Source organism: Lytechinus pictus, chromosome 19 (assembly GCF_037042905.1).
Source record: "Lytechinus pictus isolate F3 Inbred chromosome 19, Lp3.0, whole genome shotgun sequence".
In the NCBI taxonomy this organism is placed as follows: Eukaryota; Metazoa; Echinodermata; class Echinoidea; order Temnopleuroida; family Toxopneustidae; genus Lytechinus; species Lytechinus pictus.
In genome coordinates this window covers 11,336,572-11,442,264 of record NC_087263.1, presented here as the reverse complement: position 1 = coordinate 11,442,264, position 105,693 = coordinate 11,336,572, and the positions used below count along the sequence as shown (strand labels likewise).

Below are 105,693 nucleotides of genomic sequence, written 5' to 3'. Positions count from 1 at the left end.
AACTTGTCAGATCTGACAACTCGTCGGACAAAAACGTTGATGAAACGCTCGCCAGATATGAGTAGTTGAGGACTTGACATGGGAGTATTAAGGCTGTTTGTTCGTATGGCCTTTGGTAGAGAAACATATGGTTCATAGAAATTCTAATCATGAAAAACATACCAGATATGAAATCGGTACTGGGAAAAATGGAGAGAAACATCTCTTTTTCCCAGACAAACATTATTATTTTCACCGTGATAGTTTAATATTAAATTGAGTATTAATTAATTTTGGTTTCAAACTTATAACAGAAAACTTACATTACATGCATTCTAATTACATTATTAATTTTCATAAAGTATGTATGAATCTTGTTCTTTTGTTGAAAACGTGAAAAAAATAAAAAAGTGAAATGAAAACTGCAGGTCTACTGAACTGAAAAAAAATGTGTAACCTAGCATCCGTTGCTATGGTCCTCATTGGCTCTGCCAATGAAAATGTTGTTGACATGAGGAATCAATTGGCCAGAATTCGACTTCTTTGTGTATATTTGTGCATTTTTGTGCACTTTTTGTGTATATCGCACAATTCTTTGGGTGTATATTGCAGTTATCTGAACTATGAAAAGAAAAAAAAAATCGTTGCTATGGAAAATGTTGCTAAGCACATAGAGTCGTCGTTGACACGTCGCCTGGGTCACTTCCGGGGCATGCACATAGTGGTAGTCAAAATTTGAAGTTCCATGACATTTGCTCCGGCGGCAATTGCTCCGATGGAAAATCTGTACGTTAAGCAAAAGATACAGTGGTGCTCAAAGGAAGTGAACCTCGCCAGAAATTGAATATTATAGGTGTTCTAGTTTTGCAATGTTTTGGATACTAGTATTTAGATGTAATTTCAGGTGGTAAAATATTACATTCACTAAAGTTTGTTTCTCTGGGCTCGCTGAACATTGGAGTGTTGTTATGTACATTCCCCACTTAGCATGAAAGAGTGAATGGAGTGCATTTTGTAATTTTTGAGCACAACTGTAACATCTAATGTCTAAGCTAACACCCTAATCCTAATCTTAACATTTTTTCTGAACCAAAAACTATATTACAATCCTAATCCAATTCCTTCTCAGATATTAAGATCGGGGTAAATGTCGCAGGAGCAAATGTCGTGTCAACAAATAGGAAGAGGTGAAAACTCAGTGATTGCTTTTATTTGCGTTTCAGATGTTTAAGGGTCGTCAATTTTACATATTTATCATATTTTTTTCCCATGGTACTCAAGTTAAAAAACAAATAAGAACGAGCAGCTTGTCGGTATAACATCACTTCAATTCCTCAACCAAAATCTGACCAGGTTCCTAACCTAAAAATTCTGAGCAGTGGAGTCTTGCAATATAGACCCACTTGAATGGTAACACATCAATTCACTACTCAGTATGGCCTTATCATACGTTACCAAGGAGCAAAACAAATATCTTCCATCTTGAAACATAATACTTTCCGTCTAAAACATTTTTTTGTACACGTATAAAACTACAGACCAATTACCTCTGTAAATTATTGGAAATTATCAAAAGGTATATATTAAGAATACACTCTCAATGTTTATCATGGCGATAAAAATATGTTTGTATCTCCAAATGCCCTTAAAAAACTTTTGTTTACTGATGAATTTTCCTCCGTTTTGCACACAGTCGATGTTTTGAAGTCTTGGATTATGAAAATCTGAACGCAACGGAGCCGCCGCGGAACGAATCACTGGACCAAGCACCTAACAAGGAGAGTCACCTCCTAAACTCTATAAAGGGAGTCACTACGTATGTATGAAGGCGACCGCACACCTTACAATTGGTCAGCGACCCGATTTCAGAATAAAATGTAGTAGAATCTGATGCTAACACTGATAATATCTTTGATGCTAACACTTGGAATATCTTACTGTGTAATGTTCTAAATCATCGTACGAATACATATGTTCAAATATGTGACTATGCTATCATCCTTCTTAGAAAAAAAAAGCGAATTTAATATCTAGTCGTAACGAAGTCATAGCAGTCGTACGATTGGCTACGATTTTAAACTTATTTGGCCTTGACTCTGAAATAAAGGCTTGCAATCTTTCAAAACAGTTATATTAGTATACTTTCAATAAATTTAAACCTCAAATAAAATGATATGTTCCATTCACATTTTTAGAAAATGAGCAAATTGCGATTTGTTCCAAAATCAGATCGCGAACAGTCGTAAGGTATGCGGTGGCCTTTAGGGAACCTTTGCAACCACTACCCAGACGCTCTCTATAAGGCAGACATTTTTTGTCAAAAGCCCCTCAATGACAGAACAGCCTTTATTGAAGATTGGTGAATCAGAATAACAGTGTCATCCTGGCCCCCGTCTTGCAAAGAGTTGTGATCGATCTGATTGATCTTAACTATATTTAATTCCATCATTGTCACAATCTTTCATACATAATTTTTTACAATGTCGTTTTTAAACAAAAGGGAACACACCAAATTATCGAGACAACGATGAATGTATGACTATATATCACTTCTAAAAAACATTTTGAGTAAACGATATTCATTAAAGATGTAAGTGTTGCTGTCATTGATCGGATCAATAGCAACTCTTGTCCCTAATATGCTTTTCACACTGCACTTTTTTCCTTAACCCCGGGAAATTGGTGGGGCTAAGGGGGGGGGGGGGGGGTCTTCGCCCCACCAATTTCCCGGGGTAAAGCTTAGCCCACTTCGTTTTCACACTTCGTTTTAGCAAAGTGGGCTAGCACGGTAAATAGTACGGTACTATCTGGCCCTGCAAAAAAGCAGGGTTAGCCGGCTTATTGTGGTGCTAACACCACAATTGCGGTGCTAAGAGATGCAGTGTGAAAACGAAACAGGGCTAAGGAAAGTGGGGCTAAGCATTAGCCAATCACAGAAGTCGAATTGCACGTTTATCACGCTCTGTATGGTAAAATCATCATTATTCATGAGCTGAGGGATAGTCCGGGGTTAAGGCATTAACCCCGGCTGAGCAGATAGTATGGGGTTAAGAAAGACAGTGTGAATCGAAAAAAAAAGATAGTATGGGGTTAAGGATAGTCCGGGGTTAAGGATACAGTATGGGGTTAAGGAAATGCAGTGTGAAAAGCATATAGACTCAAGACAAACGACATATTTGCAGTTATTTTTCATCCGGTGCGAATCTTAGGACGATCTGCTATCCCGGTCCACCAACTTTTGAAAAAACACAAAAAAAAAACAGCCTCCCCAAAAAATAAACCCTGTCAATTGTCCATTGTGATTTGATTTGCATTTTCAAAAGACTTAGTGCGATGTAGAAAGTGTCTGCGATCTGATTGCAAAAATACGCTACTGAATAGAAGTTGGCGGCACTGGTGCACAATACTTTTGATTTACAATTAAAATTACGTTTAAGTTAACGATGATAAGGGAATAAGAATGATTGTAATGGCGATAAAGATGATAATGACAGGTCTTACACAAAACATTTATGATAACTATTAAGTATCAGTCGCAATTTGTTTTAATAACTCCATTTTCATTATCACCAAGATTATATTGTGTTAATTTTTTAGCGAAATATTTTAAGTGTATTGACGATAAAGAAAATAATATCAAATAGTAACGATTATAATTGAAATATTTCCTACTTATTATTAAGTACCAGTCGTAAAATTTATTATCACTATCAGTAATTTTCACTTCTATATGTTTACCTATTACTAAATATTATTATCATTAAATTTATTACTGATGCCATAAAGACAACAATAATTTCACTTTAGAATATAAAGCGCTTTGTATATCTTGTGAAAAAGCGCTATAGAAACATGAAATATAATTGAAACTTAGGATAATGCTATTTTGTTTATTATCATTAATACTAACTATTGTTAATATCATTATCATGCTTTTACCAAATATATCCACGTTTTCTTAAAATTTCTCTTCTTATCTGTATTATCTACGTATACTTCTCGTCGATTTTAGAGAAAGCAACAGTTCTTTGTTAAGGAAAATTTGGAACTTCAAAGATGTGGATGACCAACTTCTATATCTTTATGAACAATTATTGAAGAAAGATTGGAAAGCAAATAAAGTCAATGCAGATACGCTGAGGTAAGTTTTTAACCGATTTTTCGGAACCATCAAAGGTCAAGTCCACCCAGAAAAATGTTGATTTGAATCAATCATGTCAATAGAAAAAATCAAACAAGCATAATGCTGAAAATTTGTTATCAAACTCGTATGTAGAATAAACAAGTTATGGCATTTTAAAGTTTCGGTTATTTTTTCACAAAACATTTATATGCAGAACTCAGTGATAAGCAAATGGGAAAACGAAATAAGGTTCGTTGTTCCGAAGGTTCGTTAGTCCGAAAACGAAATAAGGTTCGTTAATCATTTCGTTTTCGGACTAACGAACCTTCGGAATTACGAACCTCATTTCGTTTTCGGATTAACGAACCTTCGGAATTACGAACCTCACTTCGTTTTCGGACTAACGAACCTTAGGAATTACGAACCTTGTTTCGTTTTCGGACTTACGAACCTTCGGAAATACGAACCTTCGGAATAACGATCCTTCGGAATGTCCGAACCTTCGGAATAACGAAGCTTCGGAATTAAGAATGTATGCGGGTAATTCCACATGTTCAGTGAAAAGAAATATCTGTTTCACAGGACAATGAGGAGAAAATAAGAATTTTATCTAATATAATAAAATACAAAAAATAGTGAGTGGTGACGTCATCAGACCCGTCATTTGGTTACCGACCGGGATGTGCATAAACCGTTTTGTAAAATTAAGCAAAACTTTAAAATGTCATAATCTTATTTTATGTCCGATTTTGATTGAATTTTCAGTGCTATGCTTGTTGGATTTTTCTCTTTTTCATTCAAAATTTTTTTTTCTTGTGGTGGACTTGTCCTTTAAAGAAAAGTACCGGTTTTGCTACTTGTTAACATGATCATCCCGACGTGGGTTGGAATATTTCAAGTGGATCTGGAAAAAAATGTGTAAATAAGTAAAATACGAAATTGCATTATGGGTAATTGCGTAGGGAAACGGAATTTGAATAATTTCGGAGGGACAGGAAGCGGAGTTTTCTATAATTAAAGGTCAAGTCCACACTAGAAAAACGTTGATTTGAATAGATAGACTAAACATTTCATCAAAATCGGATGTAAAATAAGAAAGTTATAAAAGTTATTTTAAAGTTTCGCTTATTTTTCACAAAACAGTGATATGCACAACTCGATGACATGCAAGTGAAACAGTCGATGATGCCCCTCACTCACTTTTTCTTTTATGAAAAATACGAGACATTTGGCTTCCTCCTGCTCGTACGCACGGGCGTCCGTCGATATAACACATGGTTTTTCTGTGGAAATATGCACCCTTTTTCTTAAAAGTTGAAGGAGAGGGGGAAAAATCAATCGTATCAAGTCGGGGCGTTCAGTAATGAGGACAAGAGAAACTATATTTCACTGATTTTCATGATTCATCCCATTTGATTAACTCATCTATTCGTGTTTTGGGACTTATCTTTCCCTTACGCATTGCTTTTTGGCAGAAGCTCTATGGAAAATGCACCTTTTTTCACACAAACTTTGAGACACTCTGTATTCATTTCTCCATTGCTCGAGAATGAATGGGCTTTTAACGACGGGGTGAAAGATTTATTGAAGAATGGAATGTATATTTTACGAAAATGAAAGCAATTTCCCCATTGGATATCTATCTCTGTCTCTATCGGTGACGTCACTCAGGATCGTCATGCCTAAACCATCAGGGGTCGCAATGGTAGTATGATTCACGCATAATGCACTGGATGTATATAATCTTGTCCTCTCGTTCAAATGAACGTGAAACTCAAATAATTTTCATCAGAGCATTCAACATGAGTACTGAAGTTAACATTTCTTTGTTATAAGTGAATTAAAGTCCCTCCAGTGAGTATGATCACCCCTATTATAAAAAAATGTATCACTCCCCAAGTTGTAACACAGTCAGCTGTTAGCACTCAGGGTCACTCCGTGACCTGTGCGTGCGTTCAAGAGTTGTACACGATTTTCTGTCCCATTTAGGCAAAAATCTTTCATAATGTGTTTGAATTATACAATGTTTCTTTTTTACAGAGATTTGACAATAAGAACCGACTTGATTAAACCATATAATATTAAACAATGCTAATTCCACATGTTCAGGGAGGAGTTAATCATTGTTTCAATTAACAATGAGGAGAAAATGAGAATATTTCATATAATAAAATACAAAAGAAAAAATGAGTGGATGATGTCATCAGTCTCCTCATTTGCATGCAGACCAGGAAGTGCAAATAACTGTTTTGTGAAATGAAGCAAAACTTTGAAATGTCATAACTTTCTTATTTTACATCCGATTTTCAGTGTTATGCTTGTTGGATTTTTCTCTTTTTATTCAAATAAACGAGAAATGGAGAAATTGTTTTTGAGAGGAAAATTACGCCTACCTGTTTTTTTTTGTTACTTGGTAACATGATCATTGCGAAGTGAATGAATAGAAAGATTTTGTATTTTTTTTTTCTTTCCAGTGGATCTTTATTTAGAAGATTAAATGGCTCACAATATTGCATTATGGGTAATGAACTTGACCTCATATGAATAGTTGAGGACTTGAGATGGGGCTATTAAAGTTTCTGGTTCGTATCAGCTTTGAGTTACAGCGTAGATAGGATGGGGGCAACAATGATTGTTGGGCTGGAGAAGAAAGTTTTTTTCTAACAGTGCAATACAATTTGGGCTGTCTTTGGAAATATCTCATTTCCCCTATACCATGCCTACGGCGGACCTACGGCGAATCCAAAACATACAGCCGTTTTAACATTTTTGTACCAACTTCTTATAGGTGGTTTGAATAAAAATGCATTAAACGGCTGTTTTAAATTGACTCACCGTACGGCCGCAGTAGGAGAAATGTTACTGCAGCATTAACCATGAAAAAAGGGTGGATAACCTGCCGCTAAAAAGGGGCACCCCGCTACATGTATATATATATATATATATATATATATATATATATATATATATATATATATATATATATGTATATATATATATATATATATACACACATATATGATGTTTATATGCACCTGCTATAAAGTCAACTTGTGATGCGCAACAAGAATATCGAATTTTTAAGGATTGCCTGCGTGTCTCCATCATAATTACATTAGTTTAAAGGTGTCATTTTCCTTCATTTTTTTAAAAATTCTGTCAAATAAAAACCTAAACCTAGGGCCTTCAGTTGATATGTTAACAGAGAAAACTGCAAAGTACATAGAAATGTACCCTTTTTCATTCTTCACTTCTTTTTACAGACAAGAGTTTGCGAGATTCCAATCGACTTTAAACGATAGTACAACGATTATTCTCCATCAAAGGAACACCAAAATAAATGAAAGTGTAAGATTAGTCGACAGTAAAAGCAGAGTAAGAATTACTCCTGAGCTGTTTGAATCATTTCCAAAGGTAAGAATACGTTTATCTACCACACACAGATGTTACCATATCCTGAGACATTTAACATGTTTAATGTTTGCTTTGGATGCAGGGTTAATACGAATGATGAAAATTCGCGATAATCATGTAATTTGTATAACTTTTCTACACTGAGCGCTAGAAGTCAACTTGAGCCGAGATGAAACTGGAGTAGTAATAATAGAAATGATAGAGTGCCGAAGTTCAAGGTCACACATTTTCAATGCTTGCATTTTTGATACCATATTTTAGAAGAGCATTACGTAAAACCCACACAACCAAATTTGGTGGGAATCGGTCCATGGGGGCCTTAGATATGACCTCATGAATACATAATTAGCCCTATTGAAGTCAATGTTACAGTTAGGAACCAGGCAAATAATACACTGACTGAAATGATGCTAATTATGTATTTATGAGGTCATATCTAAGGCCCCCATGGACCGATTCCCACCAAGTTTTGGTAGAGGGAGGTTTTCATCATGCTCTACCAAAATATGAAATAAAAACACTGACATACGAAAAAAAGATTTTTGTGACGTCATCACTCATGCGCCTGGGAATAAAGCATTTCAAGATCAGATGGCGCTATATATATATATATATATATATATATATATATTATCTTATCATTATGATGATGATGATGCACAGCATTTGTATAGCGCCATGTATCTGTCAAAGACATTTAAAGGCGCATTGGAGGAGCCAGCCAATCTGGGTCGCCAAGAAGGGCACGCACACAGAACTGTGACCCGCAGGTCTCTCCTCCCGATAACTGGTTGGCGAATGCAGGTGGACCACTACACCGGGGTTTCCCCCTACTCTTATTCGAATAGTGCAGTGGGTTCTTAACGTGCAAAGGTGGTGATTCTCCTCAACACGGGGCCTCCATTTAACGTCCTATCCGAGGGACGGAGTGTTTTCCACTGTTTATAACATAACCTGCATCTATGAAACAGGGGAGAGACGCTTACACACAACGCACTGGCTTCAGTCATCCGCCCGGGGTGGACTCGAACCCACGATCTTCGGTTCGACGGGCAGACGCTTTACCGACTGAGCCAATTATTAGCATTATTTCTTTTTATTATCATTATAACTATATGTATCACCATGTACCTAAAAATAGATTCTTTCAAAATGCTCAACACTTAGAACGGTTTAAAAGGAAAGGTAATGGCTTTTATCCACTATGGAGAGAAATTAATTGGATGATTAGTTTTTCATTTTCCCATCAAGATGAATTTAATGTAGCATATAATCAACTAAAAAATGACCCGTTCAAAATAAATGAGCTGTGTATCCATATTTCAACAAAAGCAGATAAGATATTTGTTTATGTCGACCTTTTGTCTGTATAGCCGAATCCATACACAAGAACTTTACGATGGCGACGATGTGTCGTCAACATCAAACCTCAAGCATTCACACCAACTGTAGAAGTTTTTTTTAAATACCATATCAGTTTGGGAAGTTTCAGGATCTATTTCATGAAAAATCGGAATAATAGTAACCAAGTCCCACTGATCAAATAGAACGCGGTTCAGGTCACATGATTAAGGTCAAAGGTCATTTGGAATCAGTGAACGTTGATCATGTTATGGTATCATCCACAAAAAGGTAACCAAGCTAGGGTTAAGATTTGATTTCGTTGATTTCTACTGTATATATATATTGAAGTTTTTATTAATAAAGTTTTGAAAGTATAGGTCAATATTCTCCCGAGGTCTAACATACGATTATCAAGTATCGCCAAAATGATGAAAGCAACTTAAGGTCAATATTAAAGTCAAAAGTCGTCTGGGGTCAATAAAGGTGTATAGAATCCAAGGTTACATGAACATAATATAATGTAAGGTCATCTGTTGAAGGCCAAAGATCATTTGATACCAGTTAACTTTAAATACATTTTTGTATATATGTACATTATTTTGAGAACATTAAACCAATATCACACTAATACTTGCGCGATATGATTATTGTATATCACAAATGATGCTCCATAGTCGAGGTAAATGGTCATTTGACGTCAATGAATTTTGGTTTCCCTTTTCTTTGAAGTAGGGCATCTATATAGTCGTACATGTACATAGAGTACTCATTTCGTGTTTACCATACAGACAAAATAAAAAAAAGCTCATACACAGACTCAATTAGCCGTATACAGGTTTTTGCACATGACAGTGTAATGTAACATTTTAAGCACTCCCTTCGCAGACGCTTTTTATAACTAAGAGACTCTATTAACAAAACCCTTTCATATAAACAGTCTTTGTCGAAAATCGGTGAATCAAAATAGCAGTGTTGTCCTGGACTCTGGACAAACGACATATTTGTTTTTGCATTTGTTTGTCCGGTCCCAATCTTACGATGTGCTATCCCGGTTGGTCACCAACTATCGACAATGACCTGTCTAATCTGTTCATTGTGATTTTGACGGGCATTTTCAATAGACTATGAACGTTGCAGAATGCGTCTGCAAAGTGGATGCTAAATACGCTATTGGTGAAAAACGCCACCATGTCCGTGAGGACTTTTCAGTAGGCTGGTGAATGGGTTATTATACAGATATCGACTGATGGGGTGTGTAATACAAACATTCTTTGGACCGCCAGATTTATATTTTCCCCGAGGCCGAGGGGTCATAGCTGGGGGAAAATATGATCGCGAGGGAAAATATAAATTCTTTCGGCGGTGCAAAGAATGTTTTTCACACACCCCATCAGTCAATATATGTTACTGTATATACATGCATTAGATAGCCTTGAATGATGAAATAGATCTAAAGTTAGGTCTACGATGCGTGCAGTAGCTCAGTTGTTTATGAATATGATATTCACAATGGCTAATGGAACTGGTATAAATAACGTTAGTCCAATGCAGTGAATGACCCTTATCCAATCAAAATCAAGTTTGTTTTGGCCTAGATCTAAGTTAGAGTCCGGTCCAGGACCCAAAGCAGACCGATAATGCATGTTGAGCCATGATCAGGTGCAGATTCTGATCCAATTGGCCAATTGGGGATGGGATAACATGACTAGATCTGTTAGATCTAGATTTAGCCAATTCAGACTTATTTACGGTTTTACTGTTGGTGATGGGCCTGATCTTTCGAATTAGGTCCCAGACCAAATCTAACTAATGTTTCGTTCAGCACTAACTTACGCTGTCGTTAACAAGATTTAACGTTAGATTTCTCTAACTTTTTTAAAGACTAAAGTTAGGTCTACATCTAACTTGTTAACACGTTAAAAAGTTAGACCTAACTTATAGGCCTAGATCTAGGTATAAAGTTAGGCCTAAATCTAAATCTACTTACCCAATTTTATCTTCCAAAAGCTGATCTTATTTTTACATTGCTCATCAGACATTACCACAAATCTTTGACGTTAACGTTAGACCAAATCAAAAACTCTTAAGCTAATAGCCTCAGTCTCTATCTGCTAAACTACGTTGGCTGCACTCAACGATACATATCCAGAAATTGCTAAATATATTCCCAGAATCTCCGAAATGACGTTTATTACTGTCTACGTTACATAAATCTAGGCTCCATTTTAGTAACTGAAGTGAAGAAGGGCTAACGTTAGATCTAACGTTAAACCTAAGTCGTATACTCACAGTTACCTCAGGCGATGGTTCGGTTAGGCTCCTCTACGCTTCACTGCCGCTCAGTGGCGTAACTAGGATTTTTCACAGGGGGGCAAAACCGTCCGCCAAAAAATTGACAAGCCCCCCCAAAAAGGTCTTCAATCACAAATAAAGGATTTCGTACCAGAAAAAAAATTGACAAGCCAAAAAAAAAAAAAAGTCTTCAAGCTCGTCAGGGGGGGGGGGGGGCAATAAAGGTCTTCAAGCTCGTCAGGGGGGGGGGGGCAAAAAAGGTCTTTCAAGCTCGTCAGGGGGGCAGGGATACGTCCTTTGCATAGGTTGTGGCTCGTCAGGGGGCGGGGGGCAGACTGCCCCCCTTGCCACCCCCGTAGGTACGCTAGTGCTGCCACTACTCTCCGCTCCACCTGTCCGAACCATCGGGGAACAAATATTATCTCTCAAAACGACCCGTGCGCAATTCGCGTTTTTCATTTTGGATTCGGCGGTGAATTGATACGTGTTGGGTACTGCGAACCGGCTTCAAATCACCGATTTTGAGACGTTTACATAAAAGGGCAAGGAGCGAGCATGTGCCCAATAGTAAGTTTAGTCACTGTAGAGTACGCTCGATGTTTTTTTTTGTCATGATACGTTGCCTTTTTTTACAATAAAGTGCCACAGTTTGTCATTGGTTTTTGAGAGATAATTTTTGTTTCCCGATGGTTCGGATAGGTGGATCGGAGGGTAGCGGTAGTGAAGTGTAGTGGAGCCTATACGAACAACCTGAGGTAAATCGTAGTATAGGCTCCTACGTTTACTACGGTGCGTCGTCGTTGGACTCACTTAAATTCCGCGGTCCGGTTCGTATTTTTTTGTGTTTTGTAATAATTTTTTATTAAATCATTCAGTTCAAAATCAATTGATGATTCCAATTGATATCGAGTGTGAACCGATTACAAGCGATCGCTACTTTAATCCCACATATGTCATTTCCGTGTAATTGGTAACATCTAATCCACAAGAGGGCACCATGTATGTACGTCTCAATATCAATTATCACAATTTTTTTTTTGTATTCATCGAAAACATATGCTTATAACTTCAGGAACATTCTGAATGGTTTAATTGAATTATCAAAGATAAAATATAAGAAAATAATAAAATAAAGGAGACAGTAAACTTTTGACCGGTAACTTTTGAAAATATGAAAATGTTCATTTATTTTAGCACGAGGGTATCTTAGTTTGCTTGAGAAGTGATGTTTATTGTTTACTGATCAAATAAATATTGAAAGATTCTTCACTAAAATCCAATCAAATATTATGAAACGCACAGTGTCAACCCTAAAATCACAAAATGACAAAAATCCTCATTTGACTTTAATTGACAGTTTGAGAGGGGTCTTGGACATGCCTTTGCGCTTTCTGAAACGATTTTTCATCTTCAAAATAAAGTCAGTTTGGAGCCTGAGAATAACCCTTTATTTTGATACTAAATTGTCACTGTGTTTGAAGAGCATAGGTGAATACATTGTATATGATTATAAAACAAAAATCAGTTCTGATTGCAGGTGTACCCAAACTTTTGACTGGTACTGTATACATACATGTACATACAGATATAAAATTGCCGTTAGAACCAAGGTGCCGTCGAACATTTTTTTCACAGTAATTGATCACAATGCTTTATCGTCTTTTATATCTAAATTTAGACTGATCCAATAAATCTACCGAATGGAAAGAGGTACCGCTCGTGTGCTGTTGTGGGAAATAGTGGTTCGTTGCGAAATAGTGGATGCGGAAAAAATATTGATAAGCATGATTACGTCATAAGGTAAATCAATTTATTATTTTGTCTCCGAAATCAGTATCCTCGATGAAATGAATGAAGCTTAAAGTATTAATGAAATATTTCTACAAGAGTATTTCCACTGAAAAGAAAGGGTCCATAAAGATAGGACAAGTAACGGCAAATCTGTTGGGAGTGTATAACATCAAGCATGATTTAGTTTCTTTGTTCACCTTGCTCTTTTTTCATCCCAAATGTTTTTTAAATCATTTTTTGACAAATATTATTTATCTTAATTGTTTCCAAGGTCAGCACTGCTGCTATATTTGATCGCGTAATGCACAGAGGCGTTCCACTTAAGGCCTGGTCTCACTGGCCGACGGATACAAAACGTATTCATAAAGGACACAGCGGACGAGCAAAGTTTAGCAGGTGGCTCCATCCGTTTTCATCCTCTCCAGCAATAGAAAAAGTTAGCGAAAACATAACGGAAAAGAACGGACGTGTGTAGTATGTAGCGCGGATGTTAAACGGTAACCGTTGTTCATCAGAAAACTTGCGGGTGAAAACGGATGGAAGTGGATGACAGCTCCGAATGGGTTACCGGGGGTTTTGAATACTGTATTTACGAGATGCATACGCTTACATACTTGCTACTAACGATGTACGTTCCATGTACCTTATCTTTCCTCCCTCTTTCAGTTGTTAAGCTTCAGTGGATATGAGTTGTGAGGATGCCTAGAGGATGCAGCGGAAGTTTAACGGATGATAACGGACATGGAACGTTAGCTGCTCGTATATGTTGCGGATTTAATTTGTACCGGTGAAAAATCCATCCGTTCTATAAGTTTTGTGCAGCTCAAAACCTTTTACGCGGATGAAATCATAGTGGACGGATGCCCGATGGATAGAGCGTATGTAACACGTATGCAATGAGTACACAACAGATACATAGCGCTTTCCAACGGATGACAGTTTTCCTTTTTACGTTTTACATCAATAAGTGCAGTGGGACTGGGCCTTAAGATAAATTCTTAATTCGAGACAAAAAAGATTATTAGAGTTATTCCAGAACAAACCTCCCAAACGGTACATTGAAGTGTGACTGGTCTGGGTGGGAAATTGAGCAAATCCCAAACCATGATTTTATTTTGCTTTGACCTCTCAAATTGTTTGTCTTATGAGTCTTGTTGGTTTTCAGACGTAAGTTTTAGTCGGGAATTGTCGCTCCTCAGCGCACGATTGATTCAAGAACAAAGAAAATGCATTGCCAAACGCCTTCCATGAAAAAGAACCGAGATTTTTTTCGTCGAATGTTGGTTAATCAAAACAGCAGTTTCGTCGTGACAAACTCTTGACAAACGACCCGACGTATTTGCATGTTTTTTTCGTCAGCTCCGAAGTTTTCAATGAAACTGCTGTTCCGGCTTATCAATTTGTGACAAAAACCCTTTACCTATTCGCTGTCATTCGACTGGCATTTTCGATACACTGTTCTTAAATCCGTCCTGCGTTCAAGAGCAAAAAGTCCCTAATGTCTAAGCCACTACTGGGTTCCGCAACACAAAGGTAAGCGATCGGTCGAACACTTGATTTTCACGATGGATTGTACAGATTAATCAGTGGAATAAATCGTAGATTTTTAATTATTTCGAATTTTTTTTTTTGTTACGGGCGCCAGGTCTTCACATAACTTTTCCTTTTAATCCTTTTGGTATACAGATGTAACATGGCTCCGCTCAAACCGTTCAAAGTAGATGCTGGGATGAAAAATAATTATGTTTCCATGAACCCCAGCATTTTACGTACAAGGTAAGACCCCCAAGTAATAAAGACCAAGGTGCTAATGTTTCTATCGTCATCATCATCAGTATCATCAGTATCATAATTATCATCGTCATCGTCATCATCATCAGTATCATAATTATCATCATCGTCATCATCATCATCATTATCGTCATCGTCTACTTCGCCATTATCACCATCACCACTATCATCGTCATAGTATGACCATCATCATCGTCCTATCATTATCATTGTTTTATCATCATCATCGTCGTCGTCATTAGTATTCATTTCTCTGTGTTGTGTAATCAATTATGCACCATTCTTTCCTCTGCTCGTATTTCACTTTGTCATTTCATTTTTGCACAGTCCTTTTCCGTTTTTTGTTGTAGCAACGCGCATTGGCGAAATGTCGACCCCCTCCCCCCCCCAAAAAAAAAAACACGTCCAAATTAGAACGTAGAAATTACTTTAAATCATTCGTTTAAAATGGTCATAATGTTAAGGATTCCAACCCATTTCCCTTTATTCTGCATTTACTTTCATGTTTGTAGATAAATATCTGATATAATTATTGATGACGCTTTCCTATTCATGTTCAATCTGTCAATTTCTTTTGTATCTGCAAACAGATTTCAAAATCTGCAATCAGCAAAGTCACACAAAGCTTTTAATGCCGACGTTTCAAAATACAGTGGGATCTTAAGCATACCCTGCTTCGGCACAGGCGGGAGCCTGGCTCGTTCGATGAAGGCAATGTCTGTGGTCAAATCGAAGCGACCTCAGATGACATGCATGAATCCAGCACACTTCATTTCCCTTTCCAAATTCTGGGGAGCCGCTGGTGCACTGCATTCAAGACATTCAACAGGTAATGCGCAGTTGCAGTTTCCTCCACATCGGCCGGCCGTACGGCGAGTCGAAAATAGCCGTTTCAATGGTGAAATCGCGATGTCTGTTTCAGGCTGTTGTCTAGAATTAGACAAAATCGGCTGTTTCGACTCGCCCTGCGGACGGCGTAAGGCAAATTAATAATCAATAAAACTTTGCATATATAACTTATGAAATGAGTATATGCATAAGAGAAGGAGTATAAACAATCGATTTTCCAAGTTTAGGGGAGCAGATTGATCTGATAAGGCCTTGAAATTATATTACTTATTAGCAAAAAATGTGGAGTTTGAAGACGGAAGAGAACGACGATCAACGACGACTACGAGGATGGCCGATTACGATGAAGAACAAGTATGACGATGATCGACGACGACTAAGATGAGGAACAAGTATGGGACGATGAAGACGTCATGAGTGCAAACACACGTGTCCTTGAAGAATGACGAATCAGAGTTCAGTTGAAGCTTTGGAGTTCTAGCATCAACTATAGGAATAATTACGGTCGAATCTGACGAACAGTAGCTCACTGACTTAAGTGCATGTCATTCCCCTTGAATGACATTGACATAGAGGGTAGGCCCTAGGCTGACATAGTTGACCCTAAGTTGACAGCCGTCTTACAGCAAAGGCCCTAACACTATTCTATTTACCAAAATATATCAGCTTATCTAAAATAAGCTTTCATATTCATTATACAAGTATATAAATAACAAGCTTCTTTTAGCATGAGTTTTTTGATAATCAAGAAAATACGTAACAGTTGAGATATCTGTTATAGTTATCTCTCTGACTCGATCGTAGATAAAATCTATATAGACGGGTCAATATACGACCAAAAATACCCCTACCCGGAACTAATTGCAACAAATGATTTTTCAACAGCTTTTTGTACTATTTGACCTCAGGAATAACATACTAAAAATCTACCAAAATCTGCATCCGGGAAAGTGGTTATTTTCAAGATGGCGTCCAAGATGCCATTCACTGAAAATTGATACAACTGACTCATTATCCACCATAGAATCCTATTTCGATTCATATTCCATGGTCTAGGGGGTAACAAATTGTTATACAAGTTAGGGTGAATTATAAGCCCTCCAGTGTACCTGGAAAATCCAAGATGTCGCACAAAATGGCTGCCGTAGGCTGAAAACCCGCAATTCATCTAAGTGGCTTTAGTTTGGTTTTTATTCAACGGTTTTAAGGGTGAAGTAGTACATTGGAACAAGTTACAAGGACAGCCAATGGTTTGGTGTGTCCGAAAAATCCAAGATAGTGTCCAAAAATCCAAAATGGCTTCCAAAAATTGAATTTAAAATAACTGTTGATAATTAAAATGGACATAGTTCATTTCATATCTACCTGGGACATAATGATTTTTGTGCCTCGACCATGTTTTCAATGGTCAAAAAAAGACATAGAGACAAGTGACAAGGACAGTTAGTGGTCCATTATGTTAAAAAATCCAAAATGGCTTCCAAAAATGGATTCTAAAACTGTTCTTGCTACTTAAAAAAACCGACATAGTTTGCTCAATATCCAGAAATATGATTTTGGTGTGTATACCATGGTTAAATGGGTCAAATAATACATTGGGGAAATCACAAGGAAAATCAGTGGTCTGGTTTTGGTGTCTAAATCACTGGTTTCAAGGGTCAACTAAAAATACATTAGGACAAGTTACAAGGAGAGTCAGTGGCCTGGTATTTCAAAAAAAATCTGTGTTTGCTTCCAAAAATTGATTCTAAATTGTCTGCTGTTACTTAAAGGTATTGTTTAACTTTGTGAGCAGCCGATTTAAAAAATTCTCAAACCAAGATGAAACATGTGTACAAGTACATGTATTAGAACTAATAAACCCTGGAAACAACCATTATTGAGAATGAAAAGCTAAAACTACAAGGCAAACCTCGATTTTGTAAATAGGCGTCTTATTGACGCCTAAATAGTACACATAAGTGTATGGGATGAAATTAAGATGGTGTTTTCGGTCACCTTATATTTCAATTTTTGAAGCACTAAATAATTATTTTCGAACGCAATTTTTTCTGGGCTTCATTTTTGTAACATATCACAGACACAGGTGACAAGTGCGACCTTCTAGCTCAGATTTTTTTAAAAGTCAAACCAATGTTAACCAATCACTTTAAAGCGGACATAGTTTATTTCATATCGGCGTGGGAGATGCGATTTTGGTGTCTAAACCACTGGTTTCAAGGGTCAAAATGATACATAAGGACAAGTTTTAAGGACCAAAAATCCAATATGGCTTCCGAAAATCGATTCTAAAATGGCTGCTGATACTTAAAAGTGGAATAGCTCATTTTATATCCGCCTGTTAGATATGATTTCGGTGTCTAAAATATGGTTTCAAGGGTCAAATTAAATATGAGGACAAGTTACAATGACAGTCAGTGGTCTAGTATGTCAGAAATAAATAAAAAATCTGGTGTTAATTGACAGTTGTTACTTAAAAGTATACATAGATTATTATAAATACACCTTGGAGGTATGCTTTTGGTGTATACACTAGAGTTTAAAGGGTCAAGTAATATATTGGGTTAAGTTGAAATGACAGTCAGGTGTCAGGTATGTCCAAAAATCGAAGATGGCTTTAAAATATGGGGTTTTAAATGACTGTTGTTACTTGGGGGTATTATTTTGGTGTCTACATTAGGGTTTCAAGGGTCAAAAATACTTTGGGACTGGATACCATGATATGCATTTATCCATTTTGCCTTAAAGTCCAAGTTGGCTTCCAAAATGGGTTCCAAAGTGAGTGCTGTTACTTAAAAGTGGACATAGTTCAAACAATATCCACCTGTGAGAAATAATCATGGTGCCTACATTTTCCACGTTTTCATATTGTTTCATGAGTCAGTAACAGCACCCGTTTTGATGAAATTTTAGAATCCACCATGGATTTTTTTGACAAAATGTAATACTAACCACCTTTGTTACTTGTCCGAATGTATTATATGACCCTTCATACCACAATTTAGACACCAACATTATTTCTTACAGATATATATTGTAGAACTGTGACCATTATTGAGTGATATGAGTCGTTTTAGATGCCTTTTTTGAAAACCCTCTTGGATTTTTAGGAAAACTGGACAACTGCATATCAATGTAACCGGTTAAAACGTATTATTTTAACCGTGAAACCATAGTGGTTGACACCGAAATCACATTTTTTGGTGGATTTTAAATGAACTATATCCATTTTTAAAGGAACAGCAGTCATTTTAGACTCCGTTACTTGGAAACCATCTAGGATTTTTGACAAACTGGACCACTGACTGTCCTTGTTACTAATTTTCTGAATTAAAAAACCATGGTATAGACATTAAAATCATATGCCCTTGACGGATATTACATGAACTATGTCCATTTGCAGATAAAAGGGGTCCTATTTTACATTTTTAAGCCACCGTGGACTTTGGGACTTGATCACCCATCGTCCTTGTCACTTATCCCAATGTATTATTTGACCCATTTAACCATGGTATAGGCACAACAATCATATTCCTGGATATTGAAAAAAACTATGTTTTTTTTTGGTTTTATGGTTTTTTAAGTAGCCACAACATTTTTTTACTCCATTTTGGGGAGCCATCTTGGATTTTTTAACATACTGGACCACTGACTGTCCTTGTAACTTGTCCCAATGTATTATTTGACCATTGAAACCATAGTATAGACACCAAAATCATATCTCCCAGGTGGATATGATATGAGCTTTGTCCATTTAAGTATTGACAGCCATTTTAAACTCAATTTTTGGAAGCCATCGTGGATTTTTTGACACACCCAACCACTGGCTGTCCTTGTAACCTGTCCCTATGTACTACTTCACCACTCAAACCATTGAATAGAAACCAAATTAAAGCCACCTAAGTAATAGATGAACTGTGGATTTTTTTGCCTACGGCAGCCATTTTGGGCGCCATCTTGGATTTTCCTGGTACCTCGGAGCGCTAATATACACTCTGACTTGTATCAATAAATTTGTTTACCCACTCGACCATGGAATATGAACTGAATTAGGATTTTCGGGTGGATAATGAATCAGTTATATCAATTTTCAGTGAATGGTGGCCATCTTGAAAATAACTACTTTCCCGTTTGCGAATTTTGATAGATTCTTAGTATGTTATTCCTGAGGTCAAATACTGCCAGAAACAGTTGAAAAATCATTTGTTGCAATTTGTTCCGGGTCAAACCATATATTGACCCGTCTAATACCATCAATATAACAGACCTTCAGAACAATTTTCTTTCACCCGTGGTATCGCATAAAAGTATTCATAATTTGTAAAACAAAGCTTTGTGTAAATGATACAGAAAGATTTTTTAACTTTCTTCTTGAACAGCAAAATTCAACTTGTATTGTTTAGGGTTAAATATGCGGGGATGATAAAACAAAATCAAAATGTTTTATAAAGGATGTCCTTTTTGCCCCAACACTATATGTGTTTAGAGTCCGATTTGCGCGAGGTGTGGAAGGTGGGGCCGTACTAAACCAAAATAATGGTGTCTAAAGGTAAAACCGACGACCGACGGACGCGTGACATAACAATAAAATATATCTGTACTTGTTTAGGGCTTCATTTCAGGGAATACTTGCTAAGAGTATCGTTTTGTTTCCAATAATTGTTAAGGGGTGCATTTTCAGAATATGGAAAATACATCGCTGTACTTGTTTAGGGGCTCAGTTCTGGGAATACTTGCCAATAGTATTTGTTTCCAATACTTGTTAAGGGTAGGGTTTCACACGCCAATACTTGTTAAGGGGTGCATTTTCAGAATATGGAAAATACGTGTTTAGGGTGCTTTTCAAGACCCCGTGGTCGCCCATGGTATCCACTCGTCAATGGAAGTGGCCCCCCCCCCCCGGGCTATATCATTTTGAGGAATGGAGATAAAATAGGAAATACATGTCATTTGGTGACAAAAGGAGCAGACTACAAGTACATCTTTCCTCTTGGAAACAGACCTGCTATAAAGCAAACGAATGGCACAAGCAAATTACAAAAATATAATATAAACATAACTTACAATTCGGCATTGATAAGAGAGGAACCTGCCTGCACTAGCTGGTGGAGCGGTATACACCCTTTTCCTTGGTTATGAAAACACACCCAATGAGAGAAGTTCTCCAAAATCAAAAGTCAGAGCAAGTAGTTTTAAGACATGGAGAACCATCCAACAATTTCCCTTTATAACCACTTTGATGCCGCAATGATAAGACATGTTACGCATGTGTTTCATTGCATATTTCTCGCGCGCATTACAAAAGGAAACATGCTTTTATAATGATAATTAGTTTACGCTGCTTCTGGTCGGATAATATGAACAGACACATTGCTCACTTTTACAGGGGACAGCAAAAATGAATGTTGCAATATTTCTTGTAATATGATTTGAAATTACTCGATTGGCCGCAGTTCTGACACATAGCATCACAAATTGATACATTCGAACAAACTAATCACAACGTTTTAAAGTATGGAAGTGTATAGGATTTTGTAAAATGTTGATTTAAAAAATGTCAAACTATCCAGTTTTATCACATTTTGAAACTGTTATCAGTCAATATTTCGCCCTATATAAGGACACAATACACCTTTGATATATATTTCGTCATGTGTTCAATATCTATGTTTGTGCTCAAATCTAAATGGAAATATCCCAGCTATATTTTTTCGCCACAAATCATTTTTCATTTTTTCCATGAAACTGGTGGCATCACAGGTCGCCACCAAAGGTTATATAGCACCTGTGTATTTCTTTTGTACTTCTTTAGAAATTGGAAGCTATCTGCATATCGTTGTCCCTCCATTCTTTTTACCTCCATTGTCAGAGTGAGCTGGCTAAGCTTTTCTTATATCTGCACAAAAAACAGAAATATGTAACATAAAGAGTCTGCAGTGCGACACTCCTGCTAACATATTGTCTACTTATTGTGACAATCCAGCCTGCTGAAATGCCAGGCAAACTATAATTCCTACAGTCAAGTTACTATGGTTATAACACATGCCTATTGCAATGCCAGGCAACCTACCATGACTACAGAATAATAAGGTATACAATGTACACCTGTACATGGACTTTAACCAAAAGAGTTATCCGGTTTTGAATAAGATCCTACACACGGACTCCTCTTGATTTTTTTAAATCCCTTTTGCATTTACAGGTTTCTACTTCGTTTCAATGGCTATACAAATCTGTGATGAGGTGGATCTTTATGGATTCTGGCCATTTTTTTCTCGATTCGGAAATCAAAAGACCGACATACGCTATCACTACTTTGACAAACTGAAGCATGCATCGAAGATCCATTCCATGAATGAGGAATTCGCCATTCTCGTTCAACTCCACAACTTGGGAATCGTCAATTTGAATATTGGTAGTTGTTAACGGGAATGTCCATCCCAACAACATAGGATTTAAATTCATTAAGAAAGATCAAACAAGCATAACGCGTAAACCGTCATCGAAATCGGATGTGGAATACGACAGACATTTTAAAATTTCGCTCATATTTCAAAACAGACTATTCACATCATACGAATTAGATATGCAGAAGAAAGGATCGATGAAGTCATTCCATTTCTCTTTTGTATTTTATTCTATGGATTATGAAGTATTTCAAATTTAGCAAATCTGACAAGAAGGGGACTCTTTATCAAACCACAATTGAGCAGCACATCCACAAAGCTGCATGTTGAGAGGGGGAAATTTTATTTCACTTTATAATGAGAAGATAGAAAATAGTTTATATTTCATATAATAGGTCATAACAAAAATAGTGAGTAAAGGGAAATTTTGAAATGTCAATCGTTTCAAATTTTACATGAGACTTAATGAAATTTCGGCGCTGAATTAATTCAAATTCTTTCTTTTTTTTATTCAAATACACGTTTTTTCGGGATGGACGTGCCCTTTAAAAACATTTAGTTATGTCCTACGTCTTAGGTCTCGTTCACATGTGGGTTCCTAATCTGAGTAAAATGTTATTATGCATGGATTAAACTTCCAAAGATCTTGTTAAGACCAAGACGTAGGCTGTTTTGGTCGGAGTAAAGTCAGAGGAAGGTCGCAGAATGCCCAGTTGTAGTAAGGTATGAGGAAAGGTCGAAGCAGTGTCCTTGTGGACAGAGTTACTTCGACCGTCCTCCGACCAAGATACCCATGGTTTTTTTCAGGAGTACCTGGCTGTCACAACTAGCCAGTCGGGGTAAGGTGCCCTTGCGGACAGCACTCGGAGTATCTACACACAATTCCAGTTAAATGTATGGGGTTTTTTTAATGAAAAGAAAAAGAAAATTAAAAAGAGCGATACAAAAAATATCCAGATTCTTGCCCCGGCACGAACAGCGAATCTCATGAATCTGCAGGAAAACGACTTATATATTTATGGTTCTTTCAGTACCACCTAGAAGATCTTTTGACTTTGTGAATAATATCATATCCACTTGGTATAGTATTAGTCCAGATCTCCGAAAGACCTCGATGCAAGGGCACAGTTTATATATATATATATACATGCATATAAAATAGATAAAACAGTTTGTCAACGTATGAAAATAAGTGTTTATTATTATAATGCTATTTGACCAAAACGTCAGCCAATATATTGTTTTGACCGCGCTTTCCTTAGACCACGACTTTTGAAACAAAACAACAAGACAAAAAACCCACAACACAAAACGGCCGGTTCTTTGTTGAGATGCTCTAACGGGCCACGTACAGTGACAGATCAGGGCCCCGTCTTACGAAGACATGTGATTGATCCAATCAACAACTATGGAAAGCCAGCAACGTCAATATCTATTATGCATGTTCGTACAAATTATTATTAAAAAAAAAATAAATTCATACATTAATTGTTTTCTTAAAAAATCAGTGTGTTTCGCTTTGTTTACAAAATACATTGCTCAAATTCCTTGTAGAAAATGTTATGACAATGATGGATTTCCATAGAATTGAGGTTGATTTGATCACTTGTAACTATTTGTAAGACGGGGCCCTCGGATTTTCCCATGAATTTACACATTCCCATATCTCATGTAAATGTATGGCCAATATGAATAAATGGAAATGATAATTGCAACTTAGAAACAGAATTGGACTTCAAACATTTACTTAGGTTATGCCTCTTAGACGTACGATCAAATCAACTGATCTGACGTTTCAGTAATTATCACGAAACTTCTTAGCAACGTAACAATAATGATAAAACTATGACATACATATATTTTGTTTTATAAATGAGAATTCTCTTTCAACATAAACGCCTTGGCTTCTGGTGAAGATTTTCTTGTTTGTTTTTCTGTTAAGGCGACCGCACACCTTACGATTGGTCTGCGACTCGATTTTGGAATAAAACGTAGTAGAATTTGATTCTAATATTGAGACTTGGAATATCTTAAGCCCCTTTCACAATTGACGTACGACCTGTTTACGACCACCTGCAACAGTTTTTTCTTGTTGTTGCACGATCGATCCTATGGTGTCTTGCGAGCACTCGCAGTCGTTGTAGACGATCGCACAAACTCGAGGTGGTCGGAGGTGATCGTGACTGGTCGCATCTGAACTTTGAACATGTTCAAAATCCAAACGCGATCAAATACGATTGATTCACTCGCAACAGGTCGTACCATCGGTCGGGCGATCATCGTGTGAGTGTTGTTCAACGTTGTACGACTTGGTGCGAGAGGTGGCACAACTAAGTATAGTCGCATTTAGTCGACTGGAGGTCGTACAACACTTGCACATGTGCTGGAGACCTACAGAGACCAGTCTTGCGACTGGGTGCGATAATATGAGACTGTTGCAAGACCGATCGAAATTACGGCTTACTACATTCCACTACCGTTGCATTCGCATGTATGCGACCGTTCAGCCCCTTTCACAATTGACGTCCGACCAGTTTACGACTGCCTGCAACAGTTTTTTCTTGTTGTTGCACGATCGATCTCTTGGTGTCTTGCGAGCACTCGCAGTCGTTGTAGACGGTCGCACGAACTCGAGGTGGTCGTGACTGGTCACATCTGAACTTTGAACATGTTCAAAATCCGAACGCGATCAAATACGATCGATTCACTCGCATCAGACCGTACCCGGGGTCGTACCATCGGTCGGGCGATCATCGTGCGAGTGTCTTTCAACGTTGTACGACTTGGTGCGAGAGGTGGCACAACTAAGTAGTCGCATTTACTTGACTGGAGGTCGTGCAACACTTGCACATGTGCAAGCGACCTACATGTACAGAGACCTGTCTTGCGACTGGTTGCGATAATAATATGGGCCATAAGACTGTTGCAAGACCGATCGCAACGGCTTACAACATTGCACTACCGTTTCATTCGCATGTATGCGACCGTTCCACTCGCAATCCCTCGTGCAACACTCGCATGTGATCGCACGAGCACAATAAGAGTATATGCGACTTACTCGTGCATCGGGGTTTACTGGTTGTTTTGTTGTACGACAGCTGTTGCAACTGTGAAAGCCTCTGTGCGATCTTATGAGATGACTAGCGATTGATGCCTGTTGCAGCCTGTCGCACGACCAAAAGGTCGCAAATGGTCGTACGTCAATTGTGAAAGGGGCTTTACTGTGTAATGTTCGAAATCATCGTACGAATACCTATGTTCAAATCTGTGACTATGCTATCATCCTTCTTAGAATAAAAGAACATTTAATATCTAGTCGTAATGACGTCATAGCAGTCGTACGATTGGCTACGATTTGAAACAAATTTGGCCTTTACTCCAAAATAAAGGCTTACAATCTTGCAAAATTGTTATATTAGTATTCTTTCAATTAATTTTAACCTCAAATAAAATTATATGTTCCATTCACATTTTCAGAAAATGAGCAAAATGCGATTTGCTCCAAAATCGGATCGCGAACAGTCGTAAGGTGTGCGGTGGCCTTTACACATACCATAGCCATTTTTTTGTATTCTCACATCCTCTATATTTTGTTTTATTTATGCTATGTAATGCTGGTGGAAAGCACATTTCCAAACAATGTATGAACTTATAAATTTGTGATGATAATGCTAATGATAATAATAATAATAATTGTAAAAATAATAACAATAATAGTAACAGTAGTAAAAAAGCGGTGATTAAGAAAAATATAAACTTTTGATCTCAACACAGAGAAAAAAAATATTCGGGTTTTTTGTGTTAAGATTAGGGGAAGTTAAGCTTTCTCTTATTTTCAACCAACACAGATGAACTTTCATGATCGAATAGCGATGATTATTGCTATTATTATCATTACAATATATTCTTACAACTCAAGCTGAACTTTTTTCAACTTAGACCCTTCCCTATCTGACATAATTGTATACCTAATTTAAAGAAAGGGAAATAAATGCAAGTTAGACGATCGCAAGTCAATTGTTCTTTACATTGACAAAGTCTCTTAATAAACACAAGACCCCCCAAACAAACAAAAAACCCGGACGAGACAGTTAATATGGAAAATAGTTTTCATCAACCCTAATATGAACAAACAAAAATGACATAAAATAAAGTAAAATAGAATAAAATAAAATGACGTAAAATAAAATAAAACATAAGGAAATTAAATAAAATAAAGTAAGAAAAGATAAAATAAAATAAATGAAATAAAATGAAATTAGAAAAGATAAAATAAAATAAATCATAATAATATAAGATGAAATAGAAATGATTTCAATTTCATCGCAGTGTGAAGCAGTTCATGCTTATACAACCAGGGATTCAATAGAGACCATAGCCCCGTCTTACAAAGAGTTACGATTGATCCGATCAACCTGAGCTGTATGGAAGTCCATCAATGTCATAATTTCTACTACAGGAAATTTGCACAATTTGTTAATAAAGGGAAGCACATTGAATTTTCAAGAAAACAAGGAATGTTTGAATATACATCACATCTGAATTTTTTTTTGAAGAAACATGCAGTTTAGATGTTGACGTTGCTGGCTTTCCATAGTTGTGGTTGATGGATCTATCGCAATTATTTTTTAAGACGGGGCCCCGTTCCCTCCGGATCCCGATGCCGCTGGAGAAAACCTCCCATTGTCTTTGTTCACGTGACGCGGGTAGAGGCCCAGCAAGGCCGGCAAAGTGCGGCCTCGAAGCCGGCCTCGCGTACATCCCTGCTTACAACTCAAACTGGACTTCGATACCAGTGTTGTCCATATTCTTGTGGTAAACATCGTCAAAATACTCATTTTCAGCTACCGTAAACTCATTCTTCCAATCGCCCACCTTGCCTGCATCGAAAAGGAGGATGAAAATGCAAATTCAGTCTGAACTTAGTTGAGTAAATGTCGATTAAAAAAATCGCTTGCAACTTTATTCTTTTAGAAATATTGATCCATACGAAATATTTGCCCCCCCCCTCAAATTGTTTGGTTCGTCACGCTATCGACATGAAATTTTTGAATTTTACAAAATTTTGGAAAATCTATTTTCAAGTGTGTTATTTTTTTCACAACGTATCGTTTAGACTTAGATAAAATTTCTTGCTTTCTAAAAAAAAAAGAAAAGCATCAAAATCATCTTCAAGTTTATGCAGTAATTGTCTATTGTATCCTAATAGTAGTAGTAATAATCATTGCTTTCATTATTTGGCATTTTAAATGTATGACAAATATTGTCAGAAAGCCTTGCCTTGAAAATGCCTTAAAATGTCAAGGCTCATAATCCGCAAGGCCAAGGCTGAAAGTCAAGGCACTACAACACTGCATTTGTTATTCACTTTGTGCACTGAACTATGAATTTTATTTCTCGTTCAGTGATGTGTGACCTTATAACTTCCGGTCTACTCGTACCGCCGTAGCTAGCGCCAGTCTAATCCGTAGTCGCGCACCCGTTTTCATACCGCTACTTGTTTTATCCCATCTACTGTAGATCATTCCTACCATAAAACTACCGGAAGTTACCGGGGGTCCGTTTCATAAAAGTTGTCAGCACTGACAGGTTGTCTTTCTCCGACAGTTACCATAGCAACAGTCAGAAGCCAGTGCTTCTTATCCAATCAAAACCAAGGATTTCACTGAAATAGTCAGCACTGACCATTTAGTCAGTGCTGACAACTTTGATGAACACCCCCCTGGTCACACAAGTGAACTGCTCGAGCTACATTCGTGAACCTTTGGTTATTTAGAACTGAATACAGCTTACCTTTTCGGAGGTAAGGCAGATGCCCAAAAAGTTGAGTAATCGCCTTGCCCGTGTCTCCCATTGTATCCTCGATATCTTGGTAAGTTTTCCGCATGCCTTTCATTTCAGTCAGCTCAACGAGCTTGTCCAACTTTTCATCCGAAAGAGGGCGCTCTAAGAATTCTGCCACCCTTTTGATATTGCCTCTCAGGTCCTAGGATATGATAGTACATGCGTTAAGTATTTCGATATTATATTTCTTCTCAATTGTTATCATCATTGTTATCAATATTATTATTCCCTGTTGGAAAGTGTGTTCACACTGTGTTCACATAGTGGACTGTGTGAAAATACTATTCACACTGTCAAAATGCTCAAATTCAACAGTGTGGAGATATTTTAAAACTTTGCACACCTCGACAGTGTGACTGTTTACAGCGTGTTCACATGGTCGACGATGGGAATATTTGATTCACACTGTTGAAATGCTCAAATTGAGCAGTGTGGAGGTGATTTCACATTTTTACTGTGGTCTTCCGGTAGAGTTATTATTATTACCATTATTATTAATGTCATTATTAATAATAATAAGATTATCATCATCTTTGCAATTATTTTTAAGCATTTTAGTTATATAATTATTGTTTGTATCACTATTATCATGCTTTTATTATGCTTTTATATATTATTAAATAGGTTGGGCGGTACAAAAATTACACTTTGGTTTCATTCGCGTTTATGTACATTTAAACCTGGAAGAGTGAGGTCCGAAACCTCCCACCCCCCTCCCAACTCTGGTTCCGCGACCCCTTGTATTATTATCACCGATAACCTTATTGTTATTTATTACCTATTATCACAGCCGTCATCGTTAAGATGACTGGGGACTTCTTTCACAAAGATTGAAGCATGTGTTAGAGTCGCACATAAATGCCGACGCGTACATGATATGCAAAGCGAAATCTTATTGATCAATGTGCGGTAGTGCGCGTCCTCGTGGCATAATCTAAGTGCGACTCTAGTGGGGTGTTGCAAGAAACTTGCGATCAATTACAAGTCTTTTTTGGTCCTAAATTAATCACATGTCTTGTAGTTAATCGAAAATTAGTAATTGATTGCTAATCTGATCCTTGAAACAAGAAGTTTAATCGGATTTGCTACAGCTAACGTTGATCTATCAGTTGTAAAATTGCAACAGAATATTTGCAATTGATCGCAAATATTTTTTTGCAACACCCCCTTGGACATACTTAAATCTTTGTGAAACACCCCCTGGACTTGAAAACAACAAACAGTACCAATAGCAGGAGCCTTGATAGAAGTGTTGCTACAGCTACTATTTTTACAACAAATCCTCAATTTCACCCTCAGCCTCTCCTCACCCGCAAGTATCAATTTAAAGGGCAAACGAAACCGCAGCCCTACCTCAAAACCTCAACTACGCATATCTGGTCGGATCCATTACCCAAATATAATGCAACATTCTGAACATTGGGCGTTGTGGCGTGCGCCTGTAATCCAAGCTGTGAGGAAGTTACAAATTGATGCAGAGGTTCGAGCCCTGGTCACGTCTTTCGGATGGTGACGTTAAAGGTCGGTCCCAGACGTAAATAATCATATCTGATTGATACACGTCTGACAAAACTCAAATACACACACACACACATTGTAGTCTGCTTGAATAGGCCCATGCACTTTTCCTTTTCCAGGGTAACATTGCTAATATATCGATATAGATTTTTTTAAATATAATATACTTATAAAATCAAAGTTATGAATTGTATGTGTACTTGTATATTGCATGCATTGTTTTACTTTAATTGTCAAATTTATTGATCTATGCACGACTTGTATTTCTGTTGGAAATGAGAACAAATAAAAACTTTAACTGAAAACCGAATGGTAATACATTTCACTGCTCAGTGCATCTATACATTAATAATGATGTTATCAAGAAACAAAACAGGTACCTTTCCTCTGAAAAAACATTTTAGTCTATCTATTAAAATAAAACTATAGGCTGATTTATCCAATATTTTTGATAGCTATCTAAATAGGTATATTAATTTTATAATGCTATCCATTTATAACACACAGTCAATGAGAGACATCACTCAGTTTCACTCCCCTCTAAGAATCGGAGGGGTATAACGTGATACAAATGTTAGTTACCTTATGGAAGTCTTCGTATTTACACCAAAGGATATTTGGCTGGTTACGGAGAGCCCACCAACCCTTAACATGGCGAAACCAGCCACCAGAAATCACTATAAAAAATAATAAAAATATATAAAACAGAAATAAAACAAAAAATATGCGAACAACCATCTCACTTTGATTTGGGCCTTTATTACTAACTACAAGTGATTAAACAGTTGAAAAAGTATTTCTGCCCTACCATAGAAAACGCATATACAATTTTAAACTCATGTTATGCTCATTGTGTTATATTTCATCATTGTTTCTTCAACATGTCATGGGAAACTATATTCTTTCCAGCACAAGACAAAAAGCACCACAATTTTTTTATTTCATGTGTTTTAAAAAAAATTTACTATTTTGACACATTCCAGGTCTATATGACACAGCTTCGCTGTTTCTGGAGTAAATTAATTCATTTAAACAAAAAGTGATTTACTAATAGACTTTTATATCTACCAGTCTAGCTTGTAAGGATCTCTGGATATTTTTTTCAATATGCAATGAATGTAATATTTCTATTTTTTTTTCTAATTAAAATGTTTGCTCGCTCAATTCGCTAGCTCAAAACTTTTATAATTTTGCCTGATACGCCATATCTGGCCCCCTCAATTTTGGGGCTCATCACGCTACTTCATATAATTATCACTATATATAAGATCTACATTCACTTTATACACACGCTATCCAAATGTCCCTTGTGCCGTCCAAGTATGGCCCTAGCATAGTTGCAATGCGGGTGGTTAATTTATTCTTTGATACATTTAAGATCTGTTTTAATTGGAAGATACATAATTTTCGATAATCATCATGCTCATACTTTTGTCAGAAAGAAAGTAAGGGAGATACCCCTTCCATCCGCCCATCTCAGCTGGTAATGTATCACCGATAAACTTGAAATAGGAGACCGCTACATCTTTAGGGTTCCTTGCGAAGTAGATGACCTATGTAGAAAAAGAGGGAGTAAGGTAAAGAGAAAGAGAGTGGTAGATAGATAGATACATGTAGATAAGAGATTAAGAGGAAAAGCTGAGCGAGATAGGGAAAGTGTGAGGGGAGAAATAAAAACAAAGAGAAATATAGACAGGGATAGAGAAAGAGAAGGCAAGGGGAATGGTAGGTAGAAAAATTAAGGTAGAGAGAGATAAAAAAACAATTAATACTTTTCAGGCCAGAATCACTGTTTTCATACGTAATTAGTCCAAGACACGGTTACGTCAATACGTAATAAAAAAAACATTGTGCTCATTCAAACTTTTTCAAATAAATACAAACGAACGCTTACACAATTATATAGCCCCTACACACACACACCCGCACTTATATATATATATATATATTATACATATATATATATATGCAATAAGACGATATTACGTTCCGCGTGTTAATGAGGCAAAGTGGTAGTGCATTGTACTTTGTTCCAACAGTTTATTTTGAATTCCAAATTTTCGACGTTAAACATATATATGCAATATATATATAGGCATGCAAAAAAAAGTGAAATCTAACATCGATAAAATTAGTGTAATTAATGTACATATGATAGGAGATAACTATTTGTTTTAAATGGATTTAAGTATTTATGTTATAAGATTATACGGCAAAATACTAGGATGATCCAAAGTATCATTAAATTCTGACACCATTTCATGTGCAGCAGGTTCAATCTGAGAATTACGCATTTGGAAATTCACATTTTACATGACGTCTATGTAAAAATTAGCTATTGATTAGCCACTTTGAGAAACAAAATATTTTTGGTGACTTAAACCTCTTTCATTATCTACAGAACTGTGATACCTATAACATATTATAAAAAACTGCCTTTTACCCTTTTTACTTTGTTCGCAAAATTGGACCACCTTATGCCAGCGACCACAGTCACCTTTACTTCATAATAATTGTCAAATTTGGTTTTTAAGTTATGTTAACAAAATGTGCATTTTGTCCAAAATGTGCATGTATATCACGAATTAACTGCACCATTTGGTTCCCAATTTCTTTTTATAAAAATGTGCAATTTACCAAAATATGCCGTAGCAGGGACAACTACCAAGGACTATTCCTACATGAACACATTTTCGTGGTCTTTAACATTTTCAAATTATGGTATATTTGAGAATGTAATTTTATAAAATATCGTACTTGCGAACTTGATTATAATAAGAGTATTATAAACTTAAATGACCTTTGTCTCTCATTAGTAAAATACTGTTCTTTCTCCATCTTTCCTCCACCTTTTCTTTCGTTTTCAGTTACTAAATCAGATCATATGTATTAATGCTGGTTAGGCTTGTAAAGCGCTACAAACATATTATTTCATAATTGGTTAACATGTCAGTACAGGCCCTGTACAATATGACAATGTTATACATGTATATAATTTTTACCAGCATACCTTTGACCCTTTCTTGATTTGTTCCGGGGCAAACTCTTCCAGGATGTGACTAACCATGATCCGAGGAGATTTCCACTGCGCCATGATTTCGTGGCCTGGCGTGACCTTGGTTGTGTTCTCGTTATTGTTAGCTATGGCGAAATCAAGGGCAAACAGATTTGCCTCCCGATTTATTTTATCGAGTTGAAGGTCGTTCATGATCAAGAAAGCTATCTCCATTATCCAGTGTGTACCTGTGTAGGATTCAAATATGCATATTCATTAATCCACTGGCGGCACAGGATTTTTAAGCATGGAGGGAGGGGGGGGGGGGGGTGGAGGACAAAGGTTCTAGCCCCAAAACCCCATGGCCTCCCCATTGGTGTCGCAAGTGGTGAATGATGAAAAAGAAAATAGTGCATCACAAGACGAACGGAGGGGGGGGGGGGGGGCTGGGGTTCTAGCTAGAAGGGGGTATAGCCCCATAGCTCCTCTCCACCATTTGAGGTCGCAAGTGGCATAATTAATGACATAATTCTACTGGGATGGGACTTCTAAAGCTTGCTTGCAATCATAAAATTGTACCTTGTTACATATGATGAAGTGAGAAATGTTGTTTAGGTTTTGAGGAGTTCAAATTGGATTCCCGAGCAAATTAGAGTACGCAGGCGTTTCATAAACTTGTCTGAAAATTACGCACGAACTTAATACCCACGACTGGAATATACTGATTAGTATTCGCCACGTCATGTAATAAACAAGTGGAATGCCTCTGGCGGTCTCACCTGCATCACGCGATTCAATATAGCAATATATCAACAGTGCTGACTTTGAAAACTACTATGAAATGATTATTCACAAAAAACACCATTCATATAATGATACAATACTACGTTCATTGATATTTGACCTTGATCATATGACCTAAAACTTGTCAGCGATACTTGATTACCCCTATATCCACATTTTATACACTACATCTATAGACTTTGAAAGTTATGACAGCAATCTAATAATTACCTCTAAAATGGCCAGAGTTCAATGACCTTAAATGACCTTTGACTTTCGTCATGTGACCTGAAACTCGCATGAGATGTTTAGTGATACTTGATGACTCTTATGTTCAAGTTTTATGAACTAGACCAAAATACTTACAGGGTTAATATGATGATAATTCAACAAATACCCCCAACATGGCCAAAGTCCATTGACCTTTGACCTTGGTTATGTGACCTGAAACTCGCACAAGATGTTCAGTGATACTTGGTTACTCTTATGTCTAAGTTTCATGGATCAGATCCATAAATTTTCGAAGTTATGACGGAAATTCAACAAATACCCCAAAGTTGGCCAAAGTTCATTGACCCTTAATGACCTTTAATCATGTGACCTGAAACTTGCACAGGATATTCAGTGATACTTAATTACTATTATGTCTAAGTTTCATGAATCAGATCCATAAACTTTCAAAGTTATGATGGTAATTCAACAGATACCCCCAATTTGGCCAAAGTTCATTGACCCTAAATGACCTTTGACCATGGTCATGTGACGTGAAACTCAAGCAGGATGTTAAGTAATACTTAATACTGTCCAAGTTTCATGAACTAGGTCCATATATTTTCTAAGTTATGATGACACTTCAAAAACTTAACCTTAGGTTAAGATTTTGATGAGTGATTCCCCCAACATGGTCTAAGTTAATTGACCCTAAATGACCTTTGACCTTGGTCATGTGACCTGAAACTAAGGAAGGATATTCATTAATACTTGATTATTATGGCCTTATGGCCAAGTTTCATGAACTAGGTCCATATACTTTCTAAGTTGTGCTGTCATTTCTCAAAAACTTAACCTTCGGTTAAGATTTGGTGTTGACGCCGCCGCCGTCGGAAAAGCGGTGCCTATAGTCTCACTCTGCTTCGCAGGTGAGACAAAAATGCATACAAAATCTATAATACATTTATCTTGACCCCCCTCCCAATAAAGATTATGGCTCATTGATAAAAACAAGGTTTCCTCTAATAGCCCCACTTTACATCGTCAAAAATTGTTTCCTCTGTTATTTCGGAAAATCATAATTACCTGATTTGGGGTATGTCACAATATAAACGTCATCAGGTCGCGCTATCCACGTCTGTAAAGCTTCGATAATCTCGGGCATTTGCATTTTAATCAAAGTGACACCTTTATATTCATAGGTATGGTTGAATATGTCGATTTCTGAAAAAAATCTTTGGGAAGCACCCCTACCAAGTAGGCAGTATCCATGTTTGTCTCACATACAACTGATATGTTACGCGCATGCTCTCTCTATGTATATGTATGATTTATGAAATGTTATGAAGAAACATTTTTCCTAAGCTGCCCTCTGTGTTTGGCAAGTACCAACGTCATTACGACAATTTGGTATTTGATATCTGATATTTGATTTTATTTTACATATTGCACCAACTTTATGAACATAATGCAACAAGAGTGTCGCTAAGGCGAGCACATAATACGCCCGTCTCTGACGCGGAAAATTGAGTTATTGGTTAAGCAAGAAAAGTGGAAGGTGACGACTTCACTTTTGACCTTCTGACCTCAAAATCAATAGAATTGCTAGGATCTATCCTAGTATCATACACACCAAATTATATGAGCATAGGTTACGTTAAACTAAAGTTTCGCGTTTACAAGGACTTCAGAAGGGTAATATGAAAACATGTTAGTGTGACCTTGACCTTTGACATTTTGACCCAAAATCAAAAGGCTTCTTGGGAAACATGCTAGTAACATACACACCAGATTACATGAGCCTAGTTAAGTAAAACTGAAGTTATTGCGTTTACAAGGACTGCAGAAGGGTAAGATGAAAACATGTTAGTGTGACCTTGACCTTTTAATTTATGACTTCAAAATCGATAGGCTTCCTGGGATTCATGCTAGTATCATACACACCAAATTATATGAGCCTAGGTTAAGTTAAACTGAAGTTATCGCGTTTACAAGGACTGCAGAAAGGTAAGATGAAAATATGTCACTGTGATCTTGACCTTTGACTTTTTGACCTCAAAATCAATAGGCTTCCTGGGATTTATGCTAATATCATACACACCAAATTATATGAGCCTAGGTTAGGTCAAACTAAAGTTATCGCGTTTACAAGGAAAAGTTAACAGACAGATGGACGGACGGACACCGAGCGTGATACCATAAAACGTCCCGTCTAGGACAGGCGTATAAAAACGATATAACATCAGAAGAATTAGCATGGCGTACAAATCAGACATGTCATCGTTCATCTAGATTAAATAATACAGCGATTTGAAATCAAAGATAAAGTATGGTGAAATATGAGGGAACCTTAAAAAAACGATTTTTCAGTCTGCAAGATTCCCCCAAAATATGAAGTCTTAGTATGTGTTCTAGAGGACAATAAATGAGTCGATTACATAACGCAACGCCAAAATGTTACAACTGTCGGTATTTAAAGAGTGTACATAAAGAAAATGTGTTTGCCACTATTACTCAGCAAGAGCATACTAGTTAATTGGACATAATATAGGGATGATTGAAAATATATACACAATCTCAATATGAAATCTCTATAATTATGCGAGTAAATTCAAATAATCCTAATAATCGAGAAATACCCTACTAAAAACGAAATATTATTTACAATGTACTTTCACTAAAGGGTATGATTCCATACAAAACACAAGAAAGTGACTGATGGGATAGTGAAATTTACTGAGATGGGGTTTAGGGACTTAACAATTCTAACGATTTCAAAGCTTGTGGGCTATTACCGAGAAAGATATGTCACCGCAGTTAGTTTTAGTTCGAGGTCCGAGCAGCAGTTGAAGATGGGCGGTGGTGTGGGAGCGGAGACGTCTGGATGCAGATTGGGATGATGATCGGAGGGAGACGAGGTTTGGTAGATACGAAAGGGGCTTGATTGTGGATATACTTGTAGATTAGAAGGAGAATTTTGAAGACAATACGTTCCTGTACCGGGAACCAGTGTAGAGATTTCAGGATTGGGGCGACGTGTTCAATTTTGGCTAACAAGTCTGGCTGCCGGCTGCCGGGTATTCTGGATGCGTTGGACGTGAGCAATGCTGGATAGAGGAGACTAGCTAGGAGGCATTTACAATAATCCAGATATGAAGAAACAAATTCAGTAGATGCAGTTTTGAGGTACTTTCGGATTCGGTCAAATCTAGCTGTAGCCTAAGAAGCCGTCCTGCTCTTGTGGATGTGTTGTTAGAGAGAGAGTTGGTTGTCAAAAGTCACCACCGAGATCACGGACACACTCCGATTTATGAACACAACCATATTCCAGAGTTCCAGACAGATCTCTAGGGGAGAAATACCATAACACAGCTGCCTGAATCGGGAAGATATATGTAGCAGTTTTATCTTCGCTTGGTTGAGCTTCAAGTTGTTAATTACGGACCAAGATATCACGTAAACAGTGTGTGAGTCTACTTATAGCGCCACTTCTCTCGTCGATATCTGCTTTCCAAACAAGATACAACTCTGTACCTAAATTGTGATGTATGCCACGATGGGACGCAATCACATTGCAAGAGGTCTAGCATAGAGGGTAAATAAATGTGGAGCGTTGTGGCCCAGTGGATAAGTCTTCTGACTTTGAAACAGAGGGTCGTGGGTTCGAATCCCAGCCATGGCGTAATTTCCTTCAGCAAGAAATTTATCCACATTGTGCCGCACTCGACCCAGGTGAGGTGAATGGGTACCCGGCAGGATTAATTCCTTGAATGCATGAGCGCTGAAAGGCAGCTCGAGCTAAAGCCGGGGTAATAATAATAATAACAACGCGCCTCGGAATAGAATATTTCTAGATAGATGGCGCTATATAAATGCCTATTATTATTATTATTATTAAATAGTATAAGGCCCACAACTGACCATTGTGGGACATCCCGTCGAAGAGTAAATGTCTGCGACAGAGATTCCCATATTTTTACTCTCTGGAGACGGTCACATAGACTATCCACTCAAGCGCAAATCCATTTATACCGTATGTGGTTTCGAGCCGCTCAGTGGCGTAACTACGGGGGGGGGGGGGGGGGGGCATGGGGGGCACGTGCCCCCCCCCCCCCAATCGGCTGGCAAAAACAAAAAAAAACGGGGAAAATGAGAAAAAGAGGGAGAAAGGGAAAGAAACGTAGTGCGAAAGAAGAAATTATTGTTCATTATGTTATATTATAATTATGTTATGATATATTACCTTGAAAAATCATTACTTTATGAAACATAATTTGTTTAGGGCCTATGTCTTCATTGTTCCTGGCGCAGAAATATATCCCGTTGTACTAAAACCTCCCATTTTCAAGTCAATATACACCAAATATATTTCCTCGCACTTCAGATTATTATTGTTTTATGTAGTGACATATGCTTCTTTCTCATGACTACTTAAAGTGGTTGCCCCATTTTAAGGTCTTAATATAAAACACTCAATATTTTTGTATTATTTTAAATATACAGATTTTGTACAGATTTGACAATAATGGCCAGCTTGACTGAACCATATAGTATCAAAATAGTGCTAATTCCACATGTTCATGGATGAATTAATCTTAGTTTCACTGCTTTGATAATGAAAAGAAAATTATACTATTTCATATAATAAAGTAAAAAGGAAATAGTGAGTGAATGATGTCATCAGTCTCATTTGCATTCCGACCAGGATGTGCATATAACTGCTCTGTGAAATTAGGAGTTTGAAATGTCATAACTTTCTTATTTTACATCCGATTTCGTGGAAATGTTCAGTGTTATGCTCGTTGGATTTTTCTCTTTTTATTCAAATCAACTTTTTGTTGTGAGTGACTTGCCCTTTAATAGCCTAAGTCAAGGTCAACCAGTAGGCTTTTATAATCATGTACCTAAGCCTACGACGACAATCAAAATGAGCTTTTAACTCATTTGAGGAAAAAAATCATCCATGAAATATTTTTCGTCATGCATTTTGTACATAGAAAACCCCACATAAATACCTGATTTGGGACATGTAACAATATAAACGTCATCAGGCCTCGTTATCCACGTCTGTAGAGCATCGAAGATCTCAGGCATTTGCATTTTAAACAAAGTGACACCTTTATATTCATAGGTGTGGCTAAATATATCGATTTCTGAAATATCTTTGGCGAGCATCTCTTTCAAGTTAGCAGTAGCCATGTTTGCCACGAACACAACTAAACCGTTATTGTACCACTATGCATATCATGGCATATAGTAATGAAATATTATCGACTGACAAAATTTATCTCAAATTGCTCGCTATTTTTGTAAGTCCTTTGAACTTTACTTTGATTAAGTGTTATACCTTGGACATTGGCCGTTGATACACGTTGTATCCCAACATTATATTGCTCATAATCATTCATCTATAGTAAAATTTGTATATCGCTGAAAATCCGCGGGGGGGGGGGGTGGATAGGCTTCAACCCTCCACCTTATTAAAAAAAAACATGCACAATAACGTAATATTAACATCTGCTCAACCTCATTAATATTCCACCTTGATGAAATGTTCAGCAATTCTTTTCGTAATGTTGAAGTTTACTCCATTTGGTAAGATATTTGACATGCCACCCTAAAACCAACAATAAGTCTAACAACGTGAACTTTGATATTTTTTATTGAGATTAAATAGCACATCCTAAACTTAAAAATAATATATAATTTAATTCACCTGCAATAACCCTCAAAGTTCTTGATTGATGTAGAAGAAATTCATTGAGATCTCCAAAGAAAGGAATAAAAAAGTTTTGCAGTTTGGGTTCATTCAAGCATAAGTTTTTGCTTACACTGCATTCTCAGTGAGACGAGACTTTCACTCTAAATTTCAAGGATTTAAAGGGATGGTGCGGGCTAAAAGTATTTATAGCTTAATAAATAGAGTATAATTCACTGAGCAAAATGTCGAAAATTCCATCAAAATCGGATAACAAATAACAAAGTTATTGAATTTTAAAGTTTAGCAATATTTTGTGAAAACAGTCGTCATGAATATTCATTAGGTGGGCTGATGATGTCACATCTCCACTTGTTCTTTTGTATTTTATTATATGAAATTAGGTTTATTCAATTTTTTCATCCAAGAACTAGAAAAATTTGATTGACAACTTATTTAGTGCATTATATATTTATTGCTGCAACTTATTTCATTATAAGGGAGACATATTATTCACACAAGTATGAAATAATGAAAAAATTACGATTTTATGTAATAACATAAGAAACCGGAAAGTGGAGATGTGACATCATCATCCCACCTAATGAATCTTCATGACGACTGTTTTCACAAAATATTGCTAAATTTTAAACTTCAATAACTTTATCATTTGTTATCCGATTTTTATGAAATTTTCGGCATTTTGATATTTTCAGTCCGGACCATCCCTTTAAAGCAAATCTAAATCGGCTATTAATAGTGACCACCCGAGTTTCTAATATATTTTAAATCTTAATGATTATCTGTTTAATTTCCAAAAGACTTAAATGAAAATCTTTCAGATTTATATTGAAGTCAACAGGGTTTAAATCTAAGTCTAATATTCGGCTGGTCACTATCATGACTATTCACAGCCGATCTGGCTTTATTTTCAATCCTTGGAATTTAGAGTGTTATAAAAGCAGCCTGAAAAAGAAAATGTCTAAGAAACTATTGTACCTCCTTTTCTGTAATCTCACCTTTACAATTTGAAATATTGACTGTATGAAGAAGAATTCATCTCTCAGATAAGCTTATATCAAAATTTTGACAATCAAATAGTTGTCTTACAGACAACCTTTTTAACGACTTATTGTTGGTTTTTGGGGTGATTGGTCACATATTATTTTCAGTCTGGAATACCTTTTAAGTTGAAGCGTTGTGCATTTGCTATTACAAAACCGCAGGGTCCACCTTTTAAAGACAAACCACGTTACGCAATGGCATGAACGGCCACCAGACAGAGAACAAACTTTGACCAATTCAGTCTCATTAAGAAACATATATTATCGAAGCTAAGCCAAAGTTCAGATAAAACGTGAATTCACTGGCATCATAAGTGTATCAACGTAGAAATGGGGGGGGGGGGGGGGTCGCTGTTAGCAAAACATAAAAAAAAATGATAATAAAGAGCGGCAAAGAACACTGTTAGAAAAAATTTTCCGTAAAATAAAAGAAGTTCCTACAGCAGAATTTCGAGAACACCTGTAATCTTACAGGAAATTGGTATTTGGCGTATATGGAACCTTACAAATTTCCTTTAATAAAACACCCTTTTCCCCTTTTTAAACATACCTGTTCTGTTAAATTGCAGAAAAATTCATGTTTACAAAATGATTCTGTTATTGCTTTCTGCAAAATCTTCTTTTCTGTAAAATCAGGGTTTTTTAAACAGTGAACGAATTTAGAGGAGAGGGAACAGTTTATCTAGAGAGTGAATGAAGGATGAATCGTTCGGAATTTCATGAATAAATAACTATAAATACATAAAGAAATAAATGAATAAATAAATAAATGAATGAAAAATGCGTGACCGTGATCGTTCAAAAATGAGTATAAATATAAGGTCTATAGGCGAACGTATTTGCCAAGACTTCGAACAAAGTTTTGTTTTTATGCGCATGTACTTGAAATCGAAATAAAAATGTTATAGAGCTTGCACTCGAAAACGAAAAATAAAATTGTGTCTATGTATGTGTGTGTGTGTGGGTGTGTGTGGGTGTGTGTAGGCGGGCGGATGGGGTGTGTTTATATGGGGTGTATGTGTGAGCTTTTTTGCCTTACATTTGTCCACTTGTATTGCTATATGAATGAACGACTATTTTACTCTTTAATCCTTATACTATTCTCCCAGCTAGGCGAGAGAAAATGACATTTTAGCAAAGACGTCGGCTTGGTAAAAACAAATATTTATTCATAAATCATTATAAACAAGAAGCTGTGGTAAAAAAACATAACAGTTGATACCTTCATATGATTTGCTTAACATAAAAAGTGATATAAAAAAATGCATCAAGGTACAATACGACCCAATGAGTGGAGTAAAATATATCTTCATAAATAGACGAATCGCTCTAATAAAACCCCCTTCAAAAGAGAAGAAAAAAAAGTCTGAGAAGGAATGTATTGATTATTTTCCTTATTATGTTTCAATTCGATCCCTTTATTAATCACAAACACATTATCCACAAAGGCCTGAACAATCGCTAGTTGAGTTGTTATGTGTTAATTATAAATCTTCAGGCGAATAGCTTTGTACAATATATACATATAAATCGGAGTGCAATCATGTTAGGTCCATGATGCATTAAATCAGTGCTCAATTGAATTTTTAACTACACATCGTTGCAATTGAAAACAGTTATCTATCCTTTTGCTAAATGATAATATTGCGTGAAACAGAAATGTAATATAGGTATAATATGAATAAAAAATTTTTTTGGCTAATTTAAGTCGCATTTTCTCAAAGTATCGTTTGTTTGGAAGGAGAAGATTTCCATCTATTTGAAAAATGTCATGTAACTCTATTAACAAATCATCATAAACATGGAGAAATTGAAACATGTATCATTGCAATAAAACATATGCTGTATTTCTAGAACGCTCTGCCCCCATGATCAATATCAAGTTCTATATACCTATACACAGCCAATCGAATTCAAGGAACGTTGTCAGATCTGAACAAAATTTTTGGAAGAAAAATGTTATATGAAACACGATATTTTCAATGAAATTTATTTCTTTATACAGAAAATAGGTTATTTTGAAATACATCATTTAACCTTGCCATTTAGTCCCTTTTCACTGGGATTTTGCTTTCGATGTATGATTTTTGTAAGAACAATCTGTTCAGTTGTAGAGTTTGTACACTTTACAGTTTTCAGTAATTCATGAGTTTTCGGTCCGCACCAAGCCTGCACTAAAATAGTCCGCACCACAAGCGTTCAGTAACTGTAGAAGACACGCGTTACTTTTTTTTACGCTATTACAGTCAGTCCGCAAGCCCCTGTGTTAATGAGCAAATGAGCAAGATTTATCCAAGTCCTCTCGTGGCTGAATTCATGTCCCTGCAAAATCTCGTGAATTGTGAGACTTTCTTTCTCAAAGAATTTAACCACTTTCTCCTTGAGTAATATTGATTATTTTTGTACCATGGGCAAGAGTAAATGTTACTCTTTTATATTGGTCATTTCTTTTGAATGAAATATTTTGATAAATAAGTGAATTTTTTACCTGAAAAGATGCATCAAACATAATTTTCTTCCTCTGTTTTCACTTGCAAATTGTGCAACATTTTGTGTTTTAGGCACCAACATTATTTATATCATCAGAAAGCTCAAACTCTATACTTTCTTACAATGTCACTCTTGATATGTGGCATCTTTTAGATGGGTCAGCAGCCAGCTTTATCCATCAAGATGCAAGACGAGATTTCTGAAATTTCTGAGTAACATAAAATCCAGAGTTCTGATTGGCTGAATACTGTTTTCAAAACAAACAGGCGCGGGTAATTTGAAGAGATTACCACATGGTGAGTGTGACCTTGCAGAGGCCTAGTCTAGTTCTAGACGATTTTAAACGAATCTATTTGCACCACGATATAATACGTTCTATTCCGTGCGTACGCCCAGCCGAGTGTGCGCGCAAAACCGAGAACCTGTACTCGGTTTTGCGCGCACACTCGGCTGGGCGTACGCACGGAATAGAACGTATTATATCGTGGTGCAAATAGATTCGTTTAAAATCGTCTAGAACTAGACTAGCAGAGGCCCAGTGTGGGGAACATTGGAATTTGCGTGGGTGTGTGGCTCTATGACCAATCAGAGCGCAGTATTCTTGTTTTTGAGCTGCAAAATGTACTTGGCCTATGAAAAGCTGGCTGCTGACCCATCTAAAATACATCTTCTTATTAAAATTATATCATATTAAAGCTTAGATCTTCAGCTTTATCATGATTTAAAAATCATTTGTGCCCAAACAGAAATTAAGTGTGAAAACAACAACTTTTGTTGCATGAAAAAAAATATTTTGTTTCATGTTTTAGATCAAAAGTTTTTCCTATATTACAACATTCTTTTAAAAATCCAAACACATGACCTGAAAGAATGATTCTTCTTCTTTACAAAGATACCAAAAACATGAAATTTGGTCAATATTTAGAGCAGCAATGGCCGAATAAAAAGAGGTGTTTTGGTTGGCACCAAGCTCATTAACTATGCAAAAACCCTCTAGTCATGAATATCACTTGGATAAAAGAAGCTACTTTTTCAGGGCTTGCGGACTGACTGATTATACTTTCAAGATAGCTGGTCTGATGCTGAAAGCAGCATCAAAAATATCCCAGGGTATGGAGCGAGCTATCCGCGCCATTCTTAAACTAAAATATTTACGACTAAGCCCCGGCCTGGTCTGGACCAGCGAAGTACTGGACTGCTGAAAGCGATGTATGAGAACAAGAATGACCGGCAACAGTGTACAGATCAAATAAAAGCGCGCCAAATAGCAAATGCATATTTATGCTTTTACAACTCGAATTCGAATTCAATATCTGTCCCGTCCATCGCTTGTTTGTAGACCTGATCAAAATATTCGTTTTGAGCCACGGTGAGATTCTCTTTCCAATTGCCCACTTTCCCTAGAAATTGGGGGAAAAAATGTAAACAAAAAGAGAAAAGAAGAACATTACATACGCTTAGATATCGGAGATTATGTTGATCATTAAGTGCAATAATTTTGATTTGGTTTTAACGACGTGATGCATAACGTTGGAAATGGTTCTCATCCAATATTCCGTATTGAGAAAATATCTTCTTTTTTTTTGGTTGTTGATGTTGAATATTATAATAGGGGGAAGGGGGGCATTATTTTCCAAAGATGGAGGTGTCGTGGCCGAGTGGTCTAAGGCGCCTGACTACACATGGAAAGTCCGGGGTTCGATTATAGGGCCGCGGCACCTAGGTTCGTGAGCAAGGCATTTAATCGACAATGCTCTTTTATGCTGCATTCAAATGAAAATGCTATACGAATTCATTGTAACGAGGTGTGCACTTGTTTTGTTTTGCCCTTTAAAAAAAAATATTGGTTCGAAGGTAAATATGATTTTTTTTTATTGATTCGCCATAATTTATATTGACAAAATCTCTCTAGTCTACACTTAATAATACTTTAAATTGATTTGGCGGGTCTCACCTTTTCGTAAGTAGGGCAGTTGCCCAAACAGCCGTGTGACCGACTTGCCTTCTTCCCCCATATTCTCTTCGATTTGTTGATACGTTTTCTGCATGCCCTTCAATTCAGTTAGCTCAACGAGTTTATCGAGTTTCTCCTCCGATAGAGGGCGCTCGAGGAAATCTGCAACTCGCTTGATGCTGCCTCTCAAATCCTAAAAGATATCAATGTAAAAAGCAAAAGCTGGAGATTAACGTTTGAGAAGAGTGCGGAACACTTTCATTTTCCAAAGAAATACGGCTTCCCTTCAGGAGTTTAGAGTTCTAATTAGTTGAGGCCGATAATAAAAACGAATGACTAATGAGGATGATGATGCAAAATATTATTGATAATAACAATAATAATAAAGTTAATGATAAAAGTTACAACATAGAAAATTGGGAAGAACAATCCAATTCCACTTACTATTTATATTCCCTAAAAAATCCCTTGATTATAGAAAGACAACATATCAATAGTGTCATGGTTATAGATGTGTATACTTAACACGAGAATTCACAGAACTGAAGTTGGATGACTGGGAGGGCACCGAATCGAATGACTATAATTTGAAACATTTTCAGTGACTATGTTCGCTGTGGCCATGTAACCGGGTGGGTGTTCCATAAAGCTGCTGGCAAGTTATGAGCGATTTTATGAATGACTGGTGATCCTTTCTTGTGGTAAACGATACAAACCAGGTCTTCATTTGTGTCGATCTAGCGCCAACGAAAGGTCACCAGTCGCTCGTAGCTTGTGAACAGCTTTATGGAACATTCACCAGCACATTTTTCAAAGACAATTGACTGGACTACACGGGAAAGAACACTGTGTTCCACAGTGTGCGCACAGTATGGAACACAATGTGCAATCACCTTTACATTGATAAATTGGAACTTTTCAACAGTGTGAATCACATATTCACAATTTAACATTCATAGTCTACTATGTCATCACACTGTGAACATCCACACGATAGAGGGAGCTACAGTGCGAAATTTATTTCACACTTTTAACTTTGAACATTTAACAGTGTGAATATCATTTTCACATAGTCCATTATGTAAACACACTGATCACACTGTAAGACACTGTTCTTTCTAGCAGGGAGTTCATAATCATTATTACATACTTCTATGGAATTCGATTTGAATTATGTTCATCGTAAAATATGTAATTTATAATGTTCAATATACAAACATGTTTGGAGAAAATACTGGTTTCGTTTCTTTAACTTGCTTATTGGTCTATTTTAGACCTTATAAAGTAATCGCCTGATGCCAACACGAATTAGCATAGTTTTGGTTAATGTGACTTTTGCATTAAAGAAACTCTGCCATGCCATCAAATTAGCATTGCTACACGGTGAAGACCAAACATAAAACCCGATACATTTGGCAAAGTTCGAGCCAAAAGCAAAAATTATGATATTAATTTATTGTATGACATCATAGTAAGAGGTCGACCCCACCCAGCACATTGTCATAACATGCGTACAGCAAATGATCGTCGGGCTCATGATTTCACGCACGAATCTGTGAGGGAGGGGGGGGGGGGCATGCGCAAGCATAATGAACCATAACAGAGAAGAGGAGGGAAGAAATGGAATGCACTTATCAAATGACGTATGTTAATGGGGTTTCGTGTTTGCTGCATTAAAACATTTTCTCTCCTTGTTATATTTTTTTAATTGGAAATGATTTGACTATAGAGTGGATTTCCCGTTATAATAAGCTTGTGGAATCAATGTAGGGGAAAATGCCGACATTATTGAAAAAATTATAGTTTTACACCATTCTTACCTTGTGGAAGTCTTCGTATTTACATATAAGGACGTTGGGGTCATCTTTCCGTGCAAACCAGCCTTTAACATGACGGAACCAACTTCCCCCGAACACTGATAAGAAGGAAAAGTAAAAGAATTGTTATTTTTTTGTAGCTCCAATACGAAATGATAACGATGGCAGCGTCAGCGGAATGATTACACTGTAGAAAACGAAGTGCTAAATTAAGCACTTACAGTGCTTGTATAGTGACTGCACTACGAGTGCTGATTTTCTAGTTCAAATTTAAACTAGAAAATTAGCCCTTGTTGTGCATTCACTATACAAGCACTGTAAGTGCTAAATCAGCACTTCATTTTTTTACAGTGATGATCAATAATGGTTCAATAATTGGAATTATTTTTATCAACATTTTATCTTCGGCTGTGGCAGTCGTAGTATATATAGTAGTAGAAGTAGCAATAGTAGTAAAAGGGAAAACAGTACGCGGATACACGATTACACGAGTATTAACATGATTAAGTAGCCGACATGGCCCGAGGAATCTTCTTTAATGTGTTTATAATAATGATATATATATATATATATATTTTTTTTTTTTTTTTGGGGGGGGGGAACGTAGGCTGGCCATACAAAACATCACAACCAGGGATCCGCAACACAAGGTTTGCGATGAATTGCAAATTGAAAGAACCGCACTGATTGGTTCCCGGTCAGTATTTTAATCAGAGTGCGCATGTAACGATGATCTTGATTGGTCATTGGTATTTAGCGATTGATTGCAAACCTTTTTGTTACGGAGCCCAGATGATCATTTTTTTTTACATTTTCCACACTGTTTTGGAAAAGAGGTAGGAGTGTGAAGCTCCCCAACTCCCCCAGATAGTGGGGAGAGATATAATGGTATAACAGTTTAGCAGTACCCATTCACCTCACCTGGGTTGAGAGCAGCACAATATGGGTAAATTTCTTGCTGAAGGAAAACACGCTACGGCCGGTAATCGAACCCACATCCCTTAGATTGAAAGACGAGATTCATAACCACTAGACCACAACAGCCCCACAATTACAAACTCTAACCCTATGCTCTCTAAAATTAATACCGGAGCAAAAGACGCAGGAGCAAAAATGTCGTGTCACCGCTTGAAGAATACACACTTAAAATGTTGGGCAACATAATAATAATAATAATAATACTAACGGCATATTTACCCGGGGTAGCCATTTAAGTTCCGAAAACTGTTCTCCCAGCGGGCCCTGCCATTATTACACCGACTAAGCTAGGCTACCAGCTCAGGTGCACACACTTTTTTTTAAAGGAATTACTTCCTGCCGGTACCAATTTACTTCACCTGGGTCGAGTGCAGCACACTGTGGATTAATTCCTTGCGGAAGGAAACTACGCCATGGCTGAGATTCGAACCCACGACCCTCTGTTTCAAAGTCCGGAGACTAATCCAGTGGGCCACGACGCTCCACATGCTGTCCACTGTGTTGGGTAATGCATGGTGGTTATATTCTGGGCGATTATTATCCAATTGAACAAATTTATTACCCAATTATTAGTTTTTATTACCCAATTTGGGCAGATTTTAACCGATAGCTGTGTGGACAGTATGTTGCCCAGGGTATTAAGTTAAAAGTTGGGAATCTTTTGCCCAACTATTTTAAAAGTGTACTTACTTTTCTCTGAAAGAAAAAATGGGAGAAACCCCTTCATGCCTTCCATCTCGGCAGGGAGAGTAGGACCAACAAACTTGAAATATGAAACAAACACGTCCTTGGGGTTTCTGGAAAAGTAAATAACCTGATTAAAAAGGAGAAGAAAACAAAAATAGAATGGGTTTAAACGGATAATTCAGAAGGTTTTGAGCAAGATTACATGGAGTTTTCGCAGTTGCGATGTGGAAGGATTCTGCAACATGGCAAATCTGAAATGCAAGTCAATAAATAAATATATGAATAAATAAATATTTGAATGAATAGAAAAATACAAATATCTAATTCCTCTTGTTCTTTTTTATTTTGATTTCGATTGTCTTCATATTGATCGTCATATTCTTCATCTCAATGTACTTATATCGTGATCCATCTAAATCTCTTCTTATCGTTACGTCTATTTGTGTTGACATAGTGTCTTTTCTTGAAATTGTGTACCATATGTATATTTGTTTTTCTTTTATCCTCTTCTTCGTCGTTTCTAAAATGGTTTTTGAAAAATAAGTTTGTATTATGGTCAATAATTTATCAAAACCTCTTTATCTGGCGGGCCTGTTTGTCTTTTGACAGTCAAATTGTATGCACACCCAGGCCCTAACATGATCTTTAGCATGTTTTTTTTTCATGGGGGGGGGGGGGGGAGTAGATACAAAGGATATTCAAGGAAAAAGACTAAAGAGTGAGGGGGGGGGGGGGGGGTCTCAGCCGTTATTGAACGCTTTGGATTTGGAGCTTTTTTGAAGTGGGGAAGGGGTTTCCTCCATCAAACATATGGAATTGAAAAGATTTAATTTGAAGTTAAAGTAAGAATGCGATGTTTTATTATAGGCCTACAAGGGGAGGTGGTTAGACAAAGCACTAGAAAATTATCATGTAAAACAATAACATACAAAATAATGAAAAAAAAAAAGTGAAATCGAAAAGGATGTTATAAGTAATATGTGTTACCAAAAGAGAGCACTTTGATTCATTAGTGGTCAAAGGTGTAAACTCTTCCAAATGTCCCTGCCTTCTTGTTTTACAAGGAACGTACCTTCGATGATTTCTTGATCTGTTCTGGCGCAAACTCTTCAAGGATGTGCGAGCTCATGACACGAGGGGATTCCCACTTGGCCATCATCTCGTGGCCAGGCGTTATGGTTGCGAGACCCTCGGCGCTGTGGGAGAGAGCGAGATCCAGGGCGTACACCATACGTCTCCGGTCGATCTTTTCGATCTCGACATCGTTCTTGATGAGGGAGACGATCTCGAAGATCCAATGTGTCCCTGGCAATATTAAATATAATAATAATAATGACGATGATAATAATGAATGTAATAATAACAATAATTGTAATAATAGTAATGAATAAAGCAGGGGCGGAAATCTCTCCCAAAAGGTAGGGGGGTCACAGGGGTGGATCCAGCCTTCGCCAATAGGGGGGGGGGGCGGAAATTTTTTTCAGCCATATTTTCCCCGATCGGCATCTCGAAGATGATTTGTGTTTGTTTCTTTGAAGGGGTAGTCCTCATTAGTCACTTCTTAGCTTTATTTTTATAAATTCATAAATAATATCATATCCTTATTATATGATGCGAGCGCGAAGCGTGAGCTAATTTTTTGGAAATGTTATGTATTTTTTCCTAAAATTTGAACATTCTGGGCAATGTTTGTTATCCTGAAAAAATGTGTATGCAACTTAATAATTACTACGAACGCAAAGCGCGAGCAGAAATGAACCGATGGAAAAGATACCTGTTAAAAACTGCGTGCAGTTAGCATTTAACAATCAAATAATGCGAGCGCGAGCTGATTTTTTGTTGTTGACATTTTCACCTAAAGAATGGAAATTCTAAGCATTTTTTGTAACTCAAGCAGAATAGGTGTATAAGTAGACAATTGATGCGAGCGCGAAGCGCGAGCGGAAAATTTCGAGATTTAATCCTATGATATTTACTGAACGAGACATTCTATTCATGTTTTGTAAATCATAAAAAGGATGAGTATTAATAATGCGAGCGCAGAGCGCGAGCAGAAAATTTGTATATACGTTTTGAACTGGTACCTGTTGAAAAGGTATCTGTTAAGGACTGCTTGCACTTAGCCATGAAGGCGTTACATATTTCAACAATCAAAAAATGCGAGCGCGAAGCGCGAGCTGAACATTTTTGTAATCGTGAACAGGATAGCTATATAATTCAACATAGGAACGGGGCATCCTTACGACATGTCATGAAAATGATGACTATCTTCCTATTCCTCTTGCTAAGCGCGAGATGAAACAAAAGGGACAATTTAATTATTAAATTAATATCATATTTATTAATGCCTAATGAGGGCGCGAAATCTGATGATATTGTAACAGGTCAAAATGAACTGTTTAATGGAAATTCATATATTTTCATAACTCTTAATCATTTGTCTGTAAGTGATAGATGCCTTCACAGGAAGTGCACAGGAAGTAGTAGAAAGTAGAAATATTTAACAATCTTCATGCTTTTGAAGAAGTATGATTCACACTCTTTCTGGGTAAGAGTGATGCTGAATGGTCTTTGGGTCAAAACATCACATTCCAGAGCTATGAGCTTGTATGACGTAGATAATTATGGTCAAGGCTTAGCATCTGTGAATGGAGAGTGATAACTGCATAAAAAGGAGAGAGGATTTTGCTCCAATTCACTCCTGCACTGCACCCCATTCATGGGGCAGGCAGAGAGGCTTCTTCATTTTCGGGTCAGAATTAAAGGTATTTGACATGACATTCGTGTAGCGGGTGAGGCTCTCACCAGAGGAAATATGGTCCTCTATAGGCCAGATTGCCAGGGTTTTTTTCTATCTTGTGTTCTTGTACTTGGAATTTTGTATGTAACGATCCATCGGTATTAAACGAACCGAAACACAAGGAATGGTGTCGTGTGTCATCTTTCTACATCAGTTTCCGCGTGTTACAATATTATGGCATAAAAACTGGACATTTCACTTTTGTAAATATGAATAGGATGCATCAGTTAATATATTTTTAACCATTAATGCGAGCGCTAATCGCGAGCTAAAATTTTTGATAAACTGTCATGAAAAGGGGATTTTAAGTAGTTTGTTGTATAATCAATATTGAAACATACATAACTCGCCAATCAAAATGACAGCGTGCAGCGCTAGCTGATACGTCTTGACAATCAGACCTGAAAAGGGATATTTTGAAAACTTTATGGAATACACGAAAATAATACGTACCTGATAAATGAAAATTTGGAAGCGCGCAGCGCAAGCAGCAAATGTTGATAAAATTCTTCAGACCATAAAACTGATATTTTTACAGAGCACTTTTTAAAAATCAATTTGTAAATCACAAAAAATAATGAAAGTTCGATTTCCGAGGTGAAATATGTTTTGTATATTGACTTCCAAACTTGATATTTGAGCTCCATATTGAATTGGATATTGGATCCGCCTATGGGGACAAGGGGCGGGAAAATTTGACAAGCAAAAAAAAGGTTATCATCCCAAAAGTATTGTCATCTCGTCCCAAAATACATGTTTTATTTCGATTTAGAATGATGTATTTCTTACCATCATAAAAGACAAAAAATAGTAGGGGGGACATTTGATATTGTGTCCCCCCTACTATTTTGAGTAGGGGGGACACGTCCCCCCTGGGATTTCCGCCCATGGAATAAAGTAATAATATGCAACATTATAATGTTTCAGCGCTGCACATTTATTACCCCAGCTTTAGCACGGCTACCGGCCCTTATCGGATGCTCGGGAATTCAAGGAATTTCCTTATATTTCCGGGTACCCATTTACTCCATCTCCATGGAGAGTGGCAGATGTTGATAAACGCCTTGCCCAATGACGCGAACGAGTGCTTATAGTGGTGGGGCTCGAGCCCTGGACCTTGTGGATCAAAATCCGGAGACTTATCTACTAAGCCGCAACACCTTTATGATAATTAATAATACTACTTCTACTACTACTAACAATAATGATCATTATAAGAAAAATAATGAAACGATTGAAATAAAAGGATAGCACTTACCCGATTTCGGATAGGTAACAAGATACACATCGTCAGGTTTCGTCTCCCAGTCCTGCAAAGCCTCCAATATTTCTGGCTTTTGCATCGCAATAAGGGTTACTCCCTTATATTCGAGGAATTGATGGAAAATATCAATTTCTCCCGTGTTTGCAGCTGAGCTGACAGATTCTGTTGCCGCCATATTTCGTTACCTGTTTAACTTTAAATAGGCCTAGATTTTTTTTTGGAAGGAACCAAAAGTATCGCTGCGATCAAAATGGCGTGTAGCTTTCGAATGAACTATCTTACATTTAGCATACCTCGCAAAGTGGTAACTGGACTGGATAACTTTTGAACTAGTTAGAATTATTTCGCAAGATAACGAGAATATATAGCCGACATAATCCGCGAGATAGTCTAACAACTTCAGACCAGTAGTGAAGATCTCATAGAAAAACCAAAATAGCTACCTATATGAGCGGACTATTTGGGTAATGGCATGCACATGAAATCACTGTATAAATATAAATGATATATGCATGGCTTGTCTCTCAGGTCTTAAAACAACTTATAAATGTGATCGGCAGTCTTTGGGAGTTTATGTTTTTGAAAGAGAAACGACGTTTAATATCGACTTAAGGTGCAGACTATCGTGTTTGCAATTACGTAACAAGCTGGGACTGTGTACTCAAACAGCTATTCTTCCAGAACTACCATAAATTGCCGCATTTTGTAATTACGGTATACAGACACTCCAAATGAATACTGTTAAAAGCATTGTTTCCTTTATATACATGTAATTTACGCAGAAAGCAAAATCAGGAGAAAATAAGAAAAAAAAACAAGTCCTGATTCATCACAATCCAGGGGAGCGTTGCATAAAACGTGTTATTGTAACAAATTTGCAATAACAGTTAAAAGCTACTGAAATCCTTCAGTCTGATTGGATGATAGTTGGTTTGTTAAAGAAAGTGTGCAATAACAAGTCTTTATGAAACGGGACCCAGGTAGTGCTCAAGAATTGAAGAACTCCTATGTTAACCTCCGAAAAACACCTTTTTTGACGTAGTAAGGAGGGAGATGGGGGCCGGGGAATTGCAAAGCTTGCATACGAAAGCCAGCTCTTTGGGACAGCCATTAAATACGGGACTGCATTGAAACGTCACATATTTGTTATATTTGTGTGAATAAAATACTACAAAAAATGACGGAATCAAGATTCCTAATTAAATTTTGCTTCTTGTGGTACGTTATACATACTCATACACAGTAAACGAACTTCTAACTCTGTATATAAAGTTGTGGTAAATGGATTAACTGAATCAACAATAAAATCTGGTCCTTTCCCCCCTTTTTTTTTATACATGTGTGAATTTTTTTTTATACATGTGTGAATAATTTGTCTCCCTTGTAATGATATAAGTTGCAGCAATGCATATCTAATGCACTTAATCAGTTGTTATTCCAATAATTTTGGTTCTTGAAATACACAATTTGAATAAACCTAATTTCATAATTATAATAAACTACAAAAGAACAAGTGGGGACTGATATGACATCATCAGTTTGCTTATTGAATATTCATGAAGACATGTCGAGAACTGTTTTACCGGAATAAAGCAAGTAGTTATGGGTTAGACCTGGGCTCACTTGACCTTTGACCTTTGACCTTTGACCGCATGACCTTTGACCCCAACTTCCGGTCACTGCTGACCCCGTGACCCCACCTTCCGGTCAATCATGACCTTTGACCTTTGGGTACGCGGTAAACAGGAAATTGGATAATGAAGCGCGGGGACGTGATTTTAATTGGATAATGACTCCGCGTGGGGACGCCATCTTAATTGGATAATGAAGCGCGGGGACGCCATCTTAATTGGATAATGAAGCGCGGGGACGCCATCTTAATTGGATAATGAAGCGCGGGACGCGATTTTAATTGGATAATGACTCCGCGTGGGGACGCCATCTTAATTGGATAATGAAGCGCGGGACGCGATTTTAATTGGATAATGACTCCGCGTGGGGACGCGATTTTAATTGGATAATGACTCCGCGTGGGGACGCCATCTTATTAGTCCGGTCAGCCTTTGACCACATGACCTTTACCCCGTTCAGCCTTTGACCACACGACCCGATGGGTTGACCCAGACTTGAAATGGTATTACGACGCGGTTATGCAACCACCGTGATGTCATAGAATTACCCTTATTGCACCATCGATATTGCACCACCGTTCCGTCATCGCCACGTATTGGTGACTTTCGGTCGACCTTATCACACGATGCAGCGACGTTGCACGGGTATTTTTAGCATATGATACGATGCACAAAAAGACATCTTTGCAGTTTCCTATTTAAAAAGTTATCTTTTTCCGCCTACCGGTAGATATGTCAAGTGCCTCGCATGACGTCACCATGATATGGTGTTAGCGACGCAACCACCGTGATGTCATTCCAGGGAATTACCCTTATCGCACCGTATCGGTATTGCACCACCGTGGCACAATCGTCACGTAAAGGATACGATGCACAAAACAGACGTATGATCTCTACACAGTTTCCTATTGAAAAAGTTATCTTTCTCCGCCTACCGGCAGATATGTCAAGTGCCTCGCGGTTCACGAATCGATCACCCCATGCACGTCCAACGCGCGTCATTGAACTTGGGATATCCTATTGGAAAGGTGAAAGCCGACTCTCTCTCTGCCTCTTATTTCAACAATTATTGGTAATCCAACGTGTGATTATACATCTCAGGCTCTACTCCAGACTTGTCCCCATCAAAACTCTCTGACTTTTTCATACTGTTTTGCTCATACTTCCATACTTTTCATTTTAACTCACACGACCTGCCAGGCTCTCTGACTCGCAAAAAGTATATTAAAACCAGTATATATGACTCCTTTAAATCAACTTCATTCATCCGCAGTACAGATGGTGATAACATGAAACACTATACAGTCAAGGATGATTCTTTATTCTTATCATTTATTCTATTCCATTTCAATGTAGATATGTTCAGATAGTGTATTAACAGCAGATTTTGATACAAAGGTAAAATAATGTAAGTTATGTTCTCAAATTATGTTGTAATAACAAACTAATTGTTAACTGTTCATTGTTAATATTAAAGTGAAGTTCTCGTTTTTCTATTTATTCGCTTAACTTAATGGATTGTAACACATGTCTATGGATGGCATTCAGAAAATATGAACAGAATGAAGTTCAAACTGTCATTTATGTTGACGGCGTTTTCTTGGATTATTATTATTCGACAAGCTGATGTTTGTGCCTTTAGTTGTAGACTCCATCTTCACCCTCCGTTTCTTCTCCACCATCATCATTATCGTCATCGTCACCTTGATACTGGAATAAACCATCGAATTGTGAACCATGCCTGGCTAACACTCTCTGTACGGCTTTCCGGAATCCCATGCCATTCTCTAATCTTTCCGTGAGATCGGACACGATTTCACGATTGATGTCAGCGTCTTCGAGGTACACGTTCTGCTGCAAGAACTGAGAGTAAAGATCGAAAAAGATGCGTTTGATTGCCCACATTAGTTTCACGTGAGCCTTTTCTTTAGCGTCTTCCTCTTCCATTCCTTCTGAGATGTATTTCTGATATTTTTCGTCTCTCAAGTCCTTGGTGGCCGTCATGGCTTGCTCCAACCATCCGCGATAAGCGAGGTTGTCTTCAGTTTCTTCCATGTTTGCTGTCAGTGACGATTCGTGTCCATCGCTTTCTGATACGCTCGTTTCGGAATCATCGTTGGATTCTTCAACTCTTTGCATTTGAGAGGGTGGGTCGGAGTCTTCATCTTCACTCGTTTCTTCTCCAGTATCATGCTCATTTTGTTCATGCCTCTGCATATCATACTTCCTACTAAAGGTTTTATCGCATCGTGATGGGTTATGGGTTAGACCTGGGCTCACTTGACCTTTGACCTTTGACCGCATGACCTTTGACCCCAACTTCCGGTCACTGCTGACCCCGTGACCCCACCTTCCGGTCAATCATGACCTTTGACCTTTGGGTACGCGGTAAACAGGAAATTGGATAATGAAGCGCGGGGACGTGATTTTAATTGGATAATGACTCCGCGTGGGGACGCCATCTTAATTGGATAATGAAGCGCGGGGACGCCATCTTAATTGGATAATGAAGCGCGGGGACGCCATCTTAATTGGATAATGAAGCGCGGGGACGCGACGCATGACGTCACCTGCTACATAAGCACGTGAGCCTTTTCTTTAGATGTTTACGGATTCTTACGGATGTTTACGGATTCTTACGGATTCTTACGGATGTTTACGGATTTTTACGGATTCTTACGGATTCTTACGGATTCTTACGGATGTTTACGGATTCTTACGGATGTTTACGGATTTTTACGGATTTTTACGGATTCTTACGGATGTTTACGGATGTTTACGGATTTTTACGGATTCTTACGGATTCTTACGGATTCTTACGGATTTTTTACGGATTCTTACGGATGTTTACGGATGTTTACGGATTTTTATGGATGTTTACAAATTCTTATGCATCCTTACATGGGTCATTCTAATGTGGATGAACATATTTTCCTTGAGATTATATGAAAGCATTGATAAATACGTAAGAAATCCGTAAGGATCCGTAAGAATCCGTAACAATCCGTAAACATCCGTAAGAGTCCGTAAGAATCCGTAAAAATCCGTAAGAATCCGTAAAAATCCGTAAACATCCGTAAGAATCCGTAAGAATCCGTAAAAATCCGTAAACATCCGTAAGAATCCGTAAGAATCCGTAAACATCCGTAAGAATCCGTAAGAATCCGTAAGGATCCATAAGAATCCGTAACAATCCGTAAACATCCGTAAAAATCCGTAAGAATCCGTAAGGATCAAAGTACCTTCGCGCGCGTTTCATGATTACCTATAATTACAAGGTTGAACGTTAATTTTCTTCAATTCCCAACAAATAATCATCGAGTCAGCATGAATACGTTGGATATTTCCAACCGTTACGCTTGTTCACGATGCGATAAAACCTTTAGTAGGAAGTATGATATGCAGAGGCATGAACAAAATGAGCATGATACTGGAGAAGAAACGAGTGAAGATGAAGACTCCGACCCACCCTCTCAAATGCAAAGAGTTGAAGAATCCAACGATGATTCCGAAACGAGCGTATCAGAAAGCGATGGACACGAATCGTCACTGACAGCAAACATGGAAGAAACTGAAGACAACCTCGCTTATCGCGGATGGTTGGAGCAAGCCATGACGGCCACCAAGGACTTGAGAGACGAAAAATATCAGAAATACATCTCAGAAGGAATGGAAGAGGAAGACGCTAAAGAAAAGGCTCACGTGAAACTAATGTGGGCAATCAAACGCATCTTTTTCGATCTTTACTCTCAGTTCTTGCAGCAGAACGTGTACCTCGAAGACGCTGACATCAATCGTGAAATCGTGTCCGATCTCACGGAAAGATTAGAGAATGGCATGGGATTCCGGAAAGCCGTACAGAGAGTGTTAGCCAGGCATGGTTCACAATTCGATGGTTTATTCCAGTATCAAGGTGACGATGACGATAATGATGATGGTGGAGAAGAAACGGAGGGTGAAGATGGAGTCTACAACTAAAGGCACAAACATCAGCTTGTCGAATAATAATAATCCAAGAAAACGCCGTCAACATAAATGACAGTTTGAACTTCATTCTGTTCATATTTTCTGAATGCCATCCATAGACATGTGTTACAATCCATTAAGTTAAGCGAATAAATAGAAAAACGAGAACTTCACTTTAATATTAACAATGAACAGTTAACAATTAGTTTGTTATTACAACATAATTTGAGAACATAACTTACATTATTTTACCTTTGTATCAAAATCTGCTGTTAATACACTATCTGAACATATCTACATTGAAATGGAATAGAATAAATGATAAGAATAAAGAATCATCCTTGACTGTATAGTGTTTCATGTTATCACCATCTGTACTGCGGATGAATGAAGTTGATTTAAAGGAGTCATATATACTGGTTTTAATATACTTTTTGCGAGTCAGAGAGCCTGGCAGGTCGTGTGAGTTAAAATGAAAAGTATGGAAGTATGAGCAAAACAGTATGAAAAAGTCAGAGAGTTTTGATGGGGACAAGTCTGGAGTAGAGCCTGAGATGTCACTATTATCATGATTATAATCACACGTTGGATTACCAATAATTGTTGAAATAAGAGGCAGAGAGAGAGTCGGCTTTCACCTTTCCAATAGGATATCCCAAGTTCAATGACGCGCGTTGGCCGTGCATGGGGTGATCGATTCGTGAACCGCGAGGCACTTGACATATCTGCCGGTAGGCGGAGAAAGATAACTTTTTCAATAGGAAACTGTGTAGAGATCATACGTCTGTTTTGTGCATCGTATCCTTTACGTGACGATTGCGCCACGGTGGTGCAATACCGATACGGTGCGATAAGGGTAATTCCCTGGAATGACATCACGGTGGTTGCGTCGCTAACACCATATCATGGTGACGTCATGCGAGGCACTTGACATATCTACCGGTAGGCGGAAAAAGATAACTTTTTAAATAGGAAACTGCAAAGATGTCTTTTTGTGCATCGTATCATATGCTAAAAATACCCGTGCAACGTCGCTGCATCGTGTGATAAGGTCGACCGAAAGTCACCAATACGTGGCGATTGCGCCACGGTGGTGCAATACCGTGTAAAGGGTAATTCCCTGGGATGACATCACGGTGCTTATGTAGCAGGTGACGTCATGCGTCGCGTCCCCGCGCTTCATTATCCAATTAAGATGGCGTCCCCGCGCTTCATTATCCAATTAAGATGGCGTCCCCGCGCTTCATTATCCAATTAAGATGGCGTCCACACGCGGAGTCATTATCCAATTAAAATCACGTCCCCGCGCTTCATTATCCAATTTCCTGTTTACCGCGTACCCAAAGGTCAAAGGTCATGATTGACCGGAAGGTGGGGTCACGGGGTCAGCAGTGACCGGAAGTTGGGGTCAAAGGTCATGCGGTCAAAGGTCAAAGGTCAAGTGAGCCCAGGTCTAACCCATAACCCATCACGATGCGATAAAACCTTTAGTAGGAAGTATGATATGCAGAGGCATGAACAAAATGAGCATGATACTGGAGAAGAAACGAGTGAAGATGAAGACTCCGACCCACCCTCTCAAATGCAAAGAGTTGAAGAATCCAACGATGATTCCGAAACGAGCGTATCAGAAAGCGATGGACACGAATCGTCACTGACAGCAAACATGGAAGAAACTGAAGACAACCTCGCTTATCGCGGATGGTTGGAGCAAGCCATGACGGCCACCAAGGACTTGAGAGACGAAAAATATCAGAAATACATCTCAGAAGGAATGGAAGAGGAAGACGCTAAAGAAAAGGCTCACGTGCTTATGTAGCAGGTGACGTCATGCGTCGCGTCCCCGCGCTTCATTATCCAATTAAGATGGCGTCCCCGCGCTTCATTATCCAATTAAGATGGCGTCCCCGCGCTTCATTATCCAATTAAGATGGCGTCCCCACGCGGAGTCATTATCCAATTAAAATCACGTCCCCGCGCTTCATTATCCAATTTCCTGTTTACCGCGTACCCAAAGGTCAAAGGTCATGATTGACCGGAAGGTGGGGTCACGGGGTCAGCAGTGACCGGAAGTTGGGGTCAAAGGTCATGCGGTCAAAGGTCAAAGGTCAAGTGAGCCCAGGTCTAACCCATAACTACTAAAGCAAATCTTTAAAATGCCATAACTTCGCTACTTGTCATCAGAGTTTGATAACATTTTTTTAGCATTTTGCTCTGTGAATTCTGCTCTATTTATCTAAATATGAATATTCTCAGCCCGGAGCATCCATTTAAGGCCATGAATTTATATATTCAGATCTCGTTACAAATCGAGAGCAATGTTGATTGTATGTATGTTCAAGAGATTAAAGTGGACTATTATTAAACCTTCGAGTTTGCATTTCGGTGTTGACTTCCCGAAGATAGACAAAACTTATCGTTGGATGTATCACTTTATCTAAGAATTGCGGTTGGCATCTGATCATCTCTGATGGACAAAACAATTAGTAGCCTAAAATAAACTATACGATCTATTTTGAAATGCTCATCCAATGATCGTACACAATGAGCTGCATGGAAATGCGTAAAGGTGGAACTTAATTAAATTATCTGTTTTTAGCATTTTTGGAAAATAAAGTACATGTAAGTTCGTCCACAAGGACATCTCTATTTACCGATATAGCAATGAGAGCGAGGTGAAATATACTGATTATGTACATAACTTCAATCAATGCACATTTTTGTGTCAAAGTATAGCTCATACATGCTTTTAAAACCTACATGCAAAAACTCTGGTGTTGATTTAACACCAGTTTGGAATCTATATATGTCCACACCAGAGAAGTATTGAAACAACACCAGTTTGGAATCAAACCGATGCTGTTTTAATACTAATTGATGTTGTATAAACACCTATCTGGTGTTAGACTAATACCAAAACCGGTGTTGTTTAACACTTCTCTGGTGTGGACATATATAGATTCCGGGCTGGTGTTAAATCAACACCGGAGTTTTTGCAGTATAAGAATGTGTTACCATGACAGACAACATTCCGATGTTTAACATTGTAGACAAAAACAAGTACTTTACTCTAAAAAAAATATAGTTTCTCTTTATGAATATAACCATAGGCTAATTCATACTGATCATTTAAAAATATATACGTTTAAGACTATATTTTCTATAACCCACACTCCCCCACAGTCAGTGAGAGACCACACGAAAGGTTGGTCAGTTCACCCAAGATCACTCACCCTTTAACCCCCATTTTGTTTTCCAACGTTCGTACTTATAAAACTACACAAAACATGTGGTCAAACATTTTAAACAATTGCTGAGCAAAAATGTTCACCAATCGTTGGTGCACACACTGATAAATTTGAGTAAAAGTTTGGTTATAGTTATTCTTGACAGTTTGTGTTTTTACCCCTGCTAAATCAACTGTAATAGAATAAGAAATAGATTGACTCTCTCTATTCTTGTCTTGATGCATAATAAAGCTAATCCCATTTATATTGAAAATCCAATATCAGCTTAATCGAAACGCATTTTAATTAATACAAACCGTTTACTTATCTGATTATTTCTTATCGAATAAATATGACTATACAAAGTCAGACAATTCAGCTCGTGCCAATGTAGCTTGTAGCAATTAATTTAACTGGTAAGCCCCGGAAGCAAATTATTATAAACTGAAATAGGAAAAAAATTCCCGTAAATATATTTACAAAACTCAAGAAGCATAAATATCGAAATCTACCCCGCAAAAATATGCCGGGCGGTTACGCCTCATTCTCGTGGTTTTATAAAATGTGATTAACATACTTTGACTGTTGCTTGTATAAGCATGTACATAACTAATTAAATGTAGCATAAATATTCTAAAAACAAATCATGTCATCAAATGAATAAATCGGGTGTCTGGGTGAAACAAATTCCAGTTTTTGACAGTCGACTATCATTCTGCATCGGGCATTTTCTCGCTTACTATCTAAAATGGGATTAACGCTAGGGAGTGCACTAGTGAGATCTTTGATCTTCGTTTTTGTAATCTTGTCTTTTAGCCATTCCTCTGTGAGTATATATTTTAATTTGTATCATATATATATATATATATATATATATAAATACATACACGCGCGCGCATGGCAGTCATGACCCCGACCCGGGCATATCTTAATCTGTATTATGTTTTTAATTCACATTGTGAATATCTTTTATTTGTTATGATTCAAATACAGAGATAGCAAAGCATAATTGTTTATAATTTCGATAAGGACCTCGAGTATTTCACATGATAATGAATTTAGTCTTATCTGACCTAGACGATATTGCGGTGTATACCAAACGCTTTTGTAAATTTAAGTGTGATTTTAGTCGGGATCAAGCTAACATACAAAAAAAATACACCCCCGCCCCACCGATGTTTAATGATTGTCTTAACTTGTGTTCCAAGTAGTAGTTTCTTTACACCGACTTAAAAACAAAAGATACAAAGGTTTCTAGGTACACATAAGAAGATCAATACACTTAGACATTATGGATTAAAGCCTAAATTGTTGAAAACCCAGTAAACATCGGCATATCAGAAAGCTACATGTATATGCATGGTGGAGAATGTATCCATGATTGACAAGTTACTTCTTACGAAAATAAAAACAATCAGTCAATTATTTATGTTAACTGTATATGAAGAGCTCACTTGCAAAAGGGGTTAGGTCCATTTTTCATCAAATTTGATTGTTATGTCTCAATGTATAGATTTTTAGTAGCTCTATAAGATGATACCAAAGAAAAGTTGAAATTCCTATTAAAAAAAGTGAACTAAAACGGCAAACAAAAATCACTTTTTTTTCAAAAGGGGTTAGGTCCACGCATATTTTTTTTGGAAAAGAATATCTTAAAAAATATGAAGACAGGTAGATTTCTCTTATACCCAACTCTATGTTCTCATGGTAGGGTATCATGCAAATTCAGTTTCGCCTAAGAATGTTGCAATATGGGAGAATAAAAAAAAAAAAATTCTTGGAGTGGACCTAACCCATTTGCAACCAAACTCTTCTGAAGAACTCATTTGTCAAAAGGGGTTAGGTCATTTTTTTATAAATTTATTGCTCTGTCTCTAAACCGCTAAATTTCTAGTCACTCTGATGATACCAAAGACAATTTGAAATTCAAATGAAAACGTGAATGAAAGTGGCAAAGAAAAATAACTATTTTAATAAAAAAAGATTGGATTCATTTCAGTTTGCTTGCAAAAGGGGTTAGGTCCGCAATAATATTTTTTTTAGTAAAACATGTATAGAAAAAAATTGAAGACAGGTAGATTTCTTGTATACCTAATTTTATGTTCACATGATATGGTAGTACATCATGACAATTTAGTTTCTCATAAGAATATTGCAATAAGTGAGAATAAAAAAACATGGTTTTTCTCGGAATGGTCCAAAGTGGACCTAACCCCTTTTGCAACTAAACTCTTTATATATGCAACCCGTATTTGTGTGTTATATAAGGTATTCAAGTTGCAACGTAATAATGAATCATGGCTGACGATATTTTTTTCCGTCTATTTTCTTCATATCACTCTTTTCATCCTCCTTCGTCATTTTTTATTCTCTCTCTCACTTACAAACTTTCTCATTTTTGTTTCTCTGTCCCTTTCTCCCCTGCATGCTTATCTATCTTTTCTATTATTTATGCTATGAGATATTTACTGAAAGAGGACTTAAGTTTTGTTCATTTACTAGTGTTCCTCAAAGTTGTATATTTGTTTGGACTATTTTGTACTTTGGTTCCGAACAAGAATAGGCCTAATGGTAAATTCCGATGACGTTCAAATAAATGAATTCATTCATTAATTCTTATTTGGTTATTAAGCAAAACAGAATCATCATAATGTGAAGTGGCAAATAATGTATGTTCAGGTGAAAAAGCAGATAATACATTCATTGGATAGATTTTTTTGTTGTTCCACTATGTTAAATGGCACTTCGATGTCTTAAAGCAAATGACTCGTATTCTGAAGCCCACTTTAATGATGGTCTAAGAGGGTGCTAAAGTTATGAGAAGCCCCTCAGAAAAGTCAAAAATGTATTTTCATTGTACACTTCTTTTTCAAATATATCTTGAAGAAAACTATTGATGTTATAATTCTCCAAATTATTTTTTAAAAATTTGAGCGAAGGATATGTTTTAACACTGTATTTCTAATGTTTGAGACTTCAGACTCAGTTGGTTATCCGTAGTTAAGACATACGGCTTTAGACCAGGGCTCCATAATCATGGTAATACAAAGATTAGCGATCAATCGCTAAATGAACTAACCAATCAATATCAATGTTACACGCGCATTTGGTTTAAAATACTGACCAAGGACCAACCAGTGCGGTTCTTTCATATTTGCAATCCATCGCAAACCTTTGTGTTTACGGAGCCCAGATTTTTAATTAAACTGAAATTCAGATTACGGGCTAATGTGTGGTTTTGTTTTGGTGGTTGTTGTTAATGATATATACGTTCTCATTGGCAGAGTGGTACCAAACCGCAACATTTTCAGAATCATCGTTTATTTCGATTATACCCATAATAACTATACATATTCATATAACAAGTATTAAGTTGATTATAGCCATAATGGAACCAGGATATATAAACTGCTGTGTAAAACAAAAGAGCTCGTAACATGAATATTTTTTTTCCTACACAGTTTCACTTATTAACCAACGTGGCTAAGTTGTTTTAAGCGTTTTTTTGAGAGTGTGGGATGATACAATCGAAATCAATCCGTCACCTAGATACCAGACAAACATATTTGGTTTTCTGCTAGAATGATGATTATTATTGAGTTATTTCGTCATTTTGGTGATATTAATGGGATGACTCAAGTAATTATATCCAGTTGCCTTGATACCACACCAAAAAGTTTACGGTCTGTCACAACATATATATATATACACACACATGTGTGTGTGTGAATGTGTGGCTGTATATTATTTTGTATGTGTGTGGGTGTGTTGGCTGTGACGTCATATCCGAGCAGCTTCCACATATATCATGTAATATTTCTTTTCATACATTACATTTATTAAATAGAATATGATGAATGCGGATGTTTGTATAAGATGGTATGAAATGATTTGTCTGGTGATAATTATATAACTCCGCGACATAGATAACATGCTTTTTTTCTTTTGAAGGAGGTTTTTGGGGCGATTTCAGTTATTTCACACGATATAATGAAGGGGTTGCTCGCCTGTTACGTCACAAATTCAAAACTTTTTTTTAAATTCACGACCCTGATATATTCAAACGGAATTAATCAAACGTTGGCCATATTTTTTTTCAATTTTTCTGATGTTATTAACCTCAATCCATTACCAGTGTGAACTTTGATTAGTCAGGAAATACAAGTGATATATTTAAGAAGAATTGTAAGAGAAATTACAAGTATATTCAGTCATTTCCTCTCTAAGGATAATGTGATAAAGAATATTCCAGAATGTCTCAGTTAAGCTTTGCTAATTACGCATATCAAATGAGGCAGAAAAATGTCTGGTATTTTTGTAATGTACCATAATTTTGGCAGACAATAGAGACTGCTGGTGAGGAAAAAAGACAAAAGGATTTGTTATGTTGTTTACATTGTTAACTTTACTGAGGTCATTCAGAGTCTTCTAGAACATGTAGAATTGCCCCCTATTCGCACGGTAAACAAAAGTGTAGTTTGAATGATTATTCCAGTGAAAAATAAGGCTAATGACGAATTATTAGCACGTATGAAACCAAACCGGAACATGATTAAAATCAAGAACGCCAATCACAATCACGAATTCAAATTCTACTCCGGAGGTGAAATTTCAGTTAAATTTCACTCAAATCACAGTTTTCGAGTGAACGTGTGTAAGGTCCAATGATTCTAAAGCCGAATTGCAATCATCATTACAATGATGATTCAAGATTCACGTGTAAAAAGACCATAATATAGTTTTAGAAAGAATTAGAAAGTCCTTTTTAAAGACAATACTAGAAGCTTCCAGATTAGTGGAATTTATATATAAAAGCTGGAAGTTTCTTCTTCAGATCAGAACTCAGAGTAGAACGCCGGACTTCCCGCCCTTTCACACGGTAAAAAAAAATCGTAATTTGAATGATTGCAGTGAAAAATAAGGCTAATAACTAATTTTTATCACGTGTGACACCAAACTAGAACATGATTAGAATAACGAACGCTAATCTCAACGATTACAATAGCAATCATCATTACAATGATGATTCAAGATTCACGTGTGAAAAGGTCTTAAATGTCAGAGAATAGTTCACCTCTTTGTGGAATACATCATTGCTTTTTGTGGAATTATCTTCACACCATCAATGAACTGTATTTTCAGTTCTCATCAAGATCATCAACCTGTTCTAGAGAGCATATTTCAACCCAGGAATTACTGAAATCGACTGCTTATCATCATCAACTTCGTCTTCACGGACATTTCAACTCACTACAGTGACTTTAATTATTCATCGCATTTAAACATCAATTTCATCATCGTAAACATTGTGGACTTCATCTTAAGGAACGCCTTGCTAGCCTATATGAATTTGATACAGCATTATCATATTTTGATTAATTAGAACCGACTCCTCAAGATATATAAGATAATTTATTTAGTGTACGATCTGTTTACCTGTAAATAATAAAAAGCAAAAATTATTTAACATAATTTTATCTGTGATTTGTTCGGCATTAATTCAATATCGTAACACGACCAATTTTGTTGGTGGTTGGACAGTCCCATAACACTTTTTTTTCCTATCTTGCGCTAGCTTTGCTATTAAGGATAAAGGCGTCTGCGACTATGTGCAGAGCCAGCTTATGATAGCAAACAACTTCGTCTCTTAGATAAAAAGTTTGAAAGGTGCTATTTTTACATTTATAATGATGTGTTTTTTATTTTCCTTTTACAATTTCATATTCAACAGGTGAAACAGTGTGGAAAATGATAGTAGCCGTGTTTGTAGTAGTAGTAATAGTTGAAAATGATGGCGCCCTTAAATTTCTCCAGATTATACGCGCCAGTCGCTTTCGTTAGTTGGACTTCGGCAAAGGAACGCCCATGTGACAACAAACCATTTGGTGGCGATTTATTATGTAAATACATTCATATTGATTAGTCCCCCATCCACCTATTAGTAGGTCCTAAAAAATTCCATATCTCCGCCAAACTTAGTAACAATTCAATGTATGCAAGTACATAATTGACAAAGTTAATAACGCGCGTAATACATGATTGTTAGCGGAAAAGGCAAGGTTGGTTGGATGTATGGTTGGTGTCTATTTTAACTGCGTTTGCATTGTAAAAGAATATTTATGCATTTTCTGATTATTTTGTTTTTCGGTTTTTTTGATCTTTTTCCCTTTTTCATCATTTTTATTTTTTCATAACAAAACCAAAAGTGACGTTAGTAGAAAGACTACAAGTTGCAAAAACAAGGCAAAACGAACGCAAAATAAAACATGAAAATGGAACGAAAATGCATATACTCATAGTCTACACATTTTCTCATGCAGGCGTGGAGTATACATATAGGCCTATATATATTCATAAAGGACCCATTTCATATGTTTTTTTTTGTATTGGATCCACCATGAAAGTAGATGGCGCTATATGAAAAAGACAGCATATCGTTTCAGTAAAGCCTATTAAAACCACCAAACTTTGCTTGCAGGGTAGGTTATCGTAATATATATATATATATGAGATGAGGCGAGGCCAACTCAACAGATGACGCAGGACACCATAATGGTGTCCTGCGTCATCTGTTGAGTTGGCCTCGCCTCATCTCATTATGTTTAATATTCACAACTCAACAGCGATTGGTAGAAGTTAACTTATCATCACACTATATATACATATATATATGTATATATAAATATTTATATTGGTGATTATTGGAGGACAGTCCATCGTATATTAAAAAAAATATTTATATTTGATTTCGATTTTCTTTATTAGTGACGTCAAATGCGAGCAGCTTCCGAAATATGTGTGTAATGAAATATATATATATACATATATATATATATTTTTTTTATACATAGATTCTTCTTTGGGCCTCATGTTGCCATCATAAAATTATGAAAAATGATCCATGACTGCCACATAAATGTGACAATAGTAATTAGATGGAATGGGCATGCAGTCAAACCACACCAAATATAGCCAGGTGCCGAAGCCACTTGCTCCTGGGACTGAAACAAGGTCTCCCTCTTCACAGCACGTACGGATGCAAGCTAGGGTTGTCATCCCCAAAGGGAGCCTGGTCAGCTAGGAGCCATCTAGTTAAGCTAGTAATCTTGACTTCTAACCTCCTCTCTTTAATTGTCATTTTCTCAAAAAGTTTTAAATGGTTTTATAATACCTTCATTATATGAACAAATTATTTCACACCCGCTCCTGCAAATTTTATTTCATTCATCACGAACCATTACAAAATAAAATGTATGCATTTCATAAGATACGGGCCAGCTACTCGGAAATGACGTCACATATCAAGAATTTCAAATTCTAATACATTTCTTAATCTTTGATGGATTTCCCTCAAACCTTCGCCATAATTTTTTTTCTGCTATTTTCTATTTTTATGACAAACTTTCTCCATGTTGAGCTTCCCTTTTAAGGTTAAATCTTGCGGGATGTTTATTGCCTTTATCTCATATGTACTTTCTTTCATCTCTCAATTTCTTGTCAACTCAGTTTGGACAAGGGGTAAAAGTGCTATTAAAACAAAGCACAACCCCTACAACTATCTCGGTATTTTGGGTCAACGATGCAGGTACATCATGGAGTCACTACACGGTCAATATAGCCCCGTCCTCTGGTCTTAGTGTGAATGGTTATCCCGTCAACACCACAGAAACGCAGTTCACATTTATGGGGCTCCGTCCGAACACAGTGTACACGGTTGCAGTAACACCATGGGATACAGGTGTTAATGGCAGTGGAATGATGAAAGATTTTTCCACAGGTAAGCTAGCTTTTGAATTGTTTATCAATATGTTATAGCTGATCGTCATACCGTTACTTGAAATGAAAAACTGGACAAAGACTAGACACTTTCATGTACTATTTGGGACAATAATATATTTCATTCGATTCCCTCCGTAACTTCCGTTAGTTTTTCTTTCCCCTCCACTTCATTCTTCCTTTCTCTTCCCCTTTACCAAATTATCAAACTTTGTGTTTTATGAGAAATAGCTACTCGCGCTATTAGTGAAAATGGCGAGTCTCACTAACATACGTAACGAATAAATGTGATAAATCGAAGCCTAGAAAGAGAAAGGGATTGGTTTACTCTCCCGATCTGGATGAAACAACAATAGAATAGGTGCTTACCAAGTACCAACCGAACACAAAAAATAATTTCCTGAAATATGAATCTTGGAAGAAAAAACCCTCCACTTCATACGGAACTTCACCCCGAAAACAGTCCTAATCCCGACTTTTCGCATTCGTTACGGGAAAACTTTCTACAAAGCACCAATTCCTTTAAAAATGCAATTAAAATCACAATTGGGAGCTGCGAGGCTTTTGTCTGACTCTGGACGACATATTTGCAATTGCTCGTTCGGTGCAAATCTTCGGATGATCTGCTGTCCCAGTCCATCAACGTTTGACAAAAGCTTCTCAGCTCTCCATTGTGATTTTAATTGCATTTTCAAAGGAATCGATGCGCTGTAGAGAGCTTGCCCGTTGAAAGCACAACAAGTTCCTATTATGACCTGAAGTAGTGGCGAAACCAGTGAGCTATATCTCTTGTACATATAGATGATGATAATAACATTAATAACGTCATATTTTCCCAGGGTATAACAACTTCAGTTCCGAAAACTGTTCTCCCCATGGGCCCTGCAATTATTATTACCCCGGCTTTAGCTAGGCTACCTATATAGGCACTCAACCATTCGAGGAATTTCTTCCTACCTGGTACCCATTCACCTCACCTGGGTTGAGTGCAGCACAATGTGGGTAAATCTATCGCTGAAGGAAAATACGCCATAGCTAGGAATCGAACCAACGTTCCTCAAATTGAAAGATGAGAGTCATAACCACTAGACCACGACGCCCCTGCAGGGGGTTCAGACAAATTATTGACTGAAGGAAAATGAGAAATGGCAGTCCTTAAGGAAAAGTCCACCCCAACAAAAAGTTGAGTTTGAATAAAAAGAAAAAAATCCAACAAGCATAACACTGAAAATGTTATCCTAATCGGGTGTAAAATAACAAAGTTTAAAATAAGACATGTTTAAGTTTTGCTTAATTTCACAAAAAAGTTATTTGCACATCCTGGTCGGTATGCAAATGACGGGGCTAATGACATCACTCAATCACTATTTTCTTTTGTATTCTATTACATGAAATATGAAATATTCTAATTTTCTTCTGTGAAACTAAGTTTTATTCCCCCCTGAACATGTGGTATTACAATTGTTATAGCATTCCATGCAGGGTCCTGGGAACGATTTTTCGACTGGGGGTGTTGATGAAATTTGAAAAGCCCCTCCCCCCAAAAAAGGTTTTCAATTCAAAATGGAGATCAAATTGGTCCCGAGGAATTTGAAAAGCAAAAAAAAAAATGATAGAGATTACACTGGTCTTGAGAAACTTGAAAAGCCCCCTCACTACAAAATGAAGGTAATTTTCGTTACATTATCCCACTCTTACACATCCTCCTGAATACCCAGGGGTGCTGGCTATTCATAACAATACACGCAGCACCTCCAGCACCCCGCTTCCATGGGCTATGATTTTAATTTAAGTTGGTCCTTAATGTCAAATTGGTAAAAATTGAAATATTGTATAATAAAAAAAAAATAAAATAAAATAAAACAAAATAAATAGTTGAGAAAAATTCGACCAGAAAGCAGCATGAGTTGTGTGGGCTATCAGTCCTAGACTAATCAAAACTATTACGTTATATTAGTGAAATAAAATTTATTGGTTTTGAATTTGTTTCATTGATGAGATTGCGATGTAACTCCGCTGCTGACGCATCTAATAATAGTTGAGACAAAAATTCGACCAGAAAGCAGCAGGAGTTGTTTCGTTCGAACTATTTTTGACGGATAAAATATAAATAAAAAACTGCCCTTTGCTCTGTCCGTCAAAAGAGGTTGTCTAAGAATTCAATTCGTTGATCATCAATTATTACTTTTAATGATATAACTTTATTTGAATCTCGTTAATCAATTCCTATAATATTTTCCCCACTCCCAGATTTGTCATGTTTTTAATCATCGAACCAATAAACCCTTCTTATTTTCATTTTAACGTCATTATATATTTTTTTTCTTTTAGAGGAGGTACCCGACGGTGAAATCCTGGTCAGTGACGTCACATCTGACTCGGCCTTTCTCCAATGGAAGGACTATTCGGTTGTTTACTATTCCCTCGTGATGTCCCCGAATGAAGCCGTGAAAACCCTTGGAGGTATATTTGAAACTGAAGTTGGGATTACGATCTTAATGCCAGATACATTGATTACTGTCACGTTGGTCGATGGCGTATCGCGAGACGTCCTTGCTTCGGCAAATTTTACCAGTGGTAAGACCGTTTTTACCCAAAATTGTATTCCCTTAAATAATACATATAAAGTATAGAGCTCAGTCTGGAATGAGAATCTTTATGGTTCTTTTATATTAATGTTGAAAAACAATATGCATGTATGAATATATATATGAAGAACTCATTTGCAAAAGAGGGTTAGATCCACTTTTCATCAAATTCGATTTTTTTTTAGTACCAATGTATATATTTTTAGTAGCTCTATAAATGATACCAAAGAAAAATTGAAATTCCTATTTAAAAGTGAAGAAAATGAATAGGGAAATGAACAATTACTTTTTTTTTAAGGGGTTAGATCCACGTCAGTTTGTTTACAAAAGGGGCTAGATCCACAATGGTAATGAAAAAAAAAATATTTAAGAATATTGCAATATTGGAGAATGGAAATAATATTTTCTTGGAACGGTCTAAAGTGGATCTAATCCGTTTTGCAAACAAACTCTTCTGAACAGCTCATTTGCAAAATGAGTTAGATCAATTTTTAATCAAATTCGATTCTTTATTTGGTCTCAAGGTATAGATTCAGTCGCTCTGACACATTAAAAAGTAAATACAAATGGCAAAGAAAAATCACTTTTTACAAAAGGGGATAGATTTATTCCAGTTTGTTAGCAAAAGTGGCTATATCCACAGTGGTCATTAAAAAAATATATTTAAAAAATATGAAGAGAGGCAGATTTCTTTTGTTCCCAATTTTATGTTCGCATGGTAGTGTAGTATATCATGTCAATTTGGTTTTGCATAAGAATAATGCAATATGGGGGGGATTAAAACATGTTACCATTTACTCGCAAGATAATTTCTATTCCTCAGCGGTTGGCAAATCAAAATAGAAATTAGAAAACAGGGGAAAAGACAATTATGTAAAACCACTTGATAGGATAAAATGTTGAAGATGACATCATTTGAAAGCGATCATTTAATTTCTTCATCTACCCCCCCCCCCCCTTTTGCAGGTGCTGCAGGGACTACAGGCGAAAGCGACACGGACATTCCCCCTCCAAAAAGGAACTCGGGCTCCTCCCAATTCAATCTATGGGCGTGTCTCACCTCTCTACTTGTCTCCATCGCCTCCTTATTGCTTTGAAACTCTTGATATGCAGTTGCTATGCTGAAAAAAAATATGATGACTGAAGTTTCGGATGTGATGATCGGATTTTGACAATGAAAATGAAGCAAGTTTGCACGAGAAAGAATCAATTTCTGAATTTTGCATTTAAATTCGACGATTATCTACCAGTCAACATTCATGCAGACTGGCTGTTAAACTACTCGGATTGATGGGTCTAGATGACCGCGTCTCAAAAAAGAGTTACGCTTGATCCGATCAACCACAACTATGGAAAGCCAGCAACATCAACGTATACAATGCATGTTTGTTCAAAATATTTTCTAAATATACTTGATATCATACATTCATGAGTATCTTAAAAAATGAATGTGCTTCTCCTTTTTTATATAAAGGACATAGTACAAGTTTCCAGTAAAAATATGAAATTGAGGGATTTCCATACAGTTGAGGTTGTTTTGATCAATAGTAACTATTTGTAAGACGGGACCCGGATCTTGCATTCCTCCAACGCCGACACCCCTTTTCTTATCCATCCCTCCCCTGATCGACACCTTCGTATTCCACTGTTTATTAGATATCTAATCAAACATCCAATATAAAAAAAATCAATTTAACAAAACTTCAATAACAAAAAACCCCTCTGTTTTATAGTGATTATTAGGACTTCGTCTCATCTCATAAAAAAATATCACTCTTCAGTCTCAACTTTCATCGTCTTTTAAAGCCTACGTTTGGATTTAGTGAGTCACCCCAATGTGCGTGTCTGTAGTGAAATTCATTTCGTTTAAACATGTTAAAGGTATGCATTACCTGAAAATGGTGTGAGGGATAAAAGTTAGAATATGTGTAATGTTTAAATCTACTGATTTGACATCAACATTTAAGTTGTCTGCGTATGTCTTGCATATAGTCCCTTACTCAAGGAATGGAGTGAAAATTTCGGCATTTATCCTTTCTCTGTAGCTTTCGTATATCGAATTACTAGTAATTGTTCAAAGGGCTACTTTGAATAAAAATAAGATTATTGCCGTGAGAGGGCGATAGACGCCACATCCACGCTTAAACTTAATTTGTCCATGGTGCCGTGGCCGAGTGGTCTAAGGCGCCTGGCTATACATGTGAAGTCCGGGGTTCGATTCCCGGCCGTGGCATCTTTGCCCGTGAGCAAGGCATTTAATCTACATTGCTCTTTTATCCTGCTTTCAAATAAATGGAAGTGCATTATTGATAACTAGGTGTGCACTTGTTAAAAAACAATAAAAAATTAAAACCGAGAGGTGTCATGGCCGAGTGGTCTACGACGCCTGACTATACATGGAAAGTCCCACGGCTTCTATTCCCGTTAACAAGGCATTTAATAGACAATGCTCTTTTATCTTGCATTCAAATAAATCAAAATGCTTTACACATTCGTTGGTAACTAGATGTACACTTGTGTCTTAATAAAATGATAAATTTTGATAACAAAGCAATAAAAAAGAGGACGAAACTGCCAAATTTATCTGCTAAAAAGAATATTCAATGACGACAACACCTTTGTTATCTACAGTGTAGATAATACTCGAGTCTAATTCGCATTTCTGAAACTTTTCTAAAATTTTAGAAGGCTTGAATTACCATTCAACCTCTTATATTGTGTTTTTGTTTTGAGAGTGTGTTTAATAATGATAATATTCTTTCGTATTTTGAATGTATCTAACCAAAGTGCTTCCGGATGCATTAAACTCTTTGTATGTATTTCACTTTTTTTCGGAGATGGCGATAGTTTAGTGTACCAAATATTGAACTAGTAAGCATATGCTATACGTTAGAACTACTGTGATTGTGAATAAATCATAACGCTAAGGCAGGTTACATGTAGTATAATTTATTTATTCATGGCTTTGAAATTGCAGATATTAAACTAATTATTTTGCGAAGGTTTCAGCCTAGGTCTGGTTAATTGCCATTGAACATGTTGAATCGTAATGTATATTTTGTGTGTAAAGTAATTCTATATCATACCGTTTAAAAGCCTATCTTTCGGGTAAATTGTATGCGAGTTTTCCACCCTTATTACATGATTACTTATGGTGTGAAGGGTGTAAAGTAAAATGTGTTTTATTGGATTAATGCTCCGATTTTACATTAACTTTAATTCGATTAGTGCCTGATCAAAAAAAGTATCTGCGTATTTTTTTTCCAAAAAAATCTTGTATTTATATATATATATATATATATATAACTCCTTCTCTAGCATGGAGTTGACTGATATTTTTAGTTTAAACTCTTTGACAGTAGCCTTCCGATTTCCAATTACTCAATATACAAAGTAAATGCTCAAACAATGGCTATTTTCAACAAAAAAAAGTATTTCAATGCTAAATGTCATGATAAATTTTAATTGGTTACAAAACTATTCAATGGGCACTATAGTGACTATACCATTTTGCAATATTATGATATTACATGATATTCTACTATAATTCACACTCAGAACCCTTTATCAAAAATCTATACAGCTTTAGCTCATTATTTTATCTATACAGCTTTGGCTCATTATTTTATGCCGTATATTAGTTAAAATTGGTTCTTAGTAAGTTAATGTAATAACGTACAGATTTCTGATGCCTATTGAACGAAAAATAAATAAAATCATCATAAAGAGTCGTTGATGAACTAAATGAAGATATATTTGAGGGAATTCGTTATTTTCAATGCTGTTCAAGAGGATGCCTTAGTAAGACCCATTTCAAATATGTTCTGGTAAACCTCCCACAGAGTGTTCGTAGTTATTTTAGTTTGTAGAGGTGTTATGGCTCATTGGATAAGTCACCTGTCCTTGAACCGCATGGTTCGGGGTTCAAAAACCACCTCAGCACTTGCGTTCATTGGCAAGGCGTTTATTCACATATGATATTTTATGTGTTCAGCATCCTGATGTGCAATCACTAAACTTGTAAAGCTCAACGCACACTATACGATTCATTGCGATCTAATTTTCAAAGAAACTTTGATAGCATTTGATTTAAAAAATTTAACCTATAATATCGGAACAATTACATTTCCTAATAGTGGGATAAATAAAAACTCGAAAATCCAGTACTAGTATATTTCGAGCCCGCTCGTAGGAATAAAAGCAAATTCAATTCCAAATCGGAATGACATCATCGGCTGTGATTTAAAGCCAATGCGGACTTTGCTCCAACCACAAGGCTTGCAGCAAATCAGAATTCTGATTTTAGTACTCCTGGCATCAGGCTGAATCTCATATCGAGTGAATTTACTTCTTGGAACCTTTCAAATTTTATACAAATTGTGGGTTGATCGAAAATCGCATCGTATTGTGTGCGCCGGGTTCTTTCTTTCTTCTTTTTATAATAAAAAACAAAAAACAAAGATGGTGTCAGTGAGGGCGCTCGAAATCGTCAAAGGAACAGATGGAAAATTATTTCAGCATTAGTACACTTTTCTAATTGGAATGCCAGGTAAAACTTCAATAAAGGCTTAATTGACGTTATCGTTCTTTATATAGCCATGGTTTAGGCAGGCTTAAATGCGCTTTTTAAAGTTGTAATTGCTGTCTGTTGGCAATCAGTATCGTCAGGGTGTCGAGGGGATAGTTGTAATTTACCGGCATTGAAATGAAAATACCGGCAGGTAATGAGGGAATAAGAGAGAGAGAATAGCAACATGATGCAGTGGAAAAAGACACATTTCTACTTGGGTTAAATCTATTTCGAAAATAGAATTCTTAACATAAACACAGTCTTAAGGCAAATCTGTTATCATCTATTATACACGCGTTTATTCGTGTATATATATATATATATTTGTTTCTTAGCAGTAAAAATGGATTTATCTCATTTTTGGGATTTTTGATCTAGAAAATAGGAAAGTAGTTAGATGGTATGTTCGTAAGGGATGGAGAGAGAGAGGATGTGTGTAAAGGGAGAAAAGCGGGTGGGGGTACTGAGTGTGTGTGCGATAGGCGCAGATGGCCATCTTGTTATTTGCGATTTTGTGTCAGGGTAGATGAATGCATAAAGGGGAAGTTTACCTGACGAGTGGTTTGTCAACTTGTTAAAAATAGTAACAATACTGGTAAAGGCTTGAGAGAAATTCAAAGATTTAAACAAGTTATTAGAATTTCAAGTTTTTGAATTGTCGCGTCATGCACAAACAAGCAGCTGCCTCATATAATAATTATATCATATTAAATGAATATATTTAAACTTTGAACATGTTGAATGGTTCATGATGGCCAAAATATGTTTTTCTTTCATGAGCGGTTGACAAACGATCTGTTTATATACCGAAGGTACAACAAAAATAATTCCTCTTATTTAAGACATCTTTTTGTAATTTTTGTAATTCACAAAAAATGAAAAGCATTCGCATCTGAAGTTACAATAAAAAAAAAGAAACTTCTAATAACTTTAATTGTCGGTGTATTTTCCTCCAATGTTAATTATTTTCTGCTATTTCTTTTTTTAAAGCCAGTAACTTCTCCTTTAAGAAGAGGAAGATTAAAGGGAGCGGGGGGGGGGGGGGCAGAGTGTGTTTTACGGGTATGGGCTAGGGGTCGTGGATTCGGACGTAGGAGTTTGCAATTACAATATGTATTATAATATGGGGAAGGTGCCTGCGCACGTATTACGAGGGATACTATAAAAAAGTGAAAGGGGCAGTATGAGGGGATGGGTTGTGTGAGTTTGTGTATATGTGAAAGAAGGGCTGTGTGTTGGAGTTTGCGGTTATGTGTGTAGAAGTCTACATGAGGAAAGAGCGAGAGAGAGAAAGAGACAGGAAAAGGTGCAGTGGAACAGTCAGACCGCAGGTCCCTATGCTAATGAGCAAAAAGGCCAGATTCATCCAAATCATCTCGTAGCTGAATCCTCCTCCTTGCAAAATCTCGTGATTCGTGAGATTTTCTTTATCTAAGAATTTACCTGTTTTAATCTCAAGTTAAATGAAATATTATTGCACCATCAGATAGAGTAAAGGTTACTCTTTGATATTGGTCATTTCTTTTGTATACAATATTTTGTTAAATAAGTAAATTTCTGGCCTGAAAATGTGCCTCAAAACTGAATTTTCTTCCTCTGTTTTCTTTTGCAAATTGTGCAAAACTTTTTATTTTGAGCCTCAATGATATCTATATCAACATAAAGCTGAACTTCTGTACTTTCTCACAATGCCACTCTTGATATGCGGCACCTTTTAATCGGGTCAAGATCACACTTTTCCCACCAAGGTACAAGACGAGATTTCTGAAATGTTGTACTTGCATGAAATCCAGAGTTCTGATTGGCTGGATAAGGTTCACAGAACAACAGGCGCGGGGTATTTGAGGAGATTACCACATGGGAAGTGTGACCTTCCCATGAGCCCAGGCTCTAGAACCGTTGGAATTTGCCTGTGTGTGGTCTGTTTGACCAATCAGAGTGCAGTATTCTTGTTTTCAAGCTGTTTTATGTACTTGGCAAATGAAAAGTGTGATCTTGACCCGATTAAACCAATTCTTATTTTGAAACCTATATCATTTTAAAGCATACATATTCAGCTTTATCATGATCTAAAAATCATTTGGGCTCAAACAAAAATAAAGTGTGAAAATAGCAGCTTTTGTCAGGTGAAAATAATTATTTTGTAGCATATTTTAGATCAAAATTTTAACCTATATTACAAAATCTTTGAACAAATCTAAACACATGAGCTGAAAGAATGATTCTTCCTCTTTACAATGATACCAAATTTATGAAATTCGATGCACAATTAGAGCAGCAATGACCGAATGAAAAGAGGTGTTTTGGTACGCATCAAGCTCATTAAATATGCAAAACATCTCAAGTCATGAATATCACTTGGATGAAAGAAGCCACTTTCTGGGAAGGTGGGGGATAGAACATCATATATTGTGGAAAATTAAAAGAGTGACAATGGGGTTCATATATTACAAAGGAAACGGATTCATCACGAACGGGAAGGGTTTTAAAGGAGAATGAAACTCTTGGAGCAAGTTAGCTTTTGTGAAAGCAGAAAAATCAAAGAATAAGATCAACAAAAGTTTGAGTAAAATAGGACTAGCAATAGAAGAGTTATGAGCATTTGAATGTCGAGATCACTAATGCTATGGAGATCCTCCCATTGGCAATGCGACCAAGATCTATTACCCCTTTCATAAACCCAATTATGCGGCTAATAGCAGCATAATTTGGTCGTAAAATCGGAGGAGGACCAGAGTTATCCGCATTATTTTGAGTTTATGAACGTATTTCAAAATAATGCGGATAATTGCCATGTTGCGGTCACAAGGTCACCCTTTTCCAACACAACCGCATCGGAGGGGGGGCATGTCCAGTTGTCATGACGATTATCCGCCTTTTTCAGGACGGGCGCTCGTAAAAATAATGCGGATAATTTTCGGAGTTTGTGAACGCAATTTTTATTGAATTATCCGCATTACTATTAGGCGGCTAATTGGAGGATAGGTTTATGAAGGGGGTATATGATGTCACAGATGAACAACTCTCCCCTTTTGGACACTGAAAATATACCCCAAAGCATCTCTTTTTGCTCATTCTAATCATATGACAAACGATTCATCAATGATATAATGTTGTGAAACCTCTGTACTTGTCCTCTCATAAATGAGGGAGTTGTACGTGTGTGACATCACAGATCTTGGTCGCATTGCCAATAGGAGGATCTACATCGCATTAGTGATCTCAATATTCAAATGCTCATAACTTTCTTATTATTCATTCAATCTTCCTGAAACTTTCAACAATATGTTTCTTTGATTTTTCTCTTTGATATGGATTCAGCTGGTTTCAAGGGTTTCATTTCGAGGCGTTTAGACACATTATCGATTTTCCATCCGCATTTGATACGGCAAGAGACTCTATTTCACTGTAAAAATGAAGTTCTAATTTAGCACTTACGGTGATTGTATAGTGACTGCACTACGAGTGCTGATTTTCTAGTTTAAATTTGAACTAGAAAATCAGCACTCGTAGTGCAGTCACTATACAATCACTGTAATTGCTAAATTAGCACTTTATTTTTTTACAGTGTTCTCAGGATAAAAGTTGCCGAATAAAAAAAGCTAACATACATCCTAGGGTAGAAGGTAAAGTACGATACAGGTTTATTGCCAAGAGACTCATCATGGGAGAGGGAGCAAGGCGATTCATAACCTGGATAAATTGTACATACTCACCATCACTCTTCTGCGTTGGATCTCTTCATTCTAAAAAACGAAGAGATAATTTAGCTCTTAAAGGGCGTGACTGTATAGTGACTGCACTTCGGAGTGCTCATTTGCCTAGTCCAAATTTGAACGTGAAAAATCAGCACTCCGAAGTGCAATCACTATACACGCTCTTTAAGAGCTATATTAGCTCTTTGTAGCTCTTCCTTTATTAGAGTGTTCTTTTAATCGGTGGATCATGTCCGAAGAGGTAATTCATTTAATCTTCTCATTACACTACTGGAGACATGTATGTTTGTCGTTACGTTGTATACACAAATGTTATCCTACTTGGGAAATGTTTTATTTGCTTGATATTTAATATGCGCCTCGTGGTCTCTAAAAGTTTGCGTCAAGACTGATTAGAACCATTATTTATATCGTGTTGAATTGTCTGGCCCGATAAAACTATTTGTACATGTCACAGTTTAAATATATTTGTAAGACATTCCCGGAAAACATTGTTGCTCAACTCGACCATCTGGATTGGCATCATGTCAATAGGGTAGGCCTACCTACTTCAAAATGGAAACATGTCTTGAAATCACTTCGAGACCATCCTTCACTCTCAGAGTTAATTACCTCACATCACCTGAAGTCCTATGGCAATTTGTCTTCATGAAATCCAATTAAAGAGGACGTGGAGGATGTTATCTATTCAGCACATAATGTCGATAGATATTTTTGTCCATACTGTTTTAAATGGTATTCCTTCCCCGTCTAACCTTAAATATAACACCAGGTCCACCTGTTTCATAATCACTTGCCATGGAGATACAAAGAGACTTGTAACATACCTTGTTGTGGGCGTAAAGTTTAACCTATAAAACTTGTTTGCCCCAGTAACGCTGAAAACTATTTGATTTTTTTTTCACCAGGAATCACACGTGATTGTTTATTCAATTTTGTTACGACATCAAACAAATATCAAACAAATAATCGAAATAATTTAGATTATTTTTCCTCTCTTCATTTACAAGAGTTAGAGCACAAAATGATAAATTGTCTTACATATCTTAAAGAGTCAGTTCTTGTTAATCCCCCAAACCATATACTCCTGTATTAAATCCAAATAATATCCAAACTAGCTGGCAACGATTCATTGGATGACAAAAGTGATGTTCTCGCAGCTTCCTACACTGTAAAAAAAAAACATTGAATCAGTAGTTAACACTTAATGTATTTAAGTAGAATTTACAATTTGTAATTATTTTTCGTTGTTTTTAAGTAGTTTCAACTTGTCTTTTAATTTTCTTGATTTATTTGGGTTCAATATACATTTAAGAAAATTCACGTATTGATAGCTTGCTTTGATTGAGTAAATCTAACTCAATTAGGCAAAGATGATTATTACTTATAAAATCATGTTGAATGTACTTATATTTTCAATTAACGCCATATTTAAATAATGCATGAATATTCATTAGAGCAAGTAAATGTTTTTTTTTTTTAATAACTGTCATTTCTATTTGTGCTTGAAATTGTTTTGGATAAGGGTGTGCTAACTATTGTATTCTTTTGTTGAATCAAAGAAAAGGCAACATTAAATAGTCATTTAGCAGAAAATTATTCTCACTGTTTTATTTGTAAGAATGAAACGATCGCGTATAAATATCAATGTCAGTACCTATACATGTACAGGTAAGTGACAATTCACAAAGTCTAATATTTGGATAAAACATGTATAAAATGAAAATGATGCCACCAAAAGTGGGACGATGGGGGAGCGGACTTTCGAATCACGAAAGTCCATCCACTCTCCCATTTGATATTTTCAAATATTTTAGTGATTGTTTTACTTAATTGAATTAAGTTATTGTAACTAAATCTTTTGAGTAAAATGGAAGCAAAGAAAATAAGTAAATTTTACTTAAAACTGCCAAAGTCATAAATACTTGAAAAAATTAAGGCAATTTTTTGCCACAATTTTATTAAGTAATTTCTACTAATTTTTTTTTACAGTGTACTACCCCGTCCCAAATTATTTGGATGTGTGAGAAATGCCGTTTCAGCTCTTCACACTGAATATTTCGTCTGCCAAGTGGCTCCGACAGAATGAACATTTTTTCAGGTTTATGAAAAACCCCGACTATCTAATAAAGCAAACATTGGTTTGTCATTATAATGCCCCCAGGGTGAATTATGATGAGATTCAATCGCTATATGGAAAAGTCAGACGTTCAGCCTGCATCAAACATCAACGTTTCCAACAATGTTGCATCATTTATCTTTAATAGCGCATCAGTCTTTGAGACACGGGTCTTCACGCATGTCAAGAATAACGGTGCCACATGGCTCATACACATAAACCACTATCTAGTTTTAAATTACATTAACGTATTTCACATATTTTCACTTAATTTTCCTTTATTTCTCATGTTGAAAATAATTTGGCTAACGTATAAACATGTCAAGCCAGAAATGCAAGTTGGTCATTCAGTCTACAACCATGACAAATAGATACCGAGCCATTACTTTCCAAACAAAGTTAAGCTGTACAGCAAGGCTATGTAATTTTGAAGTTAGCAACTAATTATTAAGATTAGGTGAGATCTCTCTCTGGTCAGAAATTCTAAATAGGCAACATTTGACATATTAAATAAAGTAAATAACAATGATAATAATGATGATGATGATAGTAATAATAATAATGATAAAGTCATATTTTACCAAGAGTAGAAACTCCAGTTCCGGAAACTGTTCTCTCAGCGGGCCCTGCTTACTATGGTTATGTTATTACGTAACGTAAGCTATTATTGGTCGATATCGGGTCTTAATTCTACTAATCGCTCTTTCAAACAGTAAAACAAAAATCGTAATTTAAATGATTCCAGTGAAAAATAAATCTAATGGCGAATTTTTAGCACAAGTCATGTGAAACCAAACGAGAATCACGAACGCTTATCACAATAACGAATTCAAATTCTGCTCCGGAGGCGAATTCCAGTTAAGTTTTACTCAAATTACGGTACGAATATTCTGTGTGAAAGATCCGATGATTCTAAAACGAATTGCAATCACCCTTACGATGATGATTCAAGATTCACGTGTGAAAAAACCCTAAGTGAGGGAAATGATTGGACAGCGTGATCCAATAACTTCATCGAAACCAACCCCTTTTAATCAATGAGAGTTTGCGTGTTTACAACTCATTTCAACAAGGCTTAATTTGACAGGAAATTAGGACATGGACATGATCAAAGTTTGAATGTCGACATTCGAATCGCATCATTCCACACTATACTTGGTGAGTGTATAAAGCGACAATTTGAAGAGAAAACTTCTCTTGGATATTTAATAATTTTTCAAAATAGGGTAAATGATGCTCTAGGACAAACGCTTTTGATTGGGGACGTAATCGAAAGGTTATAGAGAGAGTTTAGGACGATTTTCATTGTTTTCAAATTTTTAATTGGAGGGGATCCTGTAATACCTGTTCAATGGATGGACGGGTACATGACGTCTATTTATCTGTCGCTAAGGAGTAGTTTTCAGGCATCAAAGAAAAAAAATTGGCATCAAGACAATCTTTTATGCAACATCTGGAATGCTCGGCCAAACTGGACATGTAGTTGTGTGTTACCTGAATGCGTAAAAAACCCTTGTAGGAATGAATAAGTTCTTCTAATTGTGTAGTGTAACGGGTAAATAGTACAGACCCGATGACAGACCCTTGTGGTACCTCAAACTTAGTAGAATTGGAATGGATAGTGGACCATCAATGATCACTTGTTGATACCGTCCGAGTCAGTGTCTAACAACTAGACTGCAGTTCCAGAGACATCAAACATGCATTTTTAGCCCAAATCAACAGTGTATTTGGCTTATTTAAAGAGGAAAGCCTACGCTGTTAATAAGCCAGCCAGTGATGTAAGCCATTTATGTAAACATTGGAATAATTAATTCGACACAGAGGGCAAATTTAGCCTGTTGTAATAAAGTGCACATTAATTGTAGCGTACTAACTCATTGGCAACACACTCTAGATTAAGAGCAATTATTGTATGGAATGTACATTAACCATATAATCAGACTACACATTTACAACCAACTGTTTGTGTGTAAGTTTGGGCCATTACGTCAGACTTCATGCCAGCAAGTGCATTAATTTGTGATATTTTATTGGCTTTATTTCAATGCACAGCAGAATACATGATCAAGTAAAACGGCTTAGCTTATTATCTTCCATCGTGACAAGAATCACACCACCCATATATCTTCTACAAGATTATGTTCGTGATTCGCGGCACGTATGCTGTAGCCATTAGCCTCCATGCGTAAGCCCCGATCGAATGTTCTATTAACTCATCACGATCCATGTCTCATATTAGTAAAAGGAATACAATGAGCGATGGGTTGGCAGGAGCAAAGCGAAGCGCACATGATTACAAGACATATCATACATGACACCGATGGTATTATCTCATTATTATGTCTTGGTGATCTAAGGCAGGTGGTGGGACTCAAATTTATCTTTAAGCTTTACAATTTTGAAGCAACTAACCGGTAGGAAATAGCACTTTCTGCAAGTGCATTACCTTTTGACCAGAAAGGGCGCCACAATAGAGTTGCGGGGATGGTAGAGTGTGAACCGTCCACTTTGATTTTTCAATTAGTCAAAACTAATAGAAATAAGAGTGGAAAAGTACAAAGAAGGGAAAGAGAGAAGATGGAAGAAGGAGCATAAACATATACAAGTTTTTTCTTTCTATATTGCCCCTGTCATTTTAATGATAAGACCCCCAACCCCCCCCAAAAAAAAAACAAAGGAAAAAAAGTGGAAGCGCCTCTGTCAGTCTCAACTGCACCTCGAAATTCAATATACACTGAAAAAAATGAAGTGCTAATTTAGCACTTACAGTGCTTGTATAGTGACTGCACTACGAGTGCTGATTTTTCTAGTTCAAATTTAAACTAGAAAATCAGCACTCGTAGCGCAGTCACTTTACAATCACTGTGAGTGCTAAATTAGCACTTCGTTTTTTTACAGTGTAGCAGCAGTGCTGACTTTGACAAATACTATAGAATAGTAATTCACAAAAAACACCATTCATATGATGATACAATACTACGTTCGTTGACCCTAAATGACATTTGACCTTGATCATGTGACCTAAGACTTGTCAGTGATACTTGATTACCCCTATGTCTATAACTCATAAACTATATCCAAAAACTTTGAAAGTTATGACAGCAATTTAATAATTACCTCCAACATGGTCAAAGTTCATTGACCTTAATGACCTTTGACCTTAGTCATGTGACGTGAAACTCACACAGGATGTTCAGTGACACTTGATTACTCTTATGTCTAAGCTTTATGAACTAAACCAATACAATTTTATGAGTTATGATGGTAATCAGTGGCGTACCTAGGATTTTCCACAGGGGGGGCAAAACCGTCCGCAAAAAAATTTGACAAGCAAAAAAAAAAAAAAAAAAAAAAAAAAAAAAACGGTCTTCGATCACACACAAATAAAGGATTCCGTACCAGAAAAAAATTGACAAGCAAAAAAAAAAAAAAAAATAAAAATAAAAAAAGGTCTTCAAGCTCGTCAGGGGGGGCAAAACGGGGTTTTCAAGTCCGTCAGGTGGGGCAAAGATACGTCTTTTGCATTGGTTGTGACTCGTCAGGGGGGGGGCAGAGTGCACCCCCTGCCCCCCCCCCGTAGGTACGCTAGTGATGGTAATTCAACAAATACCCCCAAAATGGCAAAATTTGACCTATGATCTTAGTCATGTGACCTGAAACTCGATCGGGACGTTCAGTGATACTTGACTACTCTAATGTCCAAGTTTCATGAATCGGATTTATTAACTTTAAAGTTATGATGATAATTCAACAAATACCCCCAGTTCATTGACCTTAAATGACCTTTGCCCTTGATCACATGACCCTGAAACTAAGGCATGATATTCAGAAATACCAAGTTTCATGAACTAGGTCTATGTGCTTTTTAAGTTATACTGTCATTTCAAAAACTTGACCTTCGGTTAAGATTTGATGTTGACACCGTTGCCGTCGGAAAAGGGGCGCCTATAGTATCACTCTGCTATGCAGGTGAGGCAAAAACAGATTCCCCCCCCCCCCCCAGTGCCAGCCTTCCCCTCGCTATGAAAATACTTGCGTAGCACATCTGTCATAGAATAATGAGATGGAATCCCTTAAATTTGAATAAAATACAAAAAACTCAATATAATTCAACATGATAAGTCTACATCTAACGAAGATCAGGGCCCCGTAACACAAACTCTAGCAATTCATCGCTAAAATATGAAAGAACAATTCTTATTGGTTCATAGTCAGTATACTGTGAAAAAGATTTTCTTGCTAGACCATTTTATTTAGCGATTAATCCCTAACCTATTTTTTAAGGGGCCAAGATAATGGCAACATGGTGCTGGAAGACCGTTGAACAAGAAAGGCGAAACAAAATCCAGCTTGTGACATATTACCCCCCCCCCCAAAAAAAAAAAAATTATAATAATAATAAAAGGGGCAGAACATGGTCTATATTGAATCAATATCCCTGAAGATGGTCGTGAGTGAAGGAGGCGAACGAATGTAAAATAAATTCCTTTTATGCATAATATATATTTTTTTCTTTTTCACCGATTTTGAAACTTATATTTTGAGAGTTTTTCTTTCTTATTCATTTATTATCTCATTTATTTGTTTATTTCATATCATGTTATTCATTTATCATTATTATGTTTTTTTTAAGGGTGGGTGGGGGGGAGGAGGGGAAACAACCCCAGCCCATGTGTGTCAGTGAAAATAAAGATGTTGACTCACCATCATTGGTTACTTCCATATTAAAAAGATATGTTTATGCAGATCTTCTCATGTGTTACAAGCTTCTGTTTCACAAATTATTCGATTTATCTCCTTGATATCATTACTTCTGAACACGCCAACTACAACTATCATATCTCCAACAAAGACTTTTCAAACCTGCCTTATTTGTGCATTTCAAATAGCAGCTGTTTCGGAACCAAACTAATTTTCGGAATAAGCTTCCTGATCCAGGTTTAAGTAATTGGGAGATGTAAGAGCTTCAGAAAAGCCTCGAGAGCTTATTTATTTACAAAAAATCTCTTCGATGACTTCTTATTCCACTTCGCCAATAACGAGGCTGGATTTACAAAGATAGGTGCCCGAGTCACTTTATGTATTATGTTACATAGATTTTGGAATGAATAGTAAAATTCGTTAGTGAACTGGTTTACGTTTCGTAAATATTATCATTATTATTCTAATGTTATTGTCTTGATTGATCTTTTCTAAATTTCCATCTAAATGGACAAGTTGAAAATAATTGTGTCTATTACCTTGTATTCATATGGATAGATTCGAATATCTGATGAAATTTACAATCTTATTTCGTCTCCTTTGGGAGCTGGTTTAGAAATAATAAAAAAAAACATACATAAGACATCTTCTGTAATATATATTTTGTTTTTGAAAAATGGGAATTGAAATAAGAATTATCCTGTAATATGGTTATGATTAGGAAAATCAAACTATTCATCTTGGCACATCCAAATGGCGTAATAAACCAAACATTTTTTTTAAATCTTGTTGGTGATTTATTTCATTATTTTATTTCATTTATTTATTATTATTATTTTTTTATTATTATTATTATTATTATTATTATTATCATTATTTTTTTTTGGGGGGAGGAGGGTGTCAAGTGCCCCCATCTCTAAGCCATTGTCACATCCATCCTAATCTTCCTACAGTCAACATGGTGAACCTGGGACACAATTTAAATGACAGAGCGGATTTACTGAGAACGTTGAATGTTAGCTTTGTGTGTGTTTTTTAACTAGCAAACACACACGCCTTGCCACTTTTAAATGGATACATTCAGTATCATAACTCTGTACCATTTCCCTGACAGGTAACGACAATCTTTAAGTTGGCATTTAGTGCATTTATCTTGTACACAAGCTATTAAAACAATCGTCCTTCCTTGTTCCATCGAATCAACACTAATGATTAATGGAATTTCTATTGAAAAGCAGTGAGCCCAGACATTTCATTTTCCATATGTACTCTTTGTGTGAAGTTTAATCCTTTGTGTAGACGAGGGAGCAACATTCTATCTCCAGATTTACCTGCCCGTATTTTTTTTATTAATTTACTCATTCGTTAAGTGAGACGTACCTCGATAACCCTTTCTGACGCGTCACCCATCATGCCCATGTTATTTGTTTTGCCATTAAGGAAAATTATACTTAGGGTAGATAAGAGAAACATTTACTTGTCTCGCTGGAATCGGTTCACATAAAGTGAGACTGACCCTGCTGTTATGTTGTGAAATATTTGTTAACGACAATTAATCATTGCTGGGGGAAATGAATTCGTAAAGGTGATTTTGTTTAGTGCACATTTTATTTATTCATTAAATTCATTTATTTATTCATCCATTCATTTATTTGTTTGTGTGTGAGTTGCATGACCTTTTGTGCACTATCTTAATCTGGTCGTAGACGATACTACGCAGACGATACTACGCTGTTGCCAGTGAGCTATATATTGTTTGAAATAAAACTGAGAATAAAAACTAAAACATTAACCTTCTCTTCGAGGTGCAGGATATCTATGTAGTAGCAGATGCATCTGCTCCTGATGTTGACTGTCACTTCTGGAAACATTTAGAAGTGTATTTTAGCTAATGGGCTGCGTTGTAACAATCCTACGAATGTTAGTAATTAGGGTTTCTGTATAATGCCCATTTTCTTCACCCTTTCGAAACAAAAATGGGTAAAGCATGTAAAGCGTGTCGAGGAAGATCAATCTTAAAATTGTCTTTCCATATCTGAACAGACCCCTGTACAGCATGTATGCAAATGTGACATGGGTCTTGTCCATTTCATCCGCTAAAAGTGTATGCTAATGTTTGCGTACGTGTTCTGAGACTTGTAACTTTATGTCGTTTTTATTATTTTTTTTTCAACGAAAACCAAATACGGGTATCATATTAAACACCCTCGCACCTTCTTGTTAGTATTTGCCTTCTTTTGTTTTCGTATTTTTTCCTTCCCATCTCATTTGATTTTGTTTCTGTGGGGTGGGGCGAAAGAAAATACGGAAACAAAAGAAGGTGAGAGCCTATAATACCCGTATTTAATTTTCGTTGAGGAAAAACCCATAAGTTTACTAGCCCCCCCCCCCCCCCCTCTCCCTCATCCTCCTATATCAAAGTAACCCGCACTTTTACTGTCATGACTGTAAGAATTATACACCCAAGAGTTCATTTGTCATAGTTTACTTTAAAATGCTCAACACGAGAGCCTATAATACCAGTATTTAATTTTCGTTGAGGAAAAACCCATAAGTTTACAAGCCCCTCTCTCCCTCATCCTCCTATATCAAAGTAACCCGCACTTTTACTGTCATGACTGTACGAATTATACACCCAAGAGTTTATGTGTCATAGTTTACCTTAAAATGCTCAACAAAACTTGAGATCAGAGTTCCACTTTTCCCTGTTCAGCGATGGAAATAAAAAGGCTGGGTGGAACTCATTAATTCAGTCTCGATGGCTGATCCATTAAGCCGATTGATGAGTCTATTATAATAATGCTTCAAGGCAATCACATATATCTGTTAGTGTCAATCTGCACCCTGATACCACTCTAAGATCCATCTACCAATCTTTCTCTTACAATGAACATAGGAAATGAAGTCGGCGTAGGTAGGTACAATAAAAAATAACTACCCCAACAAAACAATGACTAGATTAATCATGGATATGATACTAAACATACATGCAAGGAAACGATAACACAAAGCGGCATAACATGAACAATTTTAACAAGAAAAAGTGAAAAATTGATGAAGATGCGAACCATCATAGATTTCAATTTGAAGTATTTTTGTAGATGATTGAAAGTTTTCCTATAAACTCGTATTCTAGTAAAAAAAAAACACACACACACACCCTCACGCACACACACACACACACACACATATATATATATATATATATACATATATATGGGTGTGTGAGGATGTTTTTTTTTTAATTAACGAGTCCAGTCTTCAAATAGTGGACTCAAGAATAAAGAAAGCGTATTTAACCATGGCAACAGGCGTCAATTTTGCGCACTGTGACAAAAGCGCGCATCAGCATCGGACATTTTTTTATATACGCGATAAATAAGCGTAATTTATACATGAAATCTGCATAAACCTTGGGTTTAACCGATGGTTTTAAAAACCACCTTTGTGAATTCGGGCCTCAAGGTTTACATTTCTTCTTCGGCGTCACTATGGATTTTGGTTACATTGTAAGCATTATGCTCATATTTTTGTCCTTTTCATTCCAAAAAAAAATAGATGAAGCTACCATTCCCAATTTCTATTAGACAAACCTTGCCTCCACCCATCATGTTAGCTTGAATACCTTGGTTCATTGCCAGAAATGACCTGCATTCCCGACGAATAGTTAAAATACCGCGGGGGAGTCCACCTGTGCTCGATGTAGAATATTACTCCCCTCGATGACAATACTAACCTCATTCTCCCTCATTGTTCGTTGGCTTATTTTAATCCAATATAAAGTAATTAGCAATTCGTTTGCTGGTTTCATGTTGCTAATTATGGTAAGTATAGCCGGGGACGATATATTCCATTTCATGTGCGTCTATAATGTTGTTAATCAGACATCATTATCTCTAGCATCTGCTTGGAATGCGACACCAGAGATGCATTTGTTTTGGATGAAGCCTTATTGTCTGAATGTGTATCTCGAGAGGCGCGGACTGGTCGATTTGAAACACGCATTGGTGTTGAGGTAAAGAGGTTTCCTCTTTCATATCAGGGATATTATAGGCCAGAGAATGGATAAGAGTATCCTTTTGAAGGTATAAACTGCGCAATGCAACAGTCCTTTCTTCCATCACGTCCATTAAATTTGTTCCATGGCCGGGCATAGTCCACATTGAACATTGAGGAAAAATAAGCCGCACCACACAGTAAAAATGTTGTTTAAAACTTTTATACAATGCTGTTTACTACATGATCTTTACAGTGGTTGCTTTGATTTCATTTGAACTTAGATTATAATAACCAATATGTATGCATATATTTACATATATATATATATATAAATATATAAGCATCTTGGTTTTCCACGTATTGGCAATACTAAGACATCAGAAATGCGAAACAAATTCACGAGTAATGCAATTTTTGCAATGCCAACAAGTTCTTTTATTCACTTTCCAAATTTTCGGTAGACATCTACCTTCTTCAGGGAAGATTCGTGAATTGTATATATATATATATATATATATATATATATATATATATATATATATATATATATATATATACATATACAAGGATTTTATTTTTCATGACATAGCCAACAGTTGGTTAAACGAAATTGCATACAAAATGAATTAGAATTTTTTGTGGAAAGTTGGTCGCGTCATATTTTAACCAACGTTTAAGTCACCAGTTAAAAAGCATGAGAGTGCAATACCCTCATTTTTGGTTCGCAACATGATACATTAGCGTATTTCGCAATCGTAGACGCTTTCTACAATTCTACATTCCTTTGAAAATGTAAGTCAAATCACAATGGACAGCTGAGAGGTTTTTGTCGAAGGTTGGACCGGGACAGCAGGTCATCCGAAAATTCGGACCGGACGAAAATTTGCAATACAACGACACTGCGGTTTACAATCACCGATTTGCTACAAAGAATATGACGTCTTTCACTTTCACAGGGTTGATAGTGATGGCGTTAACTTAAAAAACATTGACAGATTGAAGGATGTCATTAAACCCGAATCCAATTGGACATAATCATTGCATTCGAACATATTGGCCTTAAAATGAAAAATACTACTATTTTGTTTAATATTTTCATTTATGGAACTTTGAATTATCTGGTGCTGCGCAAAGGCATTAATCAGTGAACACAGTATCATTGTGATCACAGTGGACTATGTAAAAACATTATTTACAATTTTGGAAGTGGACACCTAGACAGTGTGACTGTTCACAGCGTGTTCACATATAGTCGACTATGTGATTCACACTGTCGAAATGCTCAAATTCAACAGTGTGAAGGTGATTTCACATTGGGTTCCACACTGCGACACACACTGTATTTTTCTAGTCGGATGTAATGTTTCATTTTAGACTTTTAGGAAAGATTTGTTTTCTACCGTTGATTTTATTACTGAAAAGACAACGGGAAAATGAGCAGATTAAATAGATGGAGATAAATATAAATAATGGGGTATGTGAGGTGTATATCTGTAATACAAACCATCCAGGGAAGAAATGCATCTTATAGCAGCACGCAACGATGAGTCTGATGAATATGTATGTCAACATGATTTCATCATACAGGCAATCGAAATGAGCACATTTCCGATTATTGCCAATTTATTCACATGGGAGTGAATAAAAAGGCAATTTTAAAAATGTAATTTGCCATCTAATACTAATTTGTTGGAAAAACATAATCTGGTTTGAGACTTCCATTACATGGACACCCATGGGCGTCGATGCATTCAGTTGGAGTAAATATGCTGTCTGTGTTCATTTAATATCTAAATTATTGAGTGCATGAAATTCAGTCATATAAACACACACACCCATGGGGTGTGAGTGGCCACAAATAGGAAGATCTGAAAAAAGCTGAAGAGTGTTGAAAAAGTCTGAAATAGAAGAGCTCCCATACTTTTTGTACAGAGGTAAGCCAAAAATAAGCTGAAATAAAAAATAAAAAAATCTGAAATCAGATAAAAATCTGAACTCTCACACCCCTGACACCTGACACACACAGCCTCCCATACGCACACACACCGTATGCCTGCACATTTTTTATACTCACTTTACTACTTGTGATATGATTTTTACAGTTTATTTGTGCGCGCCTTTAGAGATGGTAGATTATATCTCAAAATCATTTATTTTGCACTTTTTTAGTTATAGAAATGAATTGATCATCGGCACAGAGTAAAACGTAAATGTTAAACTGACCATTCCTGCAAAGAATGATAACCAAAAAATAACAAGAAATAGATCGAATATGGAATTATACATATTTTTTCATTTTTCATTTAGGTTTTATTTCCACAAATCCGTTATGTTACAAAACTTTGATAACTTAACTGACATAACTAAGCTGAGCAACCATTACACACGTAGACTATATAAGTATAGATAACAAGCATTCTTAATCACTACATATTAATACATGTTTAAGTACATACAAAAACGGAAAAGTGGAGGAAACCTTAGAAGCAGAATGCTTGTAGATAAGGTTCCCTTTTTTATACATTACATTTGACATTACTACTTAGTAATAATACACGTGACAACATTTTATCAATTAAATTACACCCACAAAAACAACACAACACAGAAACGTGACAAAAAACAAAGAAAGAAAGAAACGAAGAAATAAAAAAAACAAAATAAATAAAGTAAGCAGCTGCCATCCAACAGAATTTAAGAAACTTCTGGATAATAAGCTCTGTGGACAAAAATGCAATAGAGCATGCCAATAAATAGCAATTTCAGTTTGTTTCATTATATCGAAGAAGAAGCTTTGCTTTCAAGTGATGTTTGAAAATATTATAATTTTGTAGTTGCCTAAGTGTCATATCCAAGGAATTCCAATAAACTGGACCAGTATATACTATCGTTCTTTTCCTAAGTACTGTTCTCAACCTATGCAAGTGAAAGAATGACGACTGTCGGGTAGGGTAAGTATGCAAATGTTGATTCTTTTGGAATAGTGATGTAAAAGCATGAGGAAGAGCATTTGAGTTCAATTGAAACATGAAACAACCTAAAAAGAAATTATATAAATCATGCACCTTTAATACTTTATTGTTGAAAAATAAAATGTTTGTGTGACTTAACCTGTCAGAATGGCAAATTATTCGCAATACCCGTTTTTGAAGAATTAACAATTTATCCAGTTGGTAATTAAACGAATTACCCCATGCAAGTATACCGTAGTTCAGGTAAGGTAGGATAAGTGTTGAGTACAAACCTTTTAAAATATGCACAGGAAATGACGATTTTAGTTTATTGATTACCCCAACATTCCTCGCAAGCGTTTTACCTAAATTCAAATTATGCTCTTTCCAAGAAAGTTTATTGTCAATGATAAGACCAAGAAATTTTAACGAATCAACTATATTTATAACAGTATTATTAATGTAAACATTACCGGGTAACTGTGAGATAGAATTACTGAAAAACATACATTGAGTTTTATTTATGTTAAGGGAAAGTTTATTTGCGCATATCCATTCTGCAACAAGTCTAAGTTCAATATTAACTGTTTCTAATAGGATATTGGGATTTTTATGGGAAAAGAAAACGGAAGAATCATCAGCGAATAAAGTAAATGACAGGACTCGAGAAGAGTTTTGAAAGTCATTCATATACAAAATAAAAAGTAAAGGTCCAAGGATAGATCCCTGAGGGACACCACAAAGTAGCTGTTTAAAAGACGAATTAACACCCTTAATAGAAACGAACTGAGACCTTCCTATGAGATAGCTTCTAAACCACTCCAAGGCCTTTCCACGAATACCATAGTGAAAGAGTTTATGCAGTAATATTTGATGGTCAATGGTATCGAAGGCCTTGGAGAGGTCCAAAAATATTCCAAGTGTATGACAATGATCATCGTTAGCGGAAGCAACATGATTAATGAATTGTAAAATTGCATGTATCGTGGAATGTTTTTGTCTGAAACCAAATTGCGAATCTGCGAAAACATTATTACTTACAAGGAACGACATAGTACGATCAAAAATAAGTTTTTCTAACACTTTGGAAATTGACGATAGCAGTGATATTGGCCTATAATTATTGGAGTCTAAAGGATCCCCTTTTTTCAATATCGGAATAACTTTAGCGATTTTCATCGCATCCGGTACAACACCTTGACTTATAGATAAATTAAAAATGTGCTCTAGAGGTTCAGTAATTTCATTTATGATATGTTTCAGCAAGAAATTACTAACTTCATCATGTCCCATACTTCGCTTATCTTTCATATTTTTTACAATTCGTAAAATTTCTGATGAATTGGTTGGATTAAAAAATATTGAATTCTGATTTTTGTTCTTCAAAAAATTATGAAAACTTTTTTCAATGTTAGGAATTTTCTTAGCCAAATTTGGTCCGATGTTTGCAAAGTATTCATTAAAGTGATTGGATATTGATTCATTCTCATCTAAAACTTTATTTCCCTCACGAATTTGGGTTATATCTTTAATAAGACTCCTCCTATTCAAAGCATTATTTATTATACCCCATGTTTCTTTTATGTTGGACCTTTTCTTTTCAAACTGATTACAATAATATTTCCTCTTCTCGATCCGTAAAATTCTTGTTAATGTATTTTTATATCTAATATATTTCTCATGACGTTTTGGAGTAGGATTTTCTCTAAGTTTGTAATACATATTGTTTTTTCTGTTAATGGATCTCAATATAGACTTGGAAACCCATGGGTTACGAGGTTCGTGTTTGTAATTTGAAAACTTACACTTCTCCAATGGAATACATTCATCAAGGGCGTCTTTTAGAATGTTATTAAAATTATTATAGGAGCCGTTAATATCATTATTATCCAACACCTCTGACCAATTTGAAGTTTCAAGTTTCTCTTTTAAATTATCAATTTTAGGAACCGTAAATTTCCTTATCATTTTTGAAGGAGGAGGTAGTTTTGTAGTACCTAAAAAACTATCAATTTTGCAGTAAACTGGACAATGGTCCGAAATATCAGAGAGTATAATACCTGATTCTATCTTAACATGATCAATATTTACAAATATATTATCAATAAGAGAACAAGAGTGTGACGATAACCGTGTAGGTTTTGATATTGCAGGAATAAATGAGTATGAAAGCAATGTGTCCAAAAAATCACGAGAGAACTGATTGTCTTTACATTTTATCATGTCAACATTATAATCACCCATAAAGATACAATGTTTATTTTGAAGGAGAGGATGAACAAGTAAGTGCTGGATTTCGAGTAGAAATTCGGGGTGACTAGAAGAAGGTGGGCGATAAATGGTTCCAACAATAATGTTTTTCTTGTTTTCAAGAACTATTTCAATGAAGACTGCTTCCATAGTTTCATTCATGATATTGAGGTCATTAAGTACATTAAAGTTAAAATGATCAGGAACGTACATTGCAACACCCCCTCCCCTCTTATTAGTACGATTATTAAATACGAAATTATGATGTGATAGAGAGTATACTGAGTGAGGCTTGTCATGCAACCATGTTTCCGTAAGGCCGATAATGAAATTACTGGCATCAATGTTATCCAACAGTAAGGTTAAATATTCAAAGTTTTTGCTTAAACTTCGGATATTCAAATTCAAGAAATGCATATCGTTTTTTATAGTACTTTTATACATACGGATAAATTGATTTTGAGTATAGTATTTAGACTCATTTATAGCGTGAATATCATTAGGATCAAAATCAAACAGCATTTCATCAAATTTCTTATTAATGTTTTCAGAGATATAATTTTCATATGCAGTATCATATAAAGGATTATGATCAACAGTTTGCAACGAATTAAACAAAATGTCCAAGTCAAGGTCGTTTGTTTCAGCAAAGGGTAATTCAGCCATTACAGTATTCATAACTGTTTAATTTCGACAATAAATTGTAACAAAATATGGAAGTAAGACATTGTTGGCTAGCTGCATAACACGAAATAAAATCAGACAAAAAACATAAAAAGGTAAAATAAAAACAAGACATGATAACAAGAACATGGAACAAAACAATCATGTTTGGCAGCGATATCATTTGTGGAATAACCTGCGCTAGGTCCTGAATTCAGGATTAAAAAAAAAAAAAAAAAAAAACATGGTATGCCTAAAAACAAAATTTTGCGAGAGTTGCCCTCGTAACTGTTAGGATGAACTGATGTTATAAGCATTTAGCCCTAATATTAATATCTAATTATAACACTAGCTGCTGTACAAACGTACTTTTAAGATTTAACTGTATAATGTAGTAGTAAAATGAAGTGAAGTCTGTACATTGAATCTCATCCTACTTGCTACTCACATTGACAATGAAAAACCTACTAAAATACGAAGATAATTTAACTAAGAAGGCATTTGTGAAACGTAGAGTATTGTTGTACATTACTGCGTAAATGCTACAGACTATCGTCATGGCGTAAGTTACACTTAGGAATGTTTATCACCTGTAAATAAGAGACCAGTCAAGCCTGAGTGCTTTATGGAAGTTGCAGTGGTACGTCATACATGTAATGGGTTGAAGCAAAAACACCCATAGTTAAACATAATAACAATTTATCTTTTGCTTTCCCATAAAATGATTAATCTTCAAATAGATATTTTTATCAAAGATTGGAGTAACAAAATCAGATTACCAAGCCATAGTACAAAATAAAAATACTAATCAAATGTATTGAGGTCCTAGAATAATTTTTTAATTATATGCCTTGTTTTGTGCCCTTTACAATGTACAGTATGATTACATAAAAAAAAATTAAATTCATATAAATAGACCCATTTATACCACTCATGAAGAACAGCAAGCATAATAATGAGGAATAAAATATGCTTTTACTTAATTGTGATGGTTTGACCATCATAATTCTGAAATACAATAAACTCCTTAGTTTGAAATTAAATATTCCTACCATGCCTAGGCTACAGACCAAAGCTTAAATATGAGCATTTGTCTCTAATTAAGGTTAACACAGAGTAAGAGGCATCACTAGACCTTATAGTAGTAATGTATGACTCTTCCTTTTACTTTTATTAGCATTATGAATAACCTATAATAATGACATATTAAATTTATAAGCTTTTAATTTTACAAGCTTTTGAATTTAAAATAATGTGCATGACTTGTATTTTGTTTGTAAGTCTACACCTGTATACAAAATCAAATAAACAAGGACATTCTTTACCTCTCATGTAAAATCGCAATCATAATACAAGTAATAAATGAAGATAAGCACAAAGTGCTTACTTACTGGACTTTGGTTTTGTAAGATTTCATTGAAGAATTCATTATATTAGGTATAGGATCCTAACAAGAGTAAAAACAAAATAGTAGGATGAAGAGAAATAAGCCTGTATGTAAAAGCAAGTGCATTCAACCATGATAATAATAATGGCATTTGTATAGCGCCTAATACAAATGTTTCTAAGCGCTGCATACTATTACACCGGGTTTAGCATGGCTACCCTAATCGGGCTCATCGAGCATTCAAGGAATTCCTTCCTATTGGGTGCCCATTTACTACACCTCGATGTAGAGTGGCAAATGGAGATAAACGCCTTGCCAAAGGACAGGAGTGCTGCGGTGGGATTTGAACCCCGGACCTTGTGGTTTAAGTCCGAAGACTTATTCACGGATGCACAACCCCTCTACCGAATCGTTCCATGCTATAAGAATGATCATCTCTTGTTAATATGCCAAGGTGTCAGTCGAAATAAGTTCAATAAGAACCCCGGACCTTGTGGTTTAAGTCCGAAGACTTATTCACGGATGCACAACACCTCTACCGAATCGTTCCACGCTATACGAATGATCATCTCTTGTTAATGCCAAGGTGTCAGTCGAAATTAGTTCAACATAAGACACAGTTGCTCGCAAATTAGCCCATGCACATTTCAGTATCATGGAAGGTCATTCGGAAGTGTCTAGGATGAATGATAAACTAAAAATAAAATCCGAATTGGCAATTAGAAAATCATTTTGCTTTTCTTGATGTACGCGAAATGAACCGTCATGGACTTGAGTATATTTTAATACTCGTATAATTATGTACAATACCATACATTCTAATTCTATTGAAACCTTCACTGTAAACACTGCGGTGTTAAAACTGACACCAGTTGGTGTTAATAGAAGACCACACCCCGAGGTGTTAAAATTACACCCTAGAGATAAATAACACCATAGCGTGTAAATATAACAACCAAAGGTGTTGTAATGACACATATAGGTGTAAAACTAACACCACCAATTCAACACCGGTGTAAAATAACTGGTGTGGTCCTCTATTTACACCGGTTAACACCACAGTTTTTGCTGTGTTCAAGCCCCTCCATAATACTGGGCGTATTTCAAATAATAAAAATTGATAATATTTTCTTGCAAAGTACAATGCGTGATTCAGTATCATTAGTATTGCTAATCCATCCCTCGTTAAAACTACTGTTGCAAATACCAACCTTGGTCAATAGCAGATATCATCTCACTTCCCCACACAGTTCAAATCCCATCCCTCTTCAGTCATTCCAAACATACTTGAAAACCTATCTTGCGTCTCATAATGTCCATTACTAAATATACCGTAATGAACACCCTCTCCCTGTGAACTACAGTGTATTTTTTGGTTAATGTATGATTTAATTTTTGTATAATGTTGTTTATTATGTTAAGTATATTGCATTGTCAGACGTCTTAAGCAGTCCTTGGAGTGGATATGTGCGCATTAGAAATATGGTTATTGCTAGTACTATCAGGATCATAAGCTTTGCTCACAGTGTGCATATCAAATACCTTCAATTTAGCAGTTTCAACTTCGTATGAACAAATGCGCAGCGATATCGATGGCTTTTTAAAGGTTTCCATCTCTTGCCCTTTTTGTAAACCGGTCAGTGGAAATGTCATTGGCTATATATGGCACTTCGTACGTCAATGATTATGCATGACGGAAATCGTGAAATCCCTAGTTTGAGTCTGATTTTGAACAAAAAAAAACTAAGCTAATAACAAAGACTTATGATGACCACTGGGCGAGATTTACGAATAACCCCGGATGCATTGGCAATGTGATCGTAAGAACCCTATTGGAAATAACAGTGTTCCACAGTGTGTTTACAGTGCAGAATTTATTATGAAATCACCTTCACAGTGTTGAAATTGAGCATTTCATCAGTGCGAATCACATTATTCACAGAAACTACTGATGCCAACACACTGTAAACATCCACCATAGAGATTGCCACAGTGTGAAGTTTATTTTACACCGCTGAATTTGATTATGTGAACAGTGCGGATATTTTCGCATAGTCGACTCTGTGAACACATTGTGATCAAACTAGCAGTGTGACACTGTGTTCTTTACAGCTGGGTTAATCGTGATCATATGACATCTAAATCCCAACGCACACTACACGATCCACTGCATCAGATTTACAAAGAAATTTCGATAATATTCTATATGATTATTATAACCATTAGATGTTAACGACCAGAGTTCCGAATAGTTGTATGAATACTGATATCGACATTCAAGCCTATTTCGAGCCTCCCTGTAGGAATTAAGCAAATTCAATTTGAAATCGTAGTGATGCGATCCTGGACTGGGAATTAAATCTGATGTTAGTATTCAGAGCATAATGTCGAACTTCCAACATGTCAAAAGATATAATTATGTTTCCTTCTGGGAACTTTCGAGTTTAAAGGGGAACTTCACCCTGACGAAAAGTAAATTGCGAAAATAGCAGAGAAAATAATACTTTAAAATGGTGAATGTTTGAGGAAAATCCAAAGTCTAAATGTTATTAGCAGTTAAAATGTTCGATGTAAATCATTCGGTTCAAACATTCTATGTCTACTTCTGTACTTATTTCCTCTGATCGTTTCAATTGTCTCCCTCCCTTACCCAGCCCCATCATTCATGTGTCATTCCCCCTCGAAGAAAAGAAATCTTCGTTGTATTTACTTCTTCATTTGATCTTCAGCTGCCGTGTTCACTCGAAATGTATCTTTTGTCCTTTCTTCTACCCAGCGCAAGCTGAAATTTATCACCCCATACATGCCCATATCGACTGAACGATGCGATTTTTAAGTTAATGATCAACTTCATTATCATGAAAGATAAATATGGCATATTTTAATTTTTCGACTATAGCATGACATAGGCCGCAGATTAAAAATGTTAATGTTTATGAAAAAAACCCGAGAATACATAACTCTAGTTTTCTTTTATTCTGAATTGTATCAGAGATCATTTAAAGGTATATTCAGACATTCTCCAGTTTGCTTAATCAACTCTATCACCTGTCAACCAAAATGAACTTCAGATGACATGCTTTAAAATGTTTATTGCAGACACACGACTAGGGCCTGTATCATTTTAATTTCATTCTCAATGTAGAACTTGAATACATATATAATGTCAAGGTTAGTGAGAAAAGTCAAGTGGATTGTCGTGAGTAACTCGAAACACATTGTGCTCAATTCACATGCACACTAACGTGGGACAAAAAAGAAAGAGTATAGCCCGGAGGCGTTGCATGGAATGCACCGAAGTCTATTCATACTCATCATTCCAATTGATCTTGGGCCTTTTCACACGTGAATCTTGAATCATCATTGTAATGATAATTTATATTGAAATCGTGACTGTGATTCGCGTTCGTGATTGTAATCATGTTCTAGTTGGGTTTCACACGTGATAAATATTCTTCATTAGCCTTATTTTTCACTGCAATCATCATTCAAATTACGATCTATTTTACCGTGTGAAAGGGCGGTTGGTAAAGTCAGCTACTGTATATCAGATACAACATTGAATTCCTGCGATAATATGATCAGAGGTAATATGAAATTGGACATTGCATTCATACACAAACGCAGTAACAGATCAAGAAAATAGTGTTGCCAATATTTGGAAGATGACAATTATACCAACAATGATTCAATCAGGGTCGGGAGGCGTGATGGGGATGCAAGAAGCTCCCCTGTGTTTCGTTTCTCTTCAAGCGTTGAAGAACGAGAACTAAAAATAAAAGGGTGAGCCTTCTGCATTTATGGGTTGTGTTACTGTTGACGCAACTCTAAAGCCCTTATCACACTATTCATAAAAACACAATCAACCGACCTATCAGAATAAGGCCGTTCTAGTAAAATTTAAAGATATAATAAAGCGAGGTTGTATATCTAGAATTACAGTGCACGGGTTAAACATAACATGTTTGCCCATTATACAGCGTAAATTAGACTGACTAAATTACTATAGGGGAACTTCTGGGGATAGAAAATATAGATAGTAATATATGTAACTACATTTAACAATCGTGTAACGGTTGTAGGGAAATTCTGCTATACGGGATCTGTATTCTATTGTAGCATAACACAGCGTCATTAGCCCTACGTAGAACGCAATTGTGATTTAACTATTTGAATAAAGCATGTAATATTATCTACATTGTCATGAAAATTAAACATTTCTAACCTTCATCCGCTTGCTTAATATCGGATGTGTTTTTTTTTATTAACGTAACAAATTATTCGTAATGGAAATCAAACAGAATGTGACTTATATTGACTCTAAAATGTCGTTCTCGTGGACGGTACAATGTTTCAATATGATGCCAGTTTGAATTTTGACTTTCGTGTCGTCAATGGCCGGGGAAAAGTAGTATTTTCTTGTCAGTTTCCGCAGGTGCTCTGTAATCCTAAAGATTGCAAGTGAAATGGGACTACGCCTGCTGCAAGCAGTCCTTCGATCTGTCTAGGCACGTCAGTAAAATGGAATGACAGAACATGAAAGGAGACGGTTGATCCTTTTCCCCTTTTCTTTTGCTTTCAAATGGCTTAGAGCAATTACAATACTATATCCCTCTCTCTTTATATATTCTCTCTTTGCTTTCAAATGGCTTAGAGCAATTACAATAATATATCCCTCTCTCTTTATATATTCTCTCTATCCTACATCATTCTTTATACATGTTCTCCTTCTTTTTATGAATGCTCTCCTTTTTCCTTCCTTTCTATCTCATAAACACCAACCCCACACATATTACTTTGCCAATTCTCATATATTCTGTGCCTTTTAATTCGACAATTCCTGAATCATTATCGAAATATTCACGAAATTACTGAAATACTTCATTATTAATATTTTGTCGGATATCAGGAAGCATGTTACCCATGGCGTTTACTTATATATTTTATCAAATGAAGGAAGAGGCAAGTTGTCTCCGTATTTACGCTCGCTATATTGCTCTTATTTATGGAAACGTACCACGATTTCTTTTAATTTACCGAGGTTGATGGAAAGAAAGATCATAACCATTACCTTAAAATGTAAATTATAACTGCAATTTTAATAGAACATTTGATTTGCTGTCCAAACTTGCAAGTTATCGGCTATTAGATCATAACAATTTATAAGCTATCAATATCTGCAATGTGGCAGAGTAAAATGACGAGCAATCATGGTAATGATTTGTAATATCTACCAGCATATTGAAGGACCTTGGTGTGTTGTTTTTATCAGTCAAAGCAATTATTACTCTGACCCTTTACACAGTTACAGGTAAATTCCACTCCATTAAAAATGTTCATTTAAATCAATAGAGGTCTAATTTACCTCGGCCGTAAACATAATCCAGTATATTATACAATATATTGTACGCGATTCATATAATATATATATATATATATGCATATATTATATGAATTGCGTACAATCTATTGTATATATAAATAAATGCATATATATATATATATAATCGGCTTTCGGTAATACTCCAACTGTTGCCCAATAGTCCGATGATTAGGACGAACTAAATAAAGCTCTCAATGTAGGGTGGTATCTTTTATTTGTATTATGTTCAACGTTTAACAGGTTAGCTTTAAAAACATAGTAATGCTTGCGTCAAATTATAATTTAACGTGATACCACAGGGTATCACGTCGGGACCAGTTTTATTTTATGTTATTTATTTTTACCATGATCTTAGGAAAGTATCTAAAGTGTATGTTGCATTGTATTTATTGATGTCACGAGATATTGCATTAACTTTGCAGACTAAGCTGTCGATCACATTGATGGCACCACGCAAAATATTGTTTTCGATGGGTAGAATATAAGTGTTTCGCAGACCATTGTTGGATGACACAAGTGTTTAGCACACTGGTGCGCGCCACACGGTGTTTGGCAATGAATACTGTCGCGTTGTATGAACGATATTGATTTTTGCGCGTTAAACTTCAAAACTTAGTGATTATACCTCAAAATAAGAGCTATAGCTCTCCTTCCATCAGAAGCAAAGTATAAGACTGTCTTCAAAGTAAAATTTCCCTTTAAATATTGTCTGTCATGTTTAACACTATTTTCCATAGTTATAAATCTTCCTGTTAATGCGGTGCACCTTATTTTGCAATAATAAAAAAAAAATCAAATATTTAAAAACATATTAAAATTTAAATCAAATTATTATTTATTCTTTTTTTAAACTCGGGACAAAATAGTCGGCCATATATGTATACTCTCAGCTGCATAGTCTATACACATTTGTTTTGAAGAACAAAACAAAATCATTTTCCAATTATATAACATTATTAATAATCAGTTTTAATACAGCTACGAACATGCTATTATTGTGAGCGAGGGAGACAACGAACGTCGGAGATTGATTTGATTGATTGATTTAATTCACACATATAAACACACCCTAACACACATATATTCAGGGAATACATACATGAGAGAATCATCAGAAGTTCTAAGAGCTTGAGAACGATCTCCTAATATGAAAATAATCTATATACAAAGGCTTACTAAAAACAAACAATGGCGTAATAATTAAATTAAAGGACAAACGGAGAAGAAGAAAGAAAGAGAGAGATGTAGAAAAGAGACCTGATCATAAACAGTATGAATACGGTGGGTTGGGAGTTGCACTTTTCGCCACTGGAATAATACATTCCTAACACTTCGCATAGACTAATAAATTTCACCTGGTATAGTTTAGTGTGGAAAACCCCTTTAAATTGTCGTTGCCAAATAAGACAACACCAAGTTTCCCCGGAGAACTCTCCGCACAAATGAACAATTTATATGAGGGATTACAATCTACATGCAACAGACAGCAGACAAACGCCGTACGTGCACTGAAAGAACAAGTCGTTGGGCGGCCCGCAAGCCATCACCCAAACTCGTGGAGTTCATTTATTTCGCTAAAGCGGACGTTACTAAAGCCATTAGGTGGTTTTCACGTCGACTCCTGGGGCAATTTCCGTTCTCTCTATCTCCCTAAGTGGGATGTAGCTATATTCTCTTACATGCGGCTCCATATATCGGATAGATGCATTTCCATTTCAGAATGACATTTCGAATTTTAGGCAGGACTGGATATACTTCATCTTTTTCACATTACTGGATCCTAGCAGCCACCACACATGCGGAAACCTAGGCCATGTAGATGGGACTTTGAAGCCCAGCGAGTAAGAATACCCTCCCATATACGCCTGCTGATGATGGGGATTACTTTGGCGTTTCTGTTCGTATTTTACTCTGTGTGTTTTTTGCTCGATTCCAGGTGAGGTTGCTTTTCGAACTTACTCCTTCTTCTTCGTTCGGCGTTTTCTGTCATGTTTATTATGTGGATTTTTTGTGTAGATTTAAAGATTGAATGGTGTTTCACTATTAGCATTAGCAATAAAGGGGAAATGTGTTGACCACACTTATGAATTCACATTTCGGCAGTATTCAACATTTGTTTAAACTGCTTAGGCGGGGTACGGCGGGGTACAGTTATGGCGTGGAAACCTCTCCAAAGTACACGTGATTAATAATTGTTACGGTATATTGTAGTCGGGTCATTAGTATTTTGCCATTAAGGTAATTATTATAACTGTTATTAATATTATTAAAATGAGAGCAATGGTATATACATGTATAACTCGTTGAGTAATGCATATGTTCATGTACACTTAACGGTATTGTGTCTCAGTGGTTTTGCTCAGCCAACAATAATTGGACACACACATCGAAAAGTCATTTCGTGCGTCACTCAGATGTGACTTTTAGTTAATACCATGTCTCTAAAAGTGTAAAAATGTTTCTCATTAAATGCAGAGTCATTATGTTCAACATCATTTTCACCAACGATATCATGCTGGCAAACATTCCCTTTTCCCATATTAAAGTGATCGTTCCTGAATAGCTGCAAAAGTATGGAATTCAAGTTCTAAATTTTGTTCTCAATTCCAGCAGTAATACCGATTTTCACTAATAGGCATAATACATTCTTAACTGTATCTTTTTTCTTTCA

The 105,693-nt window shown here is 36.4% G+C and overlaps 5 protein-coding genes across 5 annotated transcripts; 3 read left to right on the top strand and 2 right to left on the bottom strand.

Annotated features, from left to right (window-relative positions):
- Nucleotides 1–1,677: 1,677 nt before the first annotated feature.
- On the top strand, nt 1,678–23,878 carry LOC129282752 (alpha-N-acetylneuraminide alpha-2,8-sialyltransferase-like). The gene is made up of 7 exons (XM_064113886.1): nt 1,678–1,795; nt 3,992–4,120; nt 7,366–7,516; nt 12,831–12,952; nt 14,630–14,719; nt 15,325–15,563; nt 21,786–23,878. Exons 5-7 carry the CDS (start codon nt 14,637–14,639, stop codon nt 22,007–22,009), a joined length of 546 nt encoding a protein of 181 aa, XP_063969956.1. The 5' UTR covers nt 1,678–1,795; nt 3,992–4,120; nt 7,366–7,516; nt 12,831–12,952; nt 14,630–14,636; the 3' UTR covers nt 22,010–23,878.
- Nucleotides 23,879–25,558: 1,680 nt separating this feature from the next.
- On the bottom strand, nt 25,559–38,656 carry LOC129282459 (sulfotransferase 1A1-like). Its single transcript, XM_054918356.2, has 6 exons — nt 38,356–38,656; nt 32,363–32,595; nt 30,782–30,905; nt 29,935–30,029; nt 27,784–27,976; nt 25,559–26,870 (listed from the first exon to the last, which is right to left on the bottom strand). Exons 1-6 carry the CDS (start codon nt 38,537–38,539, stop codon nt 26,758–26,760), a joined length of 942 nt encoding a protein of 313 aa, XP_054774331.2. The 5' UTR covers nt 38,540–38,656; the 3' UTR covers nt 25,559–26,757.
- A 2,594-nt stretch (nt 38,657–41,250) lies between these two features.
- On the bottom strand, nt 41,251–52,427 carry LOC129282524 (sulfotransferase 1C3-like). Its single transcript, XM_054918418.2, has 6 exons — nt 52,087–52,427; nt 49,101–49,333; nt 48,032–48,155; nt 46,367–46,461; nt 44,547–44,739; nt 41,251–43,992 (listed from the first exon to the last, which is right to left on the bottom strand). The coding sequence occupies exons 1-6, from the start codon at nt 52,265–52,267 to the stop codon at nt 43,880–43,882; spliced, it is 939 nt and encodes a 312-aa protein (XP_054774393.2). The 5' UTR covers nt 52,268–52,427; the 3' UTR covers nt 41,251–43,879.
- Nucleotides 52,428–57,050: 4,623 nt separating this feature from the next.
- Nucleotides 57,051–59,508, top strand: LOC135157672 (dentin matrix acidic phosphoprotein 1-like). Its single transcript, XM_064114071.1, has 2 exons — nt 57,051–57,436; nt 59,184–59,508. Exons 1-2 carry the CDS (start codon nt 57,051–57,053, stop codon nt 59,506–59,508), a joined length of 711 nt encoding a protein of 236 aa, XP_063970141.1.
- Nucleotides 59,509–61,607: 2,099 nt separating this feature from the next.
- LOC129282751 (uncharacterized) lies at nt 61,608–74,279 on the top strand. The gene is made up of 4 exons (XM_064114023.1): nt 61,608–61,742; nt 68,423–68,693; nt 71,024–71,269; nt 72,247–74,279. Exons 1-4 carry the CDS (start codon nt 61,665–61,667, stop codon nt 72,375–72,377), a joined length of 726 nt encoding a protein of 241 aa, XP_063970093.1. The 5' UTR covers nt 61,608–61,664; the 3' UTR covers nt 72,378–74,279.
- Nucleotides 74,280–105,693: the final 31,414 nt, after the last annotated feature.

Coding starts and splice junctions, on each gene's coding strand:
- LOC129282752 (XM_064113886.1), top strand. CDS start 14,637: ATGGCTCCGCTCAAACCGTTCAAAGTAGATGCTGGGATGAAAAATAAT. Junction 14,720..15,324: donor CCCAGCATTTTACGTACAAG/GTAAGACCCCCA, acceptor ATCTGCAAACAG/ATTTCAAAATCTGCAATCAG. Junction 15,564..21,785: donor GCATTCAAGACATTCAACAG/GTAATGCGCAGT, acceptor TTGCATTTACAG/GTTTCTACTTCGTTTCAATG.
- LOC129282459 (XM_054918356.2), bottom strand. CDS start 38,539: ATGGCTACTGCTAACTTGAAAGAGATGCTCGCCAAAGATATTTCAGAA. Junction 32,596..38,355: donor TGTTACATGTCCCAAATCAG/GTATTTATGTGG, acceptor AATCCTACACAG/GTACACACTGGATAATGGAG. Junction 30,906..32,362: donor AAATCAAGAAAGGGTCAAAG/GTATGCTGGTAA, acceptor TTTTCTACATAG/GTCATCTACTTCGCAAGGAA.
- LOC129282524 (XM_054918418.2), bottom strand. CDS start 52,267: ATGGCGGCAACAGAATCTGTCAGCTCAGCTGCAAACACGGGAGAAATT. Junction 48,156..49,100: donor AGATCAAGAAATCATCGAAG/GTACGTTCCTTG, acceptor CTTTTTAATCAG/GTTATTTACTTTTCCAGAAA. Junction 44,740..46,366: donor AATACGAAGACTTCCACAAG/GTAAGAATGGTG, acceptor GATATCTTTTAG/GATTTGAGAGGCAGCATCAA.
- LOC135157672 (XM_064114071.1), top strand. CDS start 57,051: ATGAATACGTTGGATATTTCCAACCGTTACGCTTGTTCACGATGCGAT. Junction 57,437..59,183: donor AAGGCTCACGTGAAACTAAT/GTGGGCAATCAA, acceptor AACCTTTAGTAG/GAAGTATGATATGCAGAGGC.
- LOC129282751 (XM_064114023.1), top strand. CDS start 61,665: ATGGGATTAACGCTAGGGAGTGCACTAGTGAGATCTTTGATCTTCGTT. Junction 68,694..71,023: donor GATGAAAGATTTTTCCACAG/GTAAGCTAGCTT, acceptor TTTTTCTTTTAG/AGGAGGTACCCGACGGTGAA. Junction 71,270..72,246: donor TTCGGCAAATTTTACCAGTG/GTAAGACCGTTT, acceptor CCCCTTTTGCAG/GTGCTGCAGGGACTACAGGC.